Below are 144,179 nucleotides of genomic sequence, written 5' to 3' on the forward strand. Positions count from 1 at the left end.
CTTAAAAAAATTTAATCCCTACATAACCACTACTAAACTGAACGGGTGGATTATTTCTACAAAGATTTTGAATGTAAATATGTTACTATTAACATATATATAACTCCTCATAGAGGCCTTTTCCTAACTGCATCTCAAACTAGACGTTGTGTACTGCTCAAGGCTAAAATAGAGAGATACTGATATTTTTTTCAGTTCCATTAACAGTGATTCTGAAAAGCAACCATTTATGAAATTTAAATGTCTGCATCATCATTCATTGGAACACTCATTGAGTCAAAATAAGCACTTTGCATAATTTTAAACATCTGCATTTTATGCTTTTTAAACAGTAAATTTTTTTGCTTATAAAGAATACACTGTATTTCAAAGCCATTATATATTTAAAAAAAAAATCACTCTACTGCAGTTTACATTGAGAACAAAGCCCCAAACCCTAAATGAGTCACACAGAATATTTTCGAAGCCTTTTAGAATAAGTTTTTTAACCAATGTTTCACTTAAAGGGCTGATAAAACATGAACTATAACATGAACAATCCTGTTGTTACAAAAGTTTGTTTCCATTGTTAAGGCAATCGCCTATTTCCTCCAACTAGCAACAATAACAACCACACACACCATTTTAGACAGAGCAATATGAATCGTTTGCCCAGTCAGGTGGAAAAAATGGTCTGATTTTACCAAACAGAGATTGCAAAGCCAGTGGTACCTAAGTACAATTGCGACCCATTGGGTAGAAGTAATTACATAAAAAGTGTTAATTTGGGGAAGACAAGGAGGGAGATGAGGGGGGATCAAGATGAATCAACAAGAAACAAGATGAGCAAAATGGAGAGAAGTCAGGGAATAAAAGAGATCTGACACAAGCTACTGGTCATTAGGTTTTTCTGGCTTCTCTTGTTCATGTTTATGAATGCTCTGTGTGTTTTTGCAGGTGTCTGCAATGGCTGGCTGTCCCTGCAGTACGTGTGGCTGTGGCTGTGTATGTGTGTGTCCACTGGGAAGTAGCCTGGCTAGTGACTGCCTGCAAACACAGAGAAGCTGCCACCTTGCATCTAGCAAGGTTCGTTGGATTGAGCTACCATCAAAACAAGTCATATTATTTTAACTCTGAACTGGCTAACACTAACTTTTTTTATTTTGTGGGGTCAATTCACACTTCCTCTATCACTAAACATGAGGAAAAATGAAATTAGATCATCATATGATCCATTGATTCTTGTGTATCTTCTGTATTATTTTTCTCCCTCATCAGTTTACCAGAGAAATATTTAGTAATTATTTGGTTATTTAAGCACACTAGGATAGCTATAAGATCATTCAAAAAGGGAAACAAAAAAGTGAATTTTCAAGACATTTAAAACAAATGGATGTAAGCACTACTCTATGCTGTATCTATTAGGCTTAAAAAATCAGGACAGAACAAGGTTTGAGTTGATTGCAATCTGTAACACAGAGCTATCAATTCCATCAGCCAATAATAAATGATGGCAAATCAATCTGCTCAAATAACACACCAATACACTCGAATATGTCAATACATTTTGAAGCAAGCATCCACAATCCTTTTGGAAACTCTACAAGGAATTTCACAGTTAATTCCAATGAAATAAACAAACTATTTTGTATTACCAGTACACTCCCATAGTTTCTGAAACAAATATATGCCCATCAACTTTAAAACAGTGTTCATTCATTATATTCATAAGAATATAATGAATTGTGAGAGTTTTTGGATTGGATTTTGTTTGAGTGTGCTGTGCTGTAGGCCAACTTCTATTGATTACTCTTTCTAATTTACTGAGACATTGCTTTTTAATCACAACAGGATGAGCATGCCCAACAGCTAAGAGAGCATAAAAAGAAATAGTCCAAGCATTCTGCATCAAATTTAGCAAGTCTACTTTTATTATTTATTGGGTTTGTCTGGTTGTTTGGTTGGTTTGGTTTTTTAAACTTTGTTTCTTTTTTTGCCAGGTCAATTTAAACTGGTAACTCTACCAGTACTGTGGAACAGACAAGTTTTTACAAAGTGCTCACAGAATGGTATTTTAACTACACTAATATTTACCCTCAAAAAACACCAAACTTTACAGATGAGAAAGTGAAATAGTCATACATTTTTCAGTAAAATCATATTCCAATTTGGTGCAATGCAAGTCCAGAATTAAGGTACCTGAAAAAAGCATATATATAAATAAAGATTAAAGATACCTTTAAAGTCTAGTAGACCAGCCATCCCATGCAGGTAAAATTCTACACAATAACAAAAAAAAAAAAAAAACAAAAAAACTTAGAAAGTAGGGAGATGAAGGCTAAATATGAAACAAGATGGATTTAACATAAAAAACAAATTAAAATCCTCAGTCTATAGATAATTTTTCAAGTGATGAGACACTAATGATTATCTTACAATGAGTGCAGCATCTTTTGATGTACATGTGAAAACTCATCTAGAAGTGATTGAATCAATAAAGTTTGGCAAAGTTTTTTAAGAAATACAAATATATAATGTACATAATATAAAAACACAGAGTTCACAAGATAATATAGCAAGGATGTTTTCGGAAGAAGCAAAAGGAGACACACTGGTTATTTTATTCCATGATCCAAATTCTGTTGAAGGGAAATATGCACATAAGCTTTTCCAACTAATTAAACATTGTTAAAACTCATAAATCAAGCAAAGTCACTGCATCATTTTAGAAGTTTAAAAATCTAGATCTTATTTAGAAATGTATTCAGATACAAATTCACATTCTTTACTCACAGAAAGACTTTTACTGAATTCGAAGGAAGATTAATTTTTGACCTAGCCTGCAATCATGGCACTTGAATAACTTCTCACTGAACTGTACGTCTGGTTCACCTGTACTCAGTTGTAGAACCTGAGTCCTTGTAAGATCTTCTGGACAGAAGATATATCTAATTCATTCTCTTTATTTTGGAAGGAAAAAACACATATTTGCCTAAGAGGAATTTAAAGATGTCACAGAAAATTCACATTGATAAAAGACAGAGAATAGAACTTGATGACATTGAATGTTCAGTATGACAAGTTTTTTCTGTAACAGCCACTGATCATTTATGAGTGCTATATAATTTGAAATTAATGCATCAGACTCGTGTATAATACAGTCCTTTTGTAACCTGTCTCCCTTGACACAGATCTAAGCAGGTATATATTTAAATACTTCTTTTTTTTTTTAATAAAATTGGACAGACTGAATATGATGTGCTAGTGTGCTACTTCAGGATTTGCAATAATAAAATGTCAAAGAACAAGCTGCAAGCTGGTTTTTTTGCTTGAGATACTCAAAGAATTAATTTTATGCTGGCATATACTGTAATTAGAAATAGCTCTGTGCATCATGATTAAACTAGTAGCTATGGAAACCAAAGCAGACTAGAATAAGTGTAAAAGGAGAATAGTGAAAAAGCCAAACATAAAATTCCTTTAATCTGTTTATTTTTAATCTTTCTCCTAATGCAAATTGGAATACTAAGGGTCAATACTACTTTCTTACTTTTTTTAACCTTTGTATGTTTGGAAAGAACAGTATTCTTTCCAAACTAGTTCCTAGGCATTAGATTTTTTCACTCCAGAACTTCTCTACCCACACAATCTTAGCACACCATTTTTAAAGATCCATTCTGTATTAAATAATTGTATATATTTATCCCTTTATGAAATGAGAACTCCACGTTTTCAACAGCCGAAAATCTCCATGGTGCTCTATCTCCGTAGCTATTCCAATAGCCATCCACTGAATATGTTCCAGTTTAGCAATCTCCTGATGGCTGTGGGGGAAGGATGGGTGCATCTCTGAGCCGTACTCACCTGATGCAAACTCGAGTATGGAATGAAGGGGAAGAATCACTTCCTTTGCTGTGCAGGCTACACGTACTGTGACCACCAAGCAGGCAGACAGCCTTCGTGACACAGCGCTGACTCATGTTTAAATTCTCACTCAGCCTCGGGTCTTTCATGAAAGAGCTGATTCCTGGCAAGTCACTCGCCAGCCTGGGCTGCTGCATGGGGGGTTATGCCAGCCAGGTACGTCTGTTCTTACCAAATTCCACCAGGTAGCTTATAGTCAGGTCAGCAGAGGTCCTTTGCAATGCTATCCCTGTGTATAGCCCTCTGTATATAGGCTGACTCGCTTTGCCACCCTTTTTGCTGTTATTCGCAATCAAAAGGGCGCTTTCCCTGCCATCATCCAGGTCAATGATGAAAATATTAAACAATACTTGCACCAGAATCAGCCTCCAAAGTGCAGCCACTCCTTAGACATCATGCTGTACACCTCTGTCCTTTGAGACATACAGTGGAGCTGCTTTCCCATCTGTGTTCTGGCCACTAGTCCCTAATGCTTTAAGAAACCATGTCAAAATACTTGGTTTAATCAAGGTAAACAAAATTGTTTACCTCTTGTACCCTCATCGAGAGGTGCCTCATTACAGAATGTAATCATGTTAGTCAGACATGGTTAGTGCTCAGTAAAACCATGATGGCAGTTATGAATCACATTATTTACCTTGCTGTGCCTAATAATGGCTTCCAGAAAGATTTATTTCATAATGTTCCCAGGAACTGAGATGAGATTGTGCTGTGTACAGCTCTTTGGATATCTTTCCTTTCTCTTTTGAAAGTGGGCATATTAACTAGCTTTCTCCAGTTACTGAAGACCTCTCATAATCACCATAATCTTTAAAGAAAGACAAGAAATAGCAATATTGGACGCATATCCTGCAGTCTCAGTTTGTTTATGTGAACCTTTAATTCAGTCTTATTCACACAGTTAGCATTCCTCTCCCCTAGACCTTCCCAGTAGGCACAGAGGTCTGGGAGGTTACTGACCAGAGACCCAAAGATATCACCTTAAGATTTTCCAATCTTAAAATGGAAAAACATAGGTGTGTTATCCATATTACATATAAGCAAATTGTACCTGCCTTCAGGCAGGGACAGTTTATGACAGTGTCAATATTTGGTACATTATTGGGCCATTAATGTAAGAGAACTGTTCAAAAAAATACACTTTTCTCAGAAGATGACTGTGGAAGGGGATCTGGTCCAAGCCATTCTCTGGGCTATGGCACAGGATGAATTAATATTTCAGATATCATGCTTAATATCAGTATTTTCAGACAGACTTATTACACAGTTTCCTGGTATGTAAGACCTGACACTGACCTGGTCAGAAAGTATTTAATTGTTGATCAGTATCATGCTTTGAAATGGAAAAATCCTATAAATCAAATTAAACCTTTTCTCCTCATTGCCCAAATAATACAAAAGCAGATAAATTTTACACTTCCAACTCTCTTTTCAAGAAAACATTTGGTCTAATAAGTTCAATTTCATCATTCTCAGTTAAGTGTTTTCCTGGCCTACTCTTCCTGCTGCCTCTCAATACCAGTGCAAATATTCATTAAAAAAATATGAAGAGCAACACTTTGAAGGACAAAGACCTTTTTTCCCCTGCCACTTCTGCCTGGAGTTTTTACTTCAAAATGTGCTTCCAGCTATTTTATTTCCTATATTGCACAGGCTCTAGCATCTTCTAAAGGAAGAAAACCTAGTAAAACCAGAGACAGGATCTCAATTCATCAACTCATCATACTAGCATCACTTGGGTGAGGAAAATTGTCATTATAATAATCTTTAAATTCAACATCTGTGTCCTGCATGGTGACTATACTCACCAATTTTTGCTGCATTTGAAGTCACACCATCATCAGTAGAGACAGGTAATAATTTCTTTGGAACTTTGGGAAGAAAAGGTTACCAACATAAACTGGATTTAGTTTTGCAACTGTATTTTCACAACTGGAAGAGAAGAAAATGCAAAAGTTCATACCTACAAAAACATGTCCCTGTCCTATGACCTCTACAACTTTTACACTGAAAGATGAGGAAAAATCTCCAATTACTACCTTTACTATGTTGTTGAAATAATTACAATTTTAAAAATCAGCTGGAAAATTTTTCCTCTCAGAATACAGGGATTCTGACAATGAATCTAAGTGATTTGCAGGGAAAAGGCAAACAAAAAAGTCTTTAGTAAAATGAATTCATATTCAGGATAAAGAAATCATGTCCACCCTTGGATACCTGTGAAATTTTATCTGTTTTGTTAATAAAAGCCAGGAGTTCTCAACACACAAGTGATCAGCAAAGTATTTTCAGTATTATCAATATTTTCTCCTATCAGTCCCTTCATTCATTTATGCTGCTATCATCCTCTTTTCCCCCATGCTAATAATTTCAATGATTGCACTAGCTTTCTCATACAGTATCAAAGCACATCTGACACTAATCGGCTTCACTACTAGCAACAGGATTCTCACAAAACACAAACTTACTCAGGATGATATTACAAAAAGTGTTTGAGGTTTTTTCACACTCGAGAGAATTCTTCTTTTCAAAGATCACCAAAATATTGCATATTTCACAATTTGGAAATAAGCAATAATTTGGAAAAAGCCTTCTTCAACATGCTGCCTTTAGCCTCCTTACTGGCAGCATATTTTATTTTCTTTACCAGAAAATTGATTACTGCAACTTTGTTGAGCCACTGTCTACCCAACTCTGAAGAAACCACTCGACTCTTTTACATGCTCATAAAGACAGAAACAATCACCTTCCAGGACTATCTGTTTCGGCAGTTGTATTGGGGTTATGGGGCAAGGTTTCGTAACAGGGGAGGGGGGCTACAGGGGGACTTCTCTGAGAAGCTGATAGAAGCTTCGGCTCTGTCAATGGAAGCGCTGTTTTTCGTTAGAACTGCATTCCTCTGTGAACCGAACGAGTTCTAATCAATCAGTAGAAAGAAAAAAAAAAAAAAAAAAAGAAAGCTGTTTTTATGATGGGGCGGCGACTTGAATCAAGATCAACAATTCTGACTCCAAGAAATTCCTGTCTGAGATTAGGAGCTGCGTTGCCTTCTGCGTCCGACCGCATCAAACCTTAAATCATCCTCCAGCTCTCCACCTGCAGGAAGCTGCGGGGAAAAAAACCACTCTCCCTTCACTCCTCAAGGAAAAAAGGATTTCCACTCACTTTAAAAACAAATGACGTAATCCCTGGTGGGTTTTTTTGGTTTTTTTTTTTGTTTTTTTTTTTTGGTTTGGGGCGGGGGGCGGTGGGCGCAGGGGGCTGTGGCGCTGTTTTGTTTAGTTTTTGCACGGAACAGAGACAACTATTCCAGGGTGTAGCCGCAGCAGCAGCGATCATCACCGCACGGCTCGGGAGCAGCCCCCGCCGCCCGCCGTGCTCGCTCACGCCGCTGCGGGCTCGGAGCGGCGCCCCCTGCCGGCCGCTCCCCGCCAGCGCCTTCTGCATGACGTCACCGCTGCAGCGGCACCGCGGGCAAACGCTCCGGCAGGTTGGCACCCTGCTCTCGCTTGGTTCTTTTTGTTTTCCTTCTTTTTTTTTTTTTTTTTTTTTTTTTTTTTTTTTTTTTTTTTTTTTTTTTTTTTTAATCTCTTTTCTTTTTTGGTACGTTTTTTTAAATAGCCGGCCTGAAAATTTTTGGTGTCGGAACGTGACCAGATTGTAAAGGAAGCCTTAAAGAAACGCCTGGCATTGGACAGATTCGGCTCAGGTTATTCAGCAGAGCCAAATCGGTGATGTCACTGGCGTACGCTGCAAACCAAATGTAGCCTTCTGTTGTGCAGTAAATAAACAAGCTTAAGTGAGGTGCAGAGCTGGTGAGGCAGTCAGCATTACTATCACTGCCCTGTTTACGGGGCCAAGAACCATTTCTCAGAAAAAAACACAACATCCTGCCATGCAGGTAATAAGAGCAATTTATAGAACATCCCTCCCTACCACTAAAAAAAAAAGCAAAACCTGAGACCAAAATCAAACACAGCCAAGCAGCAACCAAAAAAGCGCAGAAAACAAACAAACTAAACCCTGAAAACCAGCCCACCACTATCTGTGGTGGGTTGATTCCTCTACAAAGAGGATAACATTACTCTTCCAGATCCCCCAGTCAAATACTCCTGAAAAAACACATCTCCATCCACAAAGCCAACTTTGCTATTTGCTATATTTCTCAGCAGTGTTGAATGAAACTGTCAAGTTCCACAAGCAGAGCTTGCAGGACATAGGGTCTCTCAGCAACAAGGCAAAAGCATTGAGATGTTTATGGCAGACAAGTGCTCTGAAACTTACAGGGTTTACAGTCAGAGAGGAAAACAATTTTTTTCCAGATCTAGAGGTAAAAATAGTACAGAATAAGAACATAAATAAAAAAGTGAAAATGGGGGGGGGGGGGGGGGGGAAGAGTAAAAACAGCAGGGAATTGAAAAATATCCTGAACTACATCAAGATAAAAGGGAAAATTAGAATGCTCTACCTGCTTTTAAGCTTCAGTTATGCAGCAAAGGGGACATTATAACTTACTGCAATCATAAGTTTGTAAATCATCTGGTACAGAATAAGTACTAGATTTTGCTTCTACTGAATGTACTGGTGTATCCACTGACACTGGATTATGAAATGATCAGCATTATGAAAGGAAAAATATAGCTATTTTGTTGAAGGGTACATTACTCTTATGTTTAGTTCATTTAGGCAAGTCAAGCATATATTTGCCATTATTTGACACGTGTGGCAGACTAAAAAAAAAGGGTTTAACCCTTTTTCAGTGTGGCATTATATCTTATGAATCATATAATACATTTATCTACTATAGTAGCTGTGCTGTACTTTCCTAACTCTATGTTTGATGTTTCAGTAAATTTTATCATGTTAAAAGTGTGCTGAAAACAGACCTTATCTTTCTGTTTCAAGTACATCCAAGCACAACCTTGCCCCCATTGAAATCAGGGACAAAACTTTTTGTAATGATGTAATGATGTAATGAAAGGTGAGATTCATTACTCTTGGATCTTACTACTATAAAATTCTCTAAAAAAATGCATTGCTTCTATAAAAGCAGTTATAATATTACCCTTATTTTATGTAGATGCCATGATGCTCCAAATTTGAAAGCAACAAGACCTTAGTTCTGGAACTTGGTCCTGTTCCAGTTACATCTGCTGTGTTGCTTTCTTGCAAATGACTGATTCAGCCTCCAGAGATGAACAAGAAAGCATTAAGAAATTATATCTGCATGAAAGTATTTGACAAGAAACATAATATCCTACTTTATTCAATGAAAACTGAAGAGTTTGAATGGCATCAGGGAGCAAGCAGGAGGGAAGGACAAGGAAAAAAGATTGAAAGAAAACCTAAATAAGTAGAATTGTTCTTTAATCTTCCATTTTTTACATATGAAGGATTAATGTTCATAATGTCTTTCTACAGAAAAAAAAAAGTGTGTGAACTCTAACTTTTTAATTCTTCAGCAGAACTGTCATAGTCTGCCATAATTTTATTATGTATTGACTATATTACCATCCCCTATTTAAGCTGTCAGATTTTACTTATAATCAAGAGATAAGAGTAAAAGAAGATAAAAGAAAAGCAGAGAGAACTCCTGCTAAGGACAGGCTACATTGAGTTAGATTTAAATACTCTGAAAAGCACAGTAAGAAGTGGGCTAAAAAGAAAATTAACTATGCACATGGTCACTGAAACACTTCTTAAGAATAAAAGGTGCAGATGAGGGACTGAAGGAAGTAAGAAGGAGGCAGAACAGAAGGGTGGAGGATATGGCAAAAACTCTAAAGAAATTCTTTCATAAACCCAAGAGTGAATAGATCAGATTGTAGTTATACAATTTAATGTACTGATAATGAACAGGACTATCACAAAACTGAAGTTTCCACAAAACCAGAAAACCTTAACTTCAACTAATATCCAGTCTCCACCTCCTGAAGTGGTGATGTCTGGCCCATGCATGCCATGTACTTTGTAGTGGCATCCTACAGCAACATTGCATGGCCCCTGCCCACAGCACACAGCTCTACCACATATCCCTGTTCCGTGGGACGCCCCAGGGAGCTCCATGGCCCACACACCTGCTGGCACTGGACAGAACAATGTATTTGAAATCACCTAATCCCACCTCATCTGGATTCAGCCGCTGCTGTGTCAGCATGACAGACTCTCCTAGCCGAAGGGGTGATTTCAGTCTTTGTGTCTGATGATCGATCTGGTTCTCCTGCTGGCAGATCTGGGCGCTAGCAGTGCCACAATATCAAAGTTCATTGGAAATGTTAAGACCTTGCAGCATGAATAACAGTAGATTTAAAACAACACAAAGTTATGGTACAGCTGGCATCTATTGTTGCTTTTGAACTATTGTTGCTATTGAAGCAGTTGTACAGCTTCTTGCTTTCTACCAGAAGACTCAGTAATAATGAGTAGAAAAGTTGTCCGTCATTAAAGACTTGATATTACCCCAGCTTTTGCAGTTATCTAAAACTAAAAAAAATATTTCCTAGTTGCTATAAAACAGTAGCTTCTCATATGTAATCTATTAGTTCAAAATAGTGTCAAGATATTCAGAAGAAAAAGAAAGCAAACTAGTTCACAGGATGTAATATGAGATGTGCTCACAGGCTAAATGTGAGATGGGAAAGTTTAATTAGAAGTGCATGAAGTCAAATACTTGAGACAAAATATGTGAAATAAGAGGTGTTGTTAGTGGGGTGGAATGAATAAACAACTTATACCCATCCTTCTCTCTCCCTTTCTTTCTTATCTCTGAAGAAGGATATGCAGGAGAAGAAGGAAGCAATTGAGAGGGAGAACACACTGTACTTCCACATCAAAGGGTCCATTGAGCACATCCTATAATATCCAGCAGAACAAAAATGTTAATTCTTGGGTTTATAATTTTAGGTTTATGCATTTGATATTTAATGATGCAAAATTGATGGTTGGACTTGATGATCTTGAAGGTCTCTTCCAACCTTGATGATTCTGTTATTCTATGAAAATGTTATAGTTGGCCACTACAGAAGACATTGTAACAAGGAAATAATGATTTCAAGTAGAATCTCGATGGTTTAATCATAGATCTTGGTTGTAGAGACCCACACATAGACATGAGTTACTGCTGTAGGGCCTGAGCACATACCACTATATTAGTAGGTCTGCCTTTAACAAAAAGCCTTGTATGTACTGTTGCTAAGACTTTGTTCCTATACAGATGTGTAAGAGCATAATGTTCTCAGGGAACCTCAATTCCAGTGCATCAATTTTATCTATTCTGATTTATAATACAAGGAGTTACATATAATTACATTTGCCAGCTCCTTGCATTTTCTATGTCAAAAGAATTCTGCCAAGCCAATTGGAACTGTACAAAACCTGAAGAAGGGAATCAGAGAAGCCTCAACACTTTTATGATTCTAAAATATTTGCCTCTAGGTTACTTTTTTTAATCTTCTCTGTAGACTAGAAATCCCATCAGTATTTCTGAAAAAGAAAAAAAAAAAAGAAAAAAGAAAAAAATCAGAAAAGGAGGAGTTTTGCATTTTGAGATACATGTCCATTATGCTCCCATTTAAAAAGGCAATTGAACGCTGCAAAGTATAAATCAAAATGCTCTTTATAATAGCTAAAATGATAAAGAAATAGAGAATAGTGCAGATAATCCTACATTCCCTTAGATGCTTAGAGTTCAAAGCTGTGCAGCATTGAACAGTCCCCTGGTCATTGTGCAGCACAACATGCAGACCCTGCCTGTAGAAAAGGCTACCCCATTGTAGTACTCACTTGAGCTACTACAGGATTTTTATACATATATATAACTATATTCATCACTTCTACTCCTGAACAGGAAAGATATCCACAGGAAAACTTCCTACTGCACTTGTAGATAATGGCAAAGCCACCAGGTGCCAGTAGAAGCAGGCTTTGCTCTGTCAAAATGGGCTGGCTGATAGTGTTCTACAGCCACAGGCTTGAGAGCCTGGTGGGATGGGCAGCACAGCACAGCACAGCATGGGCCTGAGCTTTCTCAGGTTCCGTGTTATCTGGGCCAGTAGCTCTGCAATATGCAAGGGTATTATGGTAAGTATCACTCCAGGACAGAGGTGTTACCTAACCTAAACATCTGCTGCCACTGAAACTCTGGAGAGGGTTTAAATTTAGGTGTTCAAAATTCCCATTATAGTCAGTAATGATCTAATCAATACATTCAATAGATTAGAGCAAACAACTATTTTTTGTCCTAAACTCCTAGTCTCTAGGAAACTGAGCACTTCCACAGTGCAAGACTGTGAAAGATCTTGTAGGACTCCTGTGAGAAAAAATAGTAATGACCTACTAGGCCAGCACTTCAAAGCAAATCTCACCCAAGTGCTAGATTTGGTAACCAGAGCCTGTTCAGAGTAGTGATTATCACTGGTTACTGCTTTTTGAAAATTATCACTAATCATCAGGCAGGAAGGGTTTGTCACCTTCTTCTTCCTCACATCCTGCAGTGGCTGTTCAAAGTCTACATTGTGCAAGTCACTAATGACAAGTGGGACTTTCTGATTTGGCCTGATTTCATTTGCAAATTTCGGACTCATTGCATTTCATTTCCTGGAATGAATTCTAGGCAATCCCAATGCTGTAACTACCAACAAACATCAACACCACTGCCAAGGTGGTAATTCCTCTGCTTAAAATAGTTTATGAAATGTTACTGATTTTAGTCACAGCAGAGACTGTATGCACCTAATAAAAAACTGCATGAACACAATGAATTAAGCTTCTTTCAAGTATTTTCTCATTTTGACACCTTTCATTAAGGATTTCTTAGAAAAAATGGGACAAGATAACCACCAGCCTGAGTCCCCCATGAAATCATTTGCTGGATATAATTTCTACCTCAGTTAACATGAGGTAGAAAAGCATATGTTCCCTGCCAGGCAGCAAGTGAATAGGATCACTAGTGGGAAAAAAAAATTCTTAGTGAGAAATTAAAACAATATTGACATATTCCCACCAGAGGTCACTCATATCATAGGAATAAAATGAAAGTTACCAAAATTCTAAGTACTTGTTGATTCTAGATTGAAACTGCATTTCCAATCCATTTAATTTTCTATTTCTACTGGTTTTATTGAATATTCATAAGATAAATGTATCCTCCTTTAATAACAGGAGTGCAGGAGAAAATCCAGAGCTCTGGTAAGAATAAGAAACAACTAGCTGAATAAACTTCTGCTTAGCTTTCAGTGACTGAGAAAAAACAATAAAAAGTTCTGCAAAAACTTAAGGCTCTAGTAACTGTAACTAATGCTGTAGATAAGACTGTGTATGGTGGACATGGATGACAATAAACTACTGCATTTCACCTTGATACCTTTACTTCTTGAGCTGAAAGTCCCAGAGAAGCTAGAAAAAGGATTTATTCTTAGAAGTATGGTAGAGCTAAACACCTTGCATAAAGAAGTTATTAGGTATGCCTATGTTACTCAAGACTCCTAATAGTAAAAATTCTATTTCTTTTCTGAGCAACTAAAATAAAACACAACATAGCAGAGATTGCAGTGCTAAATATAATCTCAGTATCCATAGAAAATTACTTTATGCACTCAAATGTGATTAGTTCTATTTAAAGAAAAGGTTTCTATCCTTTGCATGTAAAAGAGAAAGCATTAAAACTGTTTTCTGTTTTACATCTTTAACTTCTTTCTCTCTGCTAAGCATTTTTTAGGCCACATCTGTCCTACTGCTTCCAGTTTTGGACCCCCAACACAAGAAAGGCATCAACAAAAGGGAGTAAGTAAGTTCAGTGGAGGACTGCCAAAATAAAACCATGAGCGATCTGTCCTGTCCTCATAGCTCACCCAGCTTTGAACAGGAGGTTTGACTAGATTGTCTCAGGAGGTCCTTCCAATCTGAGTCATCCTCTTTTACCATATTATAATCTTTTGAATCAGTCCTTTGATCCATAGACCAACACTTTTCTAGAAATAAGCTCTAGGCAGTTCCAGTCACCATAGGTCAAAAGAATGAAATTTAACTAGAAAAGATAAAGGCAACATGTGTGGTAATTTGCATTTATCAGTTAGATTTTATCTAAGAGTTAAAGTTGGCTAGATCTCTTCAGCTGGTGGAAGGTTTGGCTGAAAAGAGCTAGGGAAGCATGAACAGGCAAAAACTGAACAGAAAATTATTTGCTATCATTTATTAAAAAGGGAGCACATGGATTTCTAGATGAATGTTTTAAAAAATAACAAACGCAAATGCTGACTTTAAAAATAGTGTTCAGTGTTGTGAGATGTTTTGGTGATCAAAAGTCTATGGACAAATGTATGGGATACATAACCATGACCTCAAATGCAACATTTAGTATAAGAATCTCATAGTTTGTTATTGCCAAAAGATACAATATTAAGAGTGAAAGAATACAATTATTTTCCTTATATTTTTTGCTTTTAGCTCTGTCAGCAGCTTTTCTTGAAGTATAATACTTAAGGGCCTCTTGTTCCATTCTCTGTCTGCAACCACGTCTTCTACTGACTGTTGTTGGATATAGAAAATAGATAGTACTTGAGACCAAGTATGGTTGCTATGATCTTCAAGATCCTTTAGTTAAAACATAGCGCAGTCTTCTAAGGAAGCAAGCAAATTAAAGTTTTGCTGGCAGGTGATGTATATTGTAAATTATCTGCCCAGTAAATCACAGACAAAGTGATTCCTTATCCACCTCTTCTCAGTTCCTTCTGCTAAAGAAGAATCTGTCAGGAATTACAGGGTACAACAAATCTTCTGAAACAACACATTGCTTTTTTCAGAGAACAGGGTAACAAGACATTTTTTCTTATTTGAGTGTGCATACATGTCAGGTACAGTGGATTGTGTCACCTTTATTGAAAGAAATCAAGAACTGTCTTTGGGACTGTAGTTTCACACTCTGTTGGGTACCTTCCCACTGTTTGCATCACTTTGACACAAACACAGCAATGGTAATAAACTGAGTTGGACCAGGAAATTCTTCTGTCTGAAATATAATTCAAGTTAAAATACTTTTCATTAAACAAGTTCCACACTGCAAGCCACCACCCGGCTGCACAAACAGTTCGAGGACGGAAAAAGTAGAAGAGAAAAACAAGTGGATGTTGCCCAATAAGTTCGGTGAATCTTAAACCCACATATCTAAGTGATAACCCCAGGTGGAGTGGGATCTGGTGGGGTGTATTTTGTGACTCCTGTTTGATGGGATTAGTGCCTTAGTCTGCAGCTCCTTTCAGCCCCTCAGCGTGTAGCCACGGACCCTTTGAACGAGGAGCAGCTACAGCTAAATGAGTCAATATTCATGTCACTTTATCAAACCGAGTCAATTTCATGTCACTTTTCAAGTGCTTGGCTTGACACCTGCGGCGTTTGGGGACGGACCAGCATCCCTCGGAGATCCTCGGGGAGCGCAAAATCCGCCCTTCCCGCCTGGCGCTGGTTTCTGGTGCCCACCCAGTAATGGGGAATGCCAGCTCTGAAACCTCCGCTTCCCAGCCGCCGCGCCAGCCGGAGCCCGCATGGCACAGCCACACAATGACAGCATCACTAAGGCTGGAAGACACCTCCAAGGCCACCCAGCCCCACCGCAGTCACCCCTAGGCCATGGGCCGCCCCGCCCCGCCGGGCGCGGCTGTCTGTGGAGCCGGGGCCGGGCCGCTGACCCCACACGCAGCCGCGCCGGGGCCGCGCTCGGGGTGCGCGCGCGGCCCGGCGTGTTGCCCGGTAACGCGGCGGGGGCGGGCGCGCGGGGTGCCCGGAGACGGCGCTGCCGTGCCCGGCGCTACCGCGGCCGCGCTGTGGGCGCAGCGGGCGGACAGGTGAGGGAGGCAGGGCCGGCGGCCGCCCCCGCGGAGCGGGCGAGAGCTCGGCGGCCGAGCCCGGCAGGGCAGGGGCGTGTGCGGCGTGGCGTTTCTTGCCCCGCGGGGTGCGGCACGGCCCGGGAGGTTGCGCGGGGCTCGGGCGCGCCGCGCCTCCGGCGCCCACCTGCGCTCCGGGGACGGAGCGGCCCCGGGGAGCTCTCGGGGCTGCGGGCGGTGTCTGAAGCGTCCAGGAGCCGTCTGACGGTATTGTCGGGATTTTACACTGTTTTGGGGACTGTCCTACTCTGTGTGCGTCTCTTTACAAATGTGCTTGTGCGGAAACGCGAACTTAAGATCGAGTGAAGGCGGAGGCAGCAATCTCTAAAAGAAGCAAGCAAACGCTTGCCCTCCGCAGGGAGGGAGAGCTTTGGGCTTGTTTATACTATAAATGCTTTTCCCAGCTGGAACGAGGGTGGGAGGGGGAAGAAAATCAAGCTTAGAGTATTAAAAAAAGAAATAATTCAAGTACAAAAGCAAACTACAAGCTAAGTAAGCAAAGCTTATGAAAGTGAATTTAAGACGACAGACTTTGCAAGTAAAGAAATAAGTTTAAGGGGTTTTTTTTTTCCGTACAGTAAATTCTTCTAATATCTTAAGAGATGTTGCTTTACATAGACACTGTTATGGAACAATTTGAGAAACTGTTTTGGAAGACTTGAGGATGGCAGGTATGAAATCAAAGTCTGAGCGAGATCTTTAGTTACTTTTAATGCTGCAGTGAAGAATATAATCCTGGATTTTAGACTCGATAAAGACCGTACTGTTCTTAATAATGGGCTTAACCATGGAATGATATAGAAAATAAATACTTGGAAATGTCCTTTTTGAGTGCTAAACCCTATTGGTTCAAGAGTTCTTTCTGATTGCCATGCACTTACTCTTTCAAAAATTTAATGGGCTAGGAACTTCATTGTATCTCTTTCTAATTAATTTTAGAGGATGTTTTTAGGAGTGTTGAGCCTTGTGGTTTTGTACCTTGTTTAAAAATTTTGCCATGGCATTATGCAGCTACCTGCTATTCATAAGAGTATAACAGGGGAAGAATTCTGGTAAGGAACACATAACAGTAAGATGTTCTTCAAACTTTAGTACAGAGTTATTTTGCTTTATTTCTGGAAAGGCATATTTCCCACTGTTTTAAAATAATTCAAGGTTCTAATCCTTGCACTTCCTAATTTGTTGTAGTCCTAAAATAGGGAAAATATACTTCTGTTGTGATTTTCCTTTCCTAATTACAGGCGCAATTGTGTAAGTTACTGATACCTTTCAAGGTTTCTGTTTGACAATAAGTGCCTTGCACGAATCAGTCTAGATGACTTAGTGATATCATTATTTATATTTTGTATTTCAAAACTGTTCAAAAGCTTCAGTTAAGACTACAGTCATCTTCAACAAATTGTTGTAACCCATATGGAGGCATGTTAGTATAAAGAATTTGCAAAAGTAATATGGACTATGCATGGAAGAATAGAGATAATGCAAAAGTTTATAAATATCATGGGGCTATTATTCTACTTACTAATTTTTTTTCACTTATTAATTATCCTCTCTGATAAGTTATCTACCGACTTCCTCCTCAGTTCCAACATTCTCTATGTTCTTTTATACCAAATCTTGGACTCTTTGAGTAGCTCTGGCTGTTTAAAGGACTCATAACATGCAATAAACTTACCATTTGGCCATCTGCTATGAGGAAAATTCCCACATAGCAAGCAGGTCCTTGGTAAGTCTTAATGGTCCATTTAATTCAGTATTTTATTTCTAGCAGTGGTAGTAGGAGATTATTACTTAGGGAAAGCAGTATTTCCTCTTTCTGCAGTCTGTGAATTAAAGTTGATGTGGCCAGTAAGAGTAACTTCACCAAGTCCTGGTGGTGATGTTGTGTAACTGACATTATTTGTTTTATAAAGCAAAATATAAGCAGCACAAGAGGAGAAGTAAATATCAATGTAACATTTGAATTACAGAAAGTGGCTGCAAGAACTGTGAATTCCCCTGTAGGGTATAGGCAATTTGGTGACATCCTATCTCTCAGGCTAGCTGTTATTTCTGGTAGCAGCTGAGCTGCACTATGAGCACTGGAGAAAGATAGAAGCTTTTATGGTAATCTTTTCCCCACTTGCAAGTACACCTTGGCTGTATCCACTGGGGCCATTTATTCCTTATCCAGTTCTAGTACTGGTGGGAGAATTTGGTTTTTCTGGTATGTGTGGGATTTATTTGGTTATCTAAAGTAAAGGCCTATAGAACTTTGCTGACTTTTTTATTTGTTGACAATATAATTTATTAGTTCTCAAAGCAGTATCAAGTGTAGGAACTTGCTTCTTCTAGTTCTTTCTTTGTTGGTGTTTTATTTTATGCTGATGACCTCAACTGCACTGTTGTCCTTGCTATGTCGTCTCCTTATGTTTCTTTCTCTTGGACTACTTTGTTTAATTGTATGTGGAAAACTGTTTGTAAGCAAACAAGTTGATAAATAGTGATTTATAAGATCATCATCAGTGGTGAATCTCTTTGGTTTTTTGTTGTTGTTGTCCAGTATCTAATTTCCTACTTATTGATGGTAGAGGCTCTCGGAAGCAGTTGATGCATTGGAAAAGGATTGTTGGTTTTTTTGGAGTTTTTTTGTTTGTTTGTTTGTTTTGTTTTTTTTCTTAATGCTTCTACTGACTATAAATTTGCTTCAGGTTCAGGAACCTTTACCTACCTTCTAGCCACCATGACCAATTTGAACCCAGCTCCTTAGTATGTATGATATTTTGGTTCAAATAACATTTCTATATCTCTGATAATTGCCTCCTTGTTTCATTATCTTTTAAACCCCTGTATTTAAATGTCTAAATCCATCTCTTGAATGAGCTAACCAAACATAATGCATGTATGACTGGTAAAGTGGTGTCAGGCCTCCTTCTGTGTTGGCAATATCTTTCCTAACATGTTGTACGTCTCTTCTGGTTGCATCCTGTTGGTGGCTCATACTTTTCCCATGGTTTATTGCATCCAAACTTTAACTGATTTTGTAAGGGATTTTTTTTTCCTCTTATACTCGGTTTGACTGATTCCATTCTGCTTGATGTACTATAGTTGTGTAGTATGTATTTAATTTCATGGTCTCTTAAAACCCACCATCTCTATTTGCATTTTTGAGGGGGGTGAGAAGGGGAACACAACACACTGCATTCATCTCATCCCTTTGACTTATATGTTTTAATATCACTTTGTTTCTGTCTTAGGTGTAATTGTTGACATTTACTTGTACCACTAGATAACATGCTCTGTAACCTCTTTCTTAATGAGACATAAATGGCCTAGTTTGTTGACAGTCTGAAACCTAATTCTTTGGTTTTAAACTTCTGTCTTCTCTTTTTCAATCTGGCTAAAGATTCTTTTGGGGGGTTTATGTTAGAGTTGATTATATTTAATTTTTTTACCCCACATATGTTAATCATGGTCTAAGAGAACTAATTAAAGTTACTATTTTCATTCTCCTAATTTTCTTTTCAAGTTGTTATCTATTGTCTAAAAATACCTGTGGTGGAGGACTGATACTGACTGAGTGAAAGAGGATATGTCAGATCCAGGAGATCAGTTGCATACACTGGTTTAGATTTCAGGAAAGAAATATTGAGATTTCTGCTGTTGAGTGTGAAGTTAGTGTTGAGAAGAGCTCTTCTTGACACTAATCATTTTTTGCTAACCTAAGCACATCTTTTATACCTAACTGCTGACTGTCATCAGGTTATGTAGTTGTATCCCATACTGGTTTCCCAGGGAATCAAGGGCAATCTTTTAGCAGTTAAAGGGCTTCTTATTTTGGGGTTTGTTGTGATGTTTGCTTTTTGAGGTTTCTTTTGCCTTGATGGATACTTGGGCACAAGTGGCTCTGAAGTGTCTGAACAAACCTGTTAAACTGGCTGCGCTGTAAAAATTCCTAGGGCAGAAAAATCTCATGTTTTAGAACATTGTATTGGAGATAAACTTTTCAAGAGTTGGCCTCTTTTCCTAATAAAATCAAGCTTTTCTTGCCCACATCCAGCTTTAACTACTTGTTCAAATTTGGAAAATTAGTAAGTTGATATATAACTGGATGTCATCCCCACTTTGACTGTTCAAACTTTCTTATCTCAGCAAATCCATTAACAAATACAGTTGATTTTAAATATTACTTTGAGTTTCACAGCTAGAAAGAATTTGTTTTATTTCATTAAATTATTTTCCTACTTTCAGTTTATTTTCTTTGTGGTCCTTTTTGGGCTACAGATGCTGACATTTTTTTCTTCATAGATAAATTTTTGGTACATGAGAGAGTGCTTATGTTATTTCTTATATTGGCCTTAGAAATGTACTTTATATTAATTATTATTTAATTTATTTATCTTAACATCCAAATCAGCCAACTATAGTATAAAAAGTTGATGTAATTAAAATATTTACTTGATAATGTGTGCATTATAATTTGCACTATTATAATCTAAATTTATTAGAATCTAACATGTCTCTGAAGAATATGTTATAATGGAATGACTTAGCTAGACATAGATAAAATCTTGTGATCATGATACTAAAAAATACCTGCAATATGTTTCTTGGCATATAAACTGTTTGCTGACAGACCAAAAAATCATCAAGTGGCCATGGGGAGTTAGCTACCTGACATGTTAAATCATAACTTTAACATTGACTGCATTCAAATTTTATACAAGTAGTGATTATGAAACTGATACAAGTATTTCTATATAGACACAGTTTTATGAACAAGATTGTAATTTTCCTCTGTAAATATACTTTTTTGCCTTTTTTGACCAAGGACACGATTGGAGATATTTAAAATTGTCATTTTTATATGTATTCTTCACAGAATTAGAATGGCATCTGCTAAGCCATAGTAAAATTGCTACTATAAATATATGAACTTATGATTTTTTTTCTGAAGAGATGTTAATTTCTTTTCTTGGAAAAAGACTATAAAGCTTCATTGAATTTATTTTTAAAATCCAGTTATAGAACATCCTTAAGAAGATACATGATCAAGTCCAATCCACTGCTATTGTTGGTAGCTAAAGCTTAATCTCCTCTAATAAACTGATAAAGCTCAATCTTAAAAGTAGCTTGTGAGAAGGTTGTGTGAAAGTCTCAGCCCAGTGTAGATCTGGTGGTGATGATAGTGTTGTACATCTGTTGCTAACAGCTTATTCCAATCACTGTGAGGTGGCCTGGTTGTTCTGTGTGTCATCTTGTTCTGATAAATCCATACAGCTTGTTGGGAAAGAGCAAGTGAGGAAAAAAATAAAAAAAGGATAACTATTTAGAGCCATGCTATGTTTGTGCCATTAGTAGCTTGATAGGAGTTGGGGAAGTCTAGGGAAATCAAATTGTTGCCTGACCTCATATGACATAAGATCACTGAGGTATAGGTTTGCTGTGTCATTATCATATGATTGGTTCTTGCACAGCTTTACTCTAAGCATTGTATTTTAGGATTTATTTTAGGATACTTAGCATCATTACATACTTTGTGTTCTCAGTGTAAAGATTCTTATAGTGCTAGTTAATAAATAAAACCTGAGGATTTAACTGACTACTGTAGATTTTAGTGTTGCATAATGGCATGTAAATTAGGAAAGTAATTAATTTCTATATTTTTGTAATTAAAGGAAATTTTTAAGTATTTTGTTCTTGGCTTGTTGTGCATTTTTGTTCTGAAGATATTATTATAATGAGTTTTGTGTCGTCGATGCAAAGTCACAGCATGTTAATTTTTAGTAATTCAGTAGTTAAGACAGATAACTTTTAGAATGATGATGGGGCATATTATGAAATTATGTCTACATGGATTGGCAGGATGTTTTCTCACAGAATTGAGTACAGCAAAAATAAATTCTGAGATAAAAATTGGATTAATTTTAAATAATTCTTAATTTTGAAACATACATAATGCTACTGATTTATAGCAAGAGTATATCAAACATGACTTTTTAAAGAAGTTAAACAGAAAAATGTCTAGATGTTGCAGTGTGCTTTTATGCTTTGTAATACTTTGTAATAGTTCTGATTTTGTATCCCCTTATTCTCCCCAGATGATGTACCCCTTTTTGTACCCCCTTCCTCTACCTAAATATATCTGTATATAATAGTTAAGCAGAAACAGTGGCTAAAGATGTATTTGAAAAAAAAGTTCATGGTTGGTTGTACATGATTGGTACAGTATATCAACTTCAAATTATTAATTAACAGCAAATTTGGCAGTAAAATTGGAAGACCAAGGTAGAGGTTTCTTACCTCTCATAAATTTCTGAAAATCTGTATTCATAACTAAAGTGCATTGCTGACTTCTGATATTGTCAGATAACATGGGAGAGTAGCATCAGTTTGCTCATTCCGATGCAATATAGGACTTTATTTTCAGAAGTAATCTTTTATCCTTTGTTTTCTAGGTAAATTATACATGTATGTTGTATTTAGGTACAGGGTTTTTTTTAGTGTGTAGAGATTGAAGCCACTATGCTCTCCAGCATATTCTTCCAGATTCTTAAGGCCATGCCTTTTGTAAAGGGCAAGGTAGTAAGTACCTTGCTTTCGTAATAAACAGATATCTGCACTGGAATGTCCAGAAGATCAACTTTCATATTAAATACAAAGAGAAGATAACCACTGGGGGGGTTTTTTTGTTTGTTTCTTTGGGTTTTATGGTGATTTTTTTTTTTTTTTTTGGTAGGGGGGTGTTGTTGGTTTTATTTGGTTTCTTGTAATTATTGACCATTGTAGTGCTGAATTTTTAACAACACATTGTAATGTTCATATGCTAAAGCATTATTATTTTCAACATCCCTTCCTTTTTTTTCTTCTAACTGTTTTAGGTTTTTTGTATTTAGGCCTAGTCAATCTGAAATTAGCTAAAATGAGGGTATCTAGTTCCAAAGGGAGGATTGTGAAATGTCTGCAGCACAAGTTTGATCATAGAATCATAGTATATCTCAAGTTTGAAGGGTTCCGTAAGAATCATTGAGTCCAACGTCCTGCTCCTTGCTAAACCACATGACTAAGAGCACTGTCCAGATGCTGAGTGAAATCAGAATGGTTTGGTGTAATGAAATCTTCAGGAGGAATCTGTCCCAGTGACTGACCACCCCCTCAGTGAAGAACCTTTTCATAATGTTAAACTGAACATTTCCTGACACAGTTTCATGCCATTTTCTTGTGTCAGCTCAAGAATTAAACAATTGTTTCTACATCAAATTAATAGGATGTTGTAAACAAATGTATTGGGCAGTATATTATATATAAGACTATATATGCCTTGAAGATGTCTCTTTTGGTCTGATCTATTATTGTACATTTTGTTGCGTTTAAATTGAGATCAAAGAACACTTAACTGGACATACCAACTGGACTTTAGGTTAAGAGCATACTAAGTAACATTTAATAATATTATTAATTACAACAATTTAAGGAACACTTTGAGGTTTTTAATATTTTATTATAATATTTAGTACACATAGTTTTATTCATCCTACACATACGTTATGTTATACCTGTATGTTATGGTTTAACCTCAACAACAGCCAAGCCCCACTCGGCTACTCTCTCATTCCCCACCAGCAGGACTGGGGAGAGAATCTGCAGAGTAAAAGCCAAAGAACTTGTTGGTTGAGATAATTACAGTTTAATAGGGAAATAAAAAAACAAGCACACAAACAAAGCTAAACAAGGAATCCTTTCACTGCTTCACATGGGCAGGTAGGTGCTCCACCATCTCCAGGAGAGAAGGGCGCCATCAGTGCTTACTTGGGGACACAAACACCATCACTCTGAATGTCTCCCCCTGCTCCTTCATCCCCTTGCTTTATGTACTTGACATGGTGTAGTATGGTCTGGAATATCCCTTGGGTCAATCGGGGTCAAGTGTCCCAGCCTGAATTTCCTTACAGCTTCACATGCACCCTCAGAAAATGCCTTGGCTCCATGTAATCTATATTAATTATAATCTCTGTGTTGTCAGTTCTGTTCAGCACAATCCCAAAACACATCCCCATACCAGCCACTGGGAAGAAAATTAACTCTCCCTAGCCAAAACCAGCACACTATAGTATAATACTTTTCCCAGCACTTGGAGATGAATGATGAAGTAAGCAAAAAAACATATAATTGCCTCATGATGCATTTGCAGTCTTTCTTGTCTTTATTTTTTCATGTATAATTTAACACCAAACTTCTTAATTTATTCACAGGTAATTGTAACAGATATTTTTAAGTGGTTTAACTTCCCATCTGCTATCCTGAGATTTTAATTACATCTGTATTTTTCAGTCGACGATATTTACCAGTTTATTGAAAGGATAATGCAGTATCCATATCCATTTTAGCCCATGCTTCCCTGATGATGCTGAAACTAAATGTGAGTCACAGTGTTTGTCTGTCTTGAGAGACTCATTGTTCTGACAGGTTGGTATTGAGACTAGGAAACTCAGATCACATAGATGGTGGAGCAGCTACACGTTGTTGTGGTTTGACACTGGCCAAATTTCAGGCACCCACAAAAGCCCCTTGCTCACCCTCCCCTGCCGCTGCTGAGCAGAGGGGAGAAAAATTAATGAAGGGTTCATCAGCTGAGATAAGGATTGAGAGAAAAAAAATTCCAAGAGCAAAGCAGGCTCAACTTAAAGGTACCAAGTGAATTTATTGCTAACTAAATCAGAGAAGGATAATGACAAGTAAAATAAGCTCTTAAAGACATCCTTTCTTTCCCCAGGCCCTCCCTTCTTCCCACCAACAGTGCAGGGCGACAGGGCACGGTGGTTTGGTCAGTTTGCCACTGCAGGTTTTCTTCCCCTGCACAGGAGAGGAGTCCCCTGCTACACCATGGGGTCCCTCCCATGGGAGACAGTTCTCCATGAACCTTTCCAGAGTGGGTCCACTCTCACGAGCAGGAGTTCTCCCAAAATTCCTGCAACATAAGTCCATCCCACAGACACACAGTCTTCCTAAAGCTGCTGTGGTGCATGTCACTCTTCCACTGAGTGCAGTCCTCCAAGGACAGGCTGCTCCAGCCTGGAAGCAGGGACCCCCTCTATCCACCAGGTCTCCCACTGGATCACAGCCTCCTCCAGGCATCCACCTTCTCCAGCGTGAGCACCTCCCCCACGGGCTGCGGGAGGAACTCTGCATCCCCCGTGGATCCCCAAGGGCTGCAGGGGCACGGCTGTTCCACCATGATCTCACCATGGCCCGCAGAGGAATCTCGGCTCTGCCACCTGGAGCATCTCCTCCCCTCCTTCTCCACCAACCTAAGTGTCTCCGTTGTTTCCCTTACATGTTCTCACCTCCTCCTCCTCTTGTCTGACTAGAAAAAACCTGTGCACTTTGTTTTGATTTCCTTCTTAAATATGTTATCAGAGAGGTGTTACCAGCCCCTCTCATTGACCCAGCTTTGGCCAGCAGCATGTCCATCTTCAGAGCATCAGGGATTGGCTCTGCCAGCAATGCTGGAAGCTTCCAGCATCTTCTCACAGAAGCTGCCTCTGTGGCACTCTAACTACCAAAAACCAGAGGGTGCAAAACCAATACACAGGCATAAAAAAGAAACAAGTTTTCATAGATGGTGGAACAGCTACAGGCATAAAAGAGAAACAAGTTTGATACTATTGTACTACTTGTAATTCTTTGATCAAGATTCTCAGTGATACTATGTGCCCTTATAAAAAAGCCACAACACCCCGAAAGTAAAGCCTTTCCTTAATGGGCAAGTATTAATTTACTTGAAACCATGATTTTCATGTGTAACAGGCAGTAATAATATGAATATGTTTTAACAATTTGTAAAATTTTGTTCGCAGAGGCAGTACATCAGTAGTGTTTTTCTTGATTGCTCATAGACCGTGGTTATGGTCAGGGAATTCTTTGGCAGTGTCATTCGAGGTGACTGAATTGGTGCTGTGTTTCTCATACAGTTTATGAGACCATGCAATTCTCTGCAGTTTGCATAGTTAATATTTGAGCTGAAATCTCAAAGGGCAAGTAATTTGAAAAATTTCAGCGGCATTGCAGGAAGTTCTTCTGTATATTCTTATGTCTGTATCTATTTACATGAATGACTGTATAACTACAAAAAATCTGATAATCTTGGAATGCTACTTCCTGTTACTGGGTGTCTTGACTTAAATATTTATGGTTTTGCGTGTGCAGTTTGTATTTTTTGTTTGTTTTCTTTTTTCCTCCTTGACTGTCAGAATTTCTGAGTTAGAGGTTGTGAACCAAAATTATTGCTGTTTTTCTTTATTCCCCTGGAGAATGTCACCTGCCTATACACATTCTGGGGTAGGACAGGTAATGACACAGAATTGCTCTGTGGAAACAGTAAGTAATGTCGATGAATTAGTAGCTGGTACTTTCAGCTACTTTTCCTACTTTGCTTTGTCTATTTCTTGATTAAACAATAGATGTCCCTGTTTAGTTTATACATTTATTATATTACAGACTGTGGGGAACAGCTTGTTAAGTCAGTATAGAAAGGCAGAGGTTGTCTGGATCCTAGGTTTCTTATGAAACTGGTTTTTTTTTAGGTCAGCACAATCTCTGTTGAGGATTTGATAGTTGCTGTAGCCATGCAGTCAGGAAGATTTCTATGATAATATCTCCTAAACAGCACAGCTGAAGAAGTGTATTGCTGCAGTACGGAAATGTGGTAGTACAGCTTTTATTCCTTTTTACCTTTCATTTTCACTGGCATAATGCACGGTGAAACCTAATGTGAAACTTGGAAGCATATCAGAAAAGGACACTACCTGTGGAAGGAATAAGAGCTATCAGATATGTGGAACTCTTCTAAGGAAGAGAAAAGAAGCTGATCCATTCCAATGAATTTGTTAAATTAGGCTTTTTAGTTTTCAGCCTACGCTGGTGGCTGCAGCTGAGCCATTTAGGCTCTGCTGGCTGTGAACAATGGAGTTGCAGATTTTTTTTCCTTTTAAAAAAAAAAAAATTAAACCGATGCTTGGTATTTGTGATAATTTTGGCCCCTCCTACTGTGCCAATTGAAACCACTCCCTACATAACCAAAACAAATCATTCCCCATGATTCTGAAGATATTTTACATTTCAGTACATGCTTTTGTGTACTGAACTACATTTTGTAGATAGTACATTTTTAAAAAATGAAAGTACTTTTTTAGGAGACAGATAAGAATGACTCAAACAGCACCTCATTTTCGGAGCTCAGAAGCACAGCAAAATCAATCTTGAAGCACTAACCTGCTTAAATTTTAAATACTGGAATACATAATCTAATAATTGCTTTAGTATTGAATTCTGTTTTCTATTAGAAAATCCAATAGGTAGAACATTTAAACTGCTGTTAAATGTATTTCAAATTACATATTTATGAATTTAAAACTTATTAATCTCAAATCATACCACAGACTTCAGATCTGATCTTTGAGTAGCTTGTTGTACTGTTGAGTAAATTTTAGCACAGGATTTATTGTACTTATATGTGTTCAGGTTCTGTATTTTTTATTTCAACTGTGCCTTCTTTCATGGCTTGGATGACTTATATTTCCCACTGGTTTGACGAAGATGATTGGTACGAAGGACAACAAAGAGTAAGAATTGCTTAAAGTAATATTTTCTCTTTTATTATCTTTATATTTTTCTTCTTTAAGGTGCTCTTTATTATTATATTGATAATATCAAAAGTAGTATTTCAATAGTGGTATAGGAAGAGATTTTTAGTAGTTTTAGTGAGGTCTTGAATCATAAATAAAGCATATCCAAAATGAGTTTTGGATATAAGTGAAGCATAGTGAAGCATATTGAAATGAAGCATATTGAAAATTAACATTGCTAGCTGGATAAAAGGTACTGGAAGTGTGACAACCACCTACTTACATTTTTTAGGTTGCATAATTTAACAAGTAGTAATTTTTTAATATGCAATGAGATGGAAAGCAACAATTTCATTTTGTTGTATTAGAAGGAATTAATATACCATGCATAGAGTAAAATAAAATAGTTATAGTAGTAATAGGGTAAGCCAAAAATGTTTGGGAGAGATTAAATTCACCTAGGGTCATTTCCAAGTTGTATCTTGCATAGCTTTATGTTTTTATTAACATTTTTCTGAGGAGGAGTTGTTACTATGGCAACATTTGCAGGATAACTTGGATTTATTTTTAGCATTTATTAACTGCATGTCTACAGCTGCTTTCATAGATTTATGGTGGGAAATGAATATAAGTCACATTTCTTTCACTGTATTAAACTCTTTTATGGTACCTTATATTTCTGTGATTTCTTTTTCTTGTTTTCAGAGTATATGGTCAGCTAATTAGTTAGAATGCAGGAGATGCTAGTGAAAGCATCTGCTTTCGTTGTATTATTGTGTATTACTTGACAATGCCAGCTATATGCTCATAAGTATAAAAAAACTGGCAGATATTAATACTGTTCCACTTTTCTCATTTTACATGTCACTCATGATATGGATGCTTCAGATGCAGAATTACATTTTAATAGCTGTCATCAGGGATTCAGATGTGAGAAGTGTCAAGAAGTAACTTTATCTGAAATCAGAGCAGTCTTGGCAATTTGCCAGAAGGAAAGCAATCTTCTGGTGATTGTTGTAGCTCTGGATTGGAAGATGAGAACAGAATCTTATGCAGACTCTTAGATGCTTCATACTGTGATCAGACATGGTTGTATGCATATCTCTGTGTATTGCACACATTATCTGCAAACTATGTCTAAGCAATACTCCACCGATAATGGCTTTGTTATCACTGCTAGATGGTTTCATATTGATTAGGTGTGTAGTCCAACACTTCTGGTGATTTATTGTTAGAAATATCAGCATTTCTTCATGCCTGGAGAATTGTATGGCTAGTATGGCTCTTTAGATTATTTTGTTAAGGTGGCACAGTAAAGGGCATTTTAATTAAATGTACAAGTAGTATAGTCAAGACAGTCAAAAGCACTACTTTGTAAGACTTACTAGGTTACTTTTTTTCTAATGTTATTGCCTTATGTTTTCTAAGCAGGGTATCTATCTTGGATTAATACATTTTGGGTTTATTTTGAGTGTTTGTTTCTGAAAAACAGTTTTGGGCTGTGATTTCAAGTTTCCAACTTTAAGGAAAGGTCCAAAACTTCTTGCTTTTTGAAGCCAGAGATCCTGTGGTTAAATCAGTTCTGGTAGTGATTTGGGTCCAAGTTTATTGTGGAGGTTTAAAATGGCAGTGAACACTAGTACAACATTTGTTCATTTCAAATAATCTTTTAAATCACAGTATTATTTTTCCTGGTCAGTGTCTAGATAAGCGAATGCACATTTTGAACACTTGCTACGTTGTCATAGATAAGGAAATGTTATCTGCAAATTCTGGTTGCAAGAGTCTAGCCAAAGCTTCTGGTATTGTTGAGGAATCTTGTTGAAATTCAAACAAGAATTCATGTCCAAGGCACCCTCTTCCTGACTATGACTGGCCTTCTGATTATCTGGAAGCTATAAATGACCTGTGTGCCATGAATTGTATACAAAACTAGAAAAAAACTTTTCCAATTTTTGCAAACTATCTATGCTGCTTAGTGGTAAGCCATCAGCCAGCCTGGCACTTTAACAAGCAGTAGACTGCCTTGGTAGAATTCTCCTGGAAAGTATGAAGGGCTTCAGTTGTGTAGGGAAGTACATGTGTAAACCTACATAATTATTATACATTGTTCTATGTTGTGACTGTCACTACTGTCACTACTAATATAGGCAGACTTTGTTCATCTTTTGCCCAGAAGCAGTTGCTTGAGTAGTGTGTGTCTCAGACTATTCAGAGACCTGCAGTAGTAACTGCAGTTTAGTAAGCCATCTCACGATTGCAAATTGGTTAGCACTTTGCAGTATTCCAAAGTAGGAAAAACTTTTGTTTGTTTTGTCAATTTTCATTTTGTAAGTTACCTATTGGCTTTTAAGCTGTATACCAGAGTATTTCTATATATAGCAGAGTATTTCCAATTACCCTTATTTGATGGGTCAGGAAAAATTAATGAGAAATTAATTTCCTAACATGACCATAATGTGCTTGGAGTTTCCCAGTTCCACTGGAAGAACACCAGTACTAATTTCACTTGTGTTTTTACATGTGTCTCAGTGCTGTTGAGGCAGACATTGTCAGTCAGAAGTAATTTTCTGCTGTGGCTTGCAGACATGCCAAACTTTCTTCACAAGTTTGAAGACCTTTGTGCTTTTAGCAAGATAAAATGATTGTCCATTATCTGGTGCTGCTAACTGGTCTCACTGGATAGGGTAATGATTTTGAAACTCTGTGGTTTACAGGTGAAATTTTCAACTCCAACGGATTTCCTCCCAAGGGTAAATACCAATGTTTTCAAGGAGAAATAATGTGATATAATGTATTATATCACTAAAGATCTTACTAATTATTATGTTTTCATTGATTTGCTGACAAAGATATTGATACCTTGGGACAGTAGTGTGGATGAGATATAACAGTTTTATATGTCAGACATACAGGAGTGACAGCAAGCTTTCCATATAAGAAAAGTGACAAACCTGATAGAAAATAAGGACAATAGAGTGAATAGAAGCAGAGTACACTAGCACTTTACCTCTTGTAGCTGTTAAGAATCTACACTTTGTATACGCAGAAGCATATTGATTAACATAAGGCTACTCTACATCCACTTTTGTATGCATGCCATATTGCATATTTGGATAGGTCATACACCACATGGACCATAATCAAAGCACATGTGAGCATCTGTTGCTTGTGCTTGATGGTTAGACATTTACTGATAACGTGCAAGCACTGTATTGATAATGAAAGTGTTAAGTGATGGGTTTAAAGAGCTATTATTATTCTACAAGTGTTATCATAGTGCAGTTGGGAAATACAGCAAGCAATGAAATACAATGAGCAGCTGAAGCAGAGAAAAAGGAGTTAGATTAAAATTAAAATGGTGCCTGTTAAAGAGCTGCAGTTGCCAGGCTACTGGCACTGCAGTTTTGTGTGTGGTGTGACACAGCACTCAGTCTTTTCTCCTGCATCCTGTAGTAACTGCATTATTTGTGAACATCAAGGTTTAGTTCCTCCATCTGTCAAGTAAAGTGATTTCATTCTACAATGATAACAATATTTTCAATTTTTGGGACCAGCAAGGTGTTGGAATGAACATGGAAATTCTAAAGTGCTTTGCAAAAATTGATACCTATGCTAAGGTAGGGATTATTAGGCATTTGTCTTTTAAGTTATTGATATAAAGCCATGGTATGTATGTAGTCAATTCAGTTGTTACTTTTAAATAATATTTATGATATACCAAATTTTTTAATGTGGTTGGTTGTTGGGTTTTTTTCTATATTAAGGAGCAAGGAAGGACCTAGAATGTTGCTACTTCTGCCAGTTGAAAAGAAAGGGTTTTGTTGTCCTCCCTCTTTCCTCCATCTCCTTGGAAACTGTGAGCACACACTGCTAGCTTTCCCAATGTGGTATACGTTTTTTACATGCACAGGTTTGTTTTTTTTCATTGTATACTTAAGAGTCAAATATAATTACTTGTACATCCCTTATTTCAAAATAAAATATTTTTTTACAAATTATAAAAAAATCTCAATTGTATAAAAATGCACCATGTGTGAAATCATACATATTTTCAGTTATGCTGCATTTCTGCATTTTTGTCATTTTACTTAGGCTGTTCTGATGAATACATCTTTCTCTTTTATATCTGCTTACTCTGTTAATTATGCTTATCAGAAATCTATAATGTTTGAAAAGATGTGCAGGAAATTGCTTTAAGGCATGATACCTATGAGAGGGCAAGTCATTATTCCACTCAACTGTCATTTCTTCTTCTAGATACTGTCATTTTGAACTTCAAGGCAAATGTTTCCTCTTGTAAAATGGTATATCATTACAAAGAGCAGGAAATAATAACAAATTTTAAACAATAAATAAAATGCAAATTCTGTAACAAAGCTCAGAATATTTTACATATGTAACTTTTTAACATATATTTAAATAGAGAAAATCTAGTCAAAGTTTCAGAATACTTATTAAGCATGAATTCTTGACTTAGTGAAACAATGCTATGTTACAGAACAACATTTTTCATCTAAAATTGAAAAATTTCATCAATTAGCAGCATTTTTATAGAGATTACTGCAGAATCCTACAATACAAACCTGTTGTTACTCTGAAAGAAAAATCTGTGGAATTCTGTTTTAGCATCTGTAAGAGATCTTAGCTTTACCACTAATTTTACATGTGATTAAACTGCAAAGTAAACAAGACTTAAATAATATTTTCTTACAGATTAAACTTCATCAAATCAAGAACTCTTAGCTTCCATAAGAGAAGGTAAAAAAGAGTATCTGTACAAAGTGAAAAAAATCTTTTATTGTTATGAAATAAAGCCTTATGTAGTCTTAGGTTCTATATAATTGTCATTTTTTTATCAATCTTATACTGATGGTTTTCAGGTGGCAAACCTGCAAACTAAACCTATGATAATCTAATATTTTACAGTTAATTCTCTCCTACTTCAACATGGCTTTTCTTTTAACTTTCCTTATCAATTGGCTGATATACCTAGAGTTTTAACCATTGTTTTCCCTGGAATTAAGAGCAGAACCCAAAATTTCTAGTTCCAGGTATTCTATGCTTTCCTAAAATAGTAATCTAATGAGCTGGAGGATCAGCTGGGGGATGATCCCAGTAATCTCAGTAAATCTGAGATTAATCTCAGTAAAAGTGGTTGCTAATGGTGCCAGTTATTTTTTTCATAGGAACTAGAAGAAGTCTGTTCTGGATGCCCCAAATCAAATTATTTCTCTGCATATGTGATTTACACTTTAATTGCACAGAAGGGACTGCTGGAATTTGTGGTTTTACTGAACAGGAAAAGAACACTACATGGAAAAATTAGAAGTTTGGAGGCTATTTTTCCCACTTGATGATGGTGATTATTTAAATAATTAGATAAATTTCTCTCTGGGGAACTCATATCATTTAGAACATGAGATGGATTGCAAAGAAGCTGCAAGATTATGCAATTTATAGAAATGTCCTTTCTGAAATGTCTAATTTGCTGCAGAAGTCAGAAGAATAAATGTTATTGACAGACAGAAAGGAAGTCTAATAGCCAAAGCCCTAGTCTGCAACGAAGATATATCTTGTAACTTGATTTTCTGTATGTTTCTGTTCTTCTGTTGCAGTCTCTTTTACCAAAATTTTCAAAGGTTACATGTGAGCATTTCATTTCCTTCAGTCATTTGGTACTCACTCAGAATGTTTAAGCACTTCAATTAGGGTCAGTGATATCTTTGAGACGATCAGTCTCAAACATTCAACTGATCCTGATTTTCTGCTAAAGAAACCCCAAAATAAGTCACTCTCATTTTTTTTCTTTTACTTTCACACTTTCCAAAGTGAGAGAAAAATGATTTTCTGAAATTTGCTACCTATAATTATTCATTACTGTTTACCTCCCAAGCAAATACACCAAGCAGAGGAGAAAAATTAAAAATAGAATTAATCATTCAACTGTATTTTTATCCCTAATATAAATGCATTAAAATAAAATTTTGATAATATTTAGGCAACCAGTTTTTAGTTGATACTGAACAATAGGTTCCTTTGGGTTCTGTAGATCACTACTGCAACACCTGTATAAAGTTTGTTCTGTATGTGCCTTAATACTGCCATCATCTAGAAAAATATTTCCCCCTCTATACATTTGACATCAGGTAGGTCAAGACTGATCTACAGCAAAGCATTGAGTAACAGTCGGTTACTCAATGCTTTGCTGTGCAACATCTGTGCTAAACTGTTGCACAGCAATGCATGGAGTAGCAGACCCTTGTACTTCATCAACAGTTGCTCCCTCAAAATGCTTGATTGCTTTTGAAGTCTCCTTTCTTGTTAATTCCCTTTCCGTTGTGGAACTTGAAATGGTACCTAACACTTGGTAAATTTAACATAGCTCTCCTCCTCTTTCAGGATTATACTCTTAGCTCTTTGACCTAAAAATGTCATCCTCCATATTCTATGTAATATTTTTCCACCTAATGTCCCTCAGTCCATTAATCTATCCACAGCATAAATGTGACCCTGAGACATTCTGGTACTAGGTAGTGTGTTGACATTATCCTGAATGAAATGGGGGCTAGGTAAATTATTGGTCTGGCCCAGCAAAGCATTTCTTGCATTTTTATGTTGAAGTCAGTTTTCTCACTCTGAGCACAGCTGGTACTGTGAGACTTGTTTTGGACAGAGAAAGCATAGTTTGCTGTACTATAATGTTACCCTAAGCTTTGCTTTTGATTTTTCACAGCTCACTTCAATATTTTTTGTTTAACAGTAATTATTAAAATTTAGAAAGCTTCTCCAGAAAGGATGATAATAAGGAGGATAATATGACAAAGAGTTGTTCTATGCAAGTGGTTTGAAGACCTTTCTACATGTCGGTTTTACTTAAAACTATTGGTATATGGTTTATTTTGTCTAGCTATCAGTGGGAGATGAATGGGAGAGCAGAGGAGGCATCAAACTGTAATAGAGAAAGTATTGAACCAGACCACAGAAGAAAACGGACATGATGAACAGTTTCAGCTAGTACAAATCAAGAACTATTCAAGTTTTTATGGATGGGATCCCTCACCCCTGCTTTTCTTCCAACTGGTGAATGGTATTAGGCACCCTTTCTTTTGTGGCACTGAAGCCTCTGAACATCTACTTGTATTTATTTTGGATACATTCATTTGTATCTCACGCGAGTTATTTTTTTAAAGTAGACATTTATAAATTATTTATAGGAACAAAAATGTATTATTCTATTCTTTAATATTCTGTCATCTTGGAGTCTAATGAATTTCTGTTTTAAAGGCAAAAATGTCACATGTGAAACAAGTGGGACTTTTAGCTGCTGGATGTCAGCCATGGAACAAGGATATATGTGCCGCTAGTGGGGACAGATTTGCCTACTGTGCTACCCTTGCTGTTTATATTTATCAGGTAAGATTATTCTTGTTTATCAGTTACACTGTAACGTTGTTGATCTCACTTTGAACCCTTTAAACAAATGTTTCTGCAATGCTTTTGCAAGTATGGTTGCTGCTGACAAGATGTCTATATAAAGCTCAATATTCCATTCAGGATACCCTTGAAGTTGTGTGTGTCAAGAATTATTTTTAGAAGACAGGCTTACAGTGCAGCAAACATGTGAGAAGAATGAAGCTCAGTGATAGAAGACTGTGTTCTGAGGGAGAAATGAAGTAATACCACAATTACATTCAAAGCTGTAGTATAAAATAGTCTTTAGCACAGTGTATTAAAATGGTTCCAAATTGTGGATTCAGGGACACACCTTTATTTCATTTGGAGCACAAACACCTCAGCACTGTGGTCTTCTGAAGTTTTCAGTTGTTGTATATCAACACCTAACTAACAAATAGAAATGCTGTGACATGGAATTTTCAGATTGAGAAATATGTGAGGAAATAAAGGATATACTTTAAGAGCTATAAAGGTAGTAGGATTAAAATGAACAAAATTTACTGTGTCATATTTGGGCATATTTATGTATTTTTAACTGTACTAAGTTATTTTAAAAATTAGAAGGATTTCAAACTAATTTTTATATTCTTTCCTGTTTACCCCCTTGGAGATTACTAAATTATTGTTACCATGCCTATAAATAAAGCATTTTAGGATTGTTTGAGTACACTTCTAAATGAAATATAATAATTTATAAGTGACAGGAAGATAGACATAAAACTGTTTTCTGCATAGTCGGATATCGGGCACCCCTTCTTTTCAAGTCAAATGTATGAGGATTTATTTTATTAAGATGTGAGGTACTGGCAATAATTGAATACACTATAAATTAATCCATAATTCTAATACTGTTATATGAAGTATTCTCCAACTCAGAGGTATTTAAAGTAAGTTAACAAAAAATGTATTTCTAAAATGAATTTTACTATTTGTTTAGCTGGATCACCGATACAATGAATTCAAGCTCCATGCAATTATGTCTGAGCACAAGAAGACAATCACAGCCATATCTTGGTGTCCCCACAACCCTGACGTGTTTGCAAGTGCCAGTGCAGATAGTTTAGTGATCATATGGAATGTGAATGAACAGAAGGTTGTGGCCAAGCTGGACAATACAAAAGGTATTTTTGACATGGAGATCTGTTTTATCCATACAGTTTTATCCATGGGTATGAGAAATACTTGATACAGTATAAACTCTATAGTTGGTAGGTTGGAGTTTTAACAATTGCCTAGCAGATTAATAATTGCCTAACACAATCTGACAGATTCTTGTCAGATTTGTTGTCATTCATTCTAGAAAATAATGATAGTATATTTGAGTAAATTGCCTTCAACCATCTTGTATTTGATAAAGAAAGACATTATTCTTTTTCTCTAAAGAACTTAACCAGTTCAAGAATTAACTTTGCTAGTGATTTCTTGTTGAGCCGAGGAGAAAAAAACATCCCCAAACCAACATTATTTTCATCACTGTATAAAAGGATAAACAATTAAATTTTAAAATAATAAATTTCACAATGACTTTAGATAAGTGAAAGCAAATAAAAGGTAGCCTTAACAGATTCAACTATAAATCATCAGTGAATTTGAACAACAGCTTTTGTTTAAATACCCTAATGCTTGTCTGCCTGAATCTTATCTCAGGCCTTGAAACTGCTGGAGATTGTATTACAAGTCTAGGGAGTTAAGCATCTATGTTACAGTTACATTTTCATGCCCAGTTCTGATTTATGCGATTTAGGTAAAACCAGTACCTGTATTTCTGTTCTTACAGTCAATCTCATCAGGTATCCTTGACTCCTACATTTTGGAAAGTGAGTGCGACCCAAGAGCAGTTAGAATCTCAGGATCTAATGAGCTATTTTGGGACTCCCTACTCTGTTCTCTCCAGAGCATTTAGGAATACCTCTGGAAATCTTTTATATCTTGCATATCATGCAAAAGAAACTCCACAGTGATTTGATTTATTCCAAAAGAAATATTGTATCAGTTTATGCATAAATATAAATGCTGGTACTTATTTTTCAGTATATGGATTGTTAAAAAATCTACAGGAAGAAATGTTATTACTATTTTAATATTTTTAGAAACTAAATTAAGATAATATGTTTAAACCTTCTATTGATTTCTCTTTTAGTCTCTTTTACACTGCCATATAAAAGTGTCTAAATACAGTTTTAAGTTTTCAGCTTGAGGAATTTGTCTTACTGTCATTTATTCCTTCAGGCACACATGATTAAGTTATGAGGATTAACAGGGTTGGAGACATTAAGATCAAAATTCTTAAATGGGACTGCCTACACTTAGGTGTTAGACAATGGAATTAAAACTGTCATGTATCCAGAAGAAAGCTATTGAGAGCTCCCTTTTATTATGGAACTAGCTTTCAAATTTTGTCACAAATATCTGCTTCTGTTAGATTTATCTCTAAATTTCATTGTATTTTGATAAAATAGGCATTTTGAAGTTCTCAGTATTTTACTATCTTAGTAGTAAATAACTTACAGCAAAACATAGTAGTTGAATGAAATTCTGAATGAATGAAAGTATTGTTTGCAGGATCAGGCTTATCCTCTTTCAAATGTGTGATTGACTTTGGCACTGATGAAGTATAGATACCATTAAATACAACCCGTCAAAGTAGCATAAGAGTAATTTGGGAAATTATTTTACTTCCTTCCTCTAGAAGTCTAGTTTAATTTTACACATTAAGATGTTCACACACTTCTCTAAATTTCAGTCTAGCAACTTCTATGTAGAAAAATGATTCCTACTGTTTTTCGAGACAATTGCTGATACTGGGTCAAGGATTAGTACATGGAATTTTGTGTCCTGGTTCTTATAAAGTTTACCTGTATGTTTCAGGAATTCCTGCATCCCTTGGCTGGTGCTGGAATGCAGGTGATGCAGTTGCGTTTGTGTCGCACAGAGGTCCACTGTACATTTGGACTATCTCAGGACCTGACAGCGGGGTAACTGTGCATAGAGAAGCACATAGTTTCTTGTCAGATATCAGTCTGTTCAGATGGCATCCAAAGAAAAAAGGAAAGGTGGTATTTGGGCATACTGATGGAAGCCTGTCTATTTTTCAACCAGGTAAAAACTCATATGACAAAATATTTAGTTTTATATATGTATCTCTTGTTTCTCCATATATAATTTTTCACTTTTTAAAATTAGATTCTATCATGTAGGTACATACATAACATATTTTCTCGATTCACAATATTCCTAGTCCTTCCATATTACAAAAATGTGCTTTCTTAGATAAAGAATTCAGAGCATTTTCTTTATGTCTCCTGCCTTTTGAGACCAAGATAAGACTGCATTTTTTTCACAACTGCAGTAAACACTTTTTTTTTTGCAAATGCTGACAGCCATGATCTTCTACTGAACTATATTTTCCTGATTTTCCTGCAAGTTTATTTTTCTGAATGGAAAGACTTGAATCTTTTGTTTACTTTCCTGCTTTTGCATTTGTTCTGGAGTCCTCTATTTCATATTCTAGAATCCTCTGCAATTTTATACGTAGAATCTCACCTCATACTTATATTCTTAATATTATCTTCATGGTTCTGTTCTGTCAAAGGATAGATAGGAAAATATTTATCTCTTTTTGTCTGAAATCCACCACACACATTTGTGCGTACTAAAGACTAAAAATAGTCTAGACCTCTGCCAAGAAGGTGTCATGTTAAGCTCATTTGAAGGTAATATTTCACTTGTTTTCATAGTTTTCTTCAAAGGCAGGTATTTGTTTTAGATTCACTATTTGAATTTTTTCCTGACTGCTTCTTCCTTAAATAAAAATTGATTTTCAGCTGTGTGAGAAAAACTGTTCTTTAAATTATGTCTTAATTTTACATAGAGTTGTTCTCCAACAGCCATACAAAATTTATTTTTCTTCAGTTCACTCTACTAAGTTGTCACATAGGATGTCACAGAAATAGATTCTCTTGCTTCTGTAGTGCTGACTGAATTAGCACTGGCTTTGGGAAAAGGAAATAAATTCTAATATGATAACAATTAAGTATTTATCAGACTGATACTTTTCATGAAGTCTGTCTAAAATGATTTGAATATGAAAACATAAATAATAGGAAAAATATTTAAAATATCAAAATCATGTTCTGCAAATGAAAATAGGATGTAGGCTAAAAAATCTAGGTAGTGGCAGTTTTGTATGTGCCACAATTCAAGTTGCTCTAAAGAAATTGTTTAAGGAAAATTATTTATTACTGTTGGGGATAAAACTATTTGCATAAACTCAAAATTTAGATTAGATTGTCACAGGAATGCTGCCTTTCTCTGTATTTAAGATAGTTTTGTTTATTATTGTAATATTACACATCTTTATTAAAATAATTTTAAAATTAAAAAAATATGCAAGTTCTTTCCTATTCTCAGCATGCATAGCATTCTTCATTTCCTACAGAGAAATAAAACTTGAAAGTTTATATGCAGCTGGGTGAAAATCTTCTGCATAAGTAGCAAACTACACAATGGTTTTTTCACTGTTGTTATCTACCTAGTTTCTGCTCCCATGGCTGTATTTTCTTTCTTATTAACTCTAGACTATGCATTAATGTATCAGAACATTTAGTGTAAAGAAAATATATGCAAGAATATAAGATTAATACACAATTCTTAGGGAAGTTCAGTGCAGTCATATAGAGCCAAATGTTTTCCCTTTCATTTGTTCTCAAGATAAGCACAGCTTACTTAAATGACGTGTGACTCAGTTGCATGATTCATACTGTTCATGTCTTCTTTTAATGGAAAACAAAATTTAAGTTAGGGTTTTCATGAGGTTTGGTTTTTGACTCTTTTTTTGAAACACAGGTAAAACTCAATTACTCCTAGGTAGATACTCATATTCTCCCACCTGGTGGTTGTACTTTCTTGGGGCTGAAGTGTTTGAAAATGGATGGCTTCATTCACTTGAGGACTTCTTGCTTTTAGTTCTTGTGTAGCTAGTTGAAAAAAGATAATTCTGCTTTGTTGTTTGTTCTTGTTTTTCATTTCAGTGTTGATTTGCAGTAAAACTAAAAGGTGACCTGTAATATAAGCAGGGGACATTGTTTATACAAAGTGTGAGTTCTCAAGTTTTTGGCAAATTAAAGCAATTATCATACTTCTGTTATTCTCAATGCTTTAGAAGAGTGAAAAAGAAATGGAAACAAAAAATTGGTTTATTGTTAATTGTTGTGCGGTCTTAAATTATTTCTCCCATTTCTGGTACCTGATTTTATTAAGTTGCCTTAGATGTAATGTGTATGAGTCGGTACTAAAATTGAAAATTAGACTGAAGATGAATAATGGAAGGTGTAGATTCCTTATTTCTAGAAAAGCAGTATCTTTTTTTATAAGATCACAACTTCAGAAATACAGATCTATTTCATTTGGACTGTACACTGCCTTATACAACTAAGATTCATCTCTCTGTAAAGAGAAAAAGTGGGCAATAAAAAATGTGGGTTTCAGTAATACAGATCATCAAGTGAAGCATGTAGTCTTTTTTGTAGGTGTCAGACTAGATACTTAATCTTCTGTTTTGGCTACAGAATCTATAAACACTTCATAGCTGCACACATAGTTTTAAAGAAGGGAAAACATCTTAAGGCAGTTCTTCAGAAAAGGCCTTTACTGCCACAGAGTTTTTCTGGTTCTTACTGCCTTTATTTTGCCTATATTTGCTGTGGTGTGAAGATTTACTTGCACTCAAATGGCTTGTATTTTATGCTGTGCTGTGGAACTTTACTCACAGAAATTATTAGAACAATGCATATGATTTGACATACTTTCCTTTCCTATAAAATTATGTTTATAAATCTGATAGATGTTTCTGTTTCCTGCTGTATTAAACATAAAGTCAAATCTCATAGAAAAAGTAATTCTCTAAGTCAAATATGGCAAAGACAGCTTCATTATTTTTATTGCTACAGACAATAGAGCAGGCTAGTAAAAAATTCAGGAAGAGAGGAAGAAATTATCTTTGCCAACCTTGTAACTATTGAAAGGATATATTTGATTTAATTTTTAAATAACCTGTTTTCTTGTGCACTTTCAAGGTTCTAAAAATCAGAAACATGTCTTAAGACCAGAGTCTCTTGAAGGAACGGATGAAGAGGATCCAGTTACAGCTCTGGAGTGGGACCCTTTGTCAACTGATTACCTTCTTGTTGCTAATTTACATAATGGTATTCGACTAGTTGATTCTGAATCTCTGTCCTGTATCACAACGTTTAGTTTTCCCAGTGCAGCAGCATCTGTTCAGTGTTTAGCCTGGGTTTCTAGTGCACCTGGAATGTTTATAACTGGAGGTAAGGCTTTTATTTCTTGATTTATACAAAGATAACAAATACAGGACTGAGTATCAAAAATTGATACTCCAAGTTTGATTTTTCTGTTTCATAATATTTTTACAAGTAGAAGCATACATCAATTTTACAGAAAAAGACCATAACACAAAACCAGAAAATAATAAAACTACACTGAGCAGTTTTTTTCATGTTTTTAAAATATTAGCTACATAAATATGTGACTTTCTACAATTTTTCTATGCTAAATAATGTTTTCCTTATGCATGCTTTAGCAAAAAAAAAATTAATTCCTTTGGGAATAAAATAAATAGGAATAAAAACGCTTTGTACTAATTGATATCACTTCAAAGATTTAAAAAATTAAAAGAAGAAAAGAATCTAATTCCTGCCTATTTTCTACACCATAGTCATTATGGCTCAGATTGAACTAATGAGTAAAGAATTTAAGACTGGCAGAATATTTTATAAAAAAGAGGTAGAATTTATCTGTGTTTAAGTAACTAATGTTAATGAAGATTGTTGTTAATAGTGATATGGCCATGGTGGTAAATGGAGGATGCCATGGATGTTACACTAGATGATCTCCAGAGGTTCCCTCTAACCCTAACTATTCTATGATTCTATAGAGTTGATGGTGCCTGCTTGTAAATTTATTTTTAGGACTTGAAGTTTAATTCACTGCTGTATTTTTGTATAAATCAGTCCTCAAACTACACACCTCTGTTTTGTTTTTTTTAAACCTCAGATTCTCAGGTTGGTGTGTTACGTGTTTGGAATGTTTCACGTACAACACCTATAGATAATTTTAAATTGAAGCAAACTGGTTTCCATGGCTTGCATGTGCTAAGTTCTCCTCCAAAAAAAAAGTGTAAGTGTAATTTTGATTGTTATTCATTGTAATGGCTGCAACTTAAGAAAATCTTATTTATGAGTCCAGATCAATCTCTGTAGCATTGGTCAGCTATTTAGTTCTTAATTAAAGTACCTTCTGCTGCTAGTGCATTAGACAAATGCATAAAGGATCAAGTACTTTATAAGGTCCTTCTTTAGTAGGACAGGCTTCATACAGGAATTCTCCATTTCTTTTGTTTTAAATCTTATTAGAATACAAGCATTTTACTCTTTATAATTTCACTCATTATTGAAATAAGAAATGAACTTCTCTCTTTGTCTTTTGTTTTATATTATTAAGCATGTTCATCACAGTATCCTACTAAAAATCACCATACATCTTCAACAAGTGAGGCTGTTCCTCCTCCAACTTTAACCCAAAACCAAGCATTTTCTCTTCCTCCTGGTCATACCGTCTGTTGCTTCATGGATGGTGGAGTGGGGCTTTATGACATGGGAGCCAAAAAGTGGGATTTCCTTAGAGATTTGGTATGGTTCATCTCTGTCTTTGAATAGAGAGTTTATTTGCCTTATGCACTTTCTTCTAACAGCAAAAAACTGGATAATGAAGTCTTTGCAGTAACATGGAGCAGTTTCTATTGTTAAAGAGAGCCTAAATTTCTAGGAAACAAAATGATAGTTATGAAGTTTAAAGTAATCTTTTATTGGAAATTACTGAATTCTGTTAGAAGTATTCTGACAGGTTTTTTTTTTTTTAAACAGAAATAAAGATTTACAGACTTGTTTTTAGCTTGTTTATTTTTTTAAATGAAATTTTAGTCTAATGATCTTTTCAGAAATTTTCTCTTGTGGGTTTTCTATAATTCAGAATAAAAGTTTAAGTAAAATCAGAGAGCTATATGGTGAATGCACTCAGTTTAACATTACAAAGAATTATTAAATTCTCTTTAAGCTGAAATTCAGAAATTGGTTTAATATATATTAGATGACCCTTTTCTACACCAGGCTTTTGGTTATTGACATATTCTTCAGAATATTTTTCTTTACCTCTTTCCAAGTTCCCTTTTCACTGAAAAAAAACCAAACAAACAAAGCTCAAATAATTTTCAGCTGTACTCTCATATGCATTTGAATAGAAGCTGCTGGTTGGTTTTCTCTTTCCATTTTTATTTGGTTTGGTCCTGTAAAGCAACTGAGGCTTCAAAAAAAATTCTTACTTAATACTTGCGTTTCATATATTTATCAACTTAAATTCTACAAATGCATGTCTTGGAAATCAACCAATCGATACATTAAAACTGATGGATTGAAGTTTAAGCTGAAATAGAGCATAGACTGTATCTAGAAACACAGAATATTCAGTGGGGCACTAGACAACTTGTAGAACATGTTTAATATACCGAGCTTTGTTTTTTCAGTCAGGTACTTTTTACCAAAAGGGAAAAACTGTTCCTGTTTTAAAAAATTAAGGTTTTGGGGTTTGGGGTTTTTTTTGCTTAATTTTTTAATTTAATATTTTAATAACATATTTCCAACAGAAAATGCTAAAAAGTTCCTGGCATTGCGTACCCTGTGGTTTCAGGAAATAATTTTTCTGGTTTTAATAATAATGTATGAAAGAGCATGTTATAGTTGAAGTTATTTTATGCCTTTTAATTTTGACTGATAAGCCTAAATATAAAAGGGTTTTGGAACTCTTAATTGACCTGACAGTTAAATGAAATACAATGTATTTTAGAGTTTAATCTAGAGTTGGACTTATGAAGAAAATCAAATGTAATAAAAATGGATTAAATATTTGTTTCATTTAAGGGACATGTTGAGACCATCTTTGATTGCAAATTCAAACCTGATAACCCTGATCTTCTTGCTACAGCTTCATTTGATGGCACAATAAAAGTTTGGGACATAAATACTTTATCAGCGGTTTATACATCTCCTGGTAATGAGGGGGTTATTTATTCCATTTCTTGGGCTCCAGGTAAGAATATTTTGTGGTATGTCTAAATGTTCTTTGAATTAGCATTAACTGCAGAATTTGTCATATAAAAGTATTAGTTTTATATAGAAAGGCGTCTTCTAAGGTTTAAACAAAACTTAATTGTCTGTGAAACCAGTAGAATTCAATATTTCAAATCTTGCTGAAGCTTACCCTTTGAGTAATGCTTCCAGTATTTCATACTCAGAATGGAGGGAGAAAAATCACTGGAACATTTCTAACATGGCATTTTGCAGATGAAAAAAATGTCCTGCTTTGCATGAGAAGCAGCTACTTAATAGAATTCAGATTATATTTTGTGCTGAAATAGTGGAACGTATGTATTTAGCTCTTTTTCTTACTTCTTTATGTAGGAGTCTAATCACTGAAGAACTCCGTTTTAAACTTATTAGAATAGGAAGTGTCTTTTTTGCAAAGCATCTACTTTTTCTTTCACAAATCACCGGACTCACTGGGAAATTTCATGTTCAAAGCTGTCCTGTAACCTCCTTTGGTGTACCTGAAAATACACTTCTGATAGCTGTCAATAGTGGACAATAAGTTGACTTCCCTGTTGCATTTTATTTCTTTGGACAGCAGATGTATCTTTTAAAAATCTAAATAATTAATCTCTCTTCTCACCTGCACTTTTAAACTCTTGCAGTGGTGCAAGATTAAGAAAACAAAATACTGTTAGGTGTTCTCTCTCATTTGTATGATTTGTCTTTGTATTTACGGAACTTTAAAGGAAAATGCTCTAGTTGTTACAACTTTAGGCTTGAAACATTGAGGTTACCTCTCAGTTTGAATCATATGCATCATGATCATTAATTTCTTACATGCAAGACTTTTAGCAAGCATTAAGACACTTTTTACAGGAATACAATTTTTATTTGACCATTTCTCAAAACCAGAATGTAGAAAAACAGGTCAGGCTGTCACTGAAATTGGTGTTTGTGACTTAGTAGCAAATGTTGCCCCTAAACTATGGAAAACCCAAGTTCATGTACCATTGATGTCTTATGTTCATATTATATTTCTTCAATTTATAGTAGAACCACTGTCAAAAAATATTGTGATTTTATAATTATTGTAATATTTTACAAACATCTTTCTTTAGGAAATCTTAACTGCATAGCAGGTGGAACATCCAGAAATGGTGGCTTTATCTGGGATGTTCGAAAAGGCAAAATGATAACCAGATTCAGTGAGGTAAGATGAGTTTACTACTTTTTTGGTCTATATGAAATGTAAGTTAGTCATTCCCTCTAGTGTCCATAAATACAGATGGCCAAAGGACTTATGTTTTTAAAAGGTGTTATAGTATAAAAATTCATGGAGTTATGTAGGTGCCAGTTTACATGTGTGGCAGAAGTATTTTTACTTCCTCAGATTGGATTTGTGATACGAGAGTGGTGAAGCACCAGATGGACTCCATTATCTTAAAATTGGTCCTGTAGGGATACATGGCAAAAGCATTGCTGATTCCTTAACTGTGTAAACATATATGGACATACAGACTCAGCATCAAAATGAAAACTGTGTTCTGTACTTTCAAACATAAGGGCCAGGAAAAACTTTCAGTACCTGCAGTCTAGATCCATAAAACTCGATTTTGCAGCACACTAAGCAGTATGACTATTTAGTGGCTTGCCTTGTATTACCTGAAATTTATCCAGACATTTTTAAGGCCTGAAATAGTAGTATAATTTTTATTGGCAGAAGGAGTTGTGTAATACTATGTTGTAGTATTTTACACTATTTTGTGTATTCCCAGTATATAGTTGTGATCTTCAGATTATACAGACATAATCATTTAAGTATAGGATCCACATCAATGTACAAGGGATGCTCTTTAAGAGAGAGGTAGGGGAGTGAGGAGAGACACAAGCAGAAAGCAAGGATACCTACCTTCAGGAGTTCTGGCATTCTAATACTGATATTGGTATTTGTGCTACTAAATATCTTTTCTGTAATACTGGTCCTGATACACATCCCAGTTAAGTTTTCTCATACCACAATTTTTCATGCCCACATACTTCATTATTCCAACAAGTAACTAACCTTTATTCAGACTGAGTGAATAATTAACGTTGGAAGGGACAACAGGGAGTCATCTGGTCCAACCTCCTTGCTCAAGCAAGGTCATTCTAGAACACTTTGCACAGGATTGCATCCAGATAGTTCTGGAATATGTGCAGAGAGGGAGACTCCCCAGCCTCTCAGGACAATCTGTTCCAGTGCTTGGTCACTTACACAATAGAGAAGTTCTTCCTCCTGTTCAGTTGGAACTTCCTGTGCATCAGTTTCTGCCCATCGCCTCTTGCTTGGCACTACTGAGCAGAGCCTGGCTCCATCCTCTTGGCATGCTCCCATCACATACTGACAGACATTGATGATCACCTCTCAGTTGTGACTTTTCAAGACTGAATAGGCCCAGCTCTCTCAGCCTTTTCTTGTAAGAGAAATCATTTTTGTTGACCCCTATTGGACCCTCTCCACAAATCTCTCTTGTACTGAGAAGGACAAAACTGAGCACAATACTCCAATGTCCTCTCCAGGGCAGAGTAGAAGAGCAGGATCACCTCCATTGCCCTGCTGGAATACTCTTCCTAATGCACCCCAGAATACCACTGTCCTCTTGGCCACAAGGTCACACTGCTGGCTCATGGACAGCTTGGTGTCCACCAGAACCCCCAGGACGTTCTCCACAGAGCTGCTTTCCAGCAGGTTGCTCCCAGCCTGAGCTGGTACATGAGTTTATTCTTCCCCACGTGCAGGACCCTGCATTTGCCTTTGTTGAATTTCAGCTGGTTCCTCTCTGCCCATCTCTCCAACCTGCCAAGGTCCCTCTGAAGGGCTGCACGGCACTCTGGGGTATCAGCCACTCCTCCCAGCTTTGTGTCATCAGTCAACTTGCTGAGGACACATCTGCCCTTCATCAAGTCATTGATGAACAAGCTAAACAATTCTGGGACCAGTATTGAATCCTGAGGGCCACCACTAGTAATAGGCCTACAACTAGACCCTGTGCCACTGATTACAACCCTCTGGGATCTGCTGTTCAACTAGTTTTCAATCCACCTCACTGTCCACACTTCCTGAGTTTGACTATGAGTACTTTGTGAGAGACAATGTTGAAATTCTTGCCAAAATCAAGGTAGGCAATATGCACTGCTGTCTCTCATCATCCATTGAGGTGAGGCTAATTGGCTAGTAGTTCCCTGGGTCTTCCTCTTTCTTTTTGAAGACTGGAGTGACATTTGTTTTCTTACAGTCCTCATCTCAAATACCTCTCCTGATTGCCACAGCCTTCCTTTCAAAGATGACCATGAGCAGCCTCCCCGTGGTGATACTCTTTCAGCATTTGTGGATGCATCCTGTCAGGGCCCATGGACCTGTGGATGTCAAGTTTGTCTGTGTGTTCTCTAACCCAGTTCATTTTGATCAAGGGAATGTCTTCCTTCCAGCATTCTTCTATGCTGGTCCCTTGAGTCAGAGATTCCTGAGAGCTGGTTCTGTCAGTGAAGACTGTTGAAAAGAAGGTGTTCAATAACTCTGCCTTTTCTGTATCCTCTGTCACCAGAGTCCTTCCTTCATTTAGTAATGGGCCTATGTTATCCTCGTTTTTCGTTTTGTTATTAATGGTGTTGAAGAAGCACTACCTCTTGTCCTTGACATCCTTGGCCAAATTTAATTCTGGATGAGCCTTTGTCTTCCTTATCTCATTTCTGCTTATTTTGCCAACCTTTCTGTATTAATTCCAAGTGGGCTGACCCTGCTTCTATCCCCTGTGAATTTTCTACATGCAGTTAAGTAATGACAGAAGTTCCTTGGTGATCCATGATCTCTTGCCCTCTTTCCTGTTTCTTGCTCATGGGGGTGCATTGTTCTTGAGCCTGGAGGAAGTCATCCTTGAATATCAACTGATTCTCTTGGACCCTTTTTCCCTGCAAGGCATGTTCCCATGGAACTGTTCAAAGAAAATCCCTGAAGAGACTAAAGGTAGATCTCCTGAAGTCTATGATTGTATCTTGCTGCCCTGCTTCCACCTTGCCTGATACTGAACTCCACAGTCTCAATGGTCACTGCAGCCAAGGTTGCCCCCAGCCTTCACATCTTCCACAACACTTTCCCTGTTTGTTAGTATGAGATTCAAGCAGCACAACATTCCTTGTGGGATCCTACATGACCTGTGACAGGAGGTTGCCATTAACACTTTCCAGGAACCTCTGGGACTCTTTGTGCTTCACTGTGTTGCTTCTCCAGCAGATATGAGGGTAGTTAAAGTGTCCCACAAGAACTAGTGCCTGTGACTTTGGGGCTGCTTGTAGCTGTCTGTAGAAGGCTTCATCCACTTCCTTTTACCTATCAGGCAGCCTATCACAAACACCCACAACAGTGTTTTATCCAAACCATAAGCTCTTGACTTGCCCATCATCCACTCCAAGACAGAGCTTGATATGTCCTGAATGTTGTCTCACACAGGGGGAAATTCCAGCTATGTGACTTCCTGGCCTGTCTTTCCTAAACATTGTGTAGCCTTTTGTGGCAACATTTCAGCCTTGCGAGCTATCCCACCGTGTCTCTGTAATCACAGTGCAGTCAAAGGCCTGTCATTGCACACAGATCTCTAGTTCATCCAGTTTGTTCCCCATACTGCGTGTGTTGGGGTACAGGCACCTAATAGAAGTATTGGATTCTATCAAATACTTCTATTAGTAGTCCTGTCTAGTGATTATATCTTTGGCTGCTTGTGCTTGCTCCAGGTACTGCCTCTTAAGCCTCCTAATGCTACTAGAGTGGTTTCTATTGTTCTCCCCTTCCCTACACATTCTCTTTGGCAAGCCTGGCCCTGGTCGCTTTCCAAACTAGTTTAAAGCTCTCGCAGTGAGCCCTATGAACTCCTGAACTAAGCTCCTTGTTCTCTTTGTTGCCAGCAGGCTCGGTGTTGTATAAACTGACCCATGATCAAAACCCCCAAAATTGTGCTGGTAACACCAGCATCAAGTCCAGTTGTTCAGCTGCATAATCTTCCTGTTTCTTGCCACATCATTCCCTGCAACTGGCAGGACAGAAGAGAACACAACTTGTGCTTTACATCCTTTGAGCCGTTGCCCCAAGGCCCAAAGGTCCCTCTTGATTGTCCACAGTGTTCTTTATTTAAGCTTCAGGTGTATATAGTTATGGATTGCTAATTCTTCAGCTTGACCCAGTTTTGTCTCTTAGATGCTGGAGGCTGTAGCAGTTTTACTACTTATCCCCATAATCCCAGTGTTTTGGACTTGGATTCTCAAACATCCAGCTTATATTGGGTACTCATTATAATGTGGTTTTGTACAGTTTACTGTACTGGGAGAAAAGTGCTGAAGACCACAGGAGAATAAAGTAAAAAATATGAGTCAATAGATGAGAGAAAAAGGGGTGAATTATTTCTTATTGATAGGTATTTTGCATTTTTTGAAGCATGGAAAGAATGGAATCTTCTGCATTGCCTGGAGTCATAAAGATTCCAAAAGAATAGCAACCTGCAGCAGTGATGGATTTTGGTGAGTGTTATTGGAAGAAAAAAAAATTGCTAAATGCACTTCTCAAGTCCATAAATTTTGACAGTACTCTCAGTAATTAATTTAAAAAATTTTCTTACTGGACAAAACTTAAATTCTATTACTCTTCTGTACTTGCTAGTGTACATTTTTCATGATCTTAAGAAAAAAATAAAGGTAGTGTTTTCAAATGGAATAGTGTCTAAGACACACTGATAGTGAAACTAAATAGTTATTTTTATTTGGAAAAGAATATCCTTCTAGGTTTCTTATCTGTAGATGACACTTTTCAAAAGACAGCCAACTTTAAAAATTTTTTTTTAGTTTGTTCTTTCAAGGACTAAAAAGTACTATTTTAGAATGAAATAACTACAGGTGCGTTATCACAGGAATATAATACCTAATTTCTAAAAATGCATGAATGTCCATTGAAACCAATTTTGCATATATTGTGTTTCAGTACAAGAGATTTTAAAAATCTTTCTTCATTTGTTTCCTCTGCTACCTATGTCATTCCAGCTCGAACGTAACGGGCAGAAATTTTAGAAAAAAATTAACCTTCGTTTTAATTCATAAAGATCTATTTGTACCTTAAAAAACCATGACTACAACTTTGATTCTGGGCAATGAGATCCTTTCTTGAAAGATGTACCACAGTGAACGTCTTTAAAGCCTCTCTGAGGAAACATAGATAACTGAAGTCAAAAAAAAAAATCAACATCCAGTTAAATGTTGTGATTGAAGGGCCAATATTGTTTGTGGCTGTTTCTCCTATTCTTTGTGTGTATCTTTTTGCTCTCTGGTTTATTTGCACAGAATAAAACTTAATTTTGGATAGCCTACCCAGAATGTATTTTTCCTTATAATATCACATTGTAATTGCTTTCAGTATTATTCGAACCATTGATGGCAATGTTCTTCACAAGTACAAACATCCAGCTGCAGTGTTTGGCTGTGATTGGAGTCAAAACAACAAGTAAGTAAAAATTAACCCAAAGAATTCACAATATTTACTATTTAAATAGATTACCAGTAAAGTAACACAAATTTATCTAGAATGTGATATTCACTGTGATAGCAAAACACTGAAATGATCTCTTCCAAAGCAGGATATGCCTACAGCAGCTCTCTCTTCCCAGTAGTATATGTCATTGACTACCATGAACTTCCTTAACTTTCAAAGGAAGATCATTTCATATTGATGAGTGGAAAAAAAAATTATCTAGCTGAATATATAATGGGGGGGAGGGGGGGAAAGACGTTCAATACCAGGAAAGAGGGGTGAAGATTGGTGTCCTTGTAATGACTACTAAGGGGAAAATGAAGCAGACAACTAAATACATTGTGATTATATGTAAATTTTGTAGATAATTCCTAACAATGACATGACAGTTTTTTGTAAAAAAAAAAAATTATAGTAATAGTAGTTGTGTATTGGGTGCATAGTCAGATGAGTGCAAATATATTCCTCATTGCAACTAAAGGATCTTTATCAGGTTGTTTCTGATTTAGTTTTTTTAATTGGATTATCAATACCTACATCTTGAAGAGATGAAGGAGAAGCAAAAAATTGCTATTTAAAAAAAATAATTGAAAATCGCACATCATATTTTTTTTTAATTTAAAAGGCATTCATCATCTCTGTGAGCAAGGATTTTGCTGGTTTTATTTTGCAGAGATATGATAGCTACCGGTTGTGAGGATAAAAATGTTCGTGTTTACTACTTGGCAACCAGCTCTGATCAACCATTGAAAGTTTTTACTGGGCATACTGCAAAGGTGTTTCATGTGCGGTGGTCTCCTCTCAGAGAAGGAATCCTCTGCAGTGGCTCTGATGATGGGTGAGTATTTCTGAACTATTCAAAAACTTAAACCTCAAGCAGGACTATTGGAGAAACTCACACAGTGAGTGAAACTCAATGGAGTTGTCCATAATTAATAGCCTAAATCTCTGGCTTGTTCAGATCCAGGTTTTAGCTCTGCTCTTAGCTTTATGTAGTATTTGGACAGCAGGATCATTATCTAAAATAGTCACAACTGCTGCACTAGTGCAAGTTTCTATGTGCTTTCCCAAAAGTAGGGTCAGTGCCTGATACTGTTACTGCAAGGAATAGCACAAGGAGGATACCACATGCTTGCATTACGTCTGAAGAAACAGGTGCAAGACCTGCTCTTATTTGATATTTTTCAAAAGTGTACTTAAGTAGAATCTGCAGAGAATTTTAATGAGTATTGGATCCTTCTGTTTTTTGGTTTGATGCCATTGTTTTTGAGGGAGGGCACATGAGTCCATGGTAAGCAGAAGGAAGCATTTTTCTATGACTCTAAGCCACTTCACTGCAGAATATACTAGATATATTTGTAAAGGATATTTTGTCAAGTTTAGAGTATTGGCTTCTATTGCTTTCCCATTATCATTTGAGGTTTGTTCTTGAAGCAAAATCTATTAGTTCATAGTGTAGTGATTCATGACAGAAGACAACTTGATAGCAAACTTCTTGGCAATAAAGTACATTGAATAGGACTGGCCCTAGAATTGAACCCTGAGGAGCATTGCTGCTAACCAGCTGCCAGCCAGATTTAGCCCCTTTCACTACAACTCTTTAAGCCCTGTTGTAATGCAAATAAATATTCTGATAAATTTGAAGCTTAAAATATTGCTGAAGTAGAGAGCTAATTATATTTCAATAGGTGATCTTATGTAGATTGTCCTCTTTTCTCCTGTTTCAGAACCGTTCGGATATGGGATTATACACAAGATGCTTGTATAAATGTTCTTAGTGGACATACAGCTCCGGTTCGGGGACTGATGTGGAATCCTGAAATTCCTTACCTTCTAATATCTGGCAGTTGGGACTATACAATTCGAGTTTGGGACACAAGAGATGGAACATGTTTGGATACAGTTTATGATCATGGTGCAGATGTATATGGTAATATCTTTTAATTTTTTTTAAATTTCTGTATTAAAATGTATTCTAATAGGGTTTGAAATGTATAAAGTAGTTTAATCAAACAGGTTATTAGATAAACTTATTTGACTACATTTTTAAATATCCCCTCTACTAGGATTAACGTGTCATCCTAGTCGTCCATTTACTATGGCATCTTGCTCTCGTGATTCCACTGTGAGACTCTGGTCATTGACACCTCTTATAAACCCTCTACAAATAAATATCATAACAGACAGATGCTGGGATGATATTATTGGCAATACAGGTAAGCTAATAGCCATTGTTTTAATTTTCTTTATGTTAATATTTCTATTCCTTTGGTTGTTTCTTATTTTAATTTCATATATAAATTTTTGTGTGTGTTAGATCGTGCCGTGGAGTCTGGAGCTCCTCCTTTGCTGTGTGGAAAAGTTTCCAGGGATATTAAACAAGAATTGGAAAAATTGTCAGGAAGTCCTCAAGGAAAAAAACTAAGGTGGTTTTCAGAATTTTTTTCAGTAAGTATTCTGCAAACTTAGGGATGCTGTCAATGTGCATGACTTTCTTTTCTGAAGTCAATCTACAAAATTGAGATTTCTTTTTTCTCTACCATTTTTTTCGCTCTTTCTTGAAAGGACCTTAGAAAATAGGCAGAAATAAATTTATTTCCTAACATGTTGGCATATAAATATGTCCATGATTAAATTGCTTGTCAGTTGTGAAAAACAAATTTTACTAATTCAACTTTGCAAAAAACAAACCACCTTTTTGCAAATTTAAATGAGTGAAATAATACAATTTTCTATAGGAAAAGTTAATTTGACAGCAATTTGCTATTGAAGAAAATAAAATTATGTGTTTAATCAAACTGCATTAGAGTTTTTAAAAGAACATCCTCATTACTGGTAAGTTTTGAACTGCCTCAGTGTCTGTGCCCAAACTGCTTTTTATGTTTTAGGAACTGTAGATCCAGATGATCTATGCCTCAGTATCCATCTACTGCTTTTTCTCCGTTGCAGAGTAATATATTCTATAAATTGCTGCAGCTACTCAGTGCAAATGAGTTAAAAATTATGTGTTCCTGTGAGTTCTTACCTGAATAGGAGCTGCACTTGAGGTGCAACAAGGACAAAATTACTTGGAACTACAGGTTCTACTACTACTGAAACTTGTGTCAAACACTGTTGTAATTTAAATCAAAACACTAACCTAAAAAGACCTAGTTCGTCCAAAATAGATTTGGTTTGAGTTTTAGCTAAATTAAAGTGTATAATTTAGAAATAATGAAACAATCTTTCTCAATTTCAAACTTAGACATTTTCTTCTTTGTTAAAAATATATTTATGTTTTACAGAAGTTATAAATTTTGATTTCCCTTGTTATTTGACAGTAAAACTCTTTTAAGAATACTAGAATTTTACAAGAACAAAAGCTTTTTTGATCAGGTATGGGCAGTGCTTTTTGAGTCCAGAAAATGAGGTATTGTGCTAAACTATGAGGAGTCTAGTAAGAGTTTTAGTGGATAGAAAAAAAGGAGAGTAGTCTTTTTTTTTTTTTAGGGGAGGTGGGAGAGTGAGGTTTCCCTAGTTGGATTTTATGCTTCTTACCAGCTCAGAAATTATTAGACTTCTAAACTTGTGATCCTGGTATTCTTAGAAAAGCTTTTTTAGGTTAAAGGTTTCATGGTTTTTTTAAGCTTTTGAATACTCACTCTCTTCTAAACTTCATTCAGTGTTAAACTGTTGTCCTGTTTCTACAGAAGGATTGATTCAAAGGCTAGACCAATAGAAATGCTTAAAATCTATTTTTAAAAAATTATTTTGTGCATATACCGTTATACTATATGTGTCTATTTTAAGATTTAATATTAAGGTAGTGGCAGGTTGTGGCAGTCAAGCCTTGAAGCTCTTTTCTACCTGGCCCATGCCTTTGTTTTACAGAAAGTAGTAAACAGGTCCTGGGTCAGATCCTGCATGGCAGCAGCTGACTGGTGGTTTGTGCCAGCAGTAGACACAAGATAGCTTGCATTTATTTGAGAGCAAAAGGGAAAACTAATGGTGAGCCCTCAGCTATATCCACACATAACCAAATAGGTTCATGGATCTCACTGTATCTTTACAGCCTTCAAGAGGACTGAAGGACTTGTAGTCTCTTGAACTGACTCATGTTTTCATAATAAAGGTTCTAATATTCAAATTGTCTGAAATTGTATCTCTTGGAGTTAACTGACAAATGTTTTCCAATATCTTTATAAGTTCAAGTTTCTCTCTTGAACATAACTGTAATAAAACTCTTCTTCCCTAACAATTTTAGCCTCCAGGAGGCAGCAAAAATTTATGGGATTTGGTTGCTGTAATAAAGGGACAGGATGACAGTTTGCTTCCACAAAACTACTGCAAAGGAATCATGCATATGAAACACCTCATTAGATTTAGACTGGTAAGTGAAGCACAAACAGTATGTGAAAATGGTTGTTAGTCCCTGTAGTATTTCACCATTTAAAAATAACATTCAGTGCTTTACAAAAGGTCACAACTTCATATCCAAAGATATTTGTGTAATACCAGTTCTTCACTGAAATACTAGTCTGTTACAATAGTATCTAGCTGAGTCTGTGTGACTTCATGCATTCTCAGTGTTAAAATGCTAGGTTACAGTTATTAACTAGAAAAGCATTTTTCAAAACAATTAAAAGCAATTGCAAGCAATCATCACTACAGTTTCAGCTATGAAGCGATTTGGCTTGCCTATTACATACAGTGTACTTTTATATTCAGTAACGTCAAATTATTTGATTGTATAAACATGAAGAGTGTAACTATGTCCAGATGCACAGACAGAGGAATTAATGTCTGAAAATGAGGGAGAGTCAGCAGAAATATGTTCTGTAGCTCTCTGGAAGAAGGAATGGCAGGAACCTGTCCTTAATACAGATACTCAGCTTAAGAGTGACTTGGATGAGAAAAGGAAATTCAAGTACTAGGCCATAAATTTATTAGTAGCTGCATTTATGAATATGCAACCAGATACACAGTTTGTGTAGAATCTGAAGATTCATCATTCTGTCAGGAAGTTCTTAGGAGTACTAAAGAATCCCATACTCTAATGACTGGCTTGTAAGTAGAGGAAAGATGATCTACTGGTATGGATCAGGGAATGCACTTGCTAGCCCTAGGCCTAATACTTGCCAGGTATCACCTGTTGTTTGCTGTTACATGCTGTCTCTTTTGTAAAATCACAGGCTCTTTTAGAGTGCCCTATGTTACTGATGACACTCAAGTGATTAAAGTTTATTAGTGTTGTTAACTGTAATAATAGTAGCTGCTCTGCTAATCCTATGAAGCTCTGTTTGTGTGTCCATGTGTCCAAAACAGCAGTTTTCTCAGCCAGTTAGCCTGAAAAGACATTAAATCTTGACCTGTGCAGTGTCAGCAGTCTGGTTACCCCTGCAAAATTACTTAATGCATTTATAACTCCAGTGACCTAGAGTAACTACAGTAATTGCTGGTCTTTCTGTGGATCTGGATTAAGTGTTCACATTAATTAAAAGCATTTTTTTCCCCTTCTTGCTGACTTAGAATCTTGTTTGGAAGCTTTAAGAGAAAGTATGGGGTAGAGTAATGCTGACTGCTTGTTAAGGACTGCAAATACTCTCTTTTCCTTAGGAACTAAATAATGGCACTGCAGCACCTATACATTTCAGGATGAAGTAAGGATGTAGAGCAACACTGTTTTTCTGGTTTTAGTAAACAGAGAGGATGCATTGGAGGCTTTAGCATGAAAATAATAAAAAATATAGAGGTGCTGAGGAAAAAAATAATGTAGTATGTTTTAAAAAAAAAAACGAAGCGGATTCTTGGGAGCTGCCATTGGTCTACTTGGCAGTTTACTTTGATGAAGAATGTTCAAAATTCATTCTCCATCTTCCATATATGGTTCTGCAAAGTCATGAAGAGCCAAATGCCATCATTGTGCATTGAAGATAGAATTCAACTGAGAATTCTTGAAATGGGAATCTCAATTTTTTGGTTTTTTTTTTCCCCTGTACATATAATTCTGTTGCAGTTTGTTTGTCAGACCATGCCAGATGAAGAAATTTAGTCTTATCTTCCCAACTAATACAAAAATTGCAAAAGTTGGGAATATAAATAATTTCTTGGCCATAAGGATAATTGGGGATGACAGATCAAATCACAGAGCTTGTTGTCTACCAGTTAAGCCTATTGGCTTTGTTATTTCTTTGTGTGGACATCATTATAATAGTAATATGTACAATTTTCAGCTCTGTATGGTTTATGTTCACAAATTATTATTTTTTAAGTTTCAAAATATCAAGATATTTATGAGGGCTATCTGGATAAATTACTATCATATATGAGAACAAAAAATGAAGTTATTATAGGAAGACAATAAAAATGTATATGCACAATAAAACACTAACACATTTACTTTAACAACATAAATATAGTTCACTGTAATCTCATTGAAATCTCTTTCAATTAGCCTTTTTGCTAAAGAATTTTTTTCTTAAATTATAACCTTTATATTCTGTTGTAATATTTAGCAATAGTTCATTCTTAAGGAAACTTTTTTCATCACAGAAAACTTCTTAATCTTTTTTTTTTTTTCCTCTCAGTCCAAGGCACAAGAACTGACAACAGTAAAGATGTCTAAATTTGGAGGTGGTATTGGTGCACCAAGCAAAGAGGAAAGACTCAAAGAAGCTGCAGAAATACATTTAAGATTAGGACAAATTCAGCGATATTGTGAGCTAATGGTAGAACTTGGAGAGGTAAAATACCAGAACACTATTGAAGAATAAAAAAAAATGAAGGTTTCTGAAAACCAGCTACCCTAGCAAAGATGGGGATGCAATGAATGGGTCACAAGTCCCCAAAAAAGTAATCTTGTTCCACTTGTTTTTAACAAATGCAGTGTAAAGCATAACTCATTTCTTATTTAACTCTTGGGAAATATACTTTTAATGGAGCAAAAGTTACACTAGTTTAAAATATGGCTGCTTCTCAAACAGAAATGATCATGTTAAATGTATTACTGCTTTCTTCTAGTGGGACAAAGCTCTCTCAGTTGCACCTGGTGTATCAATGAAATATTGGAGGAAGTTAATGCAAAGGTAAGCTAATTAAAATATGATGGCAAATTGTAGCTTCAGTTCATAAAAGGACACAGACAAGTGGGAAGGATGGATACTATTACCAGATACACTTGTCATTTGTTACAGCATTCTAGTGATGGTACTTTTTGTTCAGTAAGCTTTGGGATAGAATTGTGGAGGATTTCGACAATAACTTTGTGTACAAGAATCAAAGGCTTGAAAATAAATTGCAACTTTATAAACTCATTAGGTGCAGCATTCACAGTTTGTAAGTCTGGAAAGGCAGATGGGTTTCAGTGAACTTTATTCAGCTTCATCTAACACCTACACCATGTAGTTAAGTTTCGTGATTGTTCATATGTATCGTTCTTTCTTGTTTATTTATTAATTTGCTTAATTAGGAGAGCTGATCAGTTAATTCAGGAAGAAAATGATGATGTCATCCCATATTGTATAGCTATTGGAGATGTGAAGAAACTGGTTTCTTTCTTTACTTCAAGAGGTCAGCTTAAAGAGGCTCTACTTGTTGCACAGGTATTACTACATGTATACCAGTGTGGGAGATGTATTTAGCTCTTAGCTTGTAAGTCAGAATATGACATGCATATTTAAAAGGCAAAATAGCTGAATAATGATGCCCTAGTCTTTACTTCCATGTGGTATTGACCAGTTTTTATACAGAAATCATAAGAAGGAGGTACCTCATGTTTACAGATTTAAAGCCTGATTCTTCTAAACTGCAACCAAATTACCATAATGCAAACTGATGTGTTCAATTTCAATTGAAACAGAACCTGATTTTCAACAGCTGGTATTGCCCTTAACATCAGATTAATGTAGAATTTGATTTCTCTTGAATTTCTATTGAGAAATATATCTGTATGTTTTAGCTAAATAATGTACAGAATGTAACTTTGACACATGCTTAGATTGTTTTGAACTATAGTTCAAACTATTGTGTTTGAACTTGAAAGCAAATTAAAGCTCCAGAAAGATCTTAATTTTTCATGTAAGAGAGGTATTGCAGAGCTACTACAATTCATAGAATAGTCTTTGTCTCAAAGATTTAATAAGATAATAATGAGCAACAAAATGCCAGAATTTACCTTCCTTTGTAACTGAACCCTAAGGTTTAATGGTATTATCCCAACTATATCTTAAAGCATGTGAAATAATTTCAAAAAAATCACAGAATCAATTAGGTTGGAAAAGATCTCTGAGATCACTGAGTCCAACCCTTGACCAGCCACCACTTTGTCAACTGATTTAATTTTAACCCACACTGATCTCTTTGTATTTAATGTTAGAAATAAATTATTGTCAGATACAAAGAAAAGTTCACCTTAAGCCACTATATGCCAAATCTTTCCAGATTTGCTGGTATACCTGCTGAGCAGTATCTATGGACTTCATTCTTCCCTCAGAGCTTCTTGCTCCTTGGGGTGTAAAAATCAAGGTTGTAGCCTTCCCCATCCATTATATCCAAATGCTGAAGAATTCTGCACAAATGCATAGGAAGGAAGTCTCTTGCTGCAGTAAAATTGTTGTATGGCTAGATAAAACTAGGCTAAGATTTAGCTATGAATAAGTTAATTAATTTATACATTCAAATATTTTCTTTGTTTTAACTGGGCTTTGGAAAGTTTTTTTTTTTATATCTTAGATTATTTTTATTGTTATTGAAAAAATTAATTTCATCTTCAGTTTGAATTCTGCATTAATTAATCTATATTTTATTCACTTCCAGGCAGCTTGTGAAGGAAATATACAGATGTTACCACTCTCCACAACAAGTGGAACTTCAAATTCTGGTGGAAATAATACGGATGATTATAATGAGTAAGTTGTTCTAGTTTGTAACTATAAACCTCATTTTACTGCAGACTGTAAAATTATTAAAGGTGATAAAGCATGGTGGTTTAATTTGGCATCAGCAATGTAGAATTCAACAAAATATTACATCTTCTAGTACTTAGTAGAGTTACTATCTACCTGATGCTATACTAATTTCCCTCTTGTGCCTCCTGGCACAAAATGGAATTTTCATATGTGTGCATTATAATTATAAATGTCCTTTTCTCTTGCTCGATATGTAAGATGCATTCCTGTGCACTAAAATATATAGCATATTAACTGAGAACTTTTGGTGAGTAAGATTTAGCATTAACAAGTATCTGTGATCTCCTGTTAATTACACATAATCTTCTTCCGAAGCTTTGCTCTTTTTCATAATTGAAGGTTCTGATAATATAAAATAAAAATCAAACTGAGAAAGTAGGTTTAGATTAGATATTAGGAAAAAGCTCTTTACTGTGAGGCACTGTAACAGGCTGCTCAGAGAAGCTGTGGCTGCCCCATCTCTGGAAGTGTTCAAGGTCAGTTTGGATGGCGCTCTGAGTAACCCAGTCTAGGGGAAGGCATCCCTGCCCATGGCAGGGGGCTTGGAACAGAATGATCTTTAAAGTCCCTTCCAACACAAGCCATTTTATGATTCTCATTGTCCGTGCCCATTGAAAAAACCCAAATATGCACCTCTCCTTGTCTAGAACAGTGCTCAAAAACCTGAATTACATTTTCAAGTTATAGCTGTAGTAACAAAACCAGTTTGGAGCCTGTGTAGTTACTTCATTTACATGAGCAGTTTTTGAGCAATTAGAGAAGTACTAGTGCAGAATTTATAGGTACAGATTGGATATCCAAGTATTTGATTTTCCTTCTGTCAATCTGAAGAGACATTTCCTACTGATACAAACTTTGTATCAGTAGGAAACATACACCTCAGTATGCATCAACATAAGCAGTCGATGAAGCTCAAACAGATTGCATTTTTCAAACTAGTATGGTCATTGTCTGTGAGCCAAATATTGCAACTTTTAGGGTACAGAATCAAATGTAGTGAATTTTACATAAATTAAGACCCAAGGCACTCCAACCTTAATGGACCTTGTAGAATTTCACTTTTCTTCTTGCAGTCTCCTGCAGAAAGTCAGTAAAGAACTGGCAGATTGGTATTTCCAGGATGGCCATGCAGTGCTTGCAGCATGTTGTCATTTGGCTGTTGAAAATATAGAGGTAATTTTTTTTTTTTCTTTAACAATGAAAAAGCCAACATTTATTTCTTTTTCACATCTCTACACATCTTTTTAAACTTATGTATCATATTCTAAAATGGTATTTGGCATTTGATTTTTTTACACTTAGGCAGAGTTAGATAGTTATAGTATTTAAGTTAGTAGCAGAGGTCCCTTGATTCTATTAAATTCAAGGTTTCTCTCATGCACAGAAGGTAGTGTGTTGCTGCTGAATTTTATTTACAATATCTTGCTATATTAGACAATATAAGATACTTAAGTACCTTGGATATATACATCTAAGTGTTACTATTTATGGTGACCCAAAATACCCATTCAGAACTAGAAGTTATTGTGCTAAAGAAGATGCAATCATCCACCTTGAAGAATTGGCAGTCTAAATGAAGAAGTAAATAGGAAAAGAAAACCCCACCCCTCAGTACAAAAAATAGAACTGACATGTATGAAACATTTTATCATGTTTTTTATTTGCTTCTAGTTTAACAAATTGTTTCTTTTCCTCATTATATCTGGATTTTGTTGTTGATGACTTAACATGTTTTTCCTCCTCTATCCCCCCTAATAAATATAATTTCATCCCAATGAGCTATTCTGAGAGAAATTGAGAATGAATAAATTCCTATATTTCTAAATAGGCACAACAACAGATGTTGTGTAGTCTTGTAGGGTTTGACATTCTGCTGTGCCTATTGGTAACTATACTCAGTAAGAGAGTAAGAACAGGACAATCATTCCCATTTTCTGGGTTTTTGAGTCTTCTTTCATTGAAAGGGAGGGGGGAATATACACTCTGAATGCTAGTGTCCTTAAGATTAGATGGAATTCCTAGCATGCATTTCAGGTATCCTATTTATGTGATCTCTTCAGTTGAGTAAAGGAAGATTCTGCTAAAGGAAATCTATTTGGTTGTTTAAAAGCACATTAACACATGGTGCACAATTATTTACTCATTCAGGAGACCCAAAATATATAAAATTGAGTTTAATTACTGTATATTTTGTCCTTCTGTAAAAGGTATCATAAGTGAATCTCATATGCTCAACATGATGAATGCCCAAAACTGCTTCTGTCCCTTAATGATATAACTTTTTCATTGAGCAAGCTTGCGATGGCAAACCTGATTCGTGGAAATGAACTGGAGCTGGCAATCAGTGTGGGTACTGTCTTGGGAGAAAGTGCAGCACAAGCAACACATTATGCACTAGAATTACTAGCAAGAAAATGTATGGCAGTAATAACATGGTAAGAATTTCTTAATCCAAAGAAGATTTTTTTAAAATTTTCTCCCTGACAAAGCAATCAAGGTGTGTCATTGTGAAACTTTTGTAGAGATCAAGCCACCATGGGAAGGGAGAATAAAAATTGCTGTTTGAATAAGAAATGCTATATTAGACCTTTGAAGTACAGGGCATGCAAATTTCTTCTTTAATCTCAAAATATAGTCTGTATGCATTGTAAATGCAAGAGGAGTCATTGTCAGAGAATGAAACCCACTGAAAAAAACACCCTAGCTACTTGGGAAATAGGTAGCTTATGAAGTCCTAGTTTGTACTGAATGAAAAGAATTGCTTCAAAAAAAAAATAAGGCTGGAATTGAGTTTAAAAGTCAAAAGGAACAGCTCAAGTAGGGTATGTGAAGTGATTTTTAAGTACTTGATTGAAAAATATAAAACTATGAGTCTGAAGAATTATCTTCTATTGGTATTAGGAACACAAGACTCCTGCAAAGATTTAAGGATGAAACAGGATTACTATTTAATTCTGCAGAAGTAACTTCTCTCTTGCATATAGGGGAAGCCTTCTGTGGTAAAGTTTCTTCTCCTCATCATAGTGGTTTTACTTTGAAAAAATACTTGTTCTTCATGTTTTTTATCTAACACTGAAAAAGCAGAAAGCCTTTCTAAGGTGTATTTGGCAGCTGTATAACTGGTTTGTAATTAACATTCCACAAAAAATGTGTACTTAAACAGTTAAGGATCAATTTTTCTTCTACAATTAGTATTTGCTAATGTATTTAGAGGTAGTCTGAGAGAAAAATAGTGGAACTCCTCTCTACAGAACAGTTAGCTTTCATTAGACAATGAAGCATTGTGGAAAAAGATAAAATAAGAAACTGGTAACTTGCTGCTTTCATTTTGCAGTGGTTTAGCATGTCTGCATTGCACCAGTCTTAATAGGGTTGTTTTGGCAACTCCATCTGCAGCTTTTAAGGTGTCTGAAGCTCTTTCATTGTTAACAGTGATTTTTATTCAGCCTCCGATAGGAAGCACTGGATGTGGAGTTAAAAAAAAACCCCAGTGTATATTTCTTCCAGTTCCATAACAAAAGCTTGTTCTGATCTGAGGGCCATAATTACTGCTTATAATGGTATGGCATCTCTGTTTATGTCCATAAAGGTTCTGTAAACTTACAGCATGTGTACACTGAAGTCTACATGGTGATAAAGTCTGTACGTGATACAATTTTAAAGTGATGTACTGCATATTGCCCAAGTCTGGATTTCTCAATGGGTTTCACACGCTGCACTGAACACTTTGCAATCCTGGATTCTGATTTTCAGCCATTGCAGCATATTTTTTATATTCTGTAGGAAAAGATCAGAGATTCATGAATCTGTTTTGTAATAAAACAGCATAATCCCCTTGGTTAACTGCACTCATAAGATCATGTATAGAGAAGGTGGAGTTCAAGGGTCTCTGATATTTTAAGGGCTTCCTTTTTAAATTTACTGGTTGTTATGCTTAAGGATATTAGTTGGAAACATTTCACTGTAGTGAAGCACTTAATTGTGGACAGCAAAAGGAATACCAAAAGGATCCTGATGAGTTAATAAAGAGATCAGTTACTGCTGGAATGTTTCTTGGGTTTTGGTTGGTTGTTTTTAGAAATGTTGTAAAATATCAAAACAAGCAAAAAAAAATATTTAAAACTAAACATTCATGCACTTTCCCAAACCTGGAGCCTTGATAAAATGTGTGAATGTAAAGGACACATTTTTATTTGTATTTAATACCTAAATACTGTCAAAAACAACTTTCTACTATTCAAATAGCTAGTCATATTTTACCAGAGATACTGAATTCTGCATATGCAAACTGAGCCATCTCATTTTGGTCTTTATACCTGACAGTGTTTTCAGTTTGATTCTTAAAAAATCATTCCAGTTTCTTAAAATCTCCAGCTTCTTAAGAATCATTGCAGGTAGCACAATTTGTAGGCCATATTCTTCTTTGAATTCCTTTTTTTCAAATGAATATTGGATTTCAGTTTTTTGACAAGACAATTTCCAATCACTTAAAAAATGTTTAAATTGCTTATGAAGATTAGTACATATGAGTAAGTGATCTTGAAAACAGCTTAAGAACTTGTGAAATATCCTAGATTCTGAAAGAATGCTTCTGTAACTTGGAAAAGTGGCTGTTACATAGTAATAATACCACAGATTTTTTTAAGGACCTTTTGGCATGAGTTTCTTTATGTTGTCAAAAGGCATAAAATAGAAAGCTATTTTTTTGTTGTTGCTGCTGAAGTCAGTTGCCTTGACCCTTAGATTTGCTGCTGTAGTTTAATTATTTTCTATGAGATATTTTCCCTGTAAAATAATACAAAATTTTGTTCAATACTGTTTCAATGTCTTCCTTTTAGCTTCCCATCACTTGGATACAGGTATTTTGCTTTTTTGGAGAAAGTTTAAGCTTATTTTTTCCCTTAATAAAGTCACCCACTTTTCAAATTTCTCTAAGTGTCCTAATTTTTAATTGCGATTAATACTTGTAAGTGAGCTAGAAAGTAGTTGCAAATATTGGATAATAGCTTACTTGAAAATTTTTAAGCTAAGGATCACATTCTGAAAATCCAGAGGAAATCAGTAGGATTTTTTGCCTACACAGGGGCAAGTCAGTCTTGAGGTTCACAGGAGAAATGATGTCTGCATGAATAGAAGAGTCACAGAATAACTAGTTATTAAAACTTAAATAGAACTATTTCCAAATAATTTCCTAATATTATACATTCCCTTCAGCTGTTTGTTGTGGGAAGGATAGGATAACAAATGGTAAAAAGTTTAGGAAAATGCAAGAAATGTCAGTTTGCTAAAACAGTTTGCCTTTGAGAAGGATGAAAATAGGTATCTCATTTTTTTTCTCATATAATCTCTCTATGTCACGTGAGCACCAAGCCATTCAGGATGACTGAGAGATGTCCTATGTTGATGTCATGAAGCTTTAGAAGCCTGGAATTTTGAGGTTTCATGACACAGAACCGCATTATCATCTTTTCTCCTCTCAAACTGGAGAGTTCCTACTCTCCTTTCCCATCCCTGCTCACATGTTCTTCCATTTCGCTTTGAAATGGTTCTGAGGCTTAAGAATTGCACAGCTGTTTAATTCAACCAACTAAAGCAACAGAAAATTAATGACTTTCCCAATAAGACGAATAATTAAGCCTCATTTATTGAACAAAAATAGTCTTAGGTACTGAGCTTGCTTCTGCACTTCTCTGGAAATAGTATTTTTTTCAGTAAACTCTTACAAGGAATGTAAAAGAGAAAATAGCTTCCTTCTATTACAAACCATCAAGAGTAACCATATGTCATCTTTTGTTTGTGCAGGGATTTAGCAATTGATCTTCTTATGATGATCCCTGATAATAAACTGCAGTTAGTAAAACTATGTGCTTTTTATCCTGGATGCACAGCAGAAATAAATGACCTGCATGAAAAGGTACAACATAAAACAATTTACCTGAATCTAATAAGGTTTTGAATTGATTTATTTACTAATTTCAAAAAATATAAGGCTATATAAAACCATAGGATGAATTTGTCTTTACCATCTTATAGGTAACATATTCTTTTCTCCTCTATTAGTCTTTGTTGACTTGATTTTCAGTATGGTACAATAAATGTAGTTCTTCATTTCTATCCTTTAGTGCACTCTTCCCTGACACATTACTTTCTGAAGTAGCTTATCATCTTCAGAATTACTTGTCAGTACAATTTATAACCTACTAGACATGCGGCCTAATCATGTTTTGGCAGATCAACTTTCTATTGTCTGAATTTATGCCTGTAATGCCATAAATGTCCTCTTTCCTCTTCAGCAGCAGAAAGGTCTGCTTTGGTTGCTCTCCCTTAGGGTGCAACTCAGACTGCACATTTATTAAACAGTAGCAAAAACTTCACAAAAACATTAGAGGTGAAAACTGGTACTGCTTAAATTAAACTGACAGCCTTTTCCAGTGTTGCTCTGGTCTAGATGACTTTCTTAATGCGCATTATATGCAGGTATGTCTTTCAATTACTCCTTCAGAGAGAATTTTTTCTTAGTGTTGTGTGCAAACATCAGTATTTCTCTGCATTTAGAGAAGTGTTTGAACATTTCAGTAATTTTCTGGCAAAATGTTTGTTTTCCAGTGTAATCTTCCTGATGTGGAAGAATGTATGCGAATGGCAGAGACAATTCAGGCAGATGGGGATGTATTTGAAACAATAAAGTACTATCTGTTAAGCACAGAACCTGAAAAGGCTCTCCCTGTTGGCATTCAGTATGTGAAAGGTAGGTAGTTGGATGAAGAACAATTTTAGAGCAAAAGTCATCTGTATAACTATCCTCATGTGATATTTTCCTTTTTATTTTTCAACAGAACAACTTTGTGGCTCAGATTGGACTTTAGATTCAGTCTTTCCATATCTTGATCTTTTAAGTTACATACGGACTGAACAGTTAATGTTGCCTAAGTGTAGTGAGTGAGTATATTTTCCTGACTTAGAAAAGTGGAACTTTCCTTAAAGGAGGGACACAAAAAAAATTTTAGCAAGCATGCTGGAACTGTTTCCAGTCTGGAGAATAGAATGTGGACTCTCCCAATTTATGAAGGTTTAGCAAGAGAAAAAAAAAAAAAGATGTTTTACTGCTTCTTTCTCTGTGGAGTATTTACAATGTGTGAATCAGTATTGATCTTATGTGAAGAGCTTTACTTTGATCAGCTTTGGTTTCAGTTTGCTGAAGTGATATCACAAATCATGTGGGCTTTTATGTCAAAGTGTTAAGGAATGTTGGGCTGTCACTCTCAGAATTAACTCTAAAATCATTGGATAGATCTGGTTCACCTTTATGATGAATGGTTGCAGTTAGGCCTAGGTGCCTACGCAAGTATACGTCTGAAGAACAAAAAGGAGAAAAGAGTTGGGGAAGCTTGGTGAAACTGAAATTTACACTAATATTTGGGGCAGTTTTATTTACATTTAGAGTTCTATCACATTAAAAGGTCTGAGTGATGTTGTTTGTGTAACTGCTTAATTGTGCTTAAAAATTGTACTGTATATGCCATTTAAAATTGAATAATGGAAATCAATATGAAGCAGATGGAGTCTGTTTTAACAAGTCCATGACATGGAAAGTAAGCATAATCAGTGAACATATATTCTCCACAAAAGGTGGATGGATAAATTAGGTTTTAAAATTATAACATGAATATGAGTTTGTTTAATGTTTTTCCAAATGCTTGTTTTTCATGATTGATACTTGTTCATTTATAGGTTTCGGAATGAGTTGCTGATTTTGTGTGGTTATGTTGGTGCTTTACTTGCTATCAGAAGACAGTACAACAGCATTGTACCCGCACTGTATGAGTATACAAGGTAAACTGTGTTTTCATTAACTCTGGGTAATCTCAGTCCTTATTATGACATTTGCCATACATTGAGCCTACTTCTCATCACATCCCAAAAAATGAAAACGTGTCTTTCCTCTTAGCTATCTTCATGTCTGAAACTTGGTGAGAGGATTGGGAAAAAGGAACATTTGTTTGTTGGTTTGGTTTTTTTTTATTTTCTGAATCTAAAGCAAAAACAAGATTAAGTATCTTTTATAGAAAGGCTTTTCTGATATGGCTGTTATTAGACTAGTAACAAGCAGTTTTTGAGGCTCAGTTTGTGATACTTTTGGCTGTAAGGCTTTCAATTACTTAGTATATAAAGAACCACAGAACAATACTACTCAAAGTTTCATTCTTGGATTGCCCAATATCTTCAAGACTCACAGATTTTTAGTTTCTGGCCCATCTTAAACTGGACACTTACCTGCTTAAGGTGGACAATTTACATGGTTAAGCAGGACATTTTTAAGATACACCAACACAAATGAAAGACAGCAGAATTAGGTCAGGTATTAACTGTCCCCTATATTATATTTTGAGAAATAAAAAATGCATCCACTGCAAGGGCTTTGAAACTGCTTTCTGCAGGTGAAACAAGGTTGTCCCAATGTATGTGTTGAACCATGTTTCTCTAATTGCATTTTTACCATATGTGGTACCTGCAGGCAAAATGGATCCTTAATTTTAGTAAGGTTGACAATATTAAGAAATAAAAACACATATAGCCTTGAAATATAGAGGGGCCTTAAGTTAAAAAATACAGCAAATTAAATAAGGTGTAAATAGGGATAATTAAAATAAAATTTAAATCTAAAGCCATACTTCTATAACTTCACAGAATCACAGAATAATGAGGTTGGAAGAGACCTCTAAGATCATCGAGTCCAACCTATGTCCTAACACCTGTGTGATTCTGTGATTCTATGAACTTGTATGAGTATTACTGAAGTCTAATATAGTGTGTATTGTGAAGGATCAATTTATTTCCATAGTTATTCCATATCCAATCAGAAATAGTTTTACTTTACTACTGTCTATCATGTTTTGCTTTTAAGAAAATAGTCATTATTAGGATTAATTAGGATTTTAATTACTTGCATTCCTTTTCAGTCAGCTTTTAAAAAGACGGGATGTATCTGTACCTTTGAAAATTGAACACCTTTCTGAGGAATTAGATGCATGGAGAGCTTGCACACAATCAAACAAGTAGGTGGAAAAATATAAAATTACCATGAGTGAGACTAGTAGTATTTAACTGTTTAGTTGTTCCCTTTGTAAAGTCTGAATGTAACTGCTTTGCAGGTCCTAATTTCTAACACAAATTAGGAAGCCAAGTTGAAAACCAAATTTCTTTTATGTTCCTAGGCCTACAGATGAGTTGCCATGCACCCCGCCCTCCGAATCGCAGAGAGCGTTGTATTCAGTACTCGTCTCGCGAATTCAGGGGGAGCCTCTGAAAGGAATGGTTGGGCCAGACTGTGTCACTGGATCAAATCTTCCCAGTCACTCAGATGTTCATATCTCTTGTTTGACAGGGCTAAAGATCCAGGTATGGTTTCAGAGAGCTAAAGTGGTCTTTCTTGCTGATAGCACTGACTACTAGTGAGGTTGCCATAAATCAAAGGTCCCTCCCACCATTTAGCTGGAAAAAGGTTTACCCTGTTATCACAGGAGCAGAGTTAAAACTGACAGACAGTGACATCTGCTATATAAGAAAGGCTGTATAGAGAATTGTCCAATCAAATAGTTGTCATTTCCCAAATCCACAACCTTTTAATTTACATAGGAAATATTTCCTTTGCCAAATGTTGTGTCTAAAATGCATGTATCTTACTGGCTACTCCCTCACCACAGCTTGAATAAAAGCCAGGAAATTGTCTTTAACCACATACTAACATTCTTCTGATTTTGGTTTTTATTACTATGGAAATGCATACTATAAAACTTGGAATTCATAACTAATTAAAATCAGACATTAGAAGACTAAATATTCAAATATATTTATTTATCACTCACACTGAGTTTTATGATTAATACTCATTAGTCCTTATAACACTTCTGTAGCATATCTTGTTATTTTAATAAAGAGCAAATGGAAAGATCCTGAACACACTACTCCTGACTCCAGACAATGCCTCAGTGTGAATTTACTTTCCTAGGTGATACTGAATCTGTTTCCTCTGTCCAGTGTTAGATGTCAGCCCAAAGAGTAACAGGGGGGCTTAGGCACTAAGCGGGATGGATAATTTTCTGAAAAAAATTAGAGTTTACAAAATGATAGTGGGATTTTTGAGGTAAAAAAATGTCTCAACTGCTCACCATCAATCTAAAAAAAATTGCTCTCAGCACTTCCGGATTAGATCAGTGGTCTCTGTCTATGGCTGTACTCAACATTGCTAACAGCTATGCAAAGCTGCCAATGTTACAGTCCATTCAACAACAATAGCAAATATGGTCTCACCAGCTTGTCATTTACAGGTTCCTTATTTCTGGATTAGCATACATTAGGAGTCATGGTTTGGGGCATGCAGGTCAGCTCAACAATCAAAATCAGTTAACACTAAAGCAGGGCAGCCTACTTGTATGGGTTTACAAGGTTTACGTAGCAAGTTTGGAGAGCATAACTCTTTCAGAAAGGGCTGAAATGGAACTGCAGCTTTGAGAGCAGGTTTTGTCAAATTAATAAATTAGCAAATAGCTCTTTTTCTGTCATATGAATGAGTACTTTGTCCTTTTCATAGTGAATAGTTAAAATTATTCTGTAGACGCTTGTTTTCAAACAATTCATGGAGACATTATATTGGGGGGTATTTTGTGGATGGGAAAAAGCAGAAATCAGCAGAAATAATAATCATGACCATCATGAAATATAGACAGTATTCTGAAGGAAAATGCTTGTTTCCTCAGTTTCTAATTCAAGCTACATTAAAGTCTGGAATAATTAACAAGCATATATAAAATAACAATAAAACACATCAAACAAAAAATTTAAATATTATGAAAGGTTGGGTTGGCAGATTTGGGAACATAAGTGCCCTCAATTCATGATGTGTAGCTGTTATCAGAGTTTTAAGTGAGCGGGGAAAAATTTCTGTATGGATATAGTGGATAGGTCTAAACAAGGTTTTTATGTTCTTCTAACTATGCTTTTTGTTGTGGCCTTTACACAATCCATGTATAATTTCTTTTTCTTTTCCCTCCCAAACATTTTTGCTTTACAGGGTCCTGTGTTCTTCCTTGAAGATGGAAAATCTGCTATTTCACTGAATGATGCTTTGATGTGGGCCAAAGTGAATCCTTTTTCACCATTAGGAACAGGAATACGACTTAACCCATTTTGATGAGGTGTTTCCTCTGTACTTTACAGTGCTTAAAATAACACTCTGGGAGTCAATGCTGATTTAACCTTGATTGCCAAAGGATGGAGAGGTCAATTACTTGAACTTTGAAAATTTTAAAATGAGAAGAAAAGGATTTCTATACAAATGTTTGTTCAGGATCCAAAGAAAAAAAATATTTGATAATCCAAAGAAAAAGTCCTAATTTCATATATAGCCATGTCATTTTTTTTAGTAGGAATATTGTTTTCAGACAATTATTTTTGTCAACTCTGTGTGAATAGATGCTTTGTAAAGTAAGCAACTATCTACATATTACTAAAATATTGATAATAAACTGTGAAACCCATAAATACTCTTCCAAATATATAATCATAGAATAACTTTATTGACAGCAACTCCAAACTTTTTTAGAATGACTGGAATATTTTGGCTGTTTCACACTGTTCCCCTTTTTAATTTGAACTAATTTTGACACACAGGGTTGTATAGCAAAAGTAAAATTTAAAGAGTAGGTGTTTTTTTCATCCACTTGTTATTGTGCTTTAATAGCAGTACAAATAGAAGGTCACTTATGTTTTATTTAGATTATCTACATTTTGTTTAGGTTTTCTATTTTTTATTTATTTGTTTAGATTATCTAGATTACAAAATTGTATTTTCTAATAGAATCATATTTGGCAGCATTCCCTGTTATACTTTCACCGGAGGCTAAAACTCTTTATAAATTTTTTTTTTGGTTTTTTTTTAACAAAGTCTTTGTATAGAATAAACAGCGTATTTATTGAAGTTATTTAACTATGCTATGTACATTTTAAAAGCTTGTTTTCTCTTTACATTTTGTATTAGTTATAATATGACAGCAGTAAGTATTTGTGCATATATATTTTTATTTACTATATCTGCGCTGAAATGGAAAAAGTTATGGCAATAGAATACTAAAACTATTTAAAGCTGTGTATAGTATGGAATTTAATTATAAGGCAAATATTATTCTTGTTAATAATTCTTATAATCAGAATTGCTCACCTTTAGAAAAGATGCCTTGGTTGCAATACTTTTTATTAGTTTAATGGATGGTACATAGGCAGAAATTTACTTTATCTGTTCTTACATTTTTTTGCTTGTACTTTAAAATAATTTTTGAAATTTATTTAAATTCCTGATAGTTACATGAAATATAAAGAGGTTACAATTAAAAATTGGCAGAATTATAACAACTGTTGTAAAACTGGAAATAGTATTGGGTCTCTATTTAGTAGATCCTATCAAAAAAGCCTCAATTTAGAGATAAGCCTTGCCCTTATTTAACTATAGAAATAACAATGCCACCATGCTGGAAAGGTGGGATGGAGATTAGAAGTAAAAGAAAATCCTGGGTTGGTTTTTTCCACTCTGTCTTTAAAATAGTAAAATTTCCCTCTGGTGATGTTCTAGAGTATTATTACAGGGTTTCTGGTGTAAGGTTGTATTGGGCGGAGGGAACACAACTGTTTTGTACCCTAAAAACCCCATTTTTGTACATACTTAGGTGCTGGAACTGAATATTTTGCTTCCTGCAAGTATTCTTTGAAAATGTTTTCCCTTTATTTATTCCATGAAGCTTGGAGAAGAAGAATTTGATTTCAGAAGTTAAAATTCATAATTTTTGAAAGAATTTTCCATCAGCCAGTATCTGATCTTGCTTCTGTCAAATGAAAGACTATCTGTCTGTTAGCACATAAATCTTACAACCTGGTATGTAAAAATTCTTGATAGAGAGGTGGAGAGCAAACATGAGAACTGAACATGCAGCCCCATGACTGAGGATTGGGATCAGAAGTATTGACTCAACTGCCATTCTACTGTATTTAAAATCTTTTGTTGTATCATAATGATATTTCATTAATATTTCACAATTAAAATATATTGAATATGTAGTATAACTGCATCAGCGTGTTGCACATAAATTGTGCCTTAACATGGAATCTTGGGCAAATCTACTCCCTCTAAATTACAGAGTGAGGGTTAAAAATTAATTCCTTACTAAAATACAAAAATTAAGTCAAAGGGCATTTTTTATATTGGGGATCCATCAGGAAACAGTCATTGTGAATTACATGAGGTTGCATTTTCCTTGAAGTTGTTTGTACAGTGGTGAGTGAGGGGAATATGCAGAAAAGGTTGTAATTGTGTCTGCTGTTACAGCTGTGGTTGCAACTGTCAACTGGTTCATCAGTTTCAAAAATAATTTCAGATTGTTTGCAAATGTGTAGCTTCATTGTCTAGTATATCAAGTCAAATACAGATATCTCCCCCTTAATATTAAAGAATACTTTGTCTTCAAAAGACCATTTGACTCCTCTGTAAAAGTCATATTTCCATTTAAATGACAAAACATACGAAGCTACACAGCTAGTGCTTTCCAATTGCTATTAATTCTCAGTTATGTTCAATATCCCTTCAAAACCAAATCCATTGTTTTTTGGAAATAATCTGTCCAAGAGTACTGACATGTTTATAAGCTTCAGAGACAGCTCCACTGGCAACTGCAGTTTGAGATAGGAGATGTGGCACTTTAAACCCATGTTGTGGGCTGGAATGATGCCCTGTGTGTTCCACGCTGCGCAGGGCTCCCGCCAGGCTGGGCCAGTGATGCTGCACTGGCCATGGCCACAGCCGGGCGGCCCCGCAGCCCCAGGAGAAGCACAGGGAGAACCTTGTACTCCACGTGCTTTCTCACCCACCAGTGCAGTGCCTCCTGTGGGTCTCTGCAATACTTTCAGCAAGCCTACAGGCTTTCACTGTTGGATTTCTTTCCAGAACTGACACATCACACTGCTTTTTCTTTTTTCCTGGCAATGCCTTAGAACACTTTTTAACTGGTTAATAAGAACTTCATTGTAATAGGACACTTAAACAGTGCTCTGACCTGGGATACTGTTTGCTTCAGATCCTGGTTCCTAATGTTTTAATACATAATTTAACATTTATTTGATACTAAGAATTCAACCCATCAAAGCCACATTGAATAGGGCCCTGACATCATGAGAACAGTAACAAAACTGTAATTTCTGGCTAAACAAGGGATCATTTTTGGAAGGGATTTTACCAAGTACTAACACCAGGTATTTCATTGCCCTGCATTTTTGGTATGTGGCAGTAACATGCTCTGATCTGCCAGAGACCTGTCCCAGTGTGTAGTCCTGCCAGGCCAACCACGTCCATTCCCTCTTTTGTTTGTCCCTGTCACATAGTAACAGAAGCAATGCCCAATTCAACTTGGCTCAGCTTGCCAAAATGAACTCAATTTTCACAAATATCTGTTAGCAAAAGGTGGAAATTTATGTTGAAAAGTGCCTCTTGCCTGAGATGGAAATAATGGTATTACCACAAGCCAGTTTCTTCTGACTAGTTTCCTATTCTGTGTATAATTACACAAAAAAATAGTACCAAATACCTGTAAACTACAAATATGGTCTTTGGTTGGTGGCAGGGATCAGGGAGAACGGTGGGAATGGATATTGCAAATGCCACAAGAGTAGGAACACACCTATTTGCAACGAGATGGCCTGGACCCTGGTGTGACCCTCAGCAAAACTTTTATCTAGTTGTGTTACAAACAGGTGTTTTGCAGAGTAGCCATGTTTGCTCCAATCTGATATAGGTGTATAGAACATAGAGCTTTTTTTGCCACTTTGTCTGAATCAAACTTGAAAAGTGATGTGTACACCTGAAGGTGAGGCTCTAAATGAGCTCATTCTATGTGGAGAAGCTCAACAGTGCTGTGGTTGGATTGGCACTTCAAAGTTAGGTTCTTTGTCAGAGTAATACACAGTAATGGTGCTGTGCCTAAAACTACAAATTGCTACTTTCTGGATGAAAATAAAAACCCACTACACTCACCCCAATATAGACTCAGGATATGATGGACTTCTAAGCAGCTCCTCATATTTGCATTTGACTTTCCTTTACAAGGACTCCAGAAAAGCCTCCTAACTAGAGTTTTTGCAGGGAACAGAAGCAAATTAAGGTTATTTAACAGTGTCAAGACAGCTACATTTTTTTATTAGGAGCACATTATTTAGCAACTGAGTAAGCATTCCTCTTTATGAAACCTTCCTCTATAGTTAGTTCCTCACTTATCATCTTTCCAGTAGAAACATAAATACTGAAAAGAGTCACTGAAAAGGAATGGAAGAGGGTGAATCACCAAGGGCAGATGACAAGTTTTTAGGTGTCCCAAGCTTTGGTTTGCAGGAACTGTATCAGTCACTGAGAAAGTAATCTGTTCTCAAAGAAACAGCAAATGAGAAGAGGGAAAGGAGGAGTGCTGTGCTTTAATCTATTCAGATCACAATCATCAAAAATTCAAGGGCATAAGCAAAGCCTCAGGGTTTTCTAATGTCTCTTGGGGGTGTCACCATTCTATCTCTGGCTAGAGTTGAACAATACCTTTTCACAGAAAAGCCTGTTGGAGTATTCTGGGAATTTGCAACAGGATTTTTGGAGCTGGATAAATGTTTACAAAACAGGTAGTAAGAGAAATAATGTCCTTTCACGAGCTGTACCCATCCTGATAAAAAACGGACATTTTTGAAAACTTGTATTCACCTCCTGAACTCGAGCTTGAATACCTCCACTATATGCCTTCAGAAACCTCACAGACACTACATATTATATGCATTATATGCCTTTCTCTGAGGCAAATAATTACTTAATATGCCCATTAAATGCCTGTGATACAGCAGTGTTATGAAAAGATAAGGGAAGTGCCCACAAAATTGTTTTATGTATTAATTATCTACATATATATTGTCTACAAACAGAAAAATAATTTATGTTTAATTGTTTTATTTTTATCAATGCATATAGTGCACCCATCACCAAGTATTTTTAGGTACACACACAACAGATATTTGAAAATACATAAAATATTGACTCCAAAATGGACAAACTTAACAAATAATAATAAAGAAACCCTTTGTGGTTCAGTTGTGTCAAACAGATTTTAAAAACATAAACACAATTAAAGTTAACAGCACTAAAGCTATAAAGGATTAAGATAAAGTTATACAATCATGTCCCAGAGTATCAGCACACTTACTCAATTCAGCTGGATTAGCACCTTGGCACTAGTTGCTGAATGGCTCCCAATTGCTATTACATTACCAACACCAGGTGTCAAAGATACCATTTTTTTAAGCAATATGCAAAAGGCTTTTTTTTTTTCCGCCCAGCAGTTCTTTAGATAAAACATACAATAAACAGAGAGGAAAAAAAAAATGTACTTGCTATATTTAAGTTTCTAACAATTAATTACTATGTTATCTATACTGTAAGAAATTCTTAAGTATTGTTGGCAACTGGAGTTGTGGAACAAGATGCAGTCTAGCTCTTCCTATGTAATTTCGGATACATAGTCGGCAGAGCTGACAAAGAGAAGATGGTGTGGCTGCAAACAATAAAGAAAATAGTTTAACTGTACAACTATAAAAGCCAGCACTTTGTTTTACAACAGTCTTGCACAATAATAGGATTTCTAAAAAAACAAAGTTCACATTTTGCAAATTTGACATTTTTCTTCATTCTGTTTCCTTCATTGCCTTTCTGCCCTCAAAGATAAAGACTGGGACTGCTTAAACCTTAATAATAGTTAGGGAAATACTAAAGAAAGCAAGACAAGGTCAGTTTTTTTAAATTAAAAACCAGCTCCCAGAAAATATCTGATGTCAATAACTTTAAAATTTTTAGACTTCTTATTTTGGGATTTTTTTATTTATACACAGGTTATATACCTGCTACAGCACTACCGATGCATCACTGCAACAAGAACAAGCAGGCAAAATACCCTAAGATCCTGGACCATATTTAGTGGTCTTACTAGTTAATCATGATGTATTTATCACTCTGCCCCCCGCTCATTCAAAGTGCTATTTTCTGTGGACAATAAACCTGTATCTGTTCCATGCCATGTAATTTTTTTTCTTTGCTCTAACTTTTAAAAACACTACTAACCTTACTAAATTTGTGAACACATACAGTTTTTAGAGGGGTTTTGTTAGTAGCATTCAGACTACAGGGTGGTTTTTCTGGAGGTAAACATGAATCAGTGTTACTTGTCAGTTCACCTCCAAAGAGATGCCCATGGTTATTGAAATAGTTTCATTCTCTTGTGGCTTATTTTTATATTATATATAGTTCAGTCTGAACAAGTCCAGTTCCCTCTGGAATATTCTCTCTCTCCAAAGCAGATAGACCTTTAAGAGGTTTGAGAAACTATAGACTCTTTAGTCTCCTGTTTCTCAGGTTTTTAAAATTTTGTAAAGAAAATTTAGAAAATTAAACTTCTTATGCTTTTTGCCCACAATCAAAATTTGCTTTATATGCACATAAAATACATATTCAAAAATATTATGACAGCTGACCAAAATGAAGTATATATTTAACCAGAAATTTAAATACACTGTTTCTTTTTAACAAGGTCTGTAAAAACCAATAAAAACGTAGCTTTAATGTCTACTTAGGTAAACACCCAATAAACATATGACAGTACTTTTTCAGCTTGTATAAATTCTGATGCTGCTTGGCCAGTGGGCTCTGGCCTGAGACTAAATATTGCAGAGCATGTTTATAGTTAGAAAGAAAATTACCTGAATGCTCATATATTAATTTCATACAGCACAGTGTTACCTTCTATAACATGGGTTGTTTGGACTGTTAAATTGGGCGCTTTTCTAGGTGGGTTTGCTTTTTTTAATAATACAAGTTGCAGTTTCAAATATAAACATCTAAAACTTACCTTCATGGAAGAGCAGCAGTCTCTCCACTAAACTGCTTGGGGCAGCTAAATCAACAGGCCTCTCAAAATCTGAATTTTTGGCATTTATGTCTGCCCCAAATTCAAGGAGTAAGTTTACAATCTCTGTACTAGAATGCTGGGCAGCAGCATGGAGTGGAGTTTGCAAATGCTTTCCTTTCTGCACGTTGGCACCTGGTGGGTAGATGCGCGTAAAGAGACAGAAGAAGGGATTAATTAAATTTGCCATCGAGTAAGAAAGATAAGGCTACAAAACAAACAAAAACCACCACCGGCCTGGAATGCCACAGTGCATTTAGCCACTTTATTATTTTATTGCATAAAAATATAACTGATCACATCAGTGTTTTGTTTGAGTTTTGGTTTTTTATCCTAGGTTTTATTATCCAAGTACGACCAGATAAAAAGGTATTAGGTAACCAATCAGGTAACATGAGCATCACAGTTGCCTAATTATAAAAAGCACTTTTTGTTCATATTTAAGGAAATTTACACTACATAAAAAACATACTTTCCTTAAGTCTTAAAAAAATCACTAAACTGAAGTTTTGTATGTATATTCTTGTGAGTACACCAACTCCAGAAAGAATCTTGAATGCCTTACAATTTTTCACATGTTAAAGGAAAGAGTTTGAAATAGAGCTGGAAAAGAGTTTGAAATAGACTCCCATCACATCCAACCTTTATTTATTAATTTATAAATTAGTTTTAATTTTAATTAAGGTGAGATACACAGTCAAAAAAGCTAATAGCGGAAAAAAAAACCCAAACCATTAATTCTCCCAATCCATGGGTTCTAATCATTACACTTTTATATTAATAGGTAATTTTTAATATGTTTTAAATTCAAATGGACTAAATTAATTTGCAATAATGCGTTCATATTCAAGAAAAAAATCCATACAAGGGTTAAACTAAACTAGCTAGTATGGAATAGTCTCTCTTACACAGGGAAGCTGTTGGTTCATCTAAAACCCAGCCTTCTTCAGAATTCTTACTGACCTTGTGAGACCAAAAATTGCCTTCTGCTCCAACTTTACTCCCTGAATCAACACTTTTTGCATTTTAAATGTCCATTTGACTAAAATAATAATGTCACAGCTCTAGAAATTGGATCTGAAATCTGAATAATTCACTGTTCTTAATTTTAACAATTGGAGCATGCTTCTGCATTCTCTTGCTTATTGTCTATCTGCCTTTCAACTTCTAATACATTCTCACAAACTGATAAAACATGAAAAAATTTAATTTACGTAAGTAGCTACTTATATTCTCAATTTACATACTCTTTTCTACTTCAGGGCACCAACAAATGTCTGTTTTTTTCTGTATGGTAGTATTTGAATTCCAAAGTATGCTAATTATACTTCTGCTGTTCTTAAACATAAAAAATCATGACACAGGATAATTAATCATCCAAGGAGATGGACTCAATGAGAAATACTTTAACTGCTTGTTTAAGTTCTAAATATAGCACACAATCAACTAGAAAAACTATCCTGGTGCAATGATAGCAAGGCTGAATTATTCATGTATACATTTAAATACTTGTTCTGCGGATGCAAAAGCCCTGTGTGTAAATACCTGAAATGCAGCAAATTATCTTTCAGCTATGCCAATTGTGTCCCCGGACTTGTGCTGAAACAGAGACAGCCTTCAACATCTCTTACCCACTGATTAACTAAATAATCTGAAATTTAGGGTGTGATGCCTTTTACCTCACCCCTTCCCTCTGCAACTCAGCCTCTATGCCTCATGCAAAGATCAGTCAGAACTTGCTGAAGAATGAAAGCGAGTGGGGCTTCATTGCTAAAGTAGTTTGAAATCTCAGTGATTACTATATGAAATTTCTCAAAGCTCATTTTTTACCTTTGTTTTTCCTACAGAATATTAATATCTACAAAACTGCACTATGTGCTGAAAATTTTGAACATTTTCTTACTGGTCTTGCTTCCTTTTTTCCTTTCCTACTTACTACGGCATCAAAAGAAAAAAAAAGTAAGTTATAAGAAAACATGACTCAGCATAAACTTTGAAGTAGAGCCCTGCAAGCAAGAGTTCCAGTTCAATTGGCTGAGCACAGCTGACTCCAAAGGCGAATACAATATGCTTATTTTACAGACCGGTAATATTTTTATTAAATCATGACATACCTGCATAAAGAAGCTTTCGAATGCAATGGATCTGCTGTGAAACACAAGCTACATACAGAGGTGTTCCTAAGTGAGGAAGATCTTGGTCAACATCTATACCCCAGGATATCAGTACCTCCAGGCATTCACTGTGACCTGTCAGTACAAAGCATGACAGTTTGATCGACTTCAGTACGCTGTCTCATGGACAAACACATTTCTGAGACATTGCTCAGCTGCTCCATGTTTATTGAGGAGCTGATTTCTTACCTCTGCTGGCTGCTTCATGTGTTGGTGAGGGCAGACACGACTCCCACTGAGCTTTGGCACCGTATTGTAACAGCAGCTCAGCACATGCTGCACTGCCTCTCGAACAGGCATTAAATAAAGGTGTCACTCCATCAATTGTTGTAGCATTTACCTAGAATATATAAAATCTGTTTACAAAAAGAATGAAAAACAAGGTAGATTTTTAAACAGGAAATAGTTAGAAATGGCATTAAAAAAAATACTAATTAAAATAACAAGTTAACTGACCAGTCTCTGTGAAACTGTCTTCCTCTTACCATGCTTCTCAGCTGGAATTAGTTTACTATTATTCTTGTTAAAGTATGTTGGATAAATACACCTGGAATACTAAAGAGCATATATTGACATCTGGGCAGTAAATAATTTTCAAAAGTCATTGCAATGAGCTTGTTTCAATGATACAGAAAATTTACACTTTGCATACTAACAGGATGAAGGGATCTTCTCTCTACAGCTCTAGCAGGAATTGAGGATTATTTGCCATTTTCTTCTGTTGTTTTAGTCTCCAGGTTCAAGTGATACTTCACAGGATGGAGACAAAGCTGATAGCATAGGCTCACTGCTTTAATACCAACCTCACTCTTCAACTGAATATTTCCAGTGTGAGAGAGTAAGGAGACAAAGTAGGCAACTTTGTGAGGCCTAATAATACTAAAGGGAGGAACACAGCTATGAGGAGAAGGCTCCTTCCTCTGCCCAATCTCCTTCTATTCACCCCCCAAACCCAACAAAACAATTAAGACTAATAAAAATAAACCAGGTGGGAAAAATAATTATTTTTCTTACACTTTTGTATTTTTAGACTCCTTGTGTTAGCTGAAGTAGGGAGAAATTTGCTTTCAAAATATCTATGTATCTTTTTTTCTTTTTCTATAGTAACACATATGTATTCCACATGGTTCTGAAAACTGAATTTTAAGAACAATAAATATTTCTATTTCAAAGATCAGAGACTTGGGAAGCTAGGCACTTGAACTCTGATGTCAGCAGACATTTCACTGAAAGTGACCTGTAAGGTCCCATTTTCATTTTGGGATAAAAGATGAGACAGCCTGTGTCAGGAGTACAGAAAAGAGACTCTGTTTTTTTCTACTCATACCATAAAATTTTAAAAGCACACAAGTGTAGTGAGACAGCAGACATTCTGAAGATTAAAAAAACAGTCTTCTGAAAGCCACTCGAAGCAAGAAGATCCCAAAAAAGTAGAATAATGTGTTCCATATTTTTGAAGAGAAATATAATAATAAATACTGCTAACAGATTCACTCAAACTCATTACTGTCCCCGTGGCTGCCCATCACTCTCATTTGCTAGCATTCAGATGGCAGCTGTAATTACATGAGATGAACATAGCCAATAGGGTAAGTAGAGACCAATTACATTAAAATCAAGGAATAGATCCTTCTCAGTTAAGCCAAGGTTAAAACTGGACTTCATATAAAAGAAAACAAAACCAAAGCCTTACATTCGCTCCTGCTTCAAGGAGGATTCTTGCACATCCTACATGGTCTCCCAGGCAGGCTTCATGGAGTGGAGTCACTTGGTCAATTGTCAGTGTGTCTACATTGTACCCCTAAAATAGATGTGAATGGTATTTAAATATCATACAAAACCTATTAAGAGTTGTTTCCTCACATTACTGTTCAAATTAATAGTTTACAATACTCTAAATAGGCTTAAAACTCAACTTGCAATAAATTAATCCTCAGTGAGCATTTATTTTTAATCAGAAATAGGCATAAAATATGCAGACTGTTTAGATGCACAGTGACAGGGCAAAAGACAACAGACCCAAGTCAGAACACGGTGAATTCCAAGTAGCTATGTGGAAAAAAATTGAACTGGGGGACAGTGAGACCCTAAAACAGATGAGAGAAAGGGTGGTGCATCTCCAGTCTTGATAATCTTTAAAACCCTCTAAACTCTCCTATGATTCTACCAACCTGTGACTTAAGGGCTGAAATATCCAAAGCTATGAATTTTAGCAAATAAAACACTTACTGCTTTGATAAAATCACCAAGTCCTCTAATTTTTTTTAAGTAGATGTTGTTTGATTCTTAAGAAATAACCATTTTATCTACCTGCTTTCATCAAATGTATTCTATAGTATAATTATTCAATATTGAAACAGCTAATAGGACAATATTGTAATATAAAAATTTAGCATTTAGTCCCTCCCTTTGATATTAGCAATTTTTAAAAAATGACAACAGTGCAAAATCCAGAATCTTTAAGCGATTCTTGCTGTTAACTAGTATCTTCCTGACTAGCTCTATTTACCCAAAGGCTTAAAGCAATGAAACTGCTTTATATTGATTTATATCATGCAAGAGGGGAAGACTGACATAAATGTAGACACAATTTTGGTTTTTGTTTTGTTTTGTTTGTTTTGTGGGGGAACAGGAATTAAAACATACAGAGGAAATATTTTAAATACTAGCTTATATCTTATAATATGAAACATTCCTAAATATGTATTTCTCTGAAAAATTCAAGTGAAAAAAAGCAAAACAAAGCATACTAAATCTGCATTGATAATCTATGCTGAGAAATTAAATAACATTAAAAATGAAAGCAATTGTAAAAACAGAGCCTTCACCTGTGACAATAAAGTCTTCAGAGAAAGAAGACGTCCTTGACTGGCTGCCTCATGCAGAGGTGAGCGATCTGCCCAAGAACCTATATAATAACAACATTTATTGAATAAGCCATATGAATTAGAAAGGGTTTGGAATGCACAGAAAAAAACAGAAAATATGATGCACAGAATGAAGTCAAATATCCTATGAAATTAATTCTTCCTCTTTAGGGACTCAAATGATCGGTTCCTAAACAGTAACAAAATTGCTCTATTATTAATTGTAAATATCTCTAATAAATCATTATGTGGTCCACAGAACAAAACATTGAGATATTGATATCAGTAATCTATTTAATAAATTCATTAATTACCATATTCCACTTCTATTTTTGCATTGTTCATTTTTAATACACATAATAAAACTTTGTAGCTGGCATATAGGCATTATTTGAACTTAAACCAGATGTAAAGCTGTCTGAAGAAGTCACAAAGAAGCCGGTTTATATGAAAAGCAATGTGGGTATCTTTATGTCTGGTGAGATTAGTTTGAAGCTACTACACAAGTACAAGGAGAGAAATGCAGTGAGAATCACAGTAAAAATTTACTATAATAGAAATAAGATATAAAGTCTAAATTCTCATTCCATAAACTAATAGGCTTGAAAATAATTAGATATGCTTACAGTAAAGGTTTGGCCTTTATTTTAATTTATTTATCACCCTCAAAAGAGAAAGGTGAAAAAAACCAGTAACCCAACAACAACCCTGCGTTCACACACATAACCCTCCATAGCTCCCAGCCCAGCTTGCAGAGCCATCCTGAAGCTCTTGCTGAAGGACCTGCCCTTTCCTCTGCAAGCCTGCACACTGACACGTCCCTTCTAGCCAGCCAAGGCTGCAGGCAGAGCTGATACTGATTCATGACACGAATTTTGAAAATTCAGTTTTAAGAGGCTATGCAAGGAAGAAACATCTTCAAAATGTATTATGAATTATCAGTATTTATTCCTCTAAGAACAAAATCACTAGAACTTTAAGATACTAATACAATCACTTGTGTGAGTTATATCAAGCTGCCTAAAATTCCTGAAGAGAGAATTAGCCCAGAACAATGAATTGGTACCATTGGCAGATGACTCTTCCAGGTGTGCAGGTTTGACTCTGCCATGGACAGGGACTGCCTACAGAGCCAGCCACTGCATTTACTGGCAAAGCAATGAGTCTGAAATGCAAAGGCTGTTGCTCAATCACTGGCAGTCACCAGCCTAAGCTCTAAGATAACTACACACCAGAAATAGACCTTGTTTCTGTTTCCTACTGACTCCTTCTGTCCACTAGCCTACTTCAGAAAGTACACTTCTGTTTACTATATACAACCCCCTCAAATCACATCAAGAATGACGAAAATATCAAGGCTGAAAAGAAATCAGGGCCCAGTTAAAAACATGAAATAGTGCACAATAGGAAATTGTAGATAAAACCTCCATTTTCCTACTGGTGTTAGTGAATGAGACTAAAACTTACACAGAAGTATGACTGCATCTCGGAGAACATAGTGCACTTTGTGACTCAGCACTACTGAATACTACTGAGATCAAAAACTTGGCAAAACAAAAGCACAGATGATTATTGAAATTATCATAAGGCTACATAAAGCTGATAACAGAAGTTTAAAAATATGACACTAAGGTTTTATAAAAATAAAATAAAAAATGCAGTATTTCTATCATGTCAGAGTATCCTGTATGTGTGAAGATCCTTGAACTCTTTCATCTATAGCAGTATATGGACTATTGGCAAGAACCAGCTTCCAATCCTCTGTCAGAATTATTTGCACAAAGCTCTGGTCATCTGTGTGTGCATGTACATAGACAAGCACACACATTACTGCCTGTACTTTTTACTTCAGGTTTATTTAATGTAATGTTCTAAAATTCTTATTGATAGTCCAAATTAAAAAAAGAAAAAAAAAAAAGAAAAGAAAAAAAAAAAAGGCAAACCCACAAAACAAAACAAACAAATAAAACTAAAACACCACAAAAAAAAACCCACTTAAAAAACCCCCCACACAAAGTGATTAGGATTATAAGGGCTAGTATACATTAAAAAAACTTTGAGCTCAGAAACCTGCAAGTGACCCAATTTTGACAAATCATCAGTATTTTCTTTGTCATACCAATAAGCTCAGATAGATTTACTGTACTGTGGTTTGGATGTGTGTAATCACTATGAGTATTTTGATCAGTGTTTTTCATCTTCTGCAGTAGTATCTGAATGAGTACTCAAGTTGTTCTAATTCAAATAAATTAGATCCATTAAGTTCTCCTGCTGGCTGCTGCAAAAAATTCCTCAAATTTAAATCTGTATTTAGAGGTAGCTTTTGGTCATTTCGTCCCTCTGTCTCTATAGATGAGAAAATCTCTTTCTCTACAGTTTATCCTACTCAAAGAAAAAAAAAAAAAAAGAACTGATTATATGGAAAAAATATCCTATAAAATCGTAAGAGTTACAAGGCTTTTATGCTCATTCAGTACACTTACATTTCAGACATTTTTGTAGCCATGTATAAACACAACAAAGATGCAGGAAGGATCTGAAAGCAACAATTTTCCACCTTTATTTCCTTCACCTCGTTCCATCTTGGATTGATCAGAAGAATAGAATAATGTCTATTAATTACTCCAGTGACATTTGATAATCAAATTATGCCAGATCCTGTTACAAGCTCTGGTTTGCACCTAGACCCATCTGTCTTCAGGGAGAGATATTCAGCAGCCAGCTGTTTCTGATAAATCCATAAAATACAAAATGCTTGTGTCATCTCTACTACAAATAAAATCTAAAAGCAAAACATTGCAGAACTATCTTGTGCCAACCAAGTTTGGAAAAAGAAAATTCACATTCCAACTGACTTCTTGACATACATAGTAATTTATAATTAAATACCACTGGGACAAGAATATGTTCAAGGTAAATATTTACCACAAACAAACATCAAAGGTGTTCTTAAATTCTTTGCCTAGATTACTGCCTTCTGCTAATCTACAAATTACAGTGTCTCTCACTTAGAAGTCATTAGCAAAAATATAAACGCTTTCATTGATTGTGTTTGTAATAGCAGTAGTAGCATAAATAGTCTATTCCAAAATTGATAATGCATAAATTCCCTACAGTCTCTGACAATGCTGAATACAAAATATCTCTAACTATATACAGAAGCCACATTAGTTCCAAGTCCTCTAATGTATAGTTTACCAGAAGGGCAAACTATTACAAAGCATCATTGCTTTGTAAGCATTAACAACAAAGAATATTCACTGCATTAACAGATGAAGTTAAAAAAAATTACAAATTATTATACAATACCTAAATCTCCATCTCCCCATGGCACTTCCAGCCAATTGCAATTATAAATCCTACTCATTTCTTTCAATCTGGAAAATAAAAAAAAATTAAAATAATAATAATAAAAAAATCTGCTCTTGCTAGTTGGACCTGTTCCTAAAACACCCTGGCTATGTTTGGAAGATCAGCAGCTCCCTGTAATTTGAACTTTCAGCCTTCAGTAAACACAGCTTTGAATATATGAGTGTGTACAAGTTGTCAGTTTCTTATGGTAAAGGACTGCTGCCTTTTTTGTCAGTTTTTCACATTTTTTCTTTAACATAACAACTTCTCAAAGTGCCAGTATCTGTGCATTGGCTTTCCAAGGCAGATTAACCGGAATTTCAGAAGAGAAACTCAGTGAAATCAAGAAAGCCTTGACATGAATAAACTGCAGGAAAAACTCCTCCTTTTTTAACCTCATGCAAAGACATACAGTTTTGTGTCCTCAAAAATCAGTATCAGTACATAGATTTTAAGGGAAGCACTGCCAAATGTCCCTATGTTATTTTACTACTTACCCATAATACGTATAGAAAAGAAAAACAAAGATATTCTGAACATGTTTCAAATGCTGTTTGAGCTGTACCTGAACTGTTTTTCTTTTAGTAGTTCGCTATTCCTTCGATTATGTTCTAAAATATTCTTTGGTTTTTGAACTGGGGCATTGATAGCTATTCTCAGCAGCAAAAACATCCAAAAATAGAGTTTTGCAATTCTTGACTTTGATTCATTTCTAAGGTATTAACATTCTCTTCCTCACATTTCCCTAGAGACTTCACTCCTTTACATCCTTTACCTGCAATTATCTATAAGTCATTCCTGCAATTATAATCATAGTAGTAAAATACTAAGTAAAAATATTTTCACAATAGTCTTTACCTCCAGCCATGTCATTCCTTTTGTAATTAATTCTAAAAATTTGTCAAGTCTCAAAAAAAAAAAAAAAAAAAAAACAAAAAAAAAAAAAAAAAAACAAAAAACCCAAAAAATAACAAAACAACAATCCCCCCAACTCAGTATAAAAAGTACATTAAAGGTTAGACTTTCAAAAGGAGAACTGTAATGAATGAAGTTCTTCTCACTGACTTCCTTGGCAGATTATTTATCCCAGGGCTCAGCACTTTAAAAAATTACTGCTCTATGGCTAAATAGGTGGAGTCCCAGCCGTCAGAACAAGCACTACCATCAAAGAAGAACTGAAAATAAAAGCCTGACACAGCTCATTACTCGGAGATGAGAAACACAGTATTTGAAAAGTGTTGTAGCTAGTATTTATTTCTGCAAAACCAACAAAAGCTATGTATTAAGACAAGTACTGTTACATTTATTTTGTAAGATGCATCTGAGTGCTTCAGCTTCTGGAAACTGAAGCAACAGACAGGATCAATAACTAAAGAGAAAAACCCTGCAACATCAGAGTGCCAAGACCAACAGAATCACTTGACTCCAGGTGTTGAATGTGTCTGATATTTTGTATATCTAATTAGGTTCAAAAGGATTTTTTTTTGTGGCACTATGAAATTACTCATTTGTCAAAATCCCTTGTAAGATAAAGAAGCATGTCAACTACTTAATTGATATTTGATGTTGCAAACTATTGAAAAAATCTTCAACAAAGGATTTAAACTTTAAAAAATATACCTATGATGCTTAACTACCATAATTAGATATGGCCAGAAAAACAGAAGCCACTTTTTTTTATTTTTTAATAAATGAAGTTTAAACAGTCAATACTGAAGAACTCCAAAAGAATCAGAATTTAGGCTAGAGATTATTAAAATATGTCTGAAAGAGAAGATGTCATTCAAGTGGCATTTACATATGTCATTTCAATGTTTCAAATAATATGAAAATTCTCTAACTAGATAACTATATAACTCTGTGTGTGTGTGTATATATATATGTGTATATATATATATATGCATACAAACAATGACAACTTGCTTGATTCAAATCAGTATAATTTCCAATGTTTATCATAATGTAGACTTTAAATCCACAAACTGGGGGCTTCATTCCAAGTGTAAATGCTAACAACTCCCTATTCCTAAAAGCCATACAAAGCTTTCCCACACATTTCTGTCTCTAATGCACCCGCACCACATGACTACACATTAGTTTTGCCATTCCAGTGTTGCATTCAGTGAATGAGTTAGTATTCAGAATTTTTTTTATCTCCATGTCTAGCAGGATCTCTTTAAGACACGTCATCCAAACTACAAACTCACTGTAACATTGTTAATTTTATACTGCCTTTTTCATGGTATTGTCCCAATAATAAAAGAATACTTCAACTCCCCTGCTGAACCTATATCAGAACATCATCCATTCATACTATTTTATAACTAAGGAACTAAAAGACAGAGTTTTGATGCCTGAATTATAAAATCATTCTAGCAGCTTATTTTTTTCTGAGTTCTTAAACAGAATGCACACTAAAAGCACAGTTTAATTATGGTTATGAGAGCTCTGAACTTCTGATATTTCAGCTTTAGATAATAATAGCCATTATCAGCCAAAAAGCTTTTACATTGGATGACTGGTCTTAAAACACATAGGTTCCAAAGCAAAGACAACAATTTACTTTTATGGGCATTAAAGCATTAACCCTTTCTCCCAACCATTCACAGCATGCTTTCTAACCTTTGCATCAAACAGTAGAACACAGGGTACGTTTTTTCTGAGTACAAAATGAATGCATTCTCAGAACATCATTCATGCTGCACAGCTCAGGAGGCTGGGGCTTTGTGGAAGAGCACAGCATGTGACTGTGCTGTCAAATACTGGGGTATAATGCCCTGAATGGTCAAATCAGGGTGGCACAGGTAACATTTTGAGTGTTTGGCATTGCATTTTTGCACACTTTTCCCACAGAAACACTAGCCACTGAACTCTACAAAAAAGCCCAGAATAACACAACAGCAATTTCCAAACACAGCTTGATGGTTCCCAACAGAAGCAACACTATGCTATGTGAAGATGATGGCGATGGCAATGGTGGGAGCAGCAGCAGTCGCTGCTGGCTCTGCGCTCGGCCACGCACGTGTGGGAAGGAGTGTGTCAGGCCCCTTCTCGTGTCACATGAAAGCACAGCCACAGCTCCACGTCCATTGCTCATGCACAGGTTGTTTTTTCCATCTTCTTGAAGCATCAACAACTGTCTGGATATTTTTCTAACCTAAACTAGCTTGCAAAGTCTGTGTGCCCTAGCTAGAATGTCAAGATGTAAAATCACATATATCTCCAAATTCAGTAATCTATTAGGTCCTCATCAGACATGGCTTGAGTAGGAGGAGCAGCTGGTAATATTCTTTGGCTGTTACTATTTCCTTGGACATGTCACTAAAACAAAGTAAGGGTTATTCAGTCCCCTTCCCAAATAGAAGGTGACAGAAAAGTCATATGGACATTCTGAGCTGAGTCAAACACAGTCTCAGCCCTAGTCCAGAGTACAAACAATTTTTCCCAAACTGTGCTGAGAATTCTCTGTATTTTCCCAGCCTGCCTGAGAGTGAATGCAGCCCAGGGCTAATTCCAAGCCTTATAAACAGCAAGCAATTGTGCAGCAAATCTGGGCCCAGTGTGTGATTTTTGTCACATCTACGAGATCTTCAAGCCAGTAGGCTGAAGGCCTTTTCCCATTTTGACTCTATCCTTTCACCCTTCTACCCAATCCTATGATATATTCTACCCTCTGCATCACTTTCAGTCCACTTTCCAATCTGCCTATTTAATTACAGACTGCATTGCAGTATGACTTTCTCTCCCTTTGCTCTGCAAGGGTGCAGAGCCAAGTCAGGTTTGGATACCTGCATGGATGAAACAGAGAGGAAGGGAAAAAAGCATCCTTCAGACTTGATAAAAGATACACTTGTTAGTCAAGTGCACTGCAACAATCAGAAGCCTTAATTGCAACAGAAGTCTCTCAGTACTTCAGGATGTCTATCAATAAATGTATATTCCCAGCATGGCAATCACAAAGAGGCTCTAGGAGCTAGACCCTGCTAAGATGGATTCTACAGAAAATTTTAGTTTACATATTTTACTTATATTCTGAGAATTGCAAAACTAGTATAATTGTGGCTAGAATAATTTCTTTGTAAGAGTAGTAAGAGAGCCTAACCTTCAACCATGTAATGGAGTGGCTAGTACTAACACTGATAAACTCTTGTGAAATTTCTTTTCAGCTGAGGGATACTGTCCAAGTTTTTTTTGAAAATACTGACCTAACCAGCTAAAATGACCATAAATAAAAGTTTCTTTAGGTCAGGAAATCTTAGCCCAAAAAGTGAAAATCATGAGGGCTCTGTGTATTAAAACTGATGAATAAATGCAATCACACAGTATCATTGCATTCAAATGGTTACTTGGAAGATAAGGAAACTGGTGCTTATATTCTTGAATATTGCTTAGTTCTGAAACTGTCATTAATGGAAATCATCAAAGGTATTTTAAGAATAAGAATATATTTTAAGACTATAGCTAACATATAGCTATATTTTACACAGTAAATTCACAGTTCCTTTATGTAAAACATATGAACTCACTGCTGTCTACTACTTTCATTGACTATTTCAACATTTCTATTTTTTTAATTTTGTACCATGTCATCATGAATTTCAAGCTTGACTTCCATAATTTCTTTTTTGTTTCACTCTAAACCTTATGATATCATCAATATTAAATGGAATTATGATCACTCTTTAAAAAAAATCCTCTTAAGATTCTTGCAATTATTCAAGGCTCCCTTTTACACACTTGGACTATGGAAAAAAAATACAGGAAAATATGGCACAGGCAATAGGAGTCCTAAGCACTTCTAAGAGCGTTTATTTCTCACTGTTGAAAATGTCAGTGTTCAGCAACTTCAATACCTCCTAAGTACCTCTCTATGCAAGCCTTTACAATTATATTTTGTCCTTAGTATCTTAGTACAGGAAAATAATTCTGTCACCTGTGTTCCTCTATTGCCTCCTATTTCAGCTATCTATAGACTCCTTACAAATAAAGTTATATGTAAAGTTTACTCCTCCCCCTCCTTTCATTCCCTGGTTCCCCATAGTAAACAATTAACCTTTAGTATCCAGTTACCTCGTGACAGGACAGCAAAAGTCAGGGTAAGTCAAGCCTTAAACACTTGCATAAAACAAATAGGGCAGATAAACAAGAAATGGTATTTTAGATCAGCTGATAAGAGAGCAGAAAGAACGAAAATAGCCTCAGTACCCTTGTGTTAACCCATGCAAGACAATAAAGTCCCACTAACAAAAGCATGCATTTACATTACAGCTAGGGAAAAAAAATCCAAAACCAAAAATCAGTTTTATAGCTAGACCATTACAAATTGGGTCAGCTTAGCATATTTCAGTACCGGTTTGTGAAATGGCTGCTATACTAACCTTGGCTGGTCAGAATACCCCAGCTAGCTTTCCGTTTTGCAGGGCACTCCCCTACACTTTCTAGGCGTCTTTTGGGGAGATTCTGGCTCCTCTGAACAGCAGTGTTTGTTGTCATGATCTGTTTCTCCAGGAAAGCCTGTCTGTCATTGGTGCAGGTACTCTGCTCTGACGAACATCCACAAATGATCTCTACTACCTTTTCTCCTCCTTTCGCTTTTTCACAAAGGATCTTGCTGTACTTACTGTAGAATGGCTACAACACTGAAATCCATTCAGTAACATTTACTAGCTTGGACTAGTGACTACAGAGTGGGGGAAGGGAAGGACTGCTCCAGCATTTTCTATTTTTAAAACAGAGAAAGAATCAGCTTAGCTACAGCATGAGTCTTAACTATTTACATGATTTAAATGGAAAGAAGGTGTTAATTTTTTAATCATTTAACACAAAAAACCCCAGATTCTTAAAGCATAAGCATTCAAATGTTTTGCTGCTTGAATACCAAGCAGCCTAACACAGAAAACCAAAATTATTTTATCAGAATGGAAATTCTTTTAATAATAGTAACAGCAATTATTACTGCATCAGGTTTTACTCATATGTAATGTGCAGTAAAGAGTGATTTTAGAATTCAGGAGAATCCATGAAACTATGAAACACTCCTGGTTTTCTATGGTTTGTTTCTTGGTTTTGTTTTGTTTTGTTTTTTAAATCAGGGGCAAGTTATCCTACAAATGTCAACAGAAACTAAATCCTGAATAAAAGCATGTTTTGACTAAAAAATAATTATTTTGAAAGTCTGACCCCATTACGAAAGTAAGGCTGTAGTCTTGTCAGAAGAAGCACAGATCAATACTTTTTAAAAATAGTAACAAAACCAACCAAACAGTGCTAGAATTTTTTGTTCATTACTATGTATCAGCTGATACTGTACAACAGAAATCTGCAGAGAGAAGCAATCCATGATAAAATTGCATCACAGTAAAAGACAGTGATTTCTCTGTAATAATAACATGTTAAAATGCTGCCTTTACCTCCCTGGTATCTCCTTGTAGTATTTCCTCATTATGCTCTTCTACAGATATATAAAGTAGCCACTTGTGAATTTTTAACAAGCAAATCAACATTACTGAATTTCACTAATACTACTCTTTTCAGGTACCTGGCAAAACTTAATCCCTAAAACTCTGAAATAATGCTCATATATTTAATGAAATTTTCTATATCCCTCTTGGTTTTCTTTAGGGGAAAATCAGAGGCAAGATTATAGGTAGGTAGGGTGAGGGGAAGAAGAAGGAGCAGCTGCAAATCTCACCTTGCAATTGCAGCTGTCCTACATGAGAGCTGTCTTACTTGGAAAAGTGCTACACCCTTTACAGAACAGAAGCAGGTGGGCTACTGCTCTTCTCACAAGAAGAACCAAACAGCACTCTCACAGACATTAGACTGCTTTCAGACAACTGCTTTCCTCAGGTTTTATCTAGCTGAATAAATCAGAATATCTCCCAGACTGAAATAAACACTTCAACATATTCAATCTCTGCATGTAAATCTGAAACAGAGCTTTCACAAAAGGGCTCATTATAAATGGGACATTATAAATACATCGCTTCAATACTAGAATTATGTTTTCTTCCAAGCAAATAGATGTGTACACATGTGCCTGTGCAGCAAGATACCAGCACTATTCTCCTGACAGTTTTTGTACTTGCCATGGCTCTGAGGCTCATCTCAGTTTTAAATTTCCATTTGGAATGGAATTCCATGACTCTCAGGAGAAGGTGGTGAGGATCAGGATCAAGCAAAGCATCTTGGACTGCAGAGCAGGAATTGACAGTGGTCTGGCAAGAAAAAAATCTACATTTTTTTGTAGGAGTTTTGTGGGTGAGGCTGTCAGCTGAGAATGAATCTGCATCTTTCTACAGGAGCGGTACAAACCTGGAAGGACTTCATACAAATGCTTTCCACATTGATTCCAGCCTCTGTTCTCTCTTACTTGTCTGGAAGGTGTAACTGGCAGGAGAAGGAAGCCGGCAGGTACACAGACAGCTGCCATGGCTTCAAAGAGGCAGAGCCCCACAGGAGCCAGCATCACCTGGTCCCTTGTGCAGACAACTGCACAGGAGGCAAGGAGCTCCCCATGCAGTCAGAGCAGCCCCAAAACCCTCCACCTCCAAAGCACGGCTCACAGGAAAAGTATCTCCACTACACAGTGATATTCCATAGATGCTTGCCACTCATTGAGTTACTTTAAATACTCTAGAAGACATTTTTAAAATATGCATTTTTGTGCCTTAAAGAATGCAAAGCTTCAGGACTCTAGAAGGAACTTTTCACTAAATTCTGCTAGGCCCAACCACTTAACCTCCAAAAAACATTAAAAAATCTTATTAAAACAGTTTACAAATACAAGATTTAAAAAAAAAAAAAAAAAAAAAAAAAAAAAAAAAAAAAAAAAGCAGCTAAACCAGCATCAAAAATCATCTGAAATTATGTTAAAAATATACTTGAGATGAGGGAATGAACATGGTTAAAACCATGGAGTAAAGCTGAAGACTGTGCTACTTCACTTCCACCCCTGGCATGGAATTGCTATGTGATCTTTCTCACGTCACCCGTCTATGCTCTGGACTACATTAACTACAAAATAAAAATCAGTATCCTTCAACTTCCTACCAACATTAGGTAATAAAACTATTAACATTCAAAACTACAAAACCACTTAGGCTTAGTTCTGAGATTACGTTCTTCAGATTTTTCTCTATAGAAGACATTGAAAGACTTCCAAAATCTGCTAGAAAACCTTTAACACAAGTCTAAGTAGATGTCCAAGCATGTAAAAAATACAGCTGACCATTACTTTTCCTGACTTGGCAAACAAGCAATTAGGGACAGCATTTAGATTACAGTTCCTCATGGAAGCAATGCAGTTACCTTCAAAAAAGCAGCCAGGGGAAGGGGCAGATGCTACAGTCTGAGAGTAAGGCAACCAGAGGACTTTACTGATGGGGCTGGAATTCTGGCCTAAATTAGCATACAAGCTTTAAATAAAGCACTACATTACATTTCATGAATAATTAGTTCTGTTCAAATTTATAACCCAGAAGAAAAGTGCTGAAGGAAACTCTCAAAATCTTTTTATTCCAGTTTTTGTAAAAGGAAATATGAGTAAAGTTTCAATATTTCCAGGTCAGCACAGAGCTCTGAGTTTAAAGGGGCAACAGTTCTTAACAGGTGGGAATGAAAATAAAAGAAAATTTTTGTTCCTCCCTTTCAGCAGGGAACTCACTCTATTTTCAAGACTATTTTTAAGGCAACAGAGATGCAATTGTGGTAACACACAAAAATGTGTTCATTAAACCAACAATACCCATACCCCCTTGACCTTTCAGCACATGATGCAGTCCAATGCAATACAGGTCCAATAATTTATCTTACTTTTGCACAAAATTGCACAAAAATTGCACCATTTTTAAATGCCACAGATGAGTATTTTGTGTGCAACCACCTCAAAACAGCAAACTGATGACCCATCTTGCTTCCCAAACTGTTCTGTACTTTCAGGTTACTCTGTTTTCATGACCAGGATTATTATGGGGTCACAGTGACTGCATGGAACGTGCCACACTAAATTCTGGAACAAGACTAGAAACTGATTCTTCCTGCTCATGTGATCCACACCCTGCAGCCATGAAGCTGAAATGACAGACAGGCTCCCTGTGGCTCAGAGCCAGTACCCCAGCAGTGGCCTGTTATTTGACATTGCCAAAAACAAACCAGAAGAAATCTTGAACATTCCTCCCTGTAGGAGATGCGAGAATGAAGCAAATTTTAGGAAGGATTGAAGAACTGTGGTTTCTGACAAAAACAGCATCCTACAAGGCCACAGTGGTGGCCACTGTTACATTCTACAGTGCTAGCCTAATGCCAAGGAACATAAATGCACCATGAATGTACACGGATAAAGCTCTAGGAGAAGAACAGGGAAAGGCCTGCAACAACTTTTTATTTGTTTGTTAAATAGATCCTTGCATCAAGCCATACTTCATGGCAAGTATGATGGTGATATAAGTCATTACCCAGCAACCAGAAGCTTAGGCATTATCCAGGTCACCAACCAGTCCTCCTGACAAATACCAGCAGATAGGTAGATAATGCTTTAATGCTCACTAGTTACTTAAGCATAAAATTACATTTCTTTACACCATTATAAGCACTAAAAAATTCTATTACATACTCTTAGTACAACCTCATCACTGTCTCTTAGCTGGAAATCCAAATCAGTAGTAGTAGTAGTAGCAGCAGTAGTAGTAGTAGTAGTAGTAGTAGAAAAAGAAGAAGATGATGATGATGATGATGCTAGCAACAGCATGGCTGTCTGGATATTAATTTCCCTACCTCTTCTCCTGAGATTTCTACAGTTGTTATGTCCTTGGATGCTGGGAATCATAACTGAAGGTTGAAAAAAGATTTAAATTTCTGATATGACAAAGGCTTTGTCTCAGGCCTTCCGGAAGTCAAATACAGAACAATGACACATTTATTACATTTCTTGGCTTGTTTGCAATGTGTACCTGTCAGACTCTTCATGCAGACAAGGCAGCAGTAACATAAAATACTTGCTAATAGGTGAACTAAACTAAATCACAGAAGTCATAGAGTGGAACCTAAGCAAATCAGTTACCAAACAGGCCTGAGCTTCAGATATTGACAGAAAGACAGACACAGGCATGAAACCAGTAGTCAGCATAGGAGTGGTAAAGGGCACCCCAGAGAGAATCTTCAATTATGGTGAAAGAACAGCCACAAAGAGAGAGAGTGCATATCTCTTGCCAGAAAGACTCCAGACATGGCAGAGAGTAACATCCACTAGTGCAACAGATGCAGCATGCCACAAAGGATTTATGGCCAGCCAGCCAGCACTGCCGCAGTCCTGAGCAGAGCTCAGCACTTAGGCACGCTATGCAACTCCCCCCAAGCCAGCACCATCTAACTGGCAGAAGTTCACTCGCTGTTTGCCTGCATTGCGAGTGTTTGAGAACATCCCCTGCAAGAGAGGAATGTGAATAGCAAAACCCTGGCCACAAGAATCCAGTGGCTGAAGGAAGGAACATCACCTTCAGGGAGCTTTGCTATTTTGGTCTTCCCCTGTTGCCTTATGCCCCACCAATGCAAGAAAGACCAGTGCAGCTGGTACATCTGAGCTTGCCCCAAGCCAATACTGCAGTTTTCTGCATATTTTCTTTAACACCAGTTCTCTTTAAAGCCTTGCAGACAGATTGGTCCAGGATTGCCTTTCAGCCTTATTGCTCAGTCTTATTGCTATGCGCCTTTAAAACCCCAGGTTTTAAGATACATCAGAGTTCATAATGTTCACTTTGTACTTTTATTATGTCATAAGCTTACTCTTCATTTCACACAGAAAAAATACAGAAATCAATGAATGAAGGGCATTTCCATGTGAGTTTAGAGTGTGCACTCCAAGCAAGCGAATACGACCTAGGTTGGCAACAAGTTAAGGTCCATATTCAGAAAAAAAAAATACATTTCAAGAAGGCACATCTGAATGAAACCAACCAAAAAATGCAGCTGGTGGACCTCAAGGAGGTCCTCACAAACACAGAAGAGTAAAAAAGCCCCACAAACAAATCCACATGACAGGCTATATCAGTTTCTTCTAGAGAGGCAAGCATGCAAACAGGCTCCAGCATACCATGCCAACTTAGTTGCATCATATAACTCTGAGCAAAACCTCTTTAAGGTAGAAATGTTCTTCAAAAAAGAATGTTCTGGTATTTATCTAATATGTAGTGTCATTTTCTTCCTTCAAATAAGGTGCCTTTTTGGTGTTATTTTTCAGTATGACTCTTCTTTGGCAGTCATTTGTCATACTAGGCAAAGTTATGTGGCATACAAGAGAAAGTGATGAGCTCCATCAAAAAATCCCCCCCTTCTAAAATTTCAAAAAAGAATATTCACACTATCTTAAGCATTTTTACACCATTAGCTTACGTGCTGCGAATGAAAAACAAATGCTAAATGTGGTGCCTTACACCAAGGGTATGGTGAATAGGTATGCCATACAATATTCCTATCATTGCTAAATGAATCTCCATTGTATCCAGGAAGCTAAGAGAGGTCTTGTATGGCTTTTATTAATAGAACTGTGATCTCCGTGGAATGCAAGTTGAGAAAATGCCTCATGCCTATCTTCCCTACCTAACAACTGTTGCTGAGTGGCATTATCAATTGCAACTTCTTAGGATAAAATAAATATGAAAACTTTGCTCTAATCATTCACTACAAGCCTTCCAAACAATAGACCTCTAACAGTGAAACACGACATTATTGCCTATTTATGAGCTGTATTTTACGGACCAGTTTCTTGGGACTACCCAAGCAGTTCTCAGTGTACAAGAAAAAAAGGAAACAGAAAACTTCATAGTATTTACCAGTCTCTGGAAGAAAATGGAGACTCCAGTAGACTGAACTACCACAATCTTGTTGATGGTTTAATTTAGACTAACTAGTACTGAGCTTTCCTGCCATGCCTGACCAAGGCAGATACAGCAAAGCTGGGTAGCTTAGAATTTGCTACGGTCATTCAAGAGTAGACTTTCCTAACCTTAGAAGAAACCAGGGCATATTCACCTCTCCTGTTCTGCAAAACCAGAATGTATTTTAAGAAGCATACCACAAACACAATTCCTGCTTTCAAGCAACTTTAACTTATACACTTATGGATAAAGTGAAATTTTATACAAATTGTTGTGAAAAGAGGTGACATAATTAAAAAATTGTTTATGCTATGTTAACCTCTGCAATTTTTTTTTTCATAAGAAGGTTCCTCTCTATCACTTTCTGCTTGTAGATAATTTTGACAATTACTGAGTATCAGGTTTACTTTTGATAAAATAGACACCTTCCGCCTTATAAAAATGTTTATGAGTGGGAACTATGCCTCCTTCTATAAAGTTATCTTTAGTAACAAAGTATAGGCTCTTTCATACAAACCAAGATCTTACCAGTATTTTTTGGCAGAATTTATATTTTACAGACCCAAAACATCTGATAATTGATTAATTCTTTAGATTTGATCCACAAAATTTGAAATCACCTCATACCACAGCACTACTACCTCATCCTAAAACAACTAAACTATAAAATTCATCTGAAGCTCCAACCCAGTGCTCCTATACACAGAGCACTTTCATGATATGACTTGTTAGTTGGTATAGTGGGAAGAGTCTAAAAGCAGCTTTTGATCCTCCAGTGCTCATCCAGCAACAGCTGTACAAAAGGCTGATTTATTAACTCTTCACAGATCTGGAAATACCATGAGAGAAGAAATGTTACTGTGCAGATCACTGTCATTACACATAGTTTTCTAAGGAGCTAAATATACCCAAAGTTAATTTTCAAGTTAGTTTATTCTTGTATATCAGTTTGTAGGGCATAGAATTTTAAATGGAGCAAATGTGTACTTGTTATGTCTTTACCCATTAAGAAATAAATTAATAAAATGTTGACTTTTGCAAAGTTTCAAATGCAACAAATATGTAAATGCTCACTTCAACACAATAAATAAAGAAACACTAGACACCACAACCCATTTCCATCACAGCTCTAGTCCCTGATTGGAAAGCACTTGGCTCCAAACAACTAATCAGTCCCTTTCAAATCAATGAGGCAAGTGTATATGAGTAAGTGTTTACAAAATTAGTGCCAAAGTTAAAAATAACCCAGCAAATGGCACCATTATAATAGAATGGATCCCTTTTTCATTTATTTTTTTTTAATGGTACTAATACCACTGACTTCACTGAAAAAAAAAATAATTCAACTCTAATAGCATATTAAGACACAGATCTTCAATTCACTTTAAGCAAACGTAAAAGACTGCAAATCTCTGTCCTGCATTTGGTGCTCTTCAGGCTTTTAATATTGTGAATGATAGAATAAAGTATTTATTTTTATGCAGGCAGTAGATGACACTAAATTGTAGATGCTACAACTGCCCACAGGGAAGCAATTCAAAACAGACAAGTAAAACAGAGAAATTGTCTGATACCAAGACAACATGAAATTAGCTGAAGCCCAGTACAAATTACTATACTAGAGAGGAAAAAGAAAATGCACAATACAGTGACTTTGTTTTAACATATGGTTTACAGGCTACAGCCTCTATCCATAATACTTTACTGCTGAGGGGGCAGCATTATTCCAGGAGGTATTACACAGGGTGCCATATACATGGCACATGACAAAAGTGTTCCACTTGTATGCAACTGATAGTTCCCCTGGTTACACTCATAAAGTCTCAGCTGGAGCACTCTGTTTAACATGGGAAATGAGACATCAGTAAAGATGTCTGTAAACTACATATGAGCTGGCACTAGTCCAAGGGAGAGCAACTGCAGTACCTCCAGGTGCTAGAAAATAAGACTTAGGAGGACAGACTAAGTTAAATCCTTTTTACTTTATTCTAGAAAAGAAAAAACAGCATAAGTAGGAGAATGCATGATAATAGTCATTAAATTGATTACTTCTCATACACAGAGAGAAACCATCATATTTCATTAATTTAGTTAGCAGAAATAAAGATTTAGGTCACCCTTGGGGGAAGTGGGAAGCAGTTTAGAGATGAGAACAGAAAACCTGCAGTTGGTTGCATAAGGATGCTGCAGAAATCACAATTACTAAGCATTTAAAAAACAGGTTAGCCAAACATTCACCAGATAACTCATATATATTTGATTCTAGAGCATCCAATTTACCTCTGAAGGTACCTTTCAGCTATACACAAGAAAAGTTTCACTCAGACATAATTTCCATAAGCAAATGAAAGTACCTTATAATTAGTAGAGCTTTTACATGCACTTTTTTAGTCTTAGCTGATGCTGAACACTGATCTAGTTCCTGTATTTCATTATCACATAAACAGTATAATAATTTCTAATTAATGACTGTGACATTATCCAGCCATTCATATACACTTGAGATCTAAAGGATAAATGGAGTGTAGATTGCTGACTATTGAAACTGAAAATATTCCTGAAATATTAAGCAACAAAGTATGACCCGTTTCACCACTAACATTTAACAACACCAGACAAAGCAGATGACACAGGCAAAGCTGTCTCCTTATATTCAATAAAGAAAAAGTGACACAATAAAGCAAGTCAGCCTTGAAATGCATGATCCCTGGGGCTCAGTTCCAGAACTGACCTCTGTACCTTCAGTTTGACAAAAGGAGTTCCACCAAAAACTACTTCTCTGTACCTGAAACACCCTCAATTACACAGACTTCATAAAAGAAAAACTTATTTTAACTCAAGGAGTCACTTTAGAAAGTATTAAATAATGCCTGTGCCTAGTAGCACATTATTTCCAAAGGCTCTTTTTTCTTCAAAATTACAGCACCCTGTCCTAGCCAAGCCATTATAACAGCAATAATGAATCTTTTGTTATTAAAAGCAAACCTAAAATACCATTCCTAACAGAATTTTGAGACTATGTAATCAGGTTAAAATTAGAAAATAAAAAGAAACATTTCCTCCAATTTGAATTACTTATTGAAACACTATAAACTTCAATTAGCTAATGATAGATGCTAGGCTAATTATCTAGCTTGGTGGTTCTTTGTGCTGTGTTTGTTCTGCCAAGGTTTCTCTGCTACTTGAGAAAAAACACAGAATGGAATTAGGAGGATACTCAGTATTTAATTTTACAATGTAATGTTTCAAGCAGTTTCATGCTTCATGTTACTTACTGTACATCTTTTAGATTTCACTTCTAACAGGGTATTTTGTTACATGTATTACAAGAATTCTGCTGAGGCATCCCTGTGTTTCACCAACACCAAAAAATCAAATCCCACAACACATTGTGAGTTCGGACACTAGCATGACTATTTCCACAGACATAGAACTAAAGTACAGAAAAGATAAAATAATGATTCTGAGGACAATTATTTGCATACCAAAGAGCAAGGACTGCTGCTGTTAGTCACAACAAAAGGATGAATAGCAGATTCTGTAACACTAGCTGAACATGTGCTTACAACTGTTACAAACCCAGAACCAACCACGGCAAGCTGGACAGCGAAAAATGAAGGCACACTGATGTTGAGCTGCAAGAAGTACAATGTAAGCACAAAATAGTTGCATTAACCATTTTCTTTTAATAAAACTACTAGAAAACTGTAAAATCTACCACACGTTTGATCCTTAAATCAATAAAAACCTCTGCTCCCTGACCGAAACAGTAACCTGCAAGAGTGATAGATTATCATCCTCGGCATTGGCCAGCTACTAGAATGCTTAGTAATTCTTAATGCTTAAATTTTTTTTAGGTATGAGACTTTTGACAAATGACCGAATTACAGATTCCTGGGTTCAGCAACAGGCAACACCATAAACACTATTTTACTCTCCAGCTTGATGCATGTTATTCCTTTCCCTTCAGTTCCTCCCAAGTCTCTTTCCTTCTGCACCCAGCTCGTATGTTGGTCTTCCCATGAAGAGCTGCCTTAGAGCTAGGGAGCAGCTTCTGGCAAAAAATTCTTGACTTCAAGTAAGGCCTTCCCCATTCTCTGCAAGTATTCCTGTCTGTGCTCTTCCTATCCTACTGTAGTGAATATATACATACATACCCACACCCTCCCACACACATCTATCTGCACATACACTCACACACAAACACACATGCACAGTAATGGTGTCATTAACAGGCTCAGATGTAAAAACCCTGGGTTTCAGAGCTCGTGCAGAAAACACATGATGTAAATCCATCTCAAGTGAATCTTCTGCAAAGTAAGCTAATTCCTACTTTAGGAATTAAGCCTTTCTTTCTGGATTGCAAATTTTAACAACACTACACAAATGTCTAGCTTTAGTCCCAGCATTGAAGACTGAAAAAATCTTTTGAGTTTGAAACTGTTTCTGGCTCATTTCTATAGTTTCTCTCTTTATGTTTAACTTGGGCTCTGTCTTCAAATTTGTGGTACCTAGGGATGAGTGGTAAAGGCAGTAAGAGGCAAGACAAGTCATCCTGTTCCATTGCCTAACTCAGCTTGATGCCACCCCAGAATACAAAGAGAAACAATAAAGACAAGTGAGGTAGCAAGGATCCCAAGTAGAGCAAAATCAGGGCTCAGTCACATACCAGCATGCCACAATTTAGAAGGAAGAGTGTTCTGTAATGCAGAATAACTGGATGAAAATGGTACCTCGCTACAGATGAGCTTGGGGCAACAGTTCTGCCAAAGTTCTGCATGCGTGAACAGAAAAAGGAATTTCCACAAGAGTTTTTAACCCAGTGAAATCTGAAGGGCTTCCACACACATGCCCAAAAGCTGGCCCTGACAAAATGTTACTAAGGTTCCTGCCATGTGCCAAGAGACAACTTATTCAAGGCATATCAGGACTATATCCCTCAAAAAATTACTATATGAAAATTTTACCCTAATCAAGACATAATATTCAGAAATATTTGGACCAGTTTTACTGCAGTGTTGCAAAATAATCATATGCCAAACATGGACAATTTCAACTATGCATGGTAAACTGGGGAACATTAGGAGCAATTGGGAAAATAGTCCCAGATTGGGAATTATCAGCAACCTTATTTATATACAGCCATTTTAAATATAGGCCTCTCTCCTAACAGAAAACTGGCTGTGATATTGCAGTTTTATTCTGAACTTAATATTTATTTTAAAAAAATTAAAAAAAAAAAAAAAAAAAAAACCAAACAAAAAAGCTCACGTAATCTAACAACATTCATACAGATAATTTTTGCTATAAAAACCACAGGAACAAGTACAGAAAAAACCCCCAATCACACAAATCATTTGAAAAACTGAATGCAAATGAGGCTAGCAGATAAGTAATTACCTGAAAAACAAAATCCCCAAACAGTAGTGATAACAGAGTATGTACAAATATACCTTGTCCTTGAGGAACTCCATAAAATTCAGCAGCTATCCTTGCTGCTTCCTTACGGTTTCCTTTCACAATGTAGAAATGACTAAGTATAGCAAGGCTGATCTTCACAAAAAGCTTAAAACAAAAAAGTGAAAGTATAGTAAAGTAGACATTGGATAACTGCTGTGCAAAAGGGCGACTTTCTTCTATGACAGTCATTGCTGCAGCAAAATCTCTGTCAGTGTTTGGGTCGGGCTCTCAAATGTGTTGATAAGATCATATGGCTCCAGCCATGCACTCTTGGGAACAACTGGTCCCGAGGAAAGAAAATATCAGCTGGTCATGATGCCTGCTGCTCAAAATATGACGATTATTTATACTGTACATAGTACTGAGTTCACTACCACTCTTGCTAGCCCGGTGATATTCATGTGGGACAGCAGGTTCCAAGATCCTGGATTGCACTTGTTCCACTTAAAAGGTCTGTTGCATTTCTAATTAATTTATTTACATGTTTAAAATACATTTTCAAAAGTATTATTATAAACCCCTGAAATTCATGTACGAAACCACATAACTCAGATAATCTGTTTTTTCTAAAATATGTTCTGCTGCTTAAGTACAATTGCTCTTTTCTGATATTTCATTTTATGTCAGACTAATATTCTTTCCTTAAAAAAACAGAATCATATCAGTAAATAATTGAAGTACACATTAATAAATAAAGAGATTTAATATATACCAGCTTTGACAGTGTCATTTTGCTCAGGCTGAATGAAAGTATCTAGTATGCAAAGACTTCAGCACTATACAAAAAACAGTATTCAGAGTAGGTAATATGAATCAAACATCTAGGTATTTTTATGCATAAGACCTGGAGCACCTAAAATTAAATTAATTAAAATGCAATGGTAAAATTTCAACACAGAAAATTTCTAATAGTTATGATATGTATTTCATTGGGCTGCATCATATGACATGATAGGCTTTATTTGTTGGCCAGTTTTAGAGAGGGGAATCTAAATTCCTCCAATTTTTTAAGAATTAATTTGCTTTTATACCATAAAGCTATTACTCACAGTCATCAGCAGTCACTCACAAGTTGTTCCATTAGTGTGAGTAATTGCTCAGTAAATTGCTGACTTGCAACATGATACAAACTGAGGAGCTGCATGACAGAACCAGATTTCCAAGTGAACTATAATCCTAAAGTAAAGAATCATGGCAGCAAAGAAAGGGTCCTACTCTAAACTTTTATACTTCCTCCTAAATTAAAAAAACAGTGTCTTGAATTATAACTTAAAATGCTCTACCCAAAGTAATCCTAAACCCTCCTATTCTACCCTGGCTTCTCATTTGGTGATTAGAAAAAAATAAAAACATTTTAGAATGTTGGCAGCTGTCCATCAGGATAAAAGGGTATGATCCAAATGTCACGGCATCCATAGATCACCCTGACTTCAATGAACAGAATAGCAGATATTAAGCACTATAATACAAAACCGTATTTCTGAAAGGAAAGTGGAAACAATAAGGCACCTCTTATCTGACTCTCTGAGTAATATATTAGAGTAAGAAGCAATCATGTTTTCTGGAAACTAAATTCAAACAAACCTATACAAAATGAAGAAAAGACAATGATAAGTGGAAATGTTCTTGGAAATAAATATTAAAATTTTTAACAGACAGGTAGTGAATTATGCTTATCTTGAGAAAAACAGGCAATAGGTATTTTTCTTTGAAAAAAATTTAATCCACTTAAAAGTCAATCATAACTAGAAAAGGCAATTAAAAAGGAGTTTACACTGTATACTATATTAATTAGTAAAAAAAATATGCAATTTTTTACCAAATTTCATTTATAGACATTTTCTCATCCAGCCAGAATAGGAACTGCTTTCCTCATACCATTCTTAGAAGCAGGAATGAGTACTTAAAATGCCAAATGAAAATCCCTTTTTATATTTGGCACATTGTTATCTGACACTGAATTGAGGTGTCATGTTTTCCACAAGTATAAAAGGCATTATGTTCTGAGCTACCACTGCCAAGTTCTGTTTCAATCATTAATAGAAATGGTATTTTCCTTAGTAACACACCCAATATTGGAATTTCTTACTTCTTCCATATTTGTACTAGTATTACTAAGCTTAACTTGATCAGTCCACTGAATTCCCCAGCCATCTTATGGACCTGTTTCACAGATTTACCATGCAGTACAAGCAAAAGCCATAATTGTGTTACAGAAAGCTTTTTCTTCCTTACAATGTTTTACCTGACCCTTTTTCCCTTTTTTCATGTTGTGCCATCTAGTACCTGCTTTCTCATCTGGACTTCTCCCACATTTTGTTAATGAACAAAATAATCTCTTTTTTTAGAGGCAAAACTCCAAATAACAATTACCATAAATAACAGCAGGAGTTAACAATGTTCACAATTAATCTTCCACTTACAATACTGTTTCTGCTGCTTCTTATAACTGCAGTAAGATAAATCACAAAATAAATTTCCCAGTTGTTAGATAGTTTTCTTCAAGTTAATTTTCTCTCTTTACGTTCAAAAAATTAAATTAAAAACTACAATAATAAGGCTAATATGCATTCAGTATTTTGTAAGTGACGTTTCAAATAACCTCACGGATTTGTAAAGCTTTTAGGAACAAGATGAAAATTGAACAGGGAAGTTACTCCTGTATCAAAACATGCCTTGTGTACTTTCAAAAATTTCCCTCATCAGTATTAAACTACGTAAGGAAGAAACACTACATGAATTCATGAGTTTTGAGAATTCCAGCTCACACATACTCATCAGAAGCTGGCAAAATTAGTCTTATAATACTTCTTCTTTTTTTAGAGCTCTGTAACTCTTACGTGCCAGCTTAGCTGGAAACTCTCCCAGCTGCACAGAACCAAGTCTATCCTAATCTAAACGTTCTAAAGTGCTACAGAAATTACCATTACAGCTTGTTGGCAAAGCCATGCTATGAGGCACCCTGTCATGAAAACTGAGCAACTGTTTAGAAGTTAACGCCCACACGGCATTTTGGGAGAACCAGCAACGTGACTGCTGAGATCTGAAGCCCATGCAGACTGGGAAACCAGAAACAGAAAGCTACAGCTGCTGTAATGGAAATCAGAAAACAGAAGTATAGGTACATAAATGATCTGACAGTCAATGAAATGACATGAAGGATTGTAAAAAAGTGGGACGTAAATGTCCCACATTTTCTATTGCATGGCAATGTGAAGTAACTGGAGTCAGAAACTTGCAGCACTTCAGAATAATGAGAGCTTCCAAATGGAAATGCACCATATGTAACAAATGTACAACACTATAATGATATCAAAACACTTAAAAAGAGCAGTGGCTTAATCTGGATATTCGCATTTCCCATGTAGTTTTGACTTTTGGGAATGAAATTTCTTGGCCTCATTTCCTCACTAGTAAAATGAAGAGTATTCTGAAGATAACTTCATTGCCATTAAAAAAACACTCAGATATCCTGGTGAAAAGAATAACTAATTAGGTACTTAATAATTTTTATTTTAATACAAAATTCAGATTACAAACCTAAATAAAAGAAAATCTTGACTGTTCATCCACTTAATGTCAACAGAAGAGATAGGCTGTAAAATTATATTACCATTTAGGGTTTTATCATAGTATCCAAGACAATGGTAACAAGCTACACTGCAGATTAACAATATTTGGATTTTTATTTTGCTTAAGAAGGTAGTAATACTGTGACAGGCAACAATACCCTCACCTTGACATACTAGCACATTTCCAGCAAATAAAAAAAAGAACAATGTTCATGATTCTTCTGATATGCTTCCTCACATCTGGCAATTAACTATTTTAATTTTAAATCCACTTAAGAAACTTCAAATGCTGGAATTTATGGTCCTAGAGTTCCCATCTTAACATAGCTTGGTCAGTTATTCTTTCTCAAGAGGATAATCTGTATAATCAGACTATTCAAACCACTTCAGTGGTTTGAAATGAACCACTTTATAATGACTATAAAGTGGTTCATTTCAAACTCCGGAGATCAAAGTAACCTGCCCTTTAATGCTTTGCTGTGTAGCAGCCAAGTGCAGAAAGCATTTAGCAGTGGCACCTGTTTGTGCTAATTCAAACTGTCCAAAATCTACTGTACAACCAAACAAAGTAATTTTTTGAAAACCAAAAAAAAAAAAAAAAACCAAAATAAACCTAAACAACAACAAAAAACAAACAAACAAACAAAGCAAAACCAAAAGAAACCCAAACTGAAACCACAAAAACTATGCTCTATCATCTATGATTAATTGCATAACCACATTCATAAACTATTTTATTCTGGCAATTTTTAATCTATGCTTTAGAAGACTGGTGTGTTTAATTTTCAGTAAGGTAAGATACATAAGAAAATTAACACAACTGATAGAATATTCAGTCTTTGAAGGCAACTTTTTTAACATCAAAGACTATAAAACCCTTAGAAATATGATTTCTTTGTAGTGCAGGCTGTGTTGTTACATTCGGAAAGCATACTTCCTTCTATTTGTATTTTTTAAAGTAATCTACTTAAACTAAATGACAGAAGACGTAAAAGAGTAATTATATTCACAGCACAAATTCCATTAGTTAGTCTTAACAGTTTTCTTCCGTATTTTGGAAATGCATATAAAACTCTGAAAGTGAAAATGTTTATTTTAAAAATGAGACAAAGATGAAATACAGTACAAGGAATTATTTGTATGACACTTCACCTGCATGTCTTCCTCCACATATAAGAGACAACTAAATATACACAAGAAGTTGATAGTCATCCTGCTTCTGAAATTTCTGTCCAATAACAGGTATAACAGAAGATTTTAAGATAACAGGCAGAGGAACAGGGACTCTTAGGTGCTTTGAAGAATTGATTATTTTATACATTATAGGCAACCAACCAGGAGAAATTTGTAAAGTAATACCCTTGAAACAAAGAATTAAATATAAAATACCAGTAAGAAATCAAGTTTTAGTACAGAGTTTCTGATGGAAGCATAAAATGCTTCATGAAGGATTCAAAAGAAGAGAAGCATGAGCTACTGAAATGTCTAATTCAGCATGAAAAATTACCTGCTTAGTGACCAGCTGACTTGTATTTTAATGAGTGTATGAGATGCTAATCCTCAAAATTTTACCTATTTATCTAAAGCTACTGAATGTAATTTCCTCCTAAATCTATGTTCAGCAATTTTTTTTCTTTTATTTTATATTCAAAGCATTTGAACTGGAGAAATCTAGACTCAAAGGAACTATTTTAAAATTTATTTCCTCATTATTCAAAATGTTACCTTAACATTGGATTGAAGACAGAAAGGCATGCATACCATAAAACAATCTTCAAAAAGTCTCAAATGTTCTTTTCATTAATATCATCCTTAAGCTAAGGATATTATGCATTTATGCTTAGGCACAGAAAATAAACCATACAAGTCACATTTACGTGAGAGTTACAAGAAATTCAGAAGCTGGAGTGACTGGAAAACATCAAGCAGCTGCTGTGTTCTTTTCTAAACACGAACTCAAGCCCATTAATACAACCCAAATCCTACTCTTCATAAAATAAGAAGAGAAGAGGTGGCTGAAGTACAGGCTGTGTGCTACTGTTTTGGGGGAATGAAAAGACAAAAAATGAGAGAACACAACAGACACAACACTGTAATCCAAAGAAATGAAAGGCTCATATCTCCTTTTTGCAGATTTCTTCCTGAATGCCAAGTCTACCCAGGATCTACACAAACCATACAACAAGTCATAACAAAGTTATGTTTCATTCAGATTTATGCAGTTCTCATCATCCCTGCTAATAGCCTGATAATCCAACCAAAGACTTGAACCAAAAGTCTGTTTCAAAATGCAATGCAATGACATCTTTAGTGGCACAACAGGGACAAATGAGAATGTCTTAAAACACTTCTCATAGTTGAGCTCTGGCTTTTGACACCCATTCTACTTAACAGTTACATATGTAGGCACCTTTTGCCTTCTCTAATAATGAAGCACAACATTTCCTTCAAAAGAGCTTTAATGCACACAAATTTTTAAAGGTTTTGTTGCATACATACTTTTCTCTCTATACTTTTGTGTAGCACATTATTTTTCCATCAGTTCTTGAACTGCCCTAGAATGTTCAAATTTATGCCTTTTGGTGGTACAGTGGTAATTTTTCCTCCAGTGTATTAAAATCATTGCTCTGACAGAGTTTAGGCTCTATACAAATCAAGTTGAGTACATAAATGGTGCAACCTTTCATTTCTAGCATCATTGAAAGATTGTTTTTTCTACTAACTCTTAATGAGTTCAAAATACTTTCACTGAGGTGCTTTGCCTTTTCTAGTAGTTGGAAATACTACTCCTGTCTTAGAAAATAATTCTAGCATACAGACTTGTATGTCTGGATTTCCAGAGAATGGAATTACTGATCAGGGATTAAATATCAATCAGTATCTCTGCACATAACACACATTCTCCATATAACATGCATTCAAAAGCATCAAAAGTAACTCAGATACTTAAGTGATTAAGAAATTCTAGTTTTCTAACTTCCTCAGTTATTGAAAAAATAACATAGTAATGTTAAATCTGTACCCCTTTGTTATGCACCACTGGATAGCTGCTTCTCTTAATGGGGATAGATTCCCCTTCAGCTGCAAGTCTGGTATCAGCCAATTCTGCTGTCACATTATCACATGAACATGCTTGATCTGCTTAACCAGTCCATCTACTCACTGACAGCAATGTTCTACCCTGAAGGGAGGTAGGTATGACCAACAAGCTTACAAGTAAATTCAATCTGAGTTTCGCTAGAAACACAGTAAGTTTATTTACAGTATTTGTTGCAGTCCTCTTTGGATATCTAACATAACTCAACTATTAAGAGTATTAAAGAAGATTCCAAAATAAGTCATGTGTGTACTTAGAGGCATTACTAAACCCAGAAACGTGTCAGACAGCAGGCACACACAGCCTGCTGACAGACAAACTCCAGCAAATCTTGCCCCCCAGAAGTTTAAAAAGTTACCACCTCCAGCTGCCCATTCCATTCCTCAGCTAAAGCTTCCTGCCCCTCTCTCTCCCTTGCTGGAAATCAACAGGAAGGAATGTGTACTGGTACACTCCTCAGTTCAAAATCCAGCCATTTCAGGTTAAAACCAACCTTGTTAGACTTTACACTGAAAAAAACACTCACACCCATCTACTACAACCCATTCTGTAAAAAGGCAAATGACCCCCTGGAAAAAGTCATAGCAAAGTATGAGGGGAGAGTAATGTCAAAATGCACATACTCACTGCCTCTTCATAAGGATACTCAGGCATAATCTTTGATGGCCTTATGTACTGATACAGGTGTCTCAATGAATCTTGGGAAGAATCTCCTCATTTTGCTCCTCTTTCCCTTTGTATAGTTCCTTTCTGGGGCCAAGCAATTTCCTTCATTGCCAAGCATATCTACAGAACAGACTCCCTCTGTGGCAACTAACTCAACCACTTCCTTAGAATTGTGGTACCACAGGACCAACACTTTTGGTATTTCAACTAGCTTGACAAGCTAACTTTGTTATTTCTCTAGTAAGCAGTGCAACCACCTTATTAATCTAAATTCATGGAACTAAACAAGGTATTTTTGCAGTTTTTATAGTTAATCTTTTATTCAACTAACAGCAAAAATGTCACAGGTTCTTATCAAATAGATGCCTCTAAATAAAAACAATACTTAAGCTGTGAATCTTTTGTCATCAAATTGAATTCCTTTCAAAACTGTTAATTTTATTCTATGTTACAGGCTGTCTGTAAACTTTTCTTTAACCATTTAATTTTTCCTTAAAAAAAATAATTTTTTTTCTAAAAACAGTGAAATAATCCATTTTTTTTATTCCCTCTTCAAACTTTGTCAGGTTTTCTTCTTGACTAAATAAAAATAGTTAAGTAGTTTAATTTTTCTTCTTTCTGTGTAAAGTATATTTTGGTGCCTAAGAATGTTGTTAATAAAAGGAAATTACACAGTCGATAGTAGGGATGAGAGTTAAAAGTTTATTCTGCAAGCTTATGTCATTATAAGCTGACTCCCATGGCTAGTGCTCATAACAGAAAGGCTTTCTCCATCCACTAAAATTGGTATGGGCTAAATGATATCACCATGACAGAGCTAGTAAAACATCTTTTTCTTCAAGCTGAGGCATGACAAGTCTCTGCTTGGTGCTTTTATGAGAGACATAAAAATACCTTGTGATGAAGACTTGCAACTGGCTGAGTGAATGAGGTTAAAACCCGGGTGAGGTAGAGCAGTAGCACTCAAGTTTCTAGTCCAGAATGGAAAGCACAGTGAAGTGAGAAAGGTTAAGCTAAATCAGTAATGTTTGAATAAATTTACCTAACATAGCTTCATAGGCCATGAAATGAAAAAACCTCACAGGAGCCAAAAATTAACTATGTTAGGCTCCAAAACATATTGACTTTGCAGCCAAAAATATTTGGTTCTCACTGTGATGCAGCTTTTATTTTGCCATATATTATGCCATTAAATGAGACAATGCTGTAAAAGATCAACTTTATTCTGAAATCAGACATTAACAATTCCCTGAGATTTTCTTGCTGAAGGATTCACAGTAATACTACAAAGACAAGTGAAAATTTCTTCATGCTTATCTTCTTATTCTGCATACTGTGTAGATCCAAAGTTTAAAAAATGGAGGTGAGGAGAGCACTAGAATCAAATGCAGTCCAAAAAGCCTCTTCTCTTAGTCACAGCCTTTCCACACCAGCTGTAAAAATGAGACATCCAGAAGAGGTGTTAACTGAAAGGGGGCTGTTGCAAGAGACAGCTGATCATGGCCACATTTATTTTAATCTTTATCTTCCTACCCAGAGCTGCCTAAGAGGCTGTGTGCTGCTACTGTCTCTTAAAGAATTAACATTTTAACAATTAATAAAGGACAAATACAAGAAAGTATTTAGACATTTAAACATGGTAAAAAAATCAGAACATACATACATGTCCCTAGATCAAAAAAAGGTCCTCATCTATCTAGGTGCAAAGATGCCACAGGCACCTAAACTTTCACCTGTAAAATTAGTCAGAAACTTAGCCTCAAGAAAGCTAAAGGGGCTAGGCTGAAGTTAACAACTCCCTTTCACCTGAAATGCACAACATACACCCCAAAGCTTATATCTATGTGTTCCATGTTAGAACCAATATTACTTCAGTGGGAGAACCAAGAACTCAGAGCAATCTCTGTTGATGGTCAGTGTCAACACTTGCTGTTTTGTTTACAGATGATGAAAGGAATCCCTCCGTAACTTGAACATCAGAGTAGAAACATGTCAACCAAAGAAAGCAAGCTACTCTCTCTCAAAAGACTACTTATCATCAGCTGCTGACAAGGATCAATCCTGTTGAAGTGCCGGCACTTATAAAAAAAGAACACATGTTTAATAGATCAAAGAGTGCACAAAAACTCACTTTCAAAGTCAGATAATTTTAGAGTGAGAATTGGAGAAAGATGGCAAATTCTACATTTCAGACCTGCTGCCAATTCTATCTCCGCATTTTTTTCAACGAGTTTGTAATGAAAATATGACATTTCTTGAAGTAATAGCCAGCCTGAATACTGACATGCCTTGTGCTCTGCTGGTCTGGGCTAAAGGATGCTGCTTGTGTAATGAATACCATTCCACAGCATCTTGGAAATGGTCTCCCAAACTCTTCTGCTTCCCCAGGCTCCCTCAAATTTGTTTCCATAATTATAGCATTTGCTCAATTCCCAGTAACACTATTTATTTAGCTGTCAGCGACTTTTGACATTAATATTATGCCACCATTCTTCACGAAATATCAGATTTTATATCTTTCGAAGAACAATCTAGAACTTATGAGCAAACATTGTTGTGAATAATTATCTCCCCTTCTTCTTCCACAACTGCCTTAGTCCAAGATATTTTCCTATTTTGATTTTGCAAGATTTCAGTCATTAAAAAGTTATAGGTTTTTTTATTCTGAAACAGTAATAGATCAGTCCTTGAATAAATTACACCATCTGTCTTCCCCTATTTACTGTGCTTTTAAGTGACATTTATTTAAGGTTTCTACTAAAATAAATCCAAACCTCTACAAGCAATAGCCATATTTATTCACTGCCTTAAAAACACATGAATTTGGCTAAGCCTTTTGATTTTGGTCTTTTGTAGGTACCTAACTACTGCTTAGAAAATTTCACTACTTTATTACTATAAGTTCTGCCCAAGAACCATTTTTTTTATTAAACAGTTGTTTAGTATGAAAAACTCTAAATAGCAACTACATGAACTAAAAGCAAGAACAAAGGCGATTAAGCCTTTTTTTGTGATACAAGAAAAAAAATGGTGTACACATTTGAACTATCCTTTTGAAAGCAGCAGACATTTTATAACTTCTGAAATGAAGCTTACAGTAAGCTATGAAGAAGCTACAACTTCAGAAATCAAGCTACAGTAAAAGCTTCTTTAATGCTTCTAAGTCTTCAAATATTTAGGGGGAAAGTACTCACTTTTCAATAAAAATAATCCAAGTGCTCAGTAACAACAAGTTCCAGATCATAAATCATGACAATAATTAATGTTTTGAATATCATAAAACAATAACAAGCCAACAAAAGTCTTTACACAAGAAGCTCTCTGTGTTGCTGAAAACTCTTATGAAATATCAGAAAGGCCAAGAATTAGGAAATGCAAACCTGAAAAGAGCCTACCCTCTTTGGGCCCGTGACTGATTTCAACACAGAAACCAACTGCATAGTGGAATACAGGGTCCCCAAAGGAATGTCTCCACAGGTACCTTCACACCCTACAGGCTAAACAGACATATGCTGCAGGTACTCAGTCTGGGGGAAAACAAAACGACTCAGTATGATCTTTTTCCTTTTCTACTTCCCACCTTTATCTGCAAAGATTTTACTTCCCTGATTCACAGACCTGGCTCTTGGCTACAGGGAGGAAAAGAAACAGCAGCATCGTTACAGAACACAGGTATTTCAGAATGGCCTGGCAGTGCCCACCTTCTTCTGCCTGTCCCTTCAGTCACCACGAGGACCTCACCCTTTCTGCACCGCAGCTCCTGCTCCCAGTGTTTGCAGCACTTGGAACCGCAGGGCTGGGAAGAGGAAATTAAACAAACCTGAATCGCTGCTGACGCCTGTTGGCAGCCCCGAGAAATCCCCGCTGATGGGTTCTGGTATAGTTAATACACAGGAATACAGCGGTTGGGAACACCAAAAAGATCGGCCCCAAAGCATTGCAAAAGCTCTCATTCCCCTCACACGGATAATGTTGCAGGGCCGGGAAGCAGGAATGGGCACCGAACAGGGGCCCCGGGAGGAGCTAGGAATCGCCTCACTACATAAACTGATCTTTGCTGGTACCAATCTAAACTGAAATTTCAACCAAATCGGTGCGGTAAGGTGAAAGGCAGCCTCACCCTGCCAAAGGTGTGAAATCACCACGCCAAAGAAAAAGACTCCAAGAACAAGCCCAGCTACTAAAGGAAATTTCTAGTCAAGAACATTGACATACTGAGCACGTGTGTACCAAGGTGGAAATGAGTAGGAACATCCTATAGGAAGCAAGGGAGGGAATGACAAATCACAGTTCCAGTGAAAGCAAGATACAGACATCAAGCGAAAATACAAGCCTCCGCCTAAAACTTATTTGCGCTTTACTACACGGATTGCAAGAATCCAGCAGAGCGACAGACCCCAAGTCCCCTGTGGGAGGCAGTGCCCTGGGAGCACAGGGGGCGGCGGCAGACACTGAACCCACACTGCCGAGCCAGCCCCTGCCCTGCCGCCATGTTGCACCCGGGCTGGACGCCGGCACCGGCCCCGCCCACCTCCTGGCGGAACGGGGCGGTTGAGGGGGCGGGGCCGCTGAGAGCCCGCCCAGCCGGAGCGAGGCCACCCCCCCGGCGGTCGCGCGCGCCCCCCCTGCCCGCCGCCGCCCGCTTCCTGCCGCGTCCGCGCGCCCGCCCCGCCCGAGCAGCGGCCGCAGCCCCGGCCGGGCCCAGCGGGGAGATGAACACGGTGCTGTCCCGGGCCAACTCGCTCTTCGCCTTCTCGCTGAGCGTGATGGCGGCGCTCACCTTCGGCTGCTTCATCACCACCGCCTTCAAGGAGCGCAGTGTGCCCGTCCGCATCGCCGTCTCCCGGGTCACGCTGTGAGTGCGGCGGGGAGAGGGAAGGGAGTGGCGGGGCAGGGCCGGGCCGGGTGGCAGTCGCTGCCCGCTGGGGAGGTGAAGGGTTCGGGAGCTGAGAGGAAGGGCCGGGGCGGGTGAGGGGAGGCCGGCGGCCGGCAGGGCGGGCGGCCCCGGGCTCCTCGCGCGGCGCTCGGGGCTCGGCCTCCTGCGCTCCGGGCGGGCCAATGGGGGAGCCCCACGACGGCGCGGCCGGGCGGGAGCCGGGGCGGCGCTCGGGAGCGGCCCGGCCGCCTCGGCCCCGGGAACGGAGCGGCCGCTCACGGCGGAGTCGAGCCAGCTGCTGCCCGCAGCTGAGGAGAGACAGAGATCCTACAGGAACGTGGAATTTATCCTATGAACGTTTATCCGATCGTAGTGCCTTTTCCTTTTGATTAGTTCTCTTAGGTTTCTCTGTCGATAACCTAGCATACTTTTTGTCCTATAGCAGCAAAGTGATTGGGATGGCTTCTGTGCGAAATGCACCAGGTGTGGGACAGAATATCGCATCAAAACGTGTTGCCTACACAGATAAAATGGGCTGATGCAAACTTGTGCCGGGGGACCTTTTTTCCCCCAATGTTGGTGTTGGTTCGCGGTGGCGTTTTTTCTCTGAAAGGAGACTTCCTCACAGAACTTCCATTAAGTAAAGTATGTGTGATATGGAGGGCAGTAGCTTCGCAAGCATTTGAGCAGCTGTTACAGCCACCTATGAGTGGAGGTCTTTGCTCCCGTTTTTGCCACGTGGTTCTTTACCTGAGCGCCGCTGTGGAATCCGGCTCATAGGACATTTAACTGAGCTGCTTTAACTCAGCTCATGCTTTTTTGTTAGGTTGGTTTTGGCTCAGATTAGGGAGCTAAAGCAGCACACTTTTGGAAATGTTTAGTGCCAGGTTGGATGTATCTCTGCAGAACTTGGTTTAGTGAAAGGTGTCCATGTCAGGGCGGTTGGAACTTGATGATCTTTAAGGTCTCTTCCAACCCAGGCTATTCTGTGATTTGGTGATGATTCTGTGCAGTTTTGGAACCACCCCAAGGTAAGTGTCACCAGTGGAAGCCTAATAACAGGACTTGAAAGGAGACATGAATGCAAATAAAGGGACTGCCATCACCTTTCAGACTGGTTTAATACCACAGGAAAAAAAAAAACAAAAACCTTTATTCATGCTGCACTGAGGATTGCAAAAGCACAAACTTGACATAAAAGCATGTGTTCAAGTGTTATGGTGAGCTCAGCATATATAGGGCAGTATACTAACGCGTGATTTGGGTGAAATGTGTACTGCCAGTCCCTTCTGTGATGCACACATCTGGTGTACTGGGAGATGCTATACCTAATCTGCTTCTCTTCAATGTCTGAGAAGTTCTGGAGACCCCAAGCTCAAGGCCTGCTATTCCATCTGACTGACAGGGGTTAAGAGGTGAAGTCAAGTGCTTGACAAGGCTTACTACTTAAAAATATACTGCTTTTTGCAAAGAGATGGAAATTCATACCAAGGCTTAAGTTGTGAAGATTTGGTGGTGTTTTTCTTAACTACTATCTCCAGAAGTGTTTTCTTCACTTGTAAACTTTTTTTTTTTCATTTGAGATTACTAAACCTGGTTTTAATGAAATAATATTTTAATTTACTAATTTCCAAACTGGAATAAATGTAACTATGAAGTTCGTAATGCATAAAAAAAAACTGTACAGTGAGGAGTTGAGGTTCGTAGTTGATTGCCAAGCTAATTGGTTATGGTATTCCTCATTGTAAGTTTGGTAAACTGATAAGCTTTATGAATAGATATGGAAATATCTGCTGTGTGTCTGTTATTTTCCAGTTGCTCTTTCCATTGTAGTTTAGTGTGGCAACGTGATGTACTTTTCCAAATGTGAGTTTATGATAAAGCCTTCCAAAATGATACAGTTTTCCAGAATCTAGAGGAAAATAACTATTTTTTCATGCTATTATTTAAATACATCACAGGAATAAATCTTGAAACTTGTGTAAACTATTCATGTAAACTGTTGTATTGGAATGGTAGGAGCATAATACTTTGTTTTTTAAAGAACAGTTGAGAAATAATACTGAACATGGTTACCAGCAGACTGCTGTGCTGATGGTGTCTCAATCAGTTTTACATATATGGTGATGCTAAAACATATTTTACTAAAACGAAATGTAGTCCAGCTTAGATGCAGATTTTTGTTAACAGGAAAAAGCCAATAGGCTACTTAAATGTCTTAGACACTGTGGTGACAAGGCCTGACATTTAAAACTGGGACACCATAATTTCTGGAAGGTAGGTGTTAGTTTGTAATGTTGATTGCATTTTAGCCGAAAGTATGTAAAGCAAAATACAGAAAATGGATGAGGGAAATATCTAATAAAACCCATAATTTATGTAGTGTGTAAAATATAAATAATGAGAAAGGATAATCTTGTGTTGTGTTTTGTTTTCTCTTAGAAAAAATGTAGAAGATTTCACTGGGCCTAGAGAAAGAAGTGATCTGGGATTCGTCACATTTGATATTACTGCAGATATCCTTAATGAAAAAATGGTTTGCAAACATTTTGGTATAAGAACACTTTGATGCTATTTTTGTTACTTTATAATCTTCAGATATTCAGGACTTGGGGAAAACTAGAAATTTATCTAAAAATAAAAATTTAAAGCAGCTAAAAATAGTATTTTGCATAGCTGTGGCAGTAAAATAGAACTTAAAACAGCTGTTTGGTCTCTGGTAGATGGCAAGTTGTTTAATGCCTGTTTTTAAAATCAAGCTCTGTTGTTAAGTGCACTGTATCTAATAATGGGGAGTGCAGTTTAACATCTTGATATTGTTACTTTTGAGTGAAGTTTGTATCGTTGGTTTGTGGAGTAAATTAGTGGTAGGGTTTCTCTAACATATTGTTTTGAATGTCGTACCTAATTTAGGAACTGCACCTTTCAAACTCACTCTGTTGTGAGGCTTTCTAAGTCCTGACTGTATAACAGTTGCATAGAAGTACCTGTCTTCTTCTAAAAGCAAAAAAGGCATTGTAATCCTTTACTTGCTTAGATGTTAAACTCTCTAATCTTTTAGTATAGTTATATATAGTATGAATAGTTATATACATATATGTAGTTATAGAATAGTATGAAATTCACTGGGAAGCATATGATTTACTAAAAAATGTATCACATTGTTTCTTGGCCTCTTTCTCAACTGCAGTTTTTATTTTGTATTTCTTTGCTTCCCTGCCAGTCTGGATTTAGGCTCTTGAAAGAGTTTTTCTGCAGAAGTCAGTACCAAATAATAGGTGGCATGTTCAGGTGATTACACTAAACTGTATTTTGCAGCTGGTGTGAGAATCCTGGGATTTTTCCCTGTCTGCTGGTTTTTGTCACTGTCAGGCAAGACACTGATTACCTCTGTGTTTTGGTTTCACCCTTTTGAAGAACACTGCATTGTGTGAGCAGACCACACAAAATACAACTCTTTATACTGGATAAACAGGCTAATCAGACTTCTGCAGGTCTGTTTGCACAGGAATAAGATGATTTTTTTATTGAGTGGAATCAGGAGAGGTAAGCTCCTAAGTCTGAGTTTTACCTCTGAAATGCTTATAGATACTAAATGAGAGACTGAAATTCTAAAGTACATGCACAGACCTGTACACATTGTGTATCGGGAGAAGCAGAGCAAGGCAGGACAGGACCTCTACAAGAAGTGTTCTTATACAAGGATTAGTCTGCAATATGTGGGCATAAAGATTCCATGTTTGAATGACTTCTACTAGTAACAGCCTTTTGTTTTTTGGTTTTTTTTTAATGATTCTGACTGAATCTCTCTTGCCTGGCATAAATAACGTTTGCAATATTTAAAGCTGTAAAAGTCTAGTAGGGGTTTTTGGTTTTGTTCAACATTTGTGAAGATGTACAGGTACATGGACTATCTTATCTACCAGAAAGAAGTTGTTAGTCCTGGGAGAAGTTAAATAAACTAGCAGTTAGAAAAAGGAACTAGGCAAGGGAAAGGGGAGCATATAGATTCACAATCTCCTTTCAGCTTATTTAATTAATTGTTAACTTTTGCAAGTGATAAGAAATCCTGTCAAAGAGATCTTCAAAATCTTGTTTGATATTTTGAGCCAGATGAAAAAAAAATCTTCAAGTAAAATATCTCTACCTATTCCTGCAGTGACAGGAGTTAAATATTTAATTCTTTCCTTTCTTGCCCTTTGAATTAGTAGCTTAAAAACATGTCTGTCTTGGGATGAATGGAAGAAGGAAAAACAGATTTTGAGGCTGGTTAGGGAATGTATTTATTTTTTGAGATAATGGCAAATAGAATACAAAAGAGGACTAGTAAATAAAAGATTTTAGTATCTGATCTCTATTGTGAATTAAAAAGTGTTTTCCTTAGTAGTCACACGTTGTTGTGTTGTTGTTAAATAAACAGACAACTACTTAGAATCCCAGCATTATTATACTGTCTCAAATGGCAGTCATCAGGTCTTGAACTGCTGATCAAAAATCTGATCAGAGTTTTGTTCGAGTCCAATGAGCTTTATTTGTTGTCAGTAGAGAATTGAATTGGCTAATTTTGGGGTCCCTTCCAATATGAAATACTTCCCATATTCTAATTTCTGTAACATGGGCATTAAAGGCTCTTTGAATTCCCTATACTTCACCAGTTTTGTATTTATATGTTGTTTAACGTTATTGTATTTGGATACAAGGGTTCTCTGATATTATAAAAAATGACCTTGAGGATATTTGTGGAAGAATTCTGTTGTGACTTTTAGGTTTAAGGTTTTATAATAGGTTGTCTAGCAGAAAATTCTGGTTACTAGCTTGTAGTGTCAAATATAGAACTCTTAAATTATTGGAGGAGAAATAGCTGCTAGATTTCATAAGTAGTAAAAAGCAATACCCACCTGAAAACCTGTCACTTTATTATGACTAAAATGTGTGTTCAAACTGCTGGCAGTGCTCTGATTTATGAGTAAGATGAGGTATATTGAAAGGTAAGAGCTCACTGTAATGATTATAGACTACAGATCTAGTAAAAATAAAACAAGGTTATGTAAGTACGGTATGGTATTTTTCTTAACTTGCATACATCTGCAGAGTATATTTGATTGGAATGTTAAACAATTGTTTCTGTATTTGTCTGCAGAATATTCAACGAAAAACAATGTAAGTATTAAAAAGAGGTTTGAAGCAATTACCCATTTTAGTACTGCAGCTATTTTTAAACATTCTGTAGTTCTGCTGAGAAGAGTTAAGGCCACCAGCATTTCCTGCTAGCCTGGTTTTACTGTTTTACTGGCCTTCCTGATTATTTTCTTGACAGTTAAACTGTAGGCTGGGAAGTTCACCTCCATAAAACCTAACTTTATATATGCCCAGTAGAATGGGAGAAAAATAACACGTGCCTTGTGTTGCAGTATACTTACAATAGTAACTGTAAATGAATTTTTTCACCTTTTCTGTCCATTTTACTTTTTTTCTAAATTTCTGCAGTTGACTGCTGTTACAAACAAGAGAGAGTGGCTTCTGGGTTGGCCTGATGTGTGTGTTTTGTTCATAGATCACAGTTGACCCTACCAGTTACTGTAGCCCCATCTGTAGCCCCATAATTCATTTACGTTACCTTGTCATATTTCTCAAAATAATTTGCCTTGCTCCTTTAAATTGGTTGCTACTGATCCTTCCCTTTGGTATAGCTGAAAACCCTTTTTACTGATCTGATAAAAGCTATGTGGAGCAGCCTTTAAAAAAATTGCTTTCATGAAACACCATGCTGCCATGGTACCACTGAATTCTAGTTAAAGCTGCTGTGGTCACATTGCAAGGATATGGTGAAAGCTTGGCAGTTTTCTTAACTTGCTGAGAGTACAAAACTGTCCTTTCTTTTTCAACTTTTTTTTTTTTTAAGTACCTTCGTTACATTAAACAAGACGGTGGATATTGTGTTTGTACTAGATTGTGCAGTGATATTATTGTATTGTTCCATATTTTAGATTTTTCTTCAATGTAACTCGAGACTTCTAACAAATACTGAGAAGTATTTTTCTAAACTGTTCTATAAATTACTAAACAAGACTGCTTAGCATCTACTTGAAAGAACTTTACACATCAGAGTGTAAAGTATTTGCTCTTTAGAATTTAAATTCCAGTAGCATAAAATCTTGGGATCTCACTTCTTCAACTGTTAATAATTTTATTTGGGGTTATGCTTGCAATTCAAATAGAGATTTCAATTAAAGTTGGAAAAATGTTAAGGACATAAGCAGAGTCATGATAACTCAGTTTAAGTCCTTCAAAGTCTTAATACTGCTTTAAAAGTGACTTACATTTGCAATTCAGAAGGAAAGCCCTTTATGCTTTGTAATTCTTCTAAAGCATATGACTTCTTTTTAAATGTCTTTCTTGTGTTTTAAGGTGTTCCTTACTATTTCCATTTATTCGATGCCACACTTCACTGTGTAGTAGTATTGCATCGCCCCACTGTGATGCGTTATTTTGTTAAATTAGTTATGGATTGCAAGCATGTACTTCAGGGGTTTTAGATGAATAGTGCATTGAAGGTCCAGTGCCTGAATGTGTTCTGGTAAGGTACCTTACTGACTTAATTACAATTGATATTTTAGGCCCTAAATCAGGTGGTCCTTTGGGACAAGATCATGTTGAGAGGAGATAACCCAAGGCTGTCCTTAAAAGACATGAAGTCAAAGTACTTTTTCTTTGATGATGGAAATGGTCTCAAGTAAGTAAATATTTGTTTTATTACTGGTATTCATGGTATCTTGATTTCCTTACATACTTGGCATTTAATACGAGTGTTCATTGATGTGGTATATTCTATCTGATACTCTATCATCTCTATTGCATCTTTGCTTGTTAGAAGATGGCCTTGGGGTACAAGATATCCTATGTATTCCATAGACTGGAAGATGCACTGCTATTATGAGCAACAGGCTGCTGGGTTTCTGCCTTCAGGCTGTGTAACATTGGTTCTGTGATGCACTCAACTCTAAAGGAGTCAAGTAAAAAAAAGTAGACAGTAACTGTGTAAAATTAAACAGCTTGTTGTTTCTGGACCAGGTAAACAATCCTAATGTATTTAATACTAGTAACTGTTAATTAAATCACTTAACTTGAGTATTTGTGCTGATAGTCTTTGTTGCTTTTGCAGGGGAAACAGGAATATCACCTTGACTCTCTCCTGGAATGTTGTACCAAATGCTGGCATTCTACCTCTTGTAACAGGATCAGGACATGTGTCTGTACCTTTCCCAGATACCTATGAAACAACAAAAAGTTATTAAATTATAGTACTGAATCATAAGCAAAATATTTTTATACTTGTATATTGTGGATACATTTTATTGCAGTTTCTTCTTGCATCCCATGCAACTTTTCACTGAATGGAGCTGAATTTTCTCAGGATAGTAGCATAGGAAAAGGAAATGAAAATTCAGGTTTTTTGTTTGTTTTTTTTTTAATAAAACATTGAAGCTGAAACTTAAGGGAAAGGTAAATTGCAGAGTAACGGTTTTGAGGGGGGAAACTGAGGAATTTTTTTTCCTGGCCATTTAAGTATAGATCTCCCTTTTCTTTTAAATAAATATTTTTAAACCAGAAGATAGTCTTCCTGTGTTTGGGCTTTTTAAGTACTGTGATTGTTACTTATTTTGTGTAGAACTCAAATATACCTTCTGGAGTTGGTTTCTGGAAGTGCCTGAAGGAAGTGGCTATTCTATTTTAGGGCATTTTTGTGAATCCATGTGCATTATGTTACAGTAGGCTAAACTTGGTCCTTTCTAGGACTGTCAGCAGTTACTTGGAAAACTGGTAGTTCATTATCTGTCAGTCAGCCTCAAATCTTGAGTGCCACTGATGTAGCCGACATTCAGTTCTGTATTACAAATCATTTTAATAGCTGCTTGCAATGCAGCAAACTGGAAGAATAAAAAGAAATCTATTCAATATGAGGCTTATTTCTTTAAGCATAAGACATAATGCTAAGTCAGTAAGAAAAGCAAAAGCTTTAGGTAAAGAAAGGCTTTCTGAAATGGAATCTCCTGATTTTTGCTGGGATCTGTTCATCAGGAAGAATAAAAGTTCTTGTTCCAGAAGGGCCTGAGACAACTGATATCAGAGAGGACCTTTCATAGCAAGGAAGAGGGTAGATGTTCCCTAAATAGTCTGGGTAAACCTTTCCAAAACAGAGGATTTCCCCATGGCAAGATAGAGTAATTGAGGCAGATTTACCAGCTTGAGTGTCAGTGAGTCTACCTGCAAGGCTTGCTGAGTTGCATGAAGCAGGAAAGGTAGCAAGCAGTGTGCAGCAGCTTCAGGCAGCACCTCTGCAGAAAACGTGGCCTCTCTGTGGCTGCACATCCCCCTGTGTGTGCTCCTTCCCTCAGCTTCAGCTGGGAGTGCTGTTGGGGTTGGGAGGAGGGGAGGAGCAGGGTACCAGGATCGCCTCTAGGCAATAGGGATGGCTTGTAGTGATTGACTGGTGCATTCAGGCCATCCAGGAGATAGCCCGCGGTATGTGCTCCTTCTCCTGGCTATCTCCCTCCTGGCACAGTCCCTAATTTACATGTGTATCTTCAAAAAAAGCATGACAAAGGGAATTCATTGCCAGGCAGGAAATGTTCTGGATGTACTGGGGACTTGGAAAAAGAGGAAACTAAAACTCATGTTTTAATATTGGAAATCAAAAAAAGTAATAGGAAAAATGATGAGAATTACATTGTGAAAAACCTTACAAAATAATACATGCAAAAGACTGGAGCAGAGCATCCCATTTTGTTTTGAGTTCACCTAAGAGATGATTGATTTTGAGGGAACTACCTTGCTTTTAAAAAGGGATCTTTAATATTTGTAAATTATCCCTGACTACTTAATAAATTTTTCATGTTGGTGTATTAATCAAAAAGGTCTTGAACATAATTCCCAAAAGTTGCTTTGTCTGTACAAACAAAATTTTGTTTAAGTGCAAAAACTAAAAGGTTTTTTTGACATGAATGTTGTAGGAGAATTTGTCATTTGTATCCATCATATTTGCATGAATTTCAGTTCTGTGAACTTGTGCTGTTTTCCACAGAGTAGTATAATCAGCACATTGAAACACATACTATTTTTCCTGTGCTTTGATATCAATTGTATATGTGGCTCTAAAAACTGTTACAGAGAACTTAAAACTGTCATAAAGAAGGAAAACAGAATATTTTTAGAGATAATTGGGTAAAGTTATGGATTTGTTTTGCTAATTGCTGAATAAGTGGTTGATTTTTTCATAAATTATATTCTTGAATTGTTTAGTGAAGCATTTCTTGTGGGTTGGCATTCAACCACTTCCCTGCATTCCTTTGGCAGTACTCTTCCAATGAATATAATGTCTGCCTATTAAAGAGAAGTTTTAACTACAAAGACAAGGATCCACTGTCAGAGAGCATTAGGGAGAAAGCTACTTTCTGTCCTACAAAATGGTATATTCCTCCCAGCAGACAGTAGCAGAATTTCAAGACAAACAGTAGCTTTCAGATGTGATGTTTAATGTTTTATTAGCCTTTCCCTGTGAAGAGAAATTATGTTTGAGGTAAGCATTTTAGAGGGATGAAGAAGAAGCCATCATGGAGTTCAAATTATTGGAGAGAAGAAGTTTGTTTTTATCCTGAGGGAAAGGCCAGCATAGATGAGCACTTGATGCTGTAATAGCTCGGTTTTTGCTCCTGAGCCACTAAGTGGGATAGGGTGTTGGTTCAGAGTTTAAGGAGGCAAATTCCCCAACTGATCTCTATTAAAAAAAAAAGTAAAAAGCCTTTCAAAAATTCAAATGGCTACTGTATTTTGTTGTGACAATTCTCAAATCACTTACAAAAAGAATGTGTGTGGAAACTAATTTACCTCCTCTTATCTCACACATCTTATGAGGTACTAGTATTGCTGGCAGCTGATCTCTTAGCTGTGTTCCTGACTAAATATTGCTGTTTTATGGAGTAATATGTACAAACAAGGTACTCCCTGGCAAGTGGTTTACTTCATGGGGAGAGGCTGAACTGAAAACGTTAAAGATACATTTCAGATTGTAATTTTTAAGTGAGGTTCTGGGGATGTCTGAGTTCTTGTGTAAGGATGGAAAGATGGAAATTTTTAAAGTAGCCTGGGTTTCCATTTCCCATCAAAAACATGCAGCACTACATTGACAGCTCTATGCAGGAGGGGCAAAATAGCTTTGAAAAATCTATGTTTAGAACGCTGCTGCCCTGAGCAGTCTTATTTACGGGTGGCTCTACAGTTATTGAAAGTAGAAAGACACTGAGAAAATAAACTATTTCTATCAGCTGTTAATTCTTTTAGTGTTTCCTCTGAACAACGAAGTTAAAGCTAGCTAATATATTACTTACTAGGAAGATTTAAGTAGAGTTTCTGCATAATTTTTGGATACCAACTGTTGAAAATTATGTTCTTCTGAAAATTGCTTCAAGATGATAGGTTTTGCAGAGCAGTTCTGCAAAAAGAAAGCTTTGTAGGCTGAAAATTTGGGTACTGGAGAAGCAATCTTGCTCCAAATTTGTGTCAGAAAATACATACAGAATAACTGTCAGACTTCAAGAAAAGTTTTTCTGGTTTATTTGGATGCTATATTTTGGAATTTTTTTTCATTAAAACAGTTAAATGTTTTTTATGAAAACATTTTAAACTGTTCATTCAGACAAACAAGTCAACAGACATACATTGTTTAGCCTGAAAAGTCCCATTCTACACTGGTAAATGCTCATATTGCAGTAGTTATATCAGGCATCTTTTTATTTAAAAAAATCCAAAACTTAGCTTGAACAAACCACGTAATTTCTGGATCTTTTTCTGGTGCCCTCCAACACTTCCCTCAGACCATCTTCTCAATGTTATTGAAGATAACGGGCTGAAGATGAGGCACAAATGGAAACAAGTGAGTATTCAGTAATATGTGGTCAGAATAGCTTGGTTGGAAAGGACATTTAAAGGCCATCTAGTCCAACCCCTCTACACTGAGCAGGGACATCTCCAACCACATCAGGCTGCCCAAAGTCCCATCCAGCCTGACCTTGAATGGTTCCTGGAATGGGACATCTAACACCTCTGGGCAACAGTATCAGTGCTTCACTGCCCTCACTGTAAAAAACTTCTTCCCTATATCCAATATAAATCCACCTTTCTTCAGTTTGAAACCATTATCCCTTGTCCTGTCTCAACAAGCCGTGCTCAAATGTTGATGCCCATCATTCTTTAGGGCCCCTTCAAGTGCTGTAAGACCTCAATTAGAAGTCCCTGGAGCCTTCTCTTCCCCAGACTGAACAGCCCAATCCTCTCAGCCATCCCTCTAATTATCTGCATGGCTAGGATTTTTCTCTCCATCTCTCTCCACCCTCTCTTTTTCTCCTCTCACCCTTCCCTCCCTCTCACTGCCCCTCCCCCTGTTTACTCCAAGCTTCAACACGACTGCTTTTTTCAATCATTTATGGTCAAATAATGAAATTCTAAACCCTCTATGAATAAACTATTTAGAAAATAAAATGGAGAGAAAGAACAACTATGGGTTAATCATGGACAAATTCACCTGGAAATTTCCTCTGCTTCCCAGCTGTATTCCATTTTGCTTAGTGCTCATGTAAATTCTGAAGAAATTGTTGGCACTCTCTTAAAATGATAAAACTGGCAGAAATGAGTTAGAGAACATACATATTTCCAATACTAGAGAACCATAACAGTGAGCAAGCATTTCTGTAATTGGAAGACATGTTTGTATTATACCACTAAATTTGTTAGCAACAGTCATCATATGCTTTACACTTGCAATGCAATGATTTCCAAGTGCTTTACTAAAAAAATACACATTTAGTTCCAGAAAGATCCTGGCATTCTTAAGCCATACTGGAAGTGCTTTTGCAAGCAAGTCTTCAAAAGAGCACCCTGGGATAACTAGAATTGCCTGTGTGTCATGTGATAAACCCACCAGTGTTTCCACCAGCTGGCTGCACAGGTGGTTGGTAACCAGAAGGGATAATTGAGGACTCTTAACTGGGTAGTCCTGTAGCAGAGTGAGGATTTGGATGTTAAGTGTGGAGGTTTGCTTCTGTGTTGCAATGTGCACAGCTACAGGTACAGTGCTATTCATTCAGTCTGCCTCCTTGCTCAGTGCTCTTCTTGCTTTGTCAGGGTTTGCTTTTGCTTTCCGAGAGACTGCTATGGTCCGGTGTGCTCGTGCTGAAGGGGATTTGTTGCTTTTGATACACAGATGGGGTTTCAGTGTGTGGTAGTAGGAGCTATGAGGTGGGTAAAGAAGATAAGCCAAACACTAATTTCTGAGTTGAAGTGTAAAAATATTTACACTTAAGAATGGTTGGTATTAGATGTAGTTATGAGAGGCAGACAGAGGTCTTGTTTGTGTAACATAGTAACTGAAGATTGAGATAAAACTAGTTTAACGATGATTTGGAAGTAACAATGATGTGATTGTGGTTGCTGAAGTCTTTCTGGGTTTAGGGTTTTGTTTGTGGGGTTTTTTGCTTTATTTTATTTCTAAAATGTAATGTCTTCTGTTTTCTTTCTTTCTCTCTTACTTCTGAAAGAAAGAGTAGGTAAGGGTTTCTTTTTCTTCCCTGCCTTTCTGGTCCCCATTGCTCATTAAATATTACTTGTTCATTTATGTTTTGCTTTAGGAATTAGTATAGCAAGAAAGAGAGAAAGGCAGTGGTGCCTGTATTCTAACTGCACATGTGGCAAAAACCAACGTTAACATTCTTCTTTTTAAGAACAGTTTTTTAGGGTTTTTTATATTTTTAAATTTTAAAAAGTAAAATGTCTTGTATGGTTAGTTCTGTAATGAAATAACTCAAATGTTATATGTCTCATCAGATATGTTATCTGAGCTCACTGTAAGGACTGTCTCATTTCACAAGCTTTGGACCACATAAGCAATGAACTTTGCCTAGTTGTCACCTCTCTGCGTTGCCAAGTATCTCTCCTAAAAAGGAGTATCTCATTAGGATTTTTTTCAAAGTTAATAAAACTTTTTTGCCTTAATAGGGTATAGGTAGAATCTTTGACTAGAGGACTATCTTTTTCCCTGTTCCTCACTTTAATAAGTTATTAATCAGAAATTTGTAAAGCAGGTGCTGAAAATCCTCAGCATGGACAGTAGGCCACTCCTCAAAGTGAGATAACCTGTGAAGGAATCCATCATTTTTCATCAAAGCCAGTCGGTATCTTCAGATAAGAGATGTCTGGGTTTGTTTGTTTCTTTTTTTCTGGTTGCTTGGCATAATAGTAATGTCATGGGTTTCGTAGTGATGTCTTTTCTAATGCTCTCCTGATCCCAGGATGAGAATTTCCCACTACTCTGACATTCTTAATTTTAGTATTAAAGAAGACAAGGAATGGGGAACTTCCATTTGTACTTTACATAACAAGCTGTTATCCTTTCAGGGAAATCCAATAAATATGTATGCTATATGTATGTACCCATTGTTCAGTGTAATCTTTCAAGAACTGGTCAGCACCAGGGAACTTCAGCAATTTTTATTTCAGTGCTGCTTTATTTCAGATGAACCAGCATCAAACACGGAGATTTATCTGGCCACTTCTACAGGGTGCAACACCAATTTAACCTTTTCCCCAGGGTGTAAATGAGGTGTAAATGACTTGCTTTCCTGGATCCAAAATGAAGTTTTTTCATGGCTTAGATTTTAATTAATTTTTGTCTTTTTTTTAGTCTTTTTTTTTTTTTAATTTGTTTACCTTCTGTCAAAGAGAATTGTGGATGGTGTACTTTCAGAAAACTGATGTACACTTGCCATTAAATTTATGGTAATTTTTCTATGCTCTCTTTTTGGTGGTGTTGTTGCAAAGTATAGTGTTTATGTTGTACAACGCCAGAAATATACATTGTGAAACAGGGATTCAAGAGGAACTGCACCAAGTTTTCATTATACTTGATTGTTTTTGTTGGTACAGAGGGAAAATGAAAAACCAAATAATAATGAAGACAATAGCTTTTACCTTACAAAAGAAATTCTTGTCAAACAGAATTTTATTTTTTTTGGAATGAAGGATCAATTTCTCTGGCTGAAGAAGGAGTTCTGCTCTTTGATATTCAATAGGATTTGAGCAAAGGTCTGTTGTTAACTTTGGAAGTTTTTTCCTCCTTCAAAAATGTTGTCAAAAAAAACTTTAGTTTTTTTATCACTTTCATATTACTCCCTATTAAAGAATTCATACAATATTTTAGTTTCTCATTTTCCTGGGTATATTCTTTCCTTCCTGATTCCTACTTGTGATCCAGCAAGATTATTTTAATTCTGATATGCTGACCCACTTGTGCACAGAATTAGTTTCTGAATTGTGTTTCAGCAAGACATTGTGTTACAAAAGTACATCATAAAAATGGAGTCCTAATTATCCGTACTAAAAATTCCTCAGATTTTAGAAAAAGAACTGTGCAATACATGAGAGGATGAAAAACTGAAAGCCTTCATTTGATCAGTTCTGGGGCAGTGCTTTCTGCTGCTTTTTCTAGAGAAATATCCTTTATTTCCTCCCATATGTTTCCTGGATTTTGAGAAGTCTTTAAAAAGAATGTTTTATATCCTTTGTCACAGACTGGGCTTTTATAAGTCAGTATTTTCATGGGTGTTCCAGTTGTTTTAACCAGCAATTACATTTATGGTAGCACGACTGCAATATTAGAGAATAGTTTAAAAATTGCTTTTTGAAGAATGTTCAATCTAAACAAAATGGCAGTGTAATAGCACTAAACTTTCTCTTGCTAATTTAGTATAGTAAAAATAATGTAAACAAAAATCCTGTTAAGGAAAAATTATTGGCTTGCATGTTGGTTTTTTGAGGGCTAGATTTGATCATTCCTGCAGGGAAATTTCGTAGAAAAATCTAAGAACCTATCTTGACTCTAACAAGTAAAAGCAATATTGATGCAGTTCAGTTTTGAAACCTCATTATGTCATGATCGTAATAATTTTAATCTTATTTCTTTGAATAAATTATGTATTCTAAAACATCTTCCTTAGTCTAAAAACCAAAGATAGTTTAATTCAACAATATGCAGTTTGTATATTTACCAGCAGATGTCAGGCATTCACTTTACAAAACAATGGAAAGTGAGAAATGTTCATTTTCAGAATAGGATAATAAGATATCTGGATTTTAAGTTTAAGTATATAATGCTATTATACAGTTTTTTACCTATTAGAATTGAGGGATTTTAATATAAAGGAATTTTCAAAGTGTTTGGATTTAGACAGTGGTGATCTTAATGTAACAATCTTTTTTTTTTTTAAATATTTGACATCTTTATGAATGTCATGTGTAATAGAGTAAAAAAAGATGAGTCAATTATGTACCTATGTACACAAGTGGCATCCTTGCGTTTGTGTTCTCTAGGCAATAAGTGTCTGACGACATTTAAGAGAGTGCTGTTTAGTTTATCCTTGGGAATCCCATTCCTGGGATGGGATTTGCCATCATCTGTTGTAAATGAAAAAATCTTTACAGTTAAAATCTGTGACAGACTTGGGACTCTGGGATGTTATTCTTGGGTCCTCTACAGATCTTTTCATGGGCCAGACAAAAAGCTGCAGGTGACAGATGCACATGAGTTTTAAACTATCTAGGGAGTGATGGTTGGTTATCTCACAAGCATTTTGAAACCTAATTCATTGCAAACATAAATCAGTTTTTCCAACTTTGAATAGTATGGGTAGAGATTGCTGTAGGGAATAAAGTCTGGGCAACATCATCTTTCTGAAGCTCCACTGTTGTAGCAAATATATTTAAGGCAATTTTCAGTGCACTTATTACCTGTTATATGTTTCATACAGAAAACAAAAATATTTTTTGTAAATATTTGGGCAGTGGAGCAGGAATAGCTGTGCTTTGAAGTGGGGTGGTATTTCTATACAGATAACCGCAGTGACCCCATTCTTTAAGGTAAATGTCTGTGTTCTGAGCATCTACCCCTGCTAAGTGGGAACAGCTGCTTCCCCAGGAGACAAGATACAAGTCAGTTGCTGGTGCTGTAGCAATAGGAATCTCAAAGCAGCTGTGGATAAAACAACAGAAAGCATGAGCATGAAATGAGAATTGCTGCCTCTGCAGTTCCCACTGTACTAGAGACAGCCAACCATTTTTATCCTCTCCCTACCAACTTTAACCACTCCAAGTAAAAAGGACCAAAATAAGAGCTGTAAGAAACTGTTGTACTCTGTACATATGAGAAAGAAAGGAGTACTACATTTATCAGGGACCTTCTGGTTTTGTACCTGTTCCAGAATGTTGTGGGATTCTTCCTTATGCACAAGCACTGGGAAAGTATTTTTGATCCAAAACAAAAGGGAAAGGCAAAGATGATATCAGCTATAAATAAGAATCAATACTGTTTATAAACCACTTTGAAAGTGAGACAGTTTGAAAGTGCCAGATAAGATACGAAAGAGGATGACTTTGTGTTGTATTCCATTTTATTTAAATGGTATGCTCTGTCTCACCCCTCCGAAATGTATGGTACATTTTAAGCCTAGTGTAAAAGTAGAATACTTGGAGAAAGTCTCACACACTTCCACCTTTTAATGCCCCAACTCAAGTGTTGGGGCCACGTAACTTTGAAGAGGTATTGATCCTTAAGATATGAAAGAGGATGACTTAGTGTAAAAGTAGAATAGTTGGAAGAAAGTCTCACACACTTCCACATTTTAATGCCCCAACTCAAGTGTTGGGGCCACGTAACTTTGAAGAGGTACTGATCCAACAGTTTTCTGTGAATGAATGTTAAGTCACTGCTCCTTCTTTCAGGCAGAGAGAATCAGTGAGTCTGGATTTAGTCAGATGAGCAATCAGTCTCATCACTGGGCTTGGCAGCCTGGGCTGGTTAGCATTGCTTTCTTGCCAGAGGCTGGATTTCCATTCTTCTCATTTGGACCTCATTCATTCTGTTCTGAATTGCAAGAAGTTCAATGCAATGGTGCCTTCAGTGGCTAAGTCCAAAGCATAAAAACAACTCAGGGCACCCAAACTTGCTGTTGTACGCAAAATAACTTCTGGAGAGTAGCAATATTTCAAAGATTGTTTGGTATAATACACTAACAGACAGGTAAAGTTAACCCTGTCAACAATTCTTTGTGCAAACCACGATGGGCTCTCTGGAAATGTCCTCGTTTGGATTTTGAGCTGTCGTGAGAGTAGGCAGAGCAGTGCAAGCTCTTCAGGGCTGGGGTGCACACCACAGCCCTTGTAAAGCTGAAGGGAAGGACCCTGCCAAGGCTGTTGTCAGTCTGGGGTTTGACTGTGTCCCTCTAGAGCATTTATTGCTATAGCAAGATTGTGCTGGAGCATCTAGTGCCTGTTCCAGGAGATTTGCAGTGTCACAGTGAGGTGAGGCTGCGACACCCTGGTTTATCTGACTCTCTGCTTGAGAGAAGTCTGTAACCCAGCAGCGCATGTATGTTTCTCATCTTCAGTACAAGCCCATTCATTTTTGGCTTAAGCCTAGCTTAATTTCAGCTATCAGTTCTTATATGTATTGTTTTGAAAGCACCTGGTATTGATGAGGTGATGGCATGTAAGATGCGCACCAGGAGAAGGTTGAATTTTAAATGTAAGAGCAGTAAAATTATTAATATAATTATTCAGAGCACTAACAGCAAGGTCTGTAACCATGCAAATAGTCCTGTGTGATCTCTTTCTGAAAGAGAAAATACCTCCACTTCCTACTAATATAAAGGTCTTTTCCATTAAAAATATTAAAAGGTACCAACAAGACTGCTGAAGAGCTAATTATGGAAGAGCAAACACACAGTGAGAAATATTCTAAAACCAATCAAATAATAAAATTTCCTTTCCTATTAAATTACTTTAATGATTTGAATAATCTTTTATTAACCCTAAGCTAATACACTGAGTGAAATTTCGTTAGGGAAAAGTGATTGAGAATAGTTTATCAGCAGAAAATACCCTTACAATGTGTCACTAGATGGCAATGTAACACATGCCAGAGGGGGACTTTGTTAAACTATATGGGCGAGTTCTTAATATCGAGAGAAAACAAGTTTTCGAGGCAGTTTTCATGGATAAAAGTGCAGCAAATGAGAAGCTAGATAGTAATATCACAAGACTCTTTCCTAAAAACCATATCTTTACCGTCTTGACTGGAGAGAAATGTTAATATCTGTGGTTGTGTTTGAAGGCCTTGGTAGTTATGGTGAAACAGAAATTGCAGTAGGTGTCTGTTTATTCAGAGTTTGTGTCAGTGTTCCTTCATGAAAGGACAGCTGGAAAGTTCTTGGCCTCTGCTGTCCTCCTTGGCAGCTGAGTAAAACAAAGTCTAGGCTGCAACTTGTTAAAGCTTGCATGTCTTGAGTGAAACTAGACTATTCCCCTTATTTTCATGGGATTCTTTCTGTTCGTTTGGTGGAGGGTTGTTTGGTTTTTAACTTTGGGTCCCAATACTAGGAGAGGCTAAATAACTGGAGGAACTTGTTGCAGAAAAGCAGCACTTGGCAGAACCTGATGTGACAGTACCACACTCATGTCATTCTCAGAAATTCCTCTGGTGTCAAAGGGAGTTCCAAGGGCATAACACACGAAAGGCCCACAACACAAAGCTTGCATGCAATGACTTATAGAGGGAAAATGAAGCTTTTCAGTCTCCTTCACTCATCCCAGTGTGCCTGGTTATTGCACAACAGATGGGATCAAGTGACCTCTTAATGTATGTACAGACTAGTGCTCATTAATCTCGAAAGGAGGTAAGATTTCATGGTATGTAGACTTATTATTTTTTTCCCTTGTGCTGATATACAGAGATGCTATGGGGAAATGAAGCTTTGATGATGCATTGCCTTTACACAAATGGGATATTATTTTAAGATTAAAATCACATCCCCCTTCCTTTTTACGGTAATGGATCATAAAACAAAGTTGCACAAGATGGATGCATTTTTTTTTTTTTTTTCCTCTTAAGAAGTTTCATGGCTCTAAAGTTGAAATGAATTCATATTAAATGAGTTCATATTAAGTTCTTAATTTCTACAACAGCCCTAAAACCAGCAACTAGAATTAACTTTTTGTTGTCAGGACATTTGAATATCTATCACAATAGTTTTCTCAGTCTTTCTCACCAATGGGTATGTTTCCATTACTGTTGTTCATTCATGAGAACAAGGGAAGTGGTGCAGGATGAGCTGGTGAGAAAATTTAAAGGAAACAATAGTAATGACTCACAACTGAAGTCTGTGCTTTAGAAATTCCCACCTTTCAAAGGTCTGCTAAAGAAAACCCAAAGTAATGTTCTAGCCAAGTCAAAATTATATTGGAGAAACACTATGGCATGCAAAGTATTGTTTTCAGAGAGACAGCCCAATCTGCTTCCACTTTTGATCTGGACTTTTTTTGGTCTAATGGCATGCTAAAAACTGCTTGCCCAATCCATTGTCTTCAGAGACTGCCCTTGCTTTGAAGATTTACAGGAGCTGAACTCTGCCAAGAGCTTACTTCTTTCTGGCATTCTCCCTTCTTTGGGGCTGTCTTATTAAAGTGTTTAGCAAAATATCTTTAATACTTTGAAAAGCTTTAATACTACAAAATACTACTAAAGTTTAATACTGCAAAGTCTTAGGTCTTTCAAAGTGTAACAGTATGTGAACACTGGCTGTAAAACAGCAACATATTAACAAAAAGAGGACTCTGGATAGCAGTGCGATAAACTACAGAGGTTTGATGAATTTTGTTGCTTAATTTAAATGCACTTTACATGTTTGCCATGAAGGAGTGATGTTTTCAAACTTCCCTCTCTCCAAGTTCTTCAGTAAAAGTTTTTCTCCTGGCAAGTGTGCACACCCCACTGGAGCTTCCTCAATGCTCTTTGGGATTATACTTGGGATCAAATGAAGTCGGATGCCATACATGCATGATTTTACCATGTGAGAAACATGAATAGTGGTCCTGATGTGGTGGAAAATTGAGCAAAACTGTTTCTTGGGGAAATTGAGTTCAGTATAGTAAGATTTTTATCTACTGCTGGTATGCATCTCTGCATATGGCTTCTGTTACATGACTGCTGAAAAGAATTATTTTCTCATGAATGCTTGTAGCTGTCATGTTAAAGGAGTCTTGTTTATCTGGGAGCTGAAGTTAACGTTACAGAAGCTGTATTTTTAGTGCTGATTTGATGTGTATATAGCACAGAGAACACTAATAGGCTAAAGTTGTCTGTTAATCCACTAAACAGAAAACATACTGTGCCATATACAGTCATTTTCATTTTAATTTATCAGTGCTCCTTAACTGTATCTGGCAAACTCTTTAAACTGTCATCTGGAAGAGTTGTTTCTAAATGTGTATGTGTTATTTTTATTTTTGCAGTAAAAAAATACATTAAGTCTTTTTTTATGAATAGTTAATGTTACCAAGTTACCAGATATTTTTAGTGGTTGTCTACTGAAAATCTTTTCAAGACCTTGGAATGTGTTAGGGTGGGAAATATAATAAAAGGGCAAACAAAAACCATGGACAGATGAAGTGAAATATGAAATGCAATGTATTCAAATTCACAGAGCAATATTGCCTAAATATATAGACATACAATAATAATATATTAAGTCCCTAAAATGAGGTAATCTTTGAAAGAGTAGCTATATGACTGATTTCTGTGAATGTTTCAATTCTGCATATCAGTATGCTTTTCAGTTTTTTAGGTTTTGATTTAATTATTCTGCTGTGCCTCTTTCTTTATAACTTCTTTTCCCTGCCTGCCCCAATGGCTAGTGTTATATGCCAAACTCTCTGATCAAACACTAATCTCAATTCAGTGCATCAGTGCTTTGAAAAGGTGATACAACAACCTCCAAAGAGGGATATTAATATCTTCCCATCTTTCCCTCTTTTTCATTTGAAAATTTTCATTATGAGAAAGACATGGAATGTGGAAAGTAAGTATGACTCTAATTTTTCTTAATTCTGCATTTCACGAATGGAGAGAAGTTGAATTTTATTATTTTTCACAGGGAGGAAGAAAGTTTGCCTTTCTTTCTTAAGTGAACTACCTTCAAGTGTGACCTATTGTTTGTTTTTAAAGATTATGTATTTCCATTGCTATGTGCCACATGTGATATTATGTAGCTACCCTTATCAAACAGCCTTTTTTGTCAAGAATTTTTGTTGGGTCATATTTTACTGATAAATTATTTAAATAATTGAATTATGTTTACTTTCTGCTTAACCATAACTTACTACTGAGGGTTGGTCTTTCTCAAAAATAAAGATGTTCTTTTTCAAAAGCATCACTTTCTTTTGTGCTGCTCTTCCTTAACCAAACGTTTCTGGTTTAGCAGTTCTGTTTTCAGTTCCCCCATAGCAGTCCAGGGCATCAATCCAGCCTGCTGCTACAGCAGTTTGCTTAGCAGCTCCTCTGTGCTCCTCACCATGCCTGTCCTTTCAGAAAGATTGATCAGTAGTTGATCTGTGTTGGGCCTCTGGAACATGTGGATGTAATTAAGTAGCATGAAAGGTGCTCTAAGGCAATGTACTGCCGTAGTACAAATAATTTGGGATGGAACTTCATTATAGAGCTAGGTGTTAAGCTGCTAATGAAACTACTTATTGCCTGTATCAGTAGTACTGGGAAGATTCTTGTGTTTCAAAACCTGACCTCTGCAGCAGCTTTTGATTCTTCCTTCTACTCTACCAGCAGATTACTTTATGTGATGTGCTTGTCCTGCTGCTTCTTCTGGATGCAGCTAAGGGATCTCTATGCTGTATAATACTGTACAATGTATACATATCATTCTGTTCCCTTGTGAGGTTTTTCTGTGAAACTGAGCTAAATATGCAGCTGTGAAAAGTAAAAGGTTAATCTGTAATCTAAACCAAAAAGTAAAGTGGGATAGAAACTCTTTAAAGGGAATATGTAAACATGGAAACTGGTACTCTGTTTCTGGAACTATTGATTTTTCTCTGTGGTTTCAGACCAGATATTTACTTAGTATCTTTATTTACTCATCTGTGAAAGAAGATGTGATAACTATTTACCTCAGTGGAAGTTTTAATGGTTCATCAGTTTGTTTTCAAAGAGCTCCATGACAGCTGAGGCAGACCAGCATACACGCACATATGAATTTTCAGTGACCAGGACCTAGCAGCTCAGTTATGTTGATCTCTGCCTAAACAGCTGTCTCCACTTCTTCAGCAGGAAAGCCAAGTGTGGCTTCGAGTTGTCCTATCTCTCTTCCCCATTCCTGCCTTAGATTTTTATATTTATACACATTTTCCCTCTGTGGAACCTGTTCTGTGATGTCCTGAGTGTTCCTGAAAATCTAACTGAAAAACACAGGTGCATAGACTTATGATCATTATAGAACAGTGGTCCTGATCCAGATGACTTTCTAAATTGTTTAAACAACTAGAGAGTTTAGGAAGCTTATGATTCAGGTTTTTTCAGTAGGAAAAACATGGAAGTCTAATCTGCTTACAGAGACAAGACAATTACCAGCCTGGTAGAAAAAAGGCAAAATTGGGAGGTACAGTTAACGTAATAATAATACTATAGTGGTTTTCAGCAATAGGGAACAGAAAATCACAAAAATGGCTAGACAAGGCCTATTTCACTTACAGTGTATGTGAAAAAAAAAAAAAAAAGCTCTGTTATATTAAAAACTGGGTAGTGTTTGCCTGGTTCTTGGAAATGCAGTTTTTGTAGGTAGAACATATAAATTATATACATGTCTTACAACAGGCAGAGATTGTTGGAGGTTACCAAAAAGCTTTCAGGCTACTAAATTAAAGTTGCATTTGCTTGCCAAATAATGGATATGCATCATACCTCAAAATATACAGTTTTACAAGACCTGAAATAAAATAAGGCTTTTTGCATTTTTGGTATATATTGTGTTGCTGGTTTTGGTTTTTTTACAAATATGAATATAAATAAGAAAATAACTACAGCTGAATATTTGCCCTTCCACAATAAAGTTGGCAGTGTCAGAAAGACTTTTTTTAAACAAGGCATATTTAGTTTTGCCCATAAATTGACAAAAGATGTCTCATGGAGTTAGACAGGCCTGTTGAAAAAGATAACTCTCACAGTAAGAAATAAATAATGAGAAACACAATATTGATTAAACTGTGTCAACAAAGTGAAGCTGCTTTGAGATAAATATGAGAAATTACTACTTACTGCTGATGTAATGGACCTGACACCTAGTTGTCCCTTAAAGATTATTTAATTAAATAGTTGTGGTTTCACACAATTTCAAAGCTGCTGAAATGTTTGTATACAAAGGGCAATGTTTTCTTTCAATTGTTCAATTCAATTTAAGCAGCCCTTAGGTTATTCCAGACATGAGAAAGATGTGAATTAGTGTTGCAAATTACTGCAACCAAGTCTGCTTTGGTTTTTCATATAAAAGCTAAAAGCAAAAGTTCTCTTGTTCTTCTGTAATCTTTAATGCAATTGCTTAGGTAATAAGGTCACATCCTCCTTCACCCTTTTTTTCCTCCCCCCATGGTATTGAGGTCATAACATTCCAAAATGGGAGAAAAGAATGGTTCTTCAGGGTTGTCTCTGTCTGTCTAGACTTGAATCTTCCATGTATTTTTTCACTTCTGAAGTATTTTTAATCTATTTGTGTTTTCTTCATAGTGGTAGCATGAAAAATAGGGGGGAAAATACACAAACCGTGTATTGCAGGAAAACCAGTTTGAAGAACAATATCCTAACCCTCCTACTAGCACTGCTTTCCTATGGTGCCCAAGTTTGCATTATTTTTCAGCAACAAGTCTTTGGCTGATAAATCTGTACAGAACAGACTTAGGATATAGTCTGCCATTTTAATATGCATGAAAACAGGAGGAGTCTACAGTGACATATTTGAAATAATGGAATGTCTTCTGGTTAAAAAGTAAATGGTTACAGTTTTTTAACCATAAGGCATTCTTAATTAGTCATCTCCTCTGTAAGGCAACTTCTAGCTTTCTTTGTGAATTCAAGTGTTCTTCTTTTAGCCTTCTTATAAGCCTAATATAAGGTTATTTTCCCCTGATAGCCTGACTATCAGAAATAGTTCTGTCATGGCTCTTTTTCTTATGCTGACGAAATCTCTGCAGGTTCAAAGCTTTAGAGATGTTTCAACTGGAAGCTGCTTCCAGAATTATTTGCAGAAAAAGGGCTGTGTTCATGAATGAGATGAATAATATTTGCTTGAGTTCAGGGTGGCCCAAGTACTTGAAAGAGAGATCTATGGGTAATTACTACACAAAAAGCATATATTAATCTTGGCATAACGTTTCAGATGGAAAAATTTAAGGGGGTTCTTCCTGGCACAACCTCATGTATATTTGCCCAGTTCTTACTTTTTACTTTGCTGATTTATCAAGCTGCCTGCCTATAGGGATGCCTGTTTTCATCTAATATTGTTTTTCTGGTTTACCATTTATGTTTGTGCTCACCTTTTTGTTTCTTTTCCTTTGTGTAATTAATTAAAAATTAAGCACATCAATAAAAATAGAAAATACAGCAAATACATACTTGCACATAGTTACATATTTTAGTATGTAAAATTCAACTTGGGGTTGTGTTTGCTACTCATCCTTCTTACTGGCTTCTCAGTGAGTACCTGGGTACTGAAAGTACCGGTGAACTGGGCACCCTGAAATTGTCCTTTGGACCTCACACTGCTCTTCCACTTTGTGCCTTTGTTCCTGAACCTTCCCCAACTAATTCAGGATGTATGTTTGCATCATAAAAGTGGGAGTGTGTGTTTTTAAACCATGCTCCTTCACAGCTGCTTTCCCTGTGATGCATTTTATTAAAAGTAGGTATTGCAGCAAATTTGGCACACACATGTGACACACAGGTATATGAAAAAGCAAGTGTTAAAGCACTTGTGTTGTCATGTTCTGTACATACAATACTGTTAATGGATCAGTTCTATATGTATGTTGAACATTTATACTTTTATACTTGGAAAATATTTCACAAGTGTTTCAATTGCTTTATGAAATTTGAATTGTGATGCACTCATTTAATTAAACTTTGGAAAATTATTACTTTTAAGGAACTCAATTTTCATATTAAGCCTTTTTTCACAAACAGATGCAGTCAAATATGTTTAAGACAGGAGTCAGGACTGAGCACTCTTCGCTTGCAGGTCAAGCTACTGCATGTGAAATGCAATTTGGGCATCAAAACTGTTGGGATTTGGTTCAGATCTTTGGGCATGAAATACTTAAGATCCCTCTTTTTATTAAAAAAAAAAGTCAGCCTCATTCAGTTGAAGGAGAAAATACATATAAAATCATCTGGATTTCAGGTTGTGTTAGGTATATAAAATATTTACATCTTTAAAAACACTCCCTGATATTCTTGTTTATTTGTTTTTGTAATCAACTAAGTTAGGGTAGTAGGAACCTAGATTTACTTCAGATTTACTTCCTGCAAGCTCCTTATCTGGTTATGATTTATAAGCTGAGCCCTGAAAAACGCTTCAGCAATGCAAAGTAGCAGCATTCAGTGCTGGAGACTGTGAGTGTATGGGTAAAATGCTTCCTTTTTTTAATCACTCGAAAGCACGCTTAAAGGCTTCCATGACTCAGATATTTGTTGGCATTGGGTTTGGTAGGATTTACAAGAATTAAGTGCTGGTGGCCTATTTTTTGCTATTCCTATTAGCCATGTTCTTTCCTTGTGTTAGGTGTGTTGAGGGTCACTTCTATACAAAATAATACAGATAATAGCGAAGCAAATGGTTGAGTTCTATTTTAGTTTTTATGCCTGTGCATTTTATTCTGGGATAAAAATCACATAGTCACATTCTTAGTATAGAAAGAATTGTCTTTGTTATAGCAGTCAATTTTTCATTTTAAAATGCAAACTTTAGTTATGGAATCAACCTTAATGTTAGGAGTTCCGTAACATCTTCATGGCCCAAAGCATCTCTCAGAGTGGCAGAAAAGGAATTTTCTTTTCTGTTCTTCATTTTCTTTGTTGAATTCTTAGGCAGGTTGTGTTTCAGAGCTGAGAGGACCCCTGAAGATCTTTTCATCCTGAAAACATTCTATCAAAAAGCAAAGTTCTTTCTTCTGGTCCTGAAACGATCTGTAGATAGCCTTTGAATAAAAGTATTTAAATTAAAAATTTACATTGGTGAACAGAAAGCTGACTAGTACTGGCATGATTACTTGCTTTCTTTATGTTTCTTGTGTATTCTTTTTTTTTTTTTTTTTTCAATTGTAGCTAGGAATCTCACATTACATCTATTTTTTTGTTACAAATTGAATGTTCTTGTCTCCTGTACCTCTTCAGCTTCATTTGAATGGGACGTATTTCACAATAAATCTAATTTTTCTGTTGTTATATTTATTTCTGAAATACTCAAAAGTTTGCAACTGAGCAGAAAATTTCATAAGCTAGTTTCCATATTTGTTAACCAGTATTTGTATCAACAATCAAGCCATATAACTAAAAGTTTAACTGGCCTAATGATGAAGCACAACAGATTTCATGATTTCAGACTTGACATAGTATAAAACTGCTACCAGAAACCTTTAGAGTCAAATTGCTGGTCTTTCATCAGGAAGATGTGTATTGCAGACTTCAGAAATAGCTATGAAATCCATCTGTCTGACCACGTAAGCATTTGCAAATCTTAATGTGGAAACATTTAATTCTACTTTGTTTCCTGAGGTGACCTCAAACTTTTGGTGGTAACCTGCTAAACTCCTGCCAGGAAGTGCTTAGGAGATGGTTGGGTGTACAAAGCTTTCCCTTGACACAGCACTGAGCTTTTCATTATGAAACTTGTTACACAAACATGACGTAACTGTCAGCCACTTGTTTTCATTACTAAAGAAAGCAGAAGTGGCCAGAATCTGAAGTTGATATAATTTGCTGTTGCTATGTAGCTTGACAAATGAATGGATTGGAGGTAAGGCAGAAAAAAAAAAAAAGAAAAAGAAAATTCTAATTGAAAATACTTTTTTTTTTTTTTAATTATTATTATTTTTTTCCCTAAAGTTAAGCTTCTAGTCCTACATTTAAGATAGTTTGGGAACCTGGATGAAGTTTGGGTTTGTATAAATAGTTCTTTACATTTGTTACTGAGATTATTGCTAAATCTACAGACCTTCATATGAAGTGAGACAGCTCATAAGGCATTCTAGACTCTGGGACTGGCTCTTGTGAACATGAAAACCCAAACATTCTTTGGGAACTGAGTACTGAGAATGGATCATCAGAAAATTGAGATAATCAGAATTACTTTATTAGGGAGGTCTAAAGATCTTCTTCCCACCTAATGCAAAAATCCAGATTAGTCAGTTTTATTTCCCTCCCCAAATAAATCATAAATATCCTATTAAAAACAGAACAAAAACAACAAAGATAGAATTCTTACTTTAAAATTTCAATCTAAAAAGCTCCCATTTTCAGTTTGCATCCAATTTTAATCAAACGTTCAGTTAATGTAAAACAAAAATATTGAACTAAATTAGAATAGTTATTTTTCATGGATTTTATGACTTTGAATTTTGCTGTTAATTTGTAAAAGGAAGACACTTTGAGATAAGAAGTTGTTCCACAGAGAGAAAAATTTCACCTTCGTTTCGGTCTAAATTGGGTAACAATTCTTAATGGGTAGGCCTTAAGTATTAGAGTATTGGAATTCAGGTCTCATTTTCTGTATTTTGGCACTTCACAATGCATATAAACATTGCCACCTCCTAGCAAGGTTTTTGGGGCCTAGTTAACAGCTGTCCAATTTTAGAACTTCAGGATCAATGCACAACTTTAAAGGGCACCCTAAAACCACTCTGGAGTATGGTTGTGTGAATTACTGAATTCTCACAGACCACAGTTTGACACTAAATATAGTGTCCATTGTTTCTCCCTGCATAGGAGGATGTGAAATAGGCAGAGAAAAACTGAAATCTCTGAAATTTATCTACCTGTAAAATGGCTTAATGACATTTCCTTCCTTTTCTTTAAAGTATTTTGAGATCCCTTGGTGAAAAATGATGTATAAGAACAGAATAGCAGAGTTTCTTGGTACTTCTACATTATAAAGTAATCTAATGTGTTTTGTTCAAGTTGTATTAGCTTCAAACTCTCATTACAAAGGATAATGAAGATAAAAGAAACAGAAACATCAATTTTTCTGTTACAAGTTATTGCTCAGACCTCTGTCTTTGTAATCACAATCACAAAACCATAGGTTAAATATGATTTTCTAGCAAGAGTCAAAATGATAAATGCCATGATTTAGAAGGTTATTGCATTATGGTCTAGTGTGAGTTGCATTTCTTCCCAGAAGACATGGAGTGCTTTGTAGCTAGCAGAATTTTACAAAGTCTAGTAATGCTGTAATGTGTTATTTTTTTGAAGGCAGGTTTGGTTGACTGACTGTTCCATTCTTTTTTTGAGTCAGCTAGAAATGAAGCAAATAACCAGCTCAGGACTTATTGCTTAATTTAAGAAGCTGTTGGTTTTTATAGTTACTCTAATATATAAATATATTTGCATAATTGCCCTAACATATATTATGAGGACTTATCTTCTGAGTGCTAACTTGAATCTCATTTACTAGTAGAATAAACACTCCAAGAGTGCCTTACAGTGTAGTTAGGAATTAGGGTTATTTATAAATGTACTGTACCTGTGAAGTGACTTGTTTTAAATACACTTAAGACCTGAAAAGCCCTGACTTGGG

At 36.2% G+C, this 144,179-nt stretch overlaps 3 protein-coding genes across 9 annotated transcripts; 2 read left to right on the forward strand and 1 right to left on the reverse strand.

The window, feature by feature from the left end:
- Nucleotides 1–23,259: 23,259 nt before the first annotated feature.
- WDR17 (WD repeat domain 17) lies at nt 23,260–73,006 on the forward strand. The gene is made up of 29 exons (XM_041427865.1): nt 23,260–27,379; nt 34,670–34,798; nt 35,778–35,961; nt 37,709–37,939; nt 40,915–41,166; nt 41,912–42,034; nt 42,359–42,546; nt 43,831–43,999; nt 45,117–45,208; nt 49,463–49,545; nt 50,432–50,518; nt 51,219–51,383; nt 52,273–52,475; nt 52,612–52,761; nt 52,863–52,993; nt 54,789–54,914; nt 57,112–57,267; nt 57,545–57,609; nt 57,993–58,125; nt 59,339–59,430; nt 60,564–60,663; nt 61,786–61,925; nt 65,293–65,404; nt 66,097–66,238; nt 66,327–66,429; nt 67,222–67,323; nt 68,451–68,546; nt 68,706–68,889; nt 70,562–73,006. Exons 1-29 carry the CDS (start codon nt 27,269–27,271, stop codon nt 70,679–70,681), a joined length of 3,969 nt encoding a protein of 1,322 aa, XP_041283799.1. The 5' UTR covers nt 23,260–27,268; the 3' UTR covers nt 70,682–73,006.
- Nucleotides 73,007–75,494: 2,488 nt separating this feature from the next.
- On the reverse strand, nt 75,495–104,307 carry ASB5 (ankyrin repeat and SOCS box containing 5). 7 transcript variants are annotated; one of them, XM_041427863.1, is made up of 8 exons: nt 104,291–104,307; nt 85,867–85,934; nt 82,519–82,598; nt 81,384–81,491; nt 79,880–80,030; nt 79,631–79,765; nt 77,460–77,651; nt 75,495–76,139 (listed from the first exon to the last, which is right to left on the reverse strand). In XM_041427863.1, the coding sequence occupies exons 2-8, from the start codon at nt 85,922–85,924 to the stop codon at nt 75,985–75,987; spliced, it is 879 nt and encodes a 292-aa protein (XP_041283797.1). In that variant the 5' UTR covers nt 85,925–85,934; nt 104,291–104,307; the 3' UTR covers nt 75,495–75,984. The 7 variants fall into 7 exon arrangements, with proteins under 7 accessions (XP_041283797.1, XP_041283792.1, XP_041283796.1 ...); XM_041427858.1 differs by lacking the exon at nt 104,291–104,307 and adding an exon at nt 103,182–103,400; XM_041427862.1 differs by lacking the exon at nt 104,291–104,307 and adding an exon at nt 103,235–103,360.
- Nucleotides 104,308–115,158: 10,851 nt separating this feature from the next.
- SPCS3 (signal peptidase complex subunit 3) lies at nt 115,159–125,256 on the forward strand. Its single transcript, XM_041427864.1, has 5 exons — nt 115,159–115,431; nt 117,895–117,968; nt 120,536–120,612; nt 122,070–122,185; nt 122,615–125,256. The coding sequence occupies exons 1-5, from the start codon at nt 115,289–115,291 to the stop codon at nt 122,745–122,747; spliced, it is 543 nt and encodes a 180-aa protein (XP_041283798.1). The 5' UTR covers nt 115,159–115,288; the 3' UTR covers nt 122,748–125,256.
- The last annotated feature ends 18,923 nt before the right edge of the window (nt 125,257–144,179 follow it).

This window comes from Onychostruthus taczanowskii, unplaced genomic scaffold, assembly GCF_017590055.1.
Source record: "Onychostruthus taczanowskii isolate IOZ18803 unplaced genomic scaffold, ASM1759005v1 scaffold12, whole genome shotgun sequence".
In the NCBI taxonomy this organism is placed as follows: domain Eukaryota; kingdom Metazoa; phylum Chordata; class Aves; order Passeriformes; family Passeridae; genus Onychostruthus; species Onychostruthus taczanowskii.

Coding starts and splice junctions, on each gene's coding strand:
- WDR17 (XM_041427865.1), top strand. CDS start 27,269: ATGTGTTCAGGTTCTGTATTTTTTATTTCAACTGTGCCTTCTTTCATG. Junction 41,167..41,911: donor TGGAATGTTTATAACTGGAG/GTAAGGCTTTTA, acceptor TTTAAACCTCAG/ATTCTCAGGTTGGTGTGTTA. Junction 67,324..68,450: donor GCACTGTATGAGTATACAAG/GTAAACTGTGTT, acceptor ATTCCTTTTCAG/TCAGCTTTTAAAAAGACGGG.
- ASB5 (XM_041427856.1), bottom strand. CDS start 103,430: ATGACTGTCATAGAAGAAAGTCGCCCTTTTGCACAGCAGTTATCCAAT. Junction 82,599..103,234: donor TGGAGTTCCTCAAGGACAAG/GTATATTTGTAC, acceptor GTTATTATATAG/GTTCTTGGGCAGATCGCTCA. Junction 77,652..79,630: donor TCGAAAGCTTCTTTATGCAG/GTATGTCATGAT, acceptor TCTACCCACCAG/GTGCCAACGTGCAGAAAGGA.
- SPCS3 (XM_041427864.1), top strand. CDS start 115,289: ATGAACACGGTGCTGTCCCGGGCCAACTCGCTCTTCGCCTTCTCGCTG. Junction 115,432..117,894: donor GCCGTCTCCCGGGTCACGCT/GTGAGTGCGGCG, acceptor GTTTTCTCTTAG/AAAAAATGTAGAAGATTTCA. Junction 117,969..120,535: donor CACATTTGATATTACTGCAG/ATATCCTTAATG, acceptor TAACTTGCATAC/ATCTGCAGAGTATATTTGAT.